At 41.4% G+C, this 118,555-nt stretch overlaps 2 protein-coding genes, 1 long non-coding RNA gene and 1 pseudogene across 7 annotated transcripts; 3 read left to right on the top strand and 1 right to left on the bottom strand.

The window, feature by feature from the left end:
- Positions 1-11,873: 11,873 nt before the first annotated feature.
- On the top strand, positions 11,874-12,317 carry LOC112304596 (large ribosomal subunit protein uL15 pseudogene; annotated as a pseudogene).
- Positions 12,318-26,069: 13,752 nt separating this feature from the next.
- LOC123479722 (uncharacterized) lies at positions 26,070-35,372 on the bottom strand. Its single transcript, XR_006655437.3, has 3 exons — positions 35,105-35,372; positions 31,778-31,974; positions 26,070-29,376 (listed from the first exon to the last, which is right to left on the bottom strand). It is a non-coding gene; the product is annotated as an uncharacterized lncRNA (long non-coding RNA).
- A 96-nt stretch (positions 35,373-35,468) lies between these two features.
- TUT7 (terminal uridylyl transferase 7) lies at positions 35,469-88,162 on the top strand. 5 transcript variants are annotated; one of them, XM_024559934.4, is made up of 29 exons: positions 35,469-35,616; positions 36,759-37,309; positions 42,047-42,228; positions 42,539-42,655; positions 43,152-43,329; positions 44,808-44,896; positions 46,883-46,934; positions 47,837-47,906; positions 48,658-48,784; positions 50,093-50,212; positions 53,366-53,518; positions 56,215-56,395; positions 57,828-58,918; positions 59,316-59,466; positions 60,100-60,186; positions 60,771-60,871; positions 62,409-62,466; positions 65,303-65,406; positions 66,028-66,117; positions 66,538-66,651; positions 66,821-66,898; positions 67,491-67,668; positions 70,537-70,584; positions 70,669-70,760; positions 72,031-72,146; positions 73,587-73,912; positions 75,998-76,074; positions 76,433-76,496; positions 87,141-88,162. In XM_024559934.4, the coding sequence occupies exons 2-29, from the start codon at positions 36,790-36,792 to the stop codon at positions 87,206-87,208; spliced, it is 4,632 nt and encodes a 1,543-aa protein (XP_024415702.2). In that variant the 5' UTR covers positions 35,469-35,616; positions 36,759-36,789; the 3' UTR covers positions 87,209-88,162. The 5 variants fall into 5 exon arrangements, with proteins under 5 accessions (XP_024415702.2, XP_045051229.2, XP_045051228.2 ...); XM_045195291.3 differs by lacking the exon at positions 35,469-35,616 and adding an exon at positions 35,629-35,930; XM_045195290.2 differs by lacking the exon at positions 35,469-35,616 and adding an exon at positions 35,999-36,258.
- A 4,193-nt stretch (positions 88,163-92,355) lies between these two features.
- On the top strand, positions 92,356-104,198 carry ISCA1 (iron-sulfur cluster assembly 1). The gene is made up of 4 exons (XM_024560144.4): positions 92,356-92,540; positions 98,931-98,984; positions 102,290-102,395; positions 103,761-104,198. Exons 1-4 carry the CDS (start codon positions 92,460-92,462, stop codon positions 103,907-103,909), a joined length of 390 nt encoding a protein of 129 aa, XP_024415912.1. The 5' UTR covers positions 92,356-92,459; the 3' UTR covers positions 103,910-104,198.
- The last annotated feature ends 14,357 nt before the right edge of the window (positions 104,199-118,555 follow it).

Below are 118,555 nucleotides of genomic sequence, written 5' to 3' on the forward strand. Positions count from 1 at the left end.
TCAGAATCCATCCAAACTCTAAGCCAGTCTATGTTTGGTTTGACATAACTACCGTGTTTCCTATTCTAAAATAAAGGTTTCATATAAACACACAGTTATCACATCCAAGTGTCAGGGTTCTGACATATATGAAATGCAACTTTGCCTTGGTAGATTAGGCCATGAATCAAACCTATCACTATAGTGATGTGTACAAACACATAATTTTTTACAATGGAAATTTTCGACCACACACAAAAATGGTAGAAGAAATAATATAACAAACTCCCATGTACTAACCACCCAGCTTCAAAATTATTGGAGGTGTCAGAGATTATATTTTCAAGTACAAGGAAAAGATCACATACCACCCTGCCTTGTGCTGCCTATGCCCACAGCAAACAATGACACCACCACCCACACTGAGTGCTTTGCAGAATATGAGCTGTCAGAGCTGCAAACATATTTAATTTCAGCCTGAAATGACCAGGGCTAGTAGCTGCATAGAGCAATTTTCCTAACTCCATTGTATCATGAACTTTATGCTAAAAATTCATGTTAATAATTTAAAATTCTGATTATCAGAAAATAAGTTTTATTTTAATGTTCTAAAGCCATATGTTTTCATTTTGTAACATTAGCAAATACAATCACATGAACTTGAATATGGGTGGGTATTTTATGATATGAAAAATTTTTAATTCTCTTTATTATGATAATGGTGTTTGGTTAAGTAGCATATTACTTTATTTTTAGGAGACACATAACAAAGTATTTGAGGGAGAAATGCTACAATGTCTGCAATTTGCTTACAAACAGTTCAGCAAAATTTTGTGTGTGTATGTGTGTGTGTGTGTGTAGACTTGGGTTGGCAATTTTTTCTGTAAAGGGCCAGATGGTAAACATTTTAGGCTTTGCTGACCAAAAGACAAAAATCAAGAATATTATGTAGACAACTGTACAATCAGTTAAAATGTTGTTGCTTAGAATATTAAAAACCCTTCTTAACTGGGTCTGTACAAAAACAGGTGATGGGCAGATTTGGCCTTGGCTATAGTTAACCAACTCCCAATGTAGACAGATGGGTGGCTAGATGGATTGGTAGGTAGGTAGGTAGGTAGGTAGGTAAGGGGGAGAGAAATATAGACAGACAGATAGAGTGACCAAATACAGGAAAACATTAACAATTGTGGAATCTAAATACAGTACATGGAAGTTCATTGTATTAGTCTATCAAATTCTCTGTATGTTTGAAGATTTTCATGATAAAAAGTTAGGGGAAATGAAAATACATAAAAACACAATGAAAATAAACATCATCCATAATACAAGCACCTAGAGATTAACCCCATTAATATCTTGCTATTTAAGCAAGATGTTACCTAAATAAGTAGCTTTTATTTTTAGTTCCTGGAGTGTGTGGGTTTTTTCCAACTACAGTGAGATCCCACTCCATGTAAAGTTTTATAGCTGCCATTTTCATGTAACATTCATTCAGCAGTCTTTACACATGTCACCAGCATACCAAGGGGCACTTAATGTTCTACTGAACAGTGTTTTAAAATGCGTTAACTGTTTCCCAATTATTAAACATTTAATTTGTTTCCAATCTTACCCCCACATGAATAAGACTGTCTTAATATGACTTTAATCTACTCATGTATTTCCTCCATATGAAAAAACACTTGGTGTCAATAAGGGTAAATAATGCAATTTTGTTTTGAATATGTGTTTCTTTCATGGGAGACAGAGGAGATGGTAAAAGTTGATGGTTAATATTGCTGGAAAATATTTCATATTGTGAAAGTCCTTGCAAATGAGTCATCTTGAGAGAATAAATTGAATAATTTTAATAAGAAATTGAAGACATTTTTTATTTTGGTAAAATATATGCAACATAAAACTTTACCATTTTAACTCTTTTGATTGTATAATTCAATAGCATCAAGTACATTCACAATGTTGTGTATCGTCACTGCCCATTTCCAGAACTTTTTATCATCCAAAACAGAAACTCTGCATCTGTTAAACAATGATTCCCCGTTACCCTCTTCCCCAGCCCCAGCTAACTTCTTTCTGTCCCTGTGGCTTTGCCCATTTTAGGTGCCTCATTGTACGTGGAATCCTATAGGATTTGCCCTTTTGTGTCTGGTTTATTTCACTTAGCATAATGTTTTTGAGGTTCATCCATATATGAGAATTTCATTCCTTTTTAAGCCTCGGTAAATTTCCATTATATACATGTACATACCACATTTTGTTCATCCATTTATCCGTCGATACACATCTGAGTTACTTCCACTCTTTATCGACGGTGAATAGTGCTGCCTTGAACACTGGTGTAACAACATCTGTTTCAGTCCCTACTTTCAGTTCTTGATGGGGTGTATACCTAGAAGTGGAGTTACTGGATCATACAGTGAGTGTATGTTTATTTAGCTTTATGACAAACCACCAAACTGTTTTTTAAACAATGATATTTGATAATAGATATTGGGCATTCATGATTTTTTTCTTCTCTTTTCTTTGTGGACTTGCTGGCCCACAAGGCCAGACCTGATCTGGCTCGGGTACCTGTTGCCCTCATCTTCTACCTGATTCCTATGCCTCACCTGATCCAAGTCACCCTGGCTGCTTGCCAATCTCTGACTCCTCAGGCACACTCCCTCTTCTGGGAACAGCCTTCCCCACGTACACAGGGTCTACACCTTCCCTCCTCAGGTGTCTGCTCCAATGTCACCTCCTTAGAGAGGCCGGTCTACCCTGACCAACCTATTTAAAGTGACTGTACCTGCCACCCTTTATCCTAGCTTCCTACTTTCTCTAACTACTATTCACCACTACTCAACCTAGCATATGTTTATTTGCCTTCCTGTTTGTCTAGTTGGAGGAAAGCTTCAGGAGGGCAGGGACTTTGTCTGCCGTGTTCATTGCTGTAATCCTTGGGTGGTACACGTAGTAGCTGTGCAATAAATAAGTGTGTGCTGAATGACGGAACGAATGAATACCAGGCAGGAGCCCATGAGTGAGTCAGATTCAGCCTTGATTTGCTAGAAAGATACAGATCTCATCCAAGACTTCTTACACCCGTGTATTTGGCACATTTGCTATAGTTTTGATAATGCTGCACAGTAATTCCTCCTACACATCTATAATGTATGTGAGTGAGCCCACAGATTTTGTGATTACTTCTTTCTATTTTTTAACTTTTGTCTTGAAAAAGTTTAAAGCTATGGAAAAGTTACAAAAGTAGAACAATGACCACGATATACCTTCCACCCTGGTTCACCGATTGTTAACGGTGTAACACATTTGCTTTATCTCCCTCCCCATATATTTATAATTTTTATTGTTATTTTAGAATCTTGAAATTACTCTTAAATTTATTACAAAGACATCTGGAAATCATTGAAGAGCTGACTTCCTCGGGGTTTCCAATTTTTATATTAAATATCCTCTGAGACCTACCTGACCTTGAGTGGCAGAAAAAAGACAAAAAAAAAAAAAAAATAGACAGATGGATAGATAAATAGATACAGAGATATAGAGAGATATATAAACACCAGGAGCTGTTTTTAAGGACAGGTTCAAATTCAAAGCTTCGCCTTACCAACTGAAACTTACATTGAGTACTAGGAGTTAACTTGAATAGGTCTCTAATGCTGTACTTGCCCTTCAGTGACACAACATGGAGACACGGAGATTCTACCCCAGACACATCTTGTCTGAATGAGCACATGCCGTGCCAGAGCGTCATATCACACCTGTGTTGGAAGTTCACTTTCTCTTTGTACAGGTTTTGTTCTGACTCCATCTTCATCCCAGCCTTGTGGAAAACTCACCAAAGCTGCTTTAGTTTTGTTTTGTTTTGTTTTTAACTCTACTGCCATCTAGTGGGGAGGAAAAAGAATTCTGGGCTCCGTGAAAAAGAGAAAGTAACTGTGTTCTATTTGCTTGGGTACCTGGATTCAAAGCCTGTTCTGCTGCAGAATAAACTTTTGAAAACTGCACCTACTATGACCTTCTTGCTTAACTTTGATGAAGTAAAATTTCTAAGAAAGAAGACACTTCTAAAGTTAGACTGTATTTCACACCGTCCTGAAAACGAGCTAAGTGATACGGTTTTCCCACAGACCGCCTCACAAAGGATTCCTCCATCTGCCCCTTTCACTCCAATCTCACACTCAGGGCTTCAGCGGGACAGGCTGGAAGGAGGGAAGAGAAACGTGGGGAAGAAAGAGAAAGCCAAAGGATAGAAGATGAGAATGAGACAGGGGTGTAGAAGATAGAAAAAATAATAATAAAAAGACTATAAAAATGGAATATAGATAGAAGAAAGTAAGCGGAGAAGGAAAAACCACTCAATGTTAAGAGACTCGAGAGCCTAGAAGACAAATACAAGGGGAAATATCGAGAATCCAAGATAAAAAGAGAAAAGGAAAGAAATGGAGAAGGCAAAGGGCTGTGCTAGTCAGCTGGCTATTCACTGATTTACCTGAGGAGGAACCACCAAGCCAGGCCCACACACCTTAGGCAGTTTATCCCCACCTTCCCTGTCCCCATGTACCCCCCTCATCCCCACTGCCACACGTTTCCGACCTCTGCCTTGCTGTGTTCTTTCCTGGTGCTCGCTGCCTCCTTTCCCACAGGGTAACTGACTTGTTATGCATGAACGTATGCTAGAAGAGTGCAGAAATTATTGCTTTCCCCTGTATTGTTCACTGGGATACCCCGAGTGTCTAGAGCAGTGCCTTGCACATATATGGCATACATTTAATAAATATTTATTGAATAAATGAAGGAATGATGGGGACCCCTCTAGAAATGGACAAGAAGATATATTTGCAATGCTTGTTTTGCTTTATGACTGTGATACCTTCCTGGGCAAAGAACATTTTCATTTGCAGGCTGCCACCTGGTTTTTAACATATATTTTCTGCTATAGACTGAATGTTGCGTCTCCCCAAAATTCACCCATTGAAAACAAATGCTCAGTGTGCTGGATGGTATTAGGTGGTGGGGCCTTTGGGAGGTGCTTCAGTTATGAGGGTGGAGCCCTGAAAAATGAGATTAGTGCCCTTATAAGAGTCACCTCAGAGATCCCTTGCCTTTTCCACCATGTGAGGACACCATGAGAAGTCTGCAACCTGGCAGAGGGCCCTCACCGGACCATGCTGACACCCTGACAGCTCAGACTTCCAACCTCAAGAAGCGTGAGGAATCAATTTCTGTTCTTCACAAGCCACCCAGTCTATGTTGTTTCATTATAGCAGCCCTAATGGCCTAAGACACTTCCCCTCTGAGGAAACAAGCGCCTCTGAGAAATTACTGGCTGTATTTCCACTCAAGTAAACATTGCTTCTGAAAGCCAAATTCTGACATCAAAAACAAACATATCAATAGGAATCATGTAATGCTAGAATCAAATCACTTTTTAGAAACCATGAAGCAAACCAGAGAATATATAGATCCTCGCTTCAGGCTAAATCTTGCAAAGAAAGTTCTGGAGCAAAAAAAACAAGTTATAAAAGGTTGTTTCCTTTCTTTCTATTTAATATCTCTACTTAACAATCATGCCTGATGTCAGTCAGATGCAGGGCAGCCTATTAAGGAAGTGTCTCATCCACCTAGATGAGGCTGGGCCTCTGTTCCCTACACCTGCCCCTGGTGGCTGCTTCTGAGGCTGTGATGTGGGCAGCTCAGCTAGTGCCCCAGAAGGTCCTGAAAGAGCTCAAAGCAGAATCTTAAGATGACATCAAGGCCATTCACACAGCAAACCAAAATTCACTGCCTTTTCTATTTTCCATCTCAAATGATGGTCCACCCAATCCTCAACATTACTCACCAGAGATCTTACAATGAACACCAATGAAAGTCTAAAATACTTTAAATAATGCAGAGCCAGCAAAACAAAATTGCCCAAATTTTAACATGAACTCAACTCAGTGGTTATATTTCCCAAGGGAGGCAGAATTCCAAAGGTGAAATCCTTTTGACCTAGGTCGATTAATGTCCGAATACATTAAGGTTCGACATTTTCTCCCACTCAGATTTGCTGTGTCATAGGAATCTTCTCAAGTGCACAATCCTGAAAGCAGAAAGCTGGAGGATCATGAACCCAGTGGCACAGAAGTCACTTTTAGGAACAAGCCAGAGGTTAGATGTATCATCGACATGGTAGCTTCCAATGGCAGGGTCCTCAGAGAGGAGCCATTGAAACAGTACCCAGTAACTGGCAGGCATTCCTGTATCTTCTTCTCGATTGCTATAACTCTGCTTCTCATCTGAGGAAAAGAATTGATCCTACATCTTCCGCTCCCCAGCTCTGTGCTCAGGAAAATGCTAGGACTGCCCACGCATTTTTAGGCCATTCCCAGAACTATTGGTGCAACAGGTAGCAGCTGCCACACTGAAGGTCTGGCTCAAGTTCCCATGAAGAACAACCAGTTAAATACATACAATGAAATGTTAGCCAGCCTTTAAAATGAAGGAAGTTCTGAAGGAATTAAGAAAAAACTCCTAGACACAGACAACAGTATGGTGATTACCAGAGAGAGACGGGGGAGAGGGAGAGGTAGAAGAGGGTGAAGGAGGGATAAATGGTGATGGAAGGAGACTTGACTTGGGGTGGTGAACACACCATACAAGATACAGATGATGTGTTATAGAATTTCACACCTGAAACCTATATAATTTAATTAACCAATGTCACCCCACTAAATTCAATTAAAAGAAGAAAATGGAAACTCCAGCACAGGTTTGAACACACATCAGCCTTGAAGACGTTATGATAAGCAGCTAGTCCCAAAAAGGTAAATACTGTCTGGCCCCATGTATGCGGTGCCTCGAATGTGAAATTCATAGAAAGGAGAGGTAGAACGGTGGTGGTCAGGAGCTGGAGGAGGACGAGGGGGAGGTGCTTCTTGGGGACAGATCTTCAGTTTGAGAAAACGAAGACGTTCTAGAGATGGACGGTGGCGATGGTAGCCCAACAGAGTAAATGTCCTTAACGCCACCGAACTGTACACTTAAAAATGGTTAAGATTATAAATTTTGTTATGTGTATTTTACCACAAATTACATTTTTTTAATTTAAAAAATCTTTCTTACTTAGTTGGACTGTGGAACTAAGGATAGCTTTCTCCGATTCTCTTCAGTCCTTAGGTGCCCAGTGACAGCAGATGCAATGAAACTGTCAGGCACTTCAAGGCCTTTTTAACGAATTCCATAACCTGTCCCACCCTCCTGCACACCCAATTTTGTCCATGAAGGAAGGCTCTTTCTTCAACATTTCCACCTCTCAGCCAAGGCTGGAAAGAGAACTTCCACTCCACATTCTTGCCATAAAAAAAAAAAAAAAAAATAGAAGCACTGACCCTGATTGGCGAGAGATAACATTCACAAGTCCTGGCTCACTGGCAGACAAGGTCCTGAGTGAGAGTTCACTGCACCTGTCCTTCTCTTTGTATGGTTAAGCAGAGCAAGCCCGCCCACTCTAGCAATCCATAATTATCTCTCTGCTGCACCTCCTCTGCCAGTGACTGGGTATAAGTCAAATTAGCCTTGTGGAATAGACCTGGCTGGATTTGGGTGTAGGGGAGCAACGGGGAGGCTGCCCTGTGAACTGGACTTAGAGCGTTACTGGGCCCTTGCCCAGCCCAGGACCAAAGTGACACTTTGATCCGCATCTGGGCCTTAATATCTTGGGCCTCTTCTCCTATCTTAGATTTTTCCATTGGGGGTGGGGGAGAGAGAGAAAGGAAGGAAGACAAATAGGAAGGAAGGAAGGAAGGAAGGAAGGAAGGAAGAAAGGGAGGAAGGAAGGAAAGAGAAGGGAAGGGTGGGAAGAGATGGGAAGGGAAGGGGAGGAAGGGCGAGGGAAGGGAAGAAAAGGAAAGGAAAGCAGCACCAGATTAACAAGAGGAAATAAACATGCAGTACCACGTATCAGTGGGAGAAACCTAAATGAAGAGTAACTCAAAGCAGTGGCTTAGAACTTCAGCTTACATAGCACTTTCAACCAAAAACAATGAATTTCTAGAGAAGTGACAGGACAAAGGAAAGTCATTTTAGGCTTTCAAGGACGGAAAACCTTGGGAAGGTAAATATACAGGGGGCAACTAATGAGGTAAGCTGTGTTTACAGATTCCTCTGGTGTCTCTGGGCTAATATGTGCCTATCTCCAGTAAAAGAATTTATACCATGATTTTAGGGGAAAAAAAAAAAAAGGAGTTGGGGGAGTATTTCCTACATTTTCTGCTTCTTAAGTGTTTTCAGCTCAAAATAATTTTTCTATCAAAGAGACATGTTTTGGTTCACAGGCCAGCACTCAACCTCTGAGCCACACCAGCCAGGGCTGAAAGAGGCATACTTAAGAATGATATATTCTCACGTCCTTCACAGAAAAGGGAACAGCAAAGAAAGGGTAGAGGTTAAGGGTTTCATTCCCACCAAATTGAATACATTTTGCTTTATACAAAACTCACTGCCCTGTTTCTTTGTTCTTCATTTTATCTAAACTGATGAAAATTTCCTATCACCAATCCCTGAACTTGCATGTGAGGAACATTCGAGGAGTATTCCTCTGAAGTCCTTTTTCACTCTAAAATTTTGTGCTGCTCATCCTGTTGCTTCTGTTTCCACAACTCCTCCCAGAATCCCAGCAATTGAAAAGGTAATAGAAGACTGGAGTAAAAACCAGGATTCAGCACCACACAGAATGCTTTGTACAGATAAAAACTTGACATACAAAAAAATAAAATAAAATAAGGCCTTATATCCTGTGCCAGGTGATCCAGGAACTCACCTGACCTGAAGTTCCATCTGTTTATCTGTATCCAGGGTCTGCCCGGAAAGGGGCGTTCCTGTGCAGATGGAAACATACCAGAGCGACAGCCTGGGACACGCTGTACGAAAATTGATTTTGCAAGAGCTACCCAGTGTGTTTTTACTTCATGCGGCCGCCTGCAAATTGAGGTTTCTCTTTGCATTAGTATTTATTTATCAAAGTGAAATTATCATATCTTCCTCATTTTTTTCTTGCCAGGACTAGAGCTCAAAGTTACATTAAACTGCCTTCACTTCGTGTTGTTCTCCAGGTATCCGGGCTCATCAGAACTCATATATTTCTCTGAGAATTATTAGTTCATTCTCCCTACCATGTTCCCAAGCAGAGGGAGAGTGAGAATTCTGTGCCCCACCCCCACATAAAAAGCCATTTTCTTGGGCTTCTGGCCAAAATAGAGACATAGCTAGACACGCCTCACCTCATTACACAACCATAAGAAGGAACAGAACCAACTTAAAAATGAAAACACCCAGAACTGCCAAAAAATCACCCAGAAAAGCACCCAGAACTGTAGGGGAGTCCAACAACAAAGGACTTAAAGGAACTATAATCACCCAGATGGGAAGGAGGGTCGGAGAGGACTCGGTGTGGCAGCAGCAAGCTTGGGGCAGAGAGGCAACAGTGCCCTGTGGAGCAGGCAGCCCCACATTCGCATATGGTGGAGAAAAATCAGGGAGACTTCTTGAGAGTGAGTGAACCCAGCGCCAGGCCAGACTGTGCAGCCCAGGGCTCCAATGCAGGGAAAAAGAAGGCCTCATAACTTCTGGCTGTAAACCCAGTGGGGGTTGGGATGGTGGAAGATGCTGCCAGAGAGCCCAGAAGTACACAAACCCACCCCCCCTGAGAACTACAACCAGGACAGTAGCTGAAGGGGTGCCAGTCGCACAGGGGAGGTGGGTGAAGTGACTGGAAATGGGGCAAAGGCCACGCAAGTCCCTAGAAGTCAGCCAGCAGCAGCACTGCCACCTCTTCGACCCCACCCCCACTCACAGAGCCACAGTTCCCCTGCCCTGGTGAATACTCAAGGCTCTGCCCCATATGACTTAACAGGTACACTAAAATAGAATCAAAGAGGCTCTACCTAATACATAGACAGAGAGGCTGCTAAAATCAGAAGACAAAGAAATATGGCCCAAACGAAGGAATAGAACAGATCCCCAGAAAAAGAACTAAGTGATGCAGAGACAGCCAACCTATCAGATGCAGAGTTCAAAACACTGGTGGTCAGCATGCTCAAAGCTCTCACTGAATATGGCAAAAGCATAAGGAAAGAAATGAAAGCTCTACTGAGGGAAATACAGAAATTTCCACAGAAAACCAACAGGAAAGGGAAGGAAGCCAGGATTCAAATCAATGATTTGGAACATAAAGAAGAAATAACTATTCGGCCAAAACAAAATGAAGAAATAAAAATTCAAAAAAATGAGGAGGGTTTAAGAAGACTCTGGGACATCTCCAAAAGGGCCAACATCCAATGCCCGAAGAGGAGGAGCAAGAAACTGAAAACTTATTTAAAGAAATAATGAAAGAAAACTTCTTGAATTTGGCAAAGAAAATAAACATACAAATCCAGGAAGCACAGAGAGACTCAAACAAGTTGGACCCAAAGAGGTCCACATGAAGACACGTCATAATTAAAATGTAAAAGATTAAATATAAAGAAAGAATCTTAAAAGCAGCAAGAGAAAGGCAGAGAGTTACCTACAAAGGAGTTCCCATAAGACTATCAGCTGATTTCTCAGAAAAAACTTTGCAGGCAAGAAGGGATTGGCAGGAATTATTTAAAGTGATGAAAAGCAAGGACCTACAACCAAGATTACTCTATCCAGCAAAGCTGTCATTTAGAATGGAAGGGCAGATAAAGTGTTTCCCAGACAAGGGAAAGCTAAAGGAGTACATCATCACCAAACCCTTATTACATGAAATGTTAAAAAGAAGGAGAAAACTATAGAAAGAGAGAGAAAAGGAAGATCAAAACTATGAACATTAAAATGACAACCAACACAACTATCAACAACTGAATCTAAAAAACAAAGCAAACAACTAGAACAGGAATAGAGAATCATAGATATGGAGATCATTTGAGGGTTATCAGCTGGAAAAGGGAAGGGGGAGAAAGGCAGAAAAGTTATAAGGATTTAGAAGCATAATTGGGTAGGTACAGAATAGACAGGGGGATGTTAAGAACAGTATAGGCCATGGAGAAGCCAAAGAATTTACATGTGTAACCCATGGACATAAGCTAAGGGTGGGAGGGTGGTTGCTGGAGGGAATGGGCATACCTGGAGGAGGGGGATAAAGGGGGAAAAATTGGGACAACTGTAATAGCACAATCAATAAAATATACTTTAAAATAAAAAAGGCCATTCTCTCTTTGCAAGCCAACAGTGACATATCCTAGATTGTTCTAAAAAGAGCAGCTGCACGAGAACATATAAGAACAGATGATTCAAAGACTCCCTGACAACTACACATAATGACAAATGCCGGGGCGGAACATCTGTATTCTGAGTCACTCCATTTTTCTAGAAAGGAGGTCATTAGCTCGCCTGCTGCATAAACCGTTTTGGTCTTTAAGCAGGCTCCAGAACTCGTTCACAGTACGCTACATCTTCAGACTGCAGCTGACCCCTCTCTACTCTCACACAAACTCAACATATTTTGAAGTCATCTTAATTATCAACTGCCTGCAGCCAAGAGTTTTAACGTCCATATTTTGAATAATGACTATGCAAAAGCAATGTGTGTGTGTGTGTTTGGCGGGGAAAAGGAGGTAAATAACCTTAAAAATCCCATTAATGGTTTCTGTTTCTCTCGTGCCCAGAATGATACAAATTTAGAGATACTGCCTTTTGTGGGAAAACATCCTAGGAAAAAATGAAAAGGGAAGCAGATTTTTTTTCTAGAAAACTATAAAAAGTTATTTCAAAAGAGCTGGTTGAGGCTTTTTGATTAATGAGTAACAAAAAGATGCTGACAAAAGAAAAGTAGGGCATTGATGAGTGAAGTCAAAAGTTAAGGCAGCTTGTGCATCTCAGCCACCAACATGCCATCCAGACTGAGGAAGACCCAGAAACTTCGGGGCCACGTGAGCCACGGCCATGGCCACATCGGCAAGTACAGGAAGCACCCGCGAGGCTGAGGCAATGCTGGTGGCTTGCATCATCACAGGATCAACTTTGACAAATATCACCCAGGTTACTTTAGGAAAGTTGGTATGAGGCATTACCACCGAAAGAGGAACCAGAGCTTCTGCCCCACTGTCAACCCGGATAAACCGTGGACCTTGGTCAGTGGGCAGACATGGGTAAACACTGTCAAAAACAAGACCAGAACTGCTCCCATCATTGATGTGGTGCGATCGGGCTACTGCAAAGTTCTGGGGAAGGGATAGCTCCCAAAGCAGCCTGTCATTGTGAAGGCCAAATTCTTCAGCAGAAGAGCTGAGAAGATTAAGAGTATTGGTGGGGCTTGTGTGCTGGTAGCTTGAAGCCACACGGAGGGGAGTTCATTAAATGCTCACAAGTGCTTTTGTCTTCTGTTCTGAGTGTAGGTTCTTCAGCACCTTGACCTGTGTGTCAGAAACCTGCAGGTTCTAGGAGTTAAGGGTATGAGAACCTGGGCTCCTCTGCCAACTCCCCTGAGAAACAAAGTGTGCAGGACTTAGCACCAACACTTAAAAGCCTCGGTCTGCTACCCAACTTGAACTTCTCATTTATACAGTGAAAATGATAGCTGTTGGTGGTATGTGTAGATAAATATAAAATAGTTGAAAGGCCAAAAACATGTTAAGGAAGAGCCAAGTTCACCAACATGTTTTTAGGAGTTACTGTTTCTTCTTGTGTAACTCCTATGGAGAAATGTCATTGTTTATATGGAGACATGTAAATATATCTGCTGACTTAACAAAACACAGGTTTTCATTCCTCACCCTTCCCTCCCCAGCAGCCATGGTAAATAGTCTGACAGTGGGTGGGCTCACAGGCTTTGGTGTTGAGTCAGAGGTTCGAATTCAGCTGTTCATAACTGTGTGTCTTAGGATTCCTATCCTAAGTCCCAGTTTCTGCACCTGTATGATGAGGATAATAGTCTGCCAATCTGTGTCAAAGGGCAGGTGTAAGTAATCGTGAAATAATGCAGGTAACCACCACGGTACAGCTCCTGGCACACAAAACGTGCTCAGTGGTTGTTGTAGAATAGGCTGGCTGTTTATTGTTGTTGATTTATCTAGATAAAAACTCACACTTATGAACACCTGGTACAGGATAAAACTAAAGCTCTCTGGGTAGGGGCACCAAAACCTCAAACTCGAAAGTGATGGCAGCATCACGTGAAATTCTTGTACAAGATAGCTTTGGGTAAAGGAATGCAACAAAACCTGAAAAACTGAAGATGGCAGAAATACCCACTTTGAAAACTTAGACACACTCAAGTGTTTGAGAAAGGAGGATGGCATATTAAGGTCAAGGGTCCTTGAACTGGCTGGAAGTCCTACCTGCTGATTCCAGGAATTCAAATGGTCTGTCCTGAGTCTGATTTTGCCCAAGTGTCCTCAGAAGAACTCTTGAGAATGTAATCATTTACTATTTTGCCTGAGGGTAGGGATGGGAGAGAAGGGAGTGTCTGGAAAGGAATTGTAGAAGGCTCCATGACAGGACTGCAAGAGGAGACATGCCTCCCAGGAAGTATACAGAAGTATTCCTTATTTGCACTTCCTCCCCTCCGCTGATCTCCCCCCAGATGGCGTGGACTAGGGCACTGGACATCCTTCAAACTCGACCAGAAATTATCTCACTCTAACATAACATAATGAAACTGCTTCTTTTTATCATAACTTACTTTTCCTAGCTGGTACTAGAATTCATCTTGCACAAGATCTATCTTTATTGGGAAAACACCTGGGTCAGACCATTTGGGGAAGGGGAATACCTGTGGGGTCATGGATGTTGGCTGGTACTGTGGCTTCTGCAAAATCATCCTGAGTGGGATGAGATGCATATGACACTCCTGAAGTAGAAGAGGAAGAAGAGCCAGAAGGGAGAAAGAGAGAAGAAAGAAGAGTCAGTGGAATGATGGGTGGCTGTGTAGTGACTGAGGAGATAGCTCCTCAAATTCTCACCAAAACCCCTAGACCTATGAAGGCTTAGCAGTGGTTTTGTGTCTGAATTGATAGGTTACAAAACAGAGAATATACATGCAGAAGTAGGAGCCAGAGAGCAATGCAATCAAATGTCTACTAAAGGCTCAAAATGTCATAAGCAGACATGAAAAGGTGACAATAAAACCAAGATAAGATGCAAAGGTAAGGAAGTGGCCTGCCGAGCGCAGGAAAGTGCCTGTGCCCATGCATGCATGCAGCCACGCACACATGCAACCACGCATGCACGCAACCATGCACACGTGCAACCGCGCATGCATGCAATCATGCACGCGCGCAACCATGCACACACACAAAACCACGCACATGCTCAACCATGCACACACACACTCAACCACGCACGCACACAACCACGCACACATGCGACCGTGCATGCACGCAACCATGTAACCATGCATGCACGCAACGATGGACACATGCAACCATGCACGCGCACGCGACCATGCATACACGCGACCATGCACGCACGGAACCATGCATGCACACAACCACGCACACACGCGACCGTGCATACACGCAACCACGCAACCGTGCATGCACGCAACGATGCACATATCCGACCATGCATGCACGCAACCATGCACGCATGCAACCACGCATGCACAAGGCCATGCACACACGCGACCATGCACGCACACAACCATGCAACCATGCACGCACACAACCAAGCACACGCGCAACCATGCACGCACGCGACCACACACACGCGAGAGCATGCATACACACAACCATGTAAGCACGCATGCACGCAACCATGCACGTGCGCGACCATGCACACACGCAACCACGCACACGCACGACCATGCATACACACAACCATGTAACCATGCACACACGCAACCATGCAGGCACAGGACCATGCATACACGCAACCGTGCAGGCACACGACCATGCATACACACAACCATGTAACTATGCATACACGCAACCATGCACACATGCGACCATGCACACACACACGACCATGCACACACACTCAACCATGCACACACACTCAACAACCCACGCACGCAACCATGCACACGCGCGACCATGCACACACACAACCATGCAACCATGCACACGCAACCACGCATGCACGCAACGATGCACGTGCATGACCATGCACACACGCAACCACGCACACGCGCGACCATGCATACACACAACCATGTAACCATGCATACACGCAACCATGCAGGCACGCGACCATGCATGCAACCAACCACGCACACATGCGACCATGCAACCATGCACACAAGCAACCAGGCATGCACGCAACCAGGCACACACGCGACCACGCACGTACGCAACCATGCAGACACGCGACCATGCATACACACAGCCAGGCACACACGCGACCATGCACGCATGCAACCATGCACACACGCGACCATGCATACACGCAACCATGTAACCATGCACACACGCGACTAAGCACACACACAACTATGCACGCGCAACCATGCACACACACAACCACGCACGCACGCAACCATGCAGACACGCGACCATGCATACACACATCCAGGCACACACGCGACCATGCAGGCACGCGACCATGCATACACACAACCATGTAACCATGCATACACGCAACCATGCAGGCACGCGACCATGCACACACGCAACCATGCAGGCACGCGACCATGCACACACGCAACCATGCAGGCACGCGACCATGCATACACACAACCATGTAACCATGCATACACGCGACCATGCACACACGCAACCGTGCACACACACACAACCATGCATGCACGCAACCAGGCACACACGCGACCATGCGTACACACAACCATGTAACCATGCATACACGCAACCATGCAGGCACGCGACCATGCAGGCACGCGACCATGCACACACGCAACCATGCAACCATGCACACACAACCGTGCACACACACGCAACCATGCATGCACGCAACCAGGCACACGCGCGACCACACACGCACGCAACCATGCAGACACGCGACCATGCATACAAACAGCCAGGCACACACGCAACCATGCACACACGCGACCATGCATACACACAACCATGTAACCACGCATGCACGCAACCATGCACGTGCGCGACCATGCACACACGCAACCACGCACACGCACGACCATGCATACACACAACCATGTAACCATGCATACACGCAACCATGCACGCACGCGACCATGCACACACGCAACCATGCATGCGCGCGACCATGCACACACGCAACCATGCAGGCACGGGACCATGCATACAGGCAACCGTGCAGGAACGTGACCATGCATACACACAACCATGTAACTATGCATACATGCAACCATGCATACACGCAACCATGCAGACACGTGACCATGCACACACGCAACCATGCAACCATGCACACACACGCAACCATGCATGCACGCAACCAGGCACACACGCGACCACACACACACGCAACCATGCAGACACGCGACCATGCATACAAACAGCCAGGCACACACGCAACCATGCACACACGCGACCATGCATACACACAACCATGTAACCACGCATGCACGCAACCATGCACGTGCGCGACCATGCACACACGCAACCACAAACACGCACGACCATGCATACACACAACCATGTAACCATGCATACACGCAACCATGCACGCACGCGACCATGCATGCGCGCGACCATGCACACACACAACCATGCAGGCACGGGACCATGCATACACGCAACCGTGCAGGCACGCGACCATGCATACACACAACCATGTAACTATGCATACACGCAACCATGCACACACGCGACCATGCACACACACACGACCATGCACACACACTCAACCATGCACACACACTCAAAAACCCACGCACGCAACCATGCACACGCGCGACCATGCACACACGCAACCATGCAACCATGCACACGCAACCACACACACGCGCGACCATGCATACACACAACCATGTAACCATGCATACACGCAACCATGCAGGCACGCGACCATGCATGCAACCAACCATGCAACCATGCACACACACAACCGTGCGCACACACACGCAACCACGCACGCACGCAACCATGCAGGCACGCGACCATGCATACACACAGCCAGGCACACACGCGACCATGCACGCACGCAACCATGCACACACGCAACCATGCATATACACAACCATGTAACCATGCACACACACAACTATGCACACACGCAACTATGCATGCGCGCAACCACGCACGCACGCAACCAGGCAGACACGCGACAATGCATACACGCAGCCAGGCACACACGCGACCATGCACGCACGCAACCATGCACACACGCGACCATGCATACACACAACCATGTAACCATGCACACACGCGACTATGCACACACACAACTATGCACGCGCAACCATGCACACACGCAACCACGCACGCACGCAACCATGCAGACACGCGACCATGCATACACACAGCCAGGCACACACGCGACCATGCAGGCACGCGACCATGCAGGCACGCGACCATGCATACACACAACCATGTAACCATGCATACACGCAACCATGCAGGCACGCGACCATGCACACACGCAACCATGCAGGCACGCGACCATGCACACACGCAACCACACACACGCGTGACCATGCGTACGCACAACCATGTGACCATGCATACACGCGACCATGCACACACGCAACCGTGCACACACACGCAACCATGCATGCACGCAACCAGGCACACGCGTGACCATGCGTACACACAACCATGTAACCATGTATACACGCAACCATGCAGGCACACGACCATGCACACACGCAACCATGCAACCATGCACACACAACCGTGCACACACACGCAACCATGCATGCACGCAACCAGGCACACGTGCGACCATACATGCACGCAACCATGCAGACACTCGACCATGCATACACACAGCCAGGCACACACGCAACCATGCACGCACGCAACAATGCACACACGCGACCATGTAACCATGCACACACGCGACTACGCACACACGCAACTATGCATGCGCGCAACCATGCACTCACGCAACCACGCACACACGCAACCGTGCAGGCACGCGACCATGCATACACACAACCATGTAACCATGCATACACGCAACCATGCAGGCACGCGACCATGCACACACGCAACCATGCAACCATGCACACACGCAACCACGCATGCACGCGACCACGCACACACGCGACCATGCATACACATAACCATGCGACCATGCACACACTCAACCATGCATGCGCGCGACCATGCACACACGCAACCATGCAGGCACGGGACCATGCATACACACAACCGTGCAACCATGCACACACACGCAACCATGCACGCGCGCGACCATGCACGCACGCAACCATGCACACACGCGACCATGCACGCACACGCAACCATGAACACCATCACCACTATCGATATTGGTTGAATTCCTACTATGTGCCAGGTACTGTGCTATGCTGTGAAACACCGTGGTGAGCAAAGCCAGAGTCCTTGCTCTCCTGGTGCTTGCACACTAGTGGGAGAGACAGACATTGATCAAGTAAGTGCACAAAAATTTGTAAAATTGCAATTGTGAGAAGTGCTGTGAAGAAGGGGTACATGGTATTATAAGAGAATATAACAGAGAGATTGGCCCAGGCGGGGAGATCAGATCTTCCCAAATAAGTGATGCTTGGTGTCAGCCCTGAGAGATGAGAATGCATTAACTGGGTAGAGAAAGGAGAGACAGTCAGCCCAGGAAGAAGAATATGTGTAAAGGACCTTGATGGCAGGTTTGAGGACTGAAAGGAGGGGAGCTGTGGCTACGGTACAGCCAGCCTGGAGAGAATGGGTAGCCTGAAGCTGGGAGGCCGGGAAGGGCCAGGCTCCTCAGGGACTGCAGACCACGTGATGCAGCCAGTCTCTGTCTCAAGAGCAGTGGGAATTCACTGAAGGGAGATTGATTGACAGGAACCCCCCACCTACCTGAAAAAGCCTAAAAATGGTAAATGAGACCCCTGTTTATACTTTATCCCCACTTTTCTCAGCATCTCCATTGACTATCAATTTGGCTTAGCGTCAGTAACTGAGCATGCCCAAAATCAGAAAGAAAAAAAAACATTTAAAGAACAGTGTTAACTTAGTCATTTCATTTAAATAATCAGTATTTTTAAACGAATTTTCCATCACCATACAAGAAAAACCCTAAATCTTGACCCACCATTGAAATAAATTCATAATTCAGTACTTAATCTTTACTTACTTTTAAAAATACTGGATTAGGAGTCAAACAGCCTAAGATCTAATTCTGACTCCATCACTTACTAGTCACATAATCTTGGGTACATCCCCAAACCTTTGTTAGTCTCAGTTTCCTCATATATAAAAAGGGATAATAACTTTTGCCTGATGGACCCTACAGAATTAGAGAGCCTTCTGTAATAGACCAAAATAGCAAATAACAAGATCATTATTAACCTTTCTTTAAATTGCAGAGGCAAACACACAACATATTCCATTCAGATGTTTCTTTTAACTTCACATATCAAACTGCTTTGCAATATTGTTACAAAACAATGCTTTATCTTGAAAGTCACTGCCCTCTAACACATTATAAAACTACTTCTTGTGTACATAAAACCACCCAGAGGGAGAGTCTTTGAGAAGGAGATTTTTGTTTCATTTTATTTTAGCACATTAAAAGATTCAGTTCAAGTATTATCACCAAAGTTTTACATCTACTTTTAAAAGGAAAAGGATATATGAAATATGCCCAACTCATAAAGAGAGAAGTGCATGTTAAAACTACATAAGATGCTATTTCCTACCCATCACATCGGCGAGATGTCAGCTCTTGAAGAAACAGTCTGTGGAACAGAGTTTGAGAAAATGAACACTCTCATTCACTACTGGTGGGCACAAAGTGATACAATTCCTATGGCAGGGAATTGGGCAACGTCTAGAAAAACTACATATGCACTTACCCTTTGGCCTAGAAATCCCACTCCTAGGAATTTACCCTGAAAATACACCTCTAACAACACAAGAAAACACATGCACGAGGTTATTCACTGCAGCATTATTTACAACTGCAAAATATTGGAAACACCCTACAGACCCACATGTAGGAGTTTGGTCGAATAAACTATGGTACATTTATTTAATAGAGTACTAAACAGCTAGAAATCTAAAAAATGAAGAACATTTCTACAAAATGACATAAACTGATTTCCAGAATATATTATTAAGTGAAAAAAACGGAAGCATGCTACATTTTATATATATTTACCTATATTTATTCATTTATTTTTACAAATAAGAAACAGAAAAGATAAACAAAAAACAAATTAATTTGGTTACCTACGGTAGTTGCGGCAATGGAAAAGAAGAGATAGAAAGGGGAACTATGCAACTGCAGTGTTTTATATAGTTTTGGATTTTGAGCCATGTTAGCATTTTACATATTCAAAAAATAAAATTAAGTCAACAAGATAGGGGTGGGGGTAGAAACACCTGAAAGTAAAAGAAATAAAATTGTTTATAAACACAGCTGCAAAGAAAAAAGAATCCAAAAAAAGCATTTGAACATACAGTATTCTGACTATCCACTTTCAGTGAGATACATTCTAAGGACAAAAAAATAACTTGAACTTCGTAGGCTTGGTTTTGGTAGTGATGCGGTGAGGCAATTGCAGGACTGGGCAAATGAGTAAGTATATTACTGGGGTTTTGAGGAAGCAGGGGGTTCATTGTGGAAGAACAAGGACACAAATATGGACAGCAAGAGAGGAAGGACCCTCTACTACTGAACTGGGTATCGATCAGAGTTATCATTATGAACCAATGGTTTTTAAAAGATGCTTCCCAGTTCTGTCCATTGAGAGGACCTAAAAGCAATTTCAGCCGAGATCAGTGAGTATACATGGCACCCAGGTCTTGCTTTCCAAACACCATTTCCCAAGCCCTTTGGGAAAATGCCTAATTCAAGGTGAGCCTGGAACATCTTGTGCCAGAAATTAAGGAAGTACTCAAAACTGAGGTAGATATGTCAAGAAGATAGAACCAGTCTAAGGGGCTGTCACTTGCCAAATTTGGGACAAATTGAGTATCAAAAAAGATAATGATAGGAACAGATTATAACACGCCTAATAAAATAGAATCCATGACCACGCTGATATTTTTTAAAATGTTTTAAATTTGGAGAAAGCCCTCCTTTATAGAAAATGCCAACTAGTAAACATAGAAGGGGTGACAAAAATAGAAGATCACCACTACACAACTAACATAGTAATATTTCATTTCAGGAGTGAATCATTATTGAATACTAAAACCACTGGGAGAAAGATGGGGAATAGAATATTCACACAGCCCAAAGTATCTCATCCCATGTTATTTATTAATTTCAAAGAGGGAAAAGGGAATCTTTATGATGAAGAAATATGGCAGCTAATACCTTAACCAAAAGATCAAACTTACCTTCATTAAAACATTTTTGGCCCTGGCTGGTGTAGTTCAGTGGAGTGAGTGCCAGCCTGAGAACCGAAAGGTTGCTTGTTCAATTCCCAGGCAGGGCACATGCCTGAGTTGTGGGCCAGGTCACCAGTTGGGGGTGTGCAAGAGGCAACCTATCGATGTTTTTCTCCCTCTTTCTCCCTCCCTTCCCCTCTCTCTAAAAATAAATAAGTGAAATTTTTGAAAAAAAAAACCATGGCACATGATGTGTCCTCTGTTGTGATACCTGAGATGTGTGATACAACATCACCCATGTAGTATCCCTATCCAAAAAACACTTTAACCTGAGTCTCCGCATGGGGAAACAATCGGACAACTGCAAAAGAATGGGCCTGGACCCTCTCAAAATGTCAGTATCATGAATGAAAAAAAAATTGGCAACCTTTGTTATATTAAAGAACACTAAAAAAACATGAAAATAAGTGCAATGTATGGATCTTGTTCAAATCTTGAGTAGAAAAAATTGTCTTAAATTAAAAAGTATACCATTATTGGGACAATTGCAGGAATTTAAATATGAACTGCCTATTAGAAAATAGCACTGTGTAATACTAAATGTCCAAATGTCCGGAGTGTGATAATTGCATTTGTGGTTATATGGGAAAATATTCTCATTTTTGAGAGATACACATGAGGGTTTGCAACTACCAAATGGTTCAGCTAAAGAATACACATGTTCACAAAGGGATTTAAGGAAGAAAATGTGAAAAAAATGTGAAAAGTGGTGAGTTATGTAAATAATATATGGATGTTCATTGTATACTTCTTACAGATTTTCTGTAGGTTTTACATCTTTCAAAATACAACATGGTGGAGGGAGGAGGAGGGGGCGCTGTTTGCAGTCACTGCCGGAAGACAGCAGAGTTAGACAATCCGACACGCGGTAAGTGTTCTTCAGCAGGCTGGGTGCTCTGGGAGTTATTGAAGATAGGCAATTTGGGGAACATAATCAATTAATTAATTACAGAACACTTTTTCAGTGTATGTCCCAGATATGGCCTGGGACACACTGTGTTTTACCTGGCAGCCCCACCCTGAGAGGTGCTTTGGCCTGTTCCACACCCAAGGGACAAAGCACACCATTTTAGAAACTGGACAGTTCCAGGTCAGGGCCATTTATATTCTTAATTACTCTATTTATTTAATCAAATTCTGCTCTATTTTCTTTAATGAAGACTATTCTTCAAGCCATACTTTCTCCTTAGAAACCACATTTTCTCCCTAAATTGATATAACCCTAATTTAGGCTGTTTACTCTTACTGAATTTTAAAGCTTTCTCCAGCTCCTACCACCTTTGATTTCTAAGTACAGTGGGACCTTGGTTCTGGAACTTAGTTCCTGAAAACTGGTCCAGTAGCAATCTGTTGTTGCCTGAGACGTGTGACTGGTCATACAAGCATCAGCATGGAAGGGTAGAGAGAATCAAGACCCAAGTTTTGTTAGACGGCCAAGACACGGTCAAGAACCAAACAAAACCAAGACGTTCAGAAGTTGTTCACGGAAAAAAGCCTTGATTGTCTAACAAAATTCCAGGTCTTGATTCTCTCCACCCGACAACCCTTTCATGCTGATACCTGTGTGATCAGTCACATGTCTCTCAGGTGACAAAGGAGACTCAGTTTCCGAACAAATCACTTCTTAGTTTTCCAGAACGAGTTAAGTTCGAGAACCAAGGTTCCACTGTACTTCACTTTTCCCATCCCTTTCACCACCTTTTCCTCTTCTCAACTTCTACCTCTTGGCTCAGGAGAGAACAGTTCCAAAACAACAGATGATAGTTAGAGGGATTGCTTCTGGAAATCTGAGTCACCGTGTTAACCTCACTGAGCGCCATTGCATGCTTCGACCTAGGCTGATCCTCTCCTCCTGCAAGAATCCCTGGATGTCTCGACGTAGCATTTTTGATACAGCCGCATCCATAAGGCCAGAACATCTCAGACAAAGATTAACATATTCCACTTTCTTTAATTCCCTCTTAGCACTAAAGCCCCTCCTTTTCTGGTCTTCTTTATCAGCTTCTCTTATTTTTCTTAATGTTTAAATGTTGGACAGGCTCAGCGTTTAATCCTGGGCATTTTCTCTTCTTGTCTGTAGGGTCTAATGCTTCACAAAGTTCAATCATATATATATCATCTTCATAGTTTATTTCCATCTCTGTACAATTTTAATAATTTTCTTTAAATTGATTTTTAATTCAAATATTTTCAAAGTCAGTTTTATAACTATAAATGGAAATTTAGTATGGTAGATTGAAAATTTAAAAATTTTAAATCAAAAAACATTTGTTAATGTAGATTTAAAATAATCAATAAAAACAAATCATTATAAATATAGAAACTTATAAAAATGCACACCCCAAAATGAGTTACTCAATGAGAAGAAATGAACTGTTCACAATCATTCAAGAATAGTGGAGCCCAGGCCCTGACTTACATGCTCAGTGGGTTGCACATCACCCCATAAAGTGAAAGGTCACTGGTCTGACTCCCAGCTGGGGCACGTGCCTGCATTGCAGGCCAGGTCCCCAGTTGGGGGCATGCAAGAGGCAACCCATCGATGTTTCTATCACTCTCTTTCTCCATCCCTCCTCCCTCTCTCTACAGTAAGTAAAATCTTTTTCAAAAAATTGTGGAGCTCAGGGTGGTAAGGTTCAGTTTGTTGGAGCATCATCCTGCAACCAAAGGCCTTTGGGTTCAATTTCTGGTCAGGGCACTAACTAGGTTGCAGGTTTGGTCCCTGATTTGGGTACATACAATCCCAGATCCTGGCATGTATGGAAGGCAGCCAATCAATGCTTCTCTCTTACATCAATGTTTCTCTCACTTCCTTCCACTCTCTTAAAAAAAAAAATTGAAAAAAGAATTGTGGATGCTTGACTTCACATTCCTTGTCTCTTGCTTACAGTTAGGGAAACTGATACCCAGGAGAAAAGATAACTTGCCCAAGATCAAAGAAAACTAGAAGCAGAGTCCAAGACCACCAAGTCCCAGCTTTAGAGGGTGGTCTCAGAGAGGGAGAATTCAGAAAGGAACAGTGGCTCTTTGGGATATGAGGTGTTAAAGAACAAAATTCAGCAGAGTAAGTCTGAAGATCTAACTGGCTTTATTAAGTGATTAATGAGTCAGGCAGCATCCCACCTAGCAACAAGAAGGACACTGAAAGGAGTTGTACAAAATGGAAGGTTTTTTATAGGCAGAAAGAGGGTGGGGCAAAAAAGGTAAAAGAGTAGACTATTTCAAAAATTTAAAAAATGAGTAGATTACTTCAGGCAAGGTCATCTTCCCTTAGAGAAGGCAGAGGGGTCTCACAAGCAGGTTAGCTCACTGTGGTTGATCAGGAAATTCCAGGCTGATTTAAAATTCCACTCCTGGGAGAGGTTGCAACTGTAATTAGGTTAGGTATTAAGTCTTGGTGGAGCTTACCACAACTGACTCCATTTGAGTATGTTGTTGCTTTGTAACAATCTCCTCCTTTTGGCTGAACTCTTGGCCTGAGATATGATCAAAATTAACACATTAGAGCACTCTCAGCTACCGCTTTGTAGTTCTTGTAGCTTTTTCTGATCTTCTCTGTGTTACTCACAATGTTTATTTAATCCCTGTGATATTCACAGGTCACACATTTTCAGGTTCATGTTCCTTAAATTGGCATTTTCTTCATTCCCTCTTTGACATTCCATTCTTTGGGAGATCATTTGCTTGGCAGTTAGTGACTGCAAACATACGTTTTAAGTTTTTGAGAGGATAAAATGTACTAAGGAGAGTATTGTGATACCTATAAGCGGGTTAACCATTTCCAGTGTTTGGGGTCCACTTCAGCGTCACAGTCCCAAAGACCCAAAGCAATCAAAGAAAGACCTCACTGAAGGATGACACCCTTAAACCAAATGGCTTGCTCAGTGTTCTTATATCACTGAGTTTCAACTTCCCCAGAAGTGTTGATCCAGGTACAGCAGGTGGTTTTGGCCACAGCACAGACATCTCCTCGCCTAGCAAAAAGATAATCACGGACTATCCTATTATGAAGAACAACTTGGGCCAGAGTCTAAGGATCTTTGCTGGACCGCTAATGCCTTCGTAATGAAATCCACAATGTCTCTAAGAGTTAAGGAGAGATTTCTGAGCCTATTTCCATTTGTATCTATTCCTAACCAGGAAAATATGACCCTGCCAAAGGAAGTAATTCCTGAATTACGAATTCTTCCTGGCAGGTCCTTTCTAGAATAGAGAACCGAGCACAGGGAGATAATCTAAGAGGCGCTGCTCAGCTGGGTGCCAGTCATCAAGCATTCAGAGGCCCAAGGAGAACGATAACCACCACAGACGAGGATAAATCCTGTTGGACACAATTGACCATTCAAGCCAGCGGTCAGTTAGGTTTTCTCCTAGCCTGAAATAAAGAGCCGCTTTAAATTCCAGAGGTTACCTCCAGCAACGACTGGGAGATAATGGATGACGGCATATCTTTCCAGACCAATGCTGAAGAAACAAAGAAGAAAGGGGTTCCTGTTTAGCTAACGTAGAAAGCCTTTCTCTGGCATCTTGGGCAGAAGCAGTCTACATGATTGTCAGCCACTTCTCTTCCTCATCAATTTGACTTGAGGGTTTCCAGCATTTGTAGAGGATCACATGACAGGTGGAGCCTTCTTTAGCTGTGAGATGCATACCCAAGGCTCCATGCCGTCTAGTTTGGCAGCAGTGTCAGTGGTCAGGGAGCTTGGCAAGCTCCCTTTCAACGGGGCTCAAGGGCTATCCTATGGTGGTGTTTCCAGAGCACCAGTCACCACGTTCTAGACTGTAACCAACCCACAGGATGCCTTGAACTGGGGTCATGGAAAGCATCTTTAAGCTGTTAATGATAGGCTTGAGCGTAACACATTAAAGACTTACAGAAGTTGCTCATACTAGAATAAGACCAGGGATCAGCAGAAGGTCATACTCCAATAGACACTGTGCACCAGTAACTACCTCGTGTGAGTGAAAACACATTTTCTAACAGTTCCTTTGCTGCTGTGAGGGCGACAGCCTCGTGGCAGGGGAAGGCTTCAGCCCACTCAGAAGACACACGCACAAGAACATACTGCTAACCCACACGAGGTGGCAGCTGAATGAAGTCCAGTTGCAGGTGCCCAAGGGTTCAGAGGGAGCGGGTCTGAGGCCTCTCAGGACAAACAGTCTTCCTTAAATCTGCTGCGGCGGGTAAAGGAATGCAAAAACCTGAAAATGGGTTTTGCCAGGGGGCCAGGTGGAACCAAGCTGACATCTTCCATTTCCCATAGTCCCAACTATTGGTTCAATTTACAGCCATTGTTTACCCATGTTGACTTCCTCTGATTTAGGAGCAGACTGTTGCCATGTTACAAGGACATCAGGATGGCGAACATCTGGCAATAGAGGGTCACTTCTGCAGAAGCAGAATGGACTTCATTCTCGTGCCACAGTCTTTACAGATTTTGTGGTTGCTGCCTTTGCACTGAAGTCAGCTAGGGCATTTCCCGGATACGTTCAGTGCTTTTAGTGAGCCTCAGTTTTTGACAACAGTAATTTCAGAAGATACGCGAATAGTATCCCATTGTCAAAATCTAATTAGAAATCACAAGGAAACTGACAAGGAAATTTGGTTATTTTGTGATGTAATCGTCTAAAATAATAACTACATTTACAAGTGATAATATAATACCAGGGCATACCATATTTTTAGGAATTTTATACAATTTCTTAAACAACTTATATTAGCCCATACAATACAACCTAAGAAGGTTTATCATCTCTTACTTGATAATGCTTCCCATGTAATGTCATATACCAGAGAAGTCTCATTAGTTTAATAAGTCCCTTTCTATGAGGAGAGAAACAAATCCTTTGCGAGTTTCCAGGGGCACTCCAGGAAATTCCAAAGTTGGTGTGTGGTGAAAAAACTTTATTTAGAATTTGATTCTTGGGAATTTTGTCAAAAATATCAAGAGGCTCTAAAACACTTAAATAGGAACCACAGGTAATTATGAAACAATACTGGATTACCTATTTGGCCTAAGTGACATACAAGTTTCAAACACAAACACAGAAAGTTAGTTCTGACTGTTGAAAAGATTCAGTTTTCTTAAGTAATCAAAGACCTGATTAAGACAACACAGAAAATTATTTTGATAAATCACAAACTCTTTGCATTCTCAAAAGATTATATGAAAAGTACAAAACCTTTTACACTCTCTTACCAGGAGCAGGCCAACGGCCCAAGAAAACTTTTTCCTTTTAGCAGATGAATGAAAATGCTTTTAGCACATGCATGAAAAACTTTTTGAGTACACATTTGACATTAAAGCTTAATTTTTAAAACCATTTTAATAACAATTCAATTTTTAACCAGCTTACACAAATTCTCACTTTCTCTCTCTCTTATCAATCTCTTGTGTACATTTAATTGATCCTTAATAACCAGTTCTAGCTTAGACAAAATTAACTCTCATATCCCTTAATAAAAATGCATCTTCATTGTTCATAACTTTCCTGAGCCAAAAACACATCCTACTTTGCTTACATACAGTCGCCCCTTTTATTATTTTGAATAGCTTCAATTACATATATTAGAATTTTTAATCTTTGAAAACATTAATTTCCAGTAAAAACTAAGAAGTAAAATTTATGAACTATCTTGCATATTAGCATTCTTTGGCTTGGCAAATTTATAAATATTTTTATAATTTTTGGAAACATGCTTTCTCAAAGTAAACTTCTCCGTGTGGCACAAACTCTGTTTACTAATAGACCCAAATTTATCGTTACTTTTTCTGCAATCCAAAGCCAAAAGTAGATAAACTTATGTGCAATAGTTAATGTTTCAATATTTCTCTTACTTGGAAATGTTATGATATTTAATAAATTTCCATCATTTAATTTAACTTAGCAAAATTTTAAGGTTTTGAGTTATTAAAAAGATCTAGGAAACTTATTTGAAAATTTCACCTAAAATCTTTTATCCTACTTACATTTATTTAATTTAATTGCTCTTAATAATTGTGTTTTTCATAAGTAATAACTAGATTACTCACGAAAGCTTCATAACGAGTTATTTTTATTACCTATAAATTTTGTAACAGAGACATGAACTTATTTGACTAGTAAATCCAGGTAGAATAAAGTTGTTTATCTGTGTTATATTCAATGTTGATAATCTACAGTGATGTCTATTTTAATTAAACTAACAAACATAAGCTAGTTTTTATTCATTAACGACTTTCTTAGATTATGTAAGTTTAAAAAAAAATGGGTTAATCTTTATTTTTCTGCAAGTTTAGAATGCCCAGTCCTTATAAACACTTAACCAACCCAATTAAGTAGACCTCTTTAAGCAATGTCCTCCAAAGGTAGAAAAATACCAGATATTTACCACACACACGTATATAAATGTGTATATATAAAAATATATATATATACTGAATATTTATGTATATATGTATACACATACACACAGAAAGACACAGAGACCTTTGAGCCATAAAATATGTTCTCTATGCAGTTTGGGGCATACTTGAGATTCTACGTGTCCCTGAAAAGAATCCAGGTGCCAAGGAAAACAGATGGCAAAGTAACCAGGAGATTGCCAGTGGAGGGAAGTAGTGAACCATCCATGATGAAAATAACCTGGGAGTTGCGGCTAGATCTGAAAACGGATGCACAATGACATCAAATGCAGGGTGGGTCCAAGTCGGCAACAGCGAAGCTCTGGAGACGGACTAGGCTGAGAGCACTAACCATGAGTTCATGCACCTCAGACCTTAGCACCAGATTGCGAGCAACCAGGCAAAGAGGGACTGGGAAGACAAGAGAAGCGAGAGGACCACCAAAGAGCCTGTGGGTGTGCGTCCAGGGACACTTCTTTCCAGGTCCTCACATCTCCAGGTGGTGCTCGAGGGAAGCGGGGAAGGAAATCTGAACACCGGGGCACCTATCCAAAAGAGACCAAAGAGAGATCATCAAAGGTACAATTTAAAGTAGAAAAGACTGAAATAAGTTAACCAGCAAGTTAAACTTTTTTCCCTTATAGTTCACAGAGGGGAGTAGGACCCCAGAGTAAAATTAGACCACTTTTTTTTTTTGGGGGGGGGGGAGGAGTACATTCTCCTAAGCTGAGCTTTAAATTTTTAATTTTAGGACATTTGTTCCCTTTGCCATATTTTTCAGCACTTCAAGAACTGGGACTATGTCTACTTTTCTTATATATCAGGCACTCAACATTTGTTGAAAAAAATGAAACGGATAATTATAAATAAATGACTAATTCTAGAACAGCAAAGTCTAGGTTTTAATTATTAGAATACGCTAGCTCACAAATTTTCCTAAGATTTTCCTTGAAACCATGTACTGGAAATAAAATTCTTTTACTTCACAAAACCTATCTTAGGTTTTATAAGGTCCTTTGGTAAAACAAAGAGACTATTTGGCAGGCAGAAGCAGGAGATTCCATTAGTCCTTTGCAATTCCTCAAGCCACGGAAGTCAGAAAAGTCCAGTCCGAGCCTGACTTGGTAGAAGGCCTTTGAAAATCTGCATATGCGGAGCTCCTCAATGGTCCCTGGAACACTGTGTCCCTCCCAATAGAACTCTGTTTTTCTTCTCTGTCCTCTGCCATCCATGGGGCAGATGAAGGAGCACCTTTGTCCTCTGATATTCTGAATAGGTTGGTATCTGACTGAAAATTCTTCTCTGATCAAATATCAAAATTTGAAATACATATTTTTCAATTTTCCACTCATATCCTAATTTACAGGAAAGCCTAAATGTGTTCCAAAGTCTACAAATTTACTACATGTGGAATGAACATTGTTGGCTGTTATCCATTCTCACCTTTGTCCTTCCTAAAGGGACCCAGATTTTATTCTGTATCCCATCTTCCCTCATGCAATTCAAGTGCCCCAAAGCAACACAACCCCAACCCCTGGCTCCAAAACCCAAGGCATGGTTCTCAACTGGTAGTGATATTGTCCTCCCAGGGACATTTGGCAATACCTGGGGATATTTTTTATTGTAAAAACTAGTGGGGAGAGTTCTACTGGGTAGCAGCTAGGAACACTGCTAAACATCCTGCCATGCAGAGGACAGCCCCCCAAAAAAGACTTACCCAACACCAAATGCCAACAGTTCTGAGGTAGAGAAACCCCAGTCTGAGATTAATGGCGTCCACCTTACCAGGGACTGATTTAAGAAGTCTTTGACCCAATTAAGGATACTAAGATGTAAAGTAAAGTTGGGCTGGGGGTCTCATTGGGATTCTCTTGGTGGAGGTGTTGTGCCTCTTTATTAGCCTTATTTATAACCAGCCACATTTCGTCTGCTATCAGCATGATGTTAAGGAGAGCCTGTACATCTATCTGCTCGGTTTAGATGATGAGTGGCAAAAATGGATTATGATAAAATCTGCCAATTTCTGAGGCTCCTCTCTGTATGAGGAGTTGGAATTTTTCTAATTCAGTAAGTCTGAAGTGGAAAACAGAGTATGGGCCCAATAGTGGCCAGTGGGCTGGCCTACCTGATTTACTCCGCTTATAGGATATTGCCTGAAAGGGAAGTGTCTTGCTCTGAATAGGGATGTTCACTTGCCAAATTGGGTGCCCTGATGGGTCTTTGAGGGAGAGACCCTTCCCTCATCATACAGGGGTGGGGCCGTTGGCTCTCTGGACCCTATTTCAGGAGTATCTAGCAGTGGGTTTGGTGACTGGGGAGGTCATCCTGCTACTAACCCTGTGTCCCTTGGGTTCAGGGCATTAATGAGATTTATTTCCTCATTTGCCTTTTCTTCCTGTGTCTTATTATCAGGGAGGGGTTTTGAGGCCACTTTGCTTCTCTGCACCATCAAGGTTTTCTGTCCCTGGTAAAATCCTGTTAAGTAATGATATATATGCCTTGACATAGCAGATTTCGTTCCATTGTCTCACTGTTGGCAATATAGATCCAATTGCATGATGGTACAGTAATTTAGGAAACAATTTAGTGGCCATTCCCTCCCCCCACCAAGTCTAAAGTATATGTAGGCTACACAGTATTACAATAAAGAACCAATTCCTCCTTAGACATTGGATCATGGCTGTACACAACCCAGTCCACTAAAACTCTACCTGGCAGGCTCCCTCCAGGAGCCAATATAAAACAGCCCTACTGGCTCAGACACAGAGGCCTAAAGCTATGACCAGAAAGATGCAGGCAAACTGGGAACATAGAAGGAAAACTCATTATTCCAAACAAGTGCTCACAAGCAGGCCTTCTACCACCTGATCTTGCAACGGCCCCCAAAATTCAGCCAGTCCTCACCCAGACCCCAGTTCGTGGCCCCCAAAATTGGGTGATCCTCACCCCTTCTTAGAGTCTGTCTCCTTCCCAGGCTTGTTTTCTTCCACCTGCCAAGCATTTTTAGGCAGCCGGTGCCTCAAGCAGACGTAGAGAGAAACTCCCAGACACTGGGAAACCCCGAAGTCCTATCTGGGTTGCCATTGCTGTTACCAAACAGCAAGTAGGGTCCTGGTGTCTGCTTCCACCCTCTAGGCAAAATCCTGGAGGAAGAGGTTTGGTGAAAAAGAAAAGGAGCCTTTATTCAAAAGCTACGTAATTTTGGAATAACAGGTTTCCACATGTACTAATACTTAAGCCTATTGACTAAGGCTAAAGTCTTTTTAAAAAACATTTTATTTATTTATTTTCAGAGAGAAGGGAAGGGAGGAAGAAAGAGAGGGAGAGAAACATCAATGTGTCATACATTGATTGGTTGCCTCTCACAAACTCCCAACTGGGGACCTGGCCTGCAACCCAGGTATGTGCCCTGACCTTTCAGTTTGCAGGATGGCACTCAATCCACTGAGCCACACCAGCCAAGGCCAGGCTAAAATCTTTAACTCTTGAGTTCGCCTATCATTCCCCCAATTTTTAAACTCCCTACTCAGGGAGATAAAGCACAGAAACCCAATTACTGCCATTTGCCAACCACACCCAAGGACAGATGAAGTTAAGGGAATAAATCTCATTTTAGCACAAAAGCATAAAACTAATGTTCTGTTGAGATCCCTACCCCCCACAAAGATGTCCCCTAAACTCCAGCCTTTAAAAATCCTCACACTGAAAGCCCCAACCTGTGCTCTCCCCACAGTACAACTTTGCCTTTCCCTTCCCCCTTCCCCTCTTCTTCCCCCATAGGCATGCATCTCCTAAATTCTAAGGTACTCCACAAGGCTTACAACCAGGGAGGAATAGGTGGCAGCAGCTCATCCCAGGCTAACCCCTTGACCCTGTTCCCAAGGCCCCGTTTTCTCTGACTTCTTAGTGAGCCAAGGCAGCTCTGTTCAGGCTCTCCTGTTGCTTCCAATACCATAAGCCATTCCTTGTTTCACTGCCCCCAGTTTTAATAAACTTCCTCTAAAAATCACGTGGACTCCTGTTGTGACATCTTTCCTACACAAAGAGAAACCACAAACTACTGGCTTGCTGAGGGCCAGGTCCCTTTCCGGTAACAATAACCTGGCTCAGATTTTAACACAAGTTTTTTGGCTATAGTGTTGAGAATAGATGAGGAGAACAAAGATGAAAGCTGATGATTGCAACAGTGCAGTGAGGCCATGGTGGCGACTAACATCAGGTTGGGAGCAGTGGAAGTAGTGAGGAGTCATTGGACTCTGGACATAATTGAAGAGGGAGTCAATATAATTAGCTAATAAGGTAGGTAAATATCACTAAGGGAAAAAATTGTCTGACAAAAATATGAACACAACCTCTCGTGCTTCTGATCTCATGGCCCCACAAGAAAAATAGCACTGGCACAGGGTTTGTTAATGTTAGCTTTTCAACAGTTATCGCAATGTTAAGATTCTGGTTCAAGCGGGAAAGACTCATTGTAATGTATGCAGCAGTGTTAATGTCCTTTGAACCAAAAAGCCCCAAGTTTTTGCTTCAGGTTGTTGGAAATATGTGTAGATGGAGAAACAATCACCACAAAGATTCTGAAAAACTCCATAGTCCCTCCAGTAATGACAACAACAAAAAATCAAACCAAACTTTCCAACTGGACTTTAAGGGTTCCATGACCAATTTAAATTGCCACTGCAGTATATAATATGGAAAGAGGTATATTAACTATCAATATTCTTTGATTAATAATGTTTTAGATAGCCTCATTTATCCTCAAGATGAATCTTGTTAAAGAACAAAATTCAGCTGAGTAAATCTGAATATCTAATTGGTTTTATTAATTGATTCATTCATCAGGCAGCATCCCATCTAGCAACTGGAAGGATATTGCAAGGAGTTGTAGAAAATGGGAGTTTTAGGCAAAAAGAGGGTGGGGTAATAAAGGTAAAAGAGTGGATTATTTCAGGCAAGGTCTCCTTCCCTTAGGAAAAGGCAGGGGGGGGGTTACTAGGCAGATTACCTCATAGGGTTGATCAGGAAATCCCAAATTGATTAGATTAAAATTCCCCTCCTGGGAGAGGCTGAAACTGTAATTAGGTTAGGTTTTATCTCACTAATCGATTAAGCATATAAAGTATTAAGTCTTGGTGGGGACTCCATTTTAGGTCTGTATTTCTTTTTAGCAATCATAAAAACAAGTTTGGAATAAAAGTTAGGTTCAGAGAAACACATTAAAGAAAATGCAAGTAAAAAATATTTTAAATCCTTAAAGAGATGTATCTTCTTCTGCTCCTCTAGAACTTTTCCTAAACCAGTTTTTGTGCACAAGAACTACTCCACTGGCTCTGGCTGGTGTGGCTTAGTGGGTTGGACATCAGTCTGCAAACAGATTCCATAGCCCTAGATAGCCTGTTGGATTTCCAGTCATGGCAGATGCCTGGGTTGTGGGCCAGGTCACAGGTGCAAGAAGCGATCACTGTTCTTTCCCTCTCTTTTTCCCTCCCTTCCCCTCTCTGTAAAAAAATTAAATCTTTAAAAAAAATTACTCCATTGGGTGTGGGAAGGCTATTTGTTCCACTATGCAGTCATGTTCACCACACTCTGGACTCTTCAAGACCATTGTCTGCCTGTCAAACAGATTATTGGCCTGATTCCCACGTATTTTCAGAACCAGAGCATCTAGATATGGCATTATACAAAAGCCGTACCAACAGGTCTTTAAAACACCTTCAGCACAAACATTGTTATTGTAGAACAGACTTTGCCTCGTTAGGGTTTTAATCCAACGTTGCCATTTACTTCACCACAAATGCTATTTCCCCACTTTAAATGTGATAATATTTTCCTAGTAGAGCTGTTTTGAGGAAAATGGTTTAATATTTATAAAGCCCCCAGACCAGTGCCGGGCAACGGCCAGTACATGTGTTCATAATTATTCTAAGATCAAGGCCTCACAGAATCTCATGAATTTAAATATTTAAAGTAGAGAAATAAAAACTCATTTTCTCAACGCTCCAGGGTGTTTGCCGGTTCCAGGTGTGCAATCTTCGTTCAAAAATTCGAGTACGAAATCTCCCGATCATCCTCTTAGAGGTCACATATTCTTCAAAACACCCTTTTGTTTTGTTTTTTAAGTAAAACTAATACGTACACAAGCGAAGAAAAAAGCAAAGCATTTCCCTCGACCATACTGAAATTTGGGTGAATAGCGGAAGTTTAAACGCTGGCATTTCTACAGGACAGGTAACTAAGACCTCCCTGAGACGTTAAATCACTCGGAATTACCAAAGAAATTGCAAGAGCGCCACGAGGCCTCAGAACCAGGCTGCAATTGCCCTGGAAGCAACCTGGGGCATCCAGGAGCAAGCCGAGCTTCCGAGCCTACCCCGGGCAGGCGGCTGCGCCCCTTTCGGAAAACCGGACGTTTACTCCCAACGACTCCCCGCCGCTTTCACAGCCCAGGAAAGAGAGGAGACCTACGTGAGGTCAGCTCGGAGTGAGAAAGAACAGGGAACGGATTAACCTAGCCAGACTGGAGGCTCGACCTCTGGAGCGTTAGCTCACAGCCCCTGCGGCGGAAGTGGGCGGGGCTGTGTGGAGGAGGGGCGGGGCAGCGGGCGGCCCTTCGGGAGGGGCGCGCGTTTCCGGCGTAAGCGGCGGAGTTCTCCAGCGGGGGCACCGGCGGCTCCCAATCGCGCACAATGAGACAGCGCTGAGCGCCGGAAGTAGGGCCGAAGGAAAACAGAGAGTGGGAGCCCAGCCGGGACAGAAAGAGGCGGAGGACCGCTGCGGAGGCGGTGAGTGTTTCAAGCGTCTTCTCCCCGCGTCCCTCCCAGACTCGCCTCTGAGGCTGGTCTCCGGTAGGTTCCCTGGTCTCCAGACCAGAGGGCGGGCCCCGCCCTGGAGTTACGTTGGCTCCATCCACTGCCGGTCTCCTTGCCCCAGTTGCGAAGACCCTGAAGCGCCCAGGCCAGTGGGGACTGACCTCTCGGGTTCGAGTCCACATCTTCAACTTGTCAGACCCTGCAGAGGCAGAAGAAGGGATTTGGGTGAAGGCACTCGGCCACGGGCCCCCTATCTAGCTGGGGGGACCTCGGAACCCATCTAGGAGGTAGGTCACTTCCTGCTTCCTGGTACCAGCGGTGGCTTCGTGGCCAGGAATACAGAGATGCTTCCTCTTTCTCCGCCTCCTGTCCCAAAGGGTGGAAACTGAAGCTGATCGGCGGTGGGGCATCAGATGGGTATCGAGGAGGGAAAATTGCAGTTCGTGACAAAGCCAAACTTGTTTGGGGTTGAAAAATGAGGACTTGGGCAGGATAGTTGGAGTTGTTGCTTGGTCGGAAATCAGCCCCTTTGACTAAAGCGGAGTCTTGTTTGGCAGCCTAGACCCTCCGTAGCCCTAGCGATCGAAGCTTGTCGTTCTGAATAGTGGTGGTGAGGTAAGCCGAGTCCCCTGGATGCGGAGAAATGGAGTTCTGAGATGTACTACGTTCAGAGAAAGATTCGGTTGCTTTGTACAACACTTAAAAGTAATTGCCAACTTTTTTAAAAAGACTGTTTCGAGAGTTTTCTAACAGTATAGGTTTGGGATGAAGATTTTTTTTTTTACGAGACGCGCTTTTGTCAATATAGGTAAAAGCCTACTAACTTGGTATAAGTAACATTTTTTTATACTACAGTTCTCAAGACTATAGGGAACTTTTATTCACAAATTTAATCTTCATGTTAAATAATAAGTACTAATTTTCATGAAGAATGTCATAGGACTAAGCCTTCTAACTTGTAGTATAATGCACTGATTATTGGAATGGGATAGAAATTGGGGGAAAAGGAGTTTCTTAGAGGCTTTTGAGCATCTGTACAATACATGTGTGATATTTTGTACAGTTAATATGATACCTTGTTATAGTTTGATTGTTTTTCCCCAAAATGCTTTCAGGTGCAGAGTAAGAAGACGGAAGTCAAAGACCATGGGAGATGCAGCAAAACCTTATTTTGTGAAGCGTGCTAAAGACCGAGGGATTATAGACGATGAGGATTTCAGAAGGAGTCACCCTCAACAAGATTATTTAATAATGGATGATTATGCTAAAGGCCATAGCAGTAAAATGGAAAAAGGCCTTCCCAAGAAAAAAATAACACCAGGGAACTATGGGAATACCCCTAGAAAAGGACCTTATGCTGTTTCCAGCAATCCATATGCATTTAAAAATCCAATTTACAGTCAACCCGCTTGGATAAATGACAACCACAAAGATCAGAGTAAAAGGTGGCTACCTGATGAACTTGCTGGTAATTCAGAGAGCTGGAGAGAATTCAAATCAGGACCTAGAATTCCTGTTATAAACCGACCAAGAAAAGACTCCTTTCAAGAAAGTGAAGATGGCTATAGGTGGCAAGATGGAAGAGGCTATAGGACTGTAAGACGACTATTTCATAAAGACCTGACAAGCCTAGAAACGACGTCAGAAGTGGAAGCCGGAAGCCACGGTAATGTGTTACAGCTTGTCAAGTTACAACCCAAAGTTAGCAATGTGTTTTCATCCAAATGAGCTATTATTTTCAGCAATGCCATTTATTATATTTTTCATAGTTTTTGCTTATTTAATGTGATTATTTTAAGGATTACAGTTGTGATATTTGGGCAATTTCAACACTTGTGTATATTGGTTCCTTTAAGAGTTTTCTTTGCCACAAGGCTCATTTTACTATAGTAAAATGCACCATGTTTCCTATTGGTGGTTTTTATATAAGAGGGTGATCATATTCTCTTGAAACTATATTATAATGTCTGAGTAGTGTGTATATAATTTCTAAATTATGTATCATAGTTCTGTATTTGTAAAATGAATGGGACCATAATATAAAGGACGGAATATGAAGCTTAAAATAATCTTAATGTAAAAGCACAATATAGGCTGCATATATCTCCTGCCACAGAGGGATAGGAGGGTAGTCCAAGGTTTTTTTTTCTTTTTCTGCAGAGTGAACATGACAGACAGGTTGAGAGATACTAAGTTTAGAAAGTCAAAAATACAGATTAAAGCTCTGCCTTTCAGTTTCAGTAAAACAAAAACCCTTTTCTGAGTGCCCTACATTCTTGATAATAATTGCTTCCAAGTGATCATACGTTTTTCTAAAAGGTGAATAGATTTTTGTCTATGTGGCAGTGATATCTAATGAACAATAACTACTGAAATGAAGTAAAGTCATAAATTTGAAGGAAAAATAAACCAATAGTATTTAGTCTGAAAATGCAAAGTATGCTTAGAAAATTATACTTGGAAAACTGGGCTATTACATTTGTTGGCTTGTGGGCCTGTTTTTTAATGGTCATATAGAATGGGTTGCAAACTGACTAGCATATTTAAAGTTTTTTTTTTTTAATTCAAATGCATTTAGGCAATGTTGGTGCTTTTTAGGTCTCCAGAGGTCCCTTTCCTTCATGTTATCTCTCAGTGGTCTGTGTGTACGTGTGTGTGTGTGTGTGTGTGTGTAGATATATATTCTGTAGGACATTTGTGACCTGGACCTTTAGAAGACATAGTAATAAAAGTCATGTTCTATCTTTAGAGGGACTTATGACACTATCAAATGAGAGAAAAGGTGTTATTTTATGTTTTTAAAATAGGAAAAGCAAAAGAAAATGCCTTGACTCAAATAGTCAAAACGGAATGAGGTATTAGAAAGGAATCAAAGAGTAGGAAGAGATAAAACCTCAGCTTCATAAATCTTGAAGCTACAAAGAGCTTGAAGGAATTGTCTGGTGCAGTTCTCTGTTGTGATATATCAAAGGTAGAGTCACAATATTACAAAGCAGGCAGGTGTGGCTTGGAGAGGTCACGTTTATCCAGACTTGTTAATATGGAGTGGAGATGAGGAAGTGGAACTGAAGTCCCGTACTCTGCTGTTCTGGCTCTTAACTCAGAGTCATTAGACCTGGAAATCTGACAGAGGGAACCTGAACGAACGTGCATTGATAATTTCTGGGCTTTTCATTTGTGTGTTTCTTTTCAAAAGTTTGTGTGTTTTCTTGGACGTTTTAATTTAGTTGCCAGTAGTTGGTCTTTTAGAAAAGAAAATTTGATCTTGAGCAGCATTACATAAAGAAAGATTTATAGATCAAGAGTTTGCAACCAGAAAGATACTAGAGAACTGTTTACATACCAAAAACTTCTTATATGTATTTTTGTTTACTCTTAAAAGTAGTAGATTTTAAGTGGTTTTGAATGGTAAATACATCTTTACTAGAAGGACTTTTCAATCTCTTTCCCTTGAAAATCTTCATACAGAAAACATTAACCTTTGGTATAACATTGCTTACTGTAGAGAGAAATTTAAAGTATAAACTTTGTACTGTGCTTAGAGATTCCTAAAAAGGATCTCATTAAAGGAACTGAAAATTTCCTTGAAAATGTCTTAATAAAAGAGGATCTTATTAAATGATGTGAGTTGCTTTATTTTTAATACTGTTTTTCAGTTCTCCATTACCATTTGTGTTTATCCCTCAAATATCCTAGATTGCCAGTGTAGTGTATTTGGGACAATGCCATTAATGATATTAGCTGGAAAACAACCACTCAAATACACATCCTTTGTGAACAGAACAGTGGTCCATATGCAAATAAAATACTTAGAACACTGTATATAGAAAATTTGTATTACAAAAAACCTGGGATAAGCCAGGTAGTCTCCTTCCAAGTAATTATGGGAATTCTGTAATGACACCCAGCTTTGCCTTCCAAGATCCCCGGCTGCAAGACTTTATTTGATCGTTTTTACTCTGCAGGCCTGTGAGACTCTGTTCAGAAGGTTTTATTGCCTTACCAGTTCTAATCTGTTCTCTGTTCAGAAGGTTTTATTGCCTTACCAGTTCTAATCTGTTCTAGATGTTAGTAGGTATGCTACAAGAAGGGATTTTAATTAATTCTCTTTAGTTCTTGCATTGTCAGAAGGCTGAATTTAAGAATTCCATCTATGCTTTAATCTCTATTTCAAGTCCTCTTACTTTGGTTCAGTCATGTGTCCCTAGACAAGTTACTTATTTTCTCGGACCAGCGTTTTTCCCTTCTGTATAACGGGGATAATTTTAGCATCCGTGACAGGATCACTGTGGAGATGAAATGAGGCAGTGCACATAAACCACTTGCATTGCGTCCATCGCATGACAAAATACTCTGCTAGCTGCTGTTATTGTCATCATCAGACAAAATTTCTGCAGCCGTCTACTTCTCTGTATAAAAACAATGAGGACTTAATTGTATTCTTTGTAGGGAAATTGAAGTCATTCTTTCCAGAAAGTGATTGCAAATATAGTTATACCTAGTAGCCTTTGTGATCAGGAGAGAGGAGGGGTTAAAAAGGAAGTTAGATTCTGTGTCCGTTAGTGTTTCGTGACCTAACATGGACTTTCCTGATGGGTATTGCACGTACTGGTGTGAATCTCTGAGTGCTGGCCTAAGTAAAAAACTTCCGTCCTGAATACTCAAGTCAGATGCAATTATTTAAGAGTAGAGTTTGTAGTGATAAGCAAATTAAATGAAAATAGACACATCTCTTAAAGTAAAAGAAATGCTTATCTCAAAAGTTTAGGCAGACCAAAGATACTGCCCTTAAAAGACTGACAGTTTAATTGGGAGTAGGGGGAGTGTTTTAAAAGCCAGTACTAAGGTAGACTGACATTTTTTGTTCCGATGACTAGTTACCTTTTTACTATTTTTTTGGTCCATTTTGATTGCTTTAAAAAAACCTGTTTGTCCTAATAGTATAATTTTGTTTAATTGCTACTTAATGTAGTACAGAAGCTGTTTGCAGAATTTCATTACATTCATCTTACAGTAGTTCACGCACAATGCTTGCTGATTTTCCTTTAAAACTGTTGACAATAGCTTTTTAAAAATAAAGGTCCTATGCCTCCCCTCTCTGACAGAATTTTTTTCAATCAACTGATCCATTGTAGCTGCTGTGCAGGTAACAGCGCCACTGGAAACCTGACAGGGATTGCCGCGTGCAGGGCATTGCAGTAGGTTTCTGTTTTCACACCAGTTATTGGTAAACCATTTAGAAACTGTTCAATCTATTTATCACAATTTTAATTGGGGAAATTAATTTTAATCACGTGTTAGTAATAGCTTCATTTTCAGAGTGTGATAGAAGTTTATCAGTTATTTAAGACAATTTTTTATAAAGCCATCCTGCAGTCATCTTCAGTTTTACAGGTTGAAAAGTTACACATTTTTTTTTAAAAGAACAGATTCATTTATTATAACAGCACAGTCTGTAAACGAATGATTAGTCTATATGTGTAGAAAGCTTTTAGTTCAATTGCTAATTTTTTCTTTCCTTTGCAGTGTGCCCAGTGTGCATGCTATCAAAGAAGCTAAAATGAGAGAAAAGATAAAATGGGAAATAGTTGTCCTCAGTAAATAAAATTTTGGTTTAAACTTCATATATATAAATGTGGCGGGGGGGCAATTATATGAAGACTAAATGTACATTAAATGATGAATTTTCATTCTAGATAAGAATGTAGTTGTTTTCTGAGTTCTTTGGAGATGTTTTTATTGTCCATCTTTGCTCTGTTGACATTATTCACTTATAAAAATGAAAACAAATGTTGATAGTTTTTATTAGAATATAGTTTTTTATTATCTATTATGATATATTAGGTATATTAGAATTGGAGGTATACTTGCCTTCCTAGGATAATTTTTTTTTCAAATTATAACAAAGTTTATTTAGAAAGTTACATAGTAGAAGCGAGCCAGCTGGGCTGAGTAGACTCTGGAAACAAGTTACAGAAGCCAAAGAAGAGTCTTGGGAGCCTAGAGAGGGGAAGGCAAAGGTCAAGCCCTGAGGGGGAAGAAGAGAGGGAGGGATGGTGGGAAAGGCTCCCGCCCTCTCAGAGACTGAGAGCTCACCCGCAGGATAATTGCTCGAGTATGCTTATTAGCTGTATACCAACAAAAGATAAAATTAAATTGTATGGATAAAGTAGAATTCCTTTTGAGTTTTCCATACAGGTGATTTCTGTGGATTAATGTATCTAGATGAGGTGCTTAATGAATATTTAGGCATTCTATGCATGGGAGAGCCATCTCTTTTCTTTTGCTCTGTGTTCAGATGTCATTCAGATACTACATGATTTCATTAATAAATATAAAAAATCTGCTTTTCACTCAGTGCTGTCATTCAATATCACCAATAATATTTGTCCTCTAACTTAAGAAAACAAGAAGCAGAAGCCCAGGCCTAGGAAGCCACGGAGGATGAGAAATGGAGAGAGTGAGCTGGATGGAGACTTGGAGGGCCCGGTGATTGACGAGTCTGTGCTTTCAACGAAAGAACTCCTGGGCTTACAGCAGGCTGAGGAGCGATTAAAAAGAGACTGCATTGACAGGCTGAAAAGGGTAACATCTTTTATTTGTTAGTTAAAATCCTTGTTTTGTTTCAACTACGTTGGTAATTGGGAATATATACTTTGATGAATTAGGTTTCCTACTTGGTTACTAGTATCGAAGCACTACAAGCTACAAGTGATAGTTTGATTTAATGAATTACTTAAATAAATGACTATTAGGATACTGATAAAGTGACAGTAACATATTAACAACTTTAAAAGTGAAGGGGAAACCCTCTTCTGGCTAATTTTTGTTGACCTGTAAATTTGAGGGTACATACATATATATATATGTCTCTGTAAATCTCTTCAAATTATAGCGACCAAGAAACTACCCTACAGCAAAGTACACCTGCAAACTTTGTGATGTTTTAATTGAATCCATTGCATTTGCCCATAAGCATATCAAAGAGAAGAGGCACAAGAAAAACATTAAGGTACGTTTAATGTCACCACAACAATTGTTTACTTGTCAGTTGCTATTACTTTGTCTTCTTTGTGACTTTCCTCCCCTTAATGATTTACTGCTTACATTATTGAATTGAATTTGTTTTACCCTGTACACTTTATGTTGGTCAGATATGTTTTGCTGGGTAGTCTTGTGAATTTCCTTAAGGATAGTATCAGGATGAATGAACTCATTGATAGGACCTAGGTGTATATCCTTATGCCAGTAATTATAAAGGAAATAATTTGTCATTGCTGTTTTTAATGTTCTTTTTGGCACATTTTTCTTACTCTTGCCTTCCCTCTATTATCACTTTATGTGCATGAAGAAATGTGTTTAACTTTGATAACATGAAGACTAACACAGCTAAAGTGAAAGGGAGGGCTAAGAAAAATACTCCAGAACATTACACAGGGTGTTGCCTTGGTAAATGGTAGAAGGTCAAAAACCTGAGTCGTTTTTAATCTCAACATTGATCTTAAAAGGAAAAGCAGGAGGAAGAGTTGCTTACTACGTTACCCCCGCCTGCGCCCTCCCAGATAAATGCAATTGGCATTGCCATTGACAGAGTGGTACAGGAGTTTGGCTTACACAAAGAGAACTTGGAACAGAGACTAGAAATTAAACGTATCATGGAAAATGTGTTCCAACACAAGTTACCAGGTATTTTCTAGATTTGTTTTTCTATGTAGCTACCTAAAAGTACCTCATTCATTTTTTCTAACAGTAATAATTTTCACCTAATAGAAATTGACTAGCCATATCTTGAAGCTCTTAATTTTTTGCATGTTTTTGTTTTTCCTGGCTTCCCCCAAGTTAGCAAAGACTTTTACATGCATTGTCATTAAACCTGTCTTCATTACGAATTTCATTATGTGCACGTACTTGAAATTAAATGCCCCATATTATTGGGGCCTTGTGGAACTCTTATGTATGTGTTTGCTTACCTTTCTACCGATTTAAATTGACACAATATTGTGCGTTAAAATAGAGAGAAGTATCCTGGAGTCATTTTCAGGTATCTGTGTCCAAAAAGGTTCTATTTAACTACAGTAAAAGAAGTACAACATCTAAAATGAGCTTTGCAAACTGATTTTTAATTGATTTTGTATACTGTTGAATTCATTTTCCATGTTATGTTTGTGGAGCCATGGAAAACCGTTTGTTAGAAAGAGCCACAAGTGATTCTGATTCACAGCTGGGGTTGAAATCACTGTTTAAATTACCACATTACCCATAGAACCATTGTTCTACCGAAAGATAATTATATATAGTATATCATTCATATTCATTTACGCTTTCGTAAAAGTAAAGGGCGAGGATTTGCTCATTTCATTATGTAGTTACCTCATCCTTTATGTTGTAGACAGTTCCTGAAAAGTCTAATTTTGATAATTTTTGCCATTGTAAAATTGAATGTATTTTTCCATGAGAAACTTTTAAAGCCCAAAGAAGTCACTTGACTTAACCTGAAAAAAGAAAAACCCACAAAGTTCCCTGATAAGAAGGGATCAGTTTTTAGCACAATAGTAATAAAACATTCAGGAAAAAAATGTCACTCATAAATATAGGCAGTACACAAACACACACATTTTTCTCTGAAAAGTGAATCACATGTTGCCTAGCATTTTAAATTATATCAGTCATAGAATTATTTTTCAAAAGGTTTCCTAAAGGAATTACATTATGTTAAATGCTTTTTGTTTATAATGTAGTTAAGTATTCATACTTAAAAGTAACTTTATGCTGAAGGTCCTATTTATGATTATTGGTTTAGTATACTATCAGGTTTATAAATATAAAACGAAGATAGGCATTTCTTGTTATCTTTCACATATCAGCATTTTTAAAAAGTATTTTCTGCACAAAGTGTGAAATGATAATTTAGGAATTTTTCAAACATGTTTTACAACCTAAAAGGGTAGCCCTTAAGTTAAACCACAGTCAATGAAGCCTTCCCTGTTAAATAAAATAAAATGAGGAGTCACCCTTGCTACCCTTTGTTTATGCCAGACTTTGAATACTGTTTTGCTTTCGTATATAGTTTTAATTGATGATTCCATTTCTGAAATAGTGTTTTGTTATAACTTTTGAGAAATTTTACTTTATTTACAACTTTCATTTATTTAAATTTTTTTTAGATTGTTCTCTGAGATTATATGGGTCATCCTGTAGCAGATTGGGTTTCAAAAATTCGGATGTAAACATTGACATTCAATTTCCAGCCATTGTAAGTACAAAAGGAAATGCTGGAATTTTCATAGAGTGGTTTAGAAATTCTTACTTTCAAATGTGAGCTGTATTTCAGGTATGAATATGTTTTAGAGATTTGAAGATATTTTAAGTATAACGGTGGCAGGTCTTTTTCCTAAAATTTCCATTCTTCTACCTGTCTTCAATTTTAGGGCGTTTCTTTTAATACTCTACAGCTTTTCATACTTTACTCTTTAGATCTTTCATACTTCACACACTGGTATACTTACCACGTGAATCTAATGGGGCTATTTTAGGTTCTGGTAACTTGAAAAGATTAATTTACCTTGGTAAAGTCAACTTTCCAATGGCGGGAAAGAAGTTTAGATTTTAAGCAGTGTAGCTATATAAACTTTCATGACCTGAAAGCTTAATTTGCTCCTGGGTTTCCTCTTTTTTTTTCTTTTTAAATCTTCACCCAAATACATATTTACTGATTTTAAAGAGAAAGGAGGGGTGGGGAGGGGGGCAGGGAGAAAAACATTGATGCTCACATCAGTTGGTTGCCTGCTGTATATGACCCTTCTGAGGATCAAACCTGACTGGGAATTGAACTCACAACCTTTTGGTGTACAGGACGATGCTCCAACCTACTTAGCCACCCCACCAGACAGGGCAGGGTTTCCTCTTTTATATACCTACTTTGTAAATATAATTATGCTTTTGAAGAACCACACCTGACCTAGTTTTCTTGTTTAAACATGATTCAAAAAGCTTTTGATGAGTCAGAATTTTAAAACTGGAAGGCACTTCAGTAGATTATCCATTTATTCACTGGTGGTTCCCATAGCCCAGTTTGCAAATGGTTCATGCCCATTTACCTGGATTGCTGGTTAAAATACAGCTTCCTGGGCTCCACCCCCAGTTCTGTTTCATAGCCTCATTCTTCGCCATCCCTGGCTTCAACTGACCGATAGATTTTTCTATTCTTTTAACCTTAAATTCTGATTAGTAATTTTATTAGCATAGCAGTTATTTTGATCTCATATTATTCATTCATTTAGCAATATTCACTGAGTCTTATGTTGTATACTAGATTCTAGAGGACAGAACAGTTATGATTCCTCCCTTAGAGAACACATACCTAGTGAAGGAGATAGGTAATTACATATTCATAGCTCTCATAATTAATTATGAGAGCTATGCAGGGAAACAAGGTTCTGTGCCAGAAAACAAGGGGCGTGCAGATACAGTAGCCATGAAGGCCCCTTTAAAGAGATAACATTTAGGCAGAGCCCTAAAAAATAAAAAGGGGTGAGGAGAATGAGAGGGGTAGAAGTGTTTCAGGCAGAGGCAACGCATTCAGAAACACCCTGAATCAATAAAGAGCTTGGCCTATTCAAGGAGCTGAAGGGAAGATTGTATAGCTGAGGTGAAGGGAAAAGAAGAAGCTTAAGATTAGAAAGAAAAAGAAGAGATTAAGATTAGGATAGAGGGGTAGGCTGGGCCCAACAGGCATGATCTGTAGAACATGGTAAAGAATTTCACTTGACTTAAGGGCAGTAAGAAGCCATTGGCAGTTTTAAGGAGGGGCATGACATGGCTAGATCGAATTCATGCTTTTAAATGGTTTGGGTTCCTCTGTGAGCAAGGAGTGGAGAAAGGCAAGACTGAACTGGAGACTGAGTTAGTGATCTGTTGAAGGAGTCTTATAGAGAGAGAGATAATATTGTTCAGTTTGACGACTTCTAGCCACAATTTTTGAGATAGTATACTGAGAGGCTGAGTAACTCAGGAATTAGTTAATCAGGAGTTACCTGTGTAGTAGGTCTCCTTTGCCCATACTCATCCTCATTTGATGCTCATCTCTCTGTCCCTGACCAACATGTACACACAACATGATTAATTTCTTTACTCTGGGAGTAATGAGCTTTCTAATTGGATAACTTCAGATGACTGTATTATCTCAGTGAAGCAGAAGTATTTATGGATTATTTGACGTATTCATTGATTTATTTTCTAGATGTCTCAGCCAGATGTTCTCCTACTTGTTCAGGAATGTTTAAAGAACAGTGGTAAGGCCAAATTCTTCCACATTTTGCTCTTAAATGTTTATTTTGTCTATAACTTGAATATATTGTTTTTGAAACTTTGAAAATAGGAAGTCATGGTTTTAAAATTATATGGGTAATATGCAAACAAAACCCACAGCAAATGCCTACTAACAAGTTAAGGGTCCTGTTAGTTGGTCTGCTACACAGAATAACCATTTTGTAAGTAAAGCTTTTTGCTTGATGATAATGTCACAATTTATAAAGATAAAATGAGTCCTAGATTAAGACTAAAGAGACACAAAACATGTAAAATTTCCTCTTGAGGATAAAACTAAAGATAATCTGTTAAATTCAGTGGTTTAATTCAATACTTTATAATGGCAAATAGGTGTGACCCATCCCTGATTAATAAATCAAAAAGTGGTTGTTTCCAAGTAGATTTTCAGTTGTTCAGGTGATGTCCAGCTTGGGGCTTTATGTCCATAGGTCTTACCCAACTGTCTTATTTCTTGAATTAGTTTTTCCCATGCTGCTTGTTGAATTAAATGTAAACTCATTTCTTACTTTAGTCAGTATGTTTTTTTAACCCCAAATACTTTAGTAGCTTTTGCAGCAGTTTTTTTTTTAATATCCTATCCATATTTCTAATTATGTTAGTCATATAACATTTGAACATTCTAATTTAATAATATAGTCATTTCCAGTCAAACATTAGTTTTACAAAATAAGGGTTTTAAATTAATGTGATTACTTGATTCTCAACTACACTCTTTGCCTTTTCAAGTCATCTCAGAGCTTTATTTAGTAATTGTCTTTTAAAAGGCTGAGCAGATAAGTCAAAACTGGAACTTGGTGCCCTATTAGATTTCTTTTTTTTTAAAGGTATAATTCACCTACTTAAAATTTTTTTCTTTTTTCCTCAGATTCTTTTATTGATGTTGATGCAGATTTCCATGCTAGGGTGCCAGTGGTAATGTGCAGAGAGAAGCAAAGGTTTGTTTCTATAAGCTGTTTATATAGTAAATATCAGTTTGCCAAAAGCACACGTACTTCACTAAATCTTAGTGTCCAATTTCTAGAATGATAGACTCCTTATGTAGTTGATTTCATAGGCTTACTACCAGCATTCTCCCTATACTTTTGGCAATTGATACAAAAGGAAACAGTGTTTTAAAAAGAAGAGAATTATTTAAGATGCAAAGAGGAAGGAAACATTTTAACCCATTTCAACATGGTAAAAAAAAAAAACAGCTTTATGAAATACTTACTTGCTCTGATCACCTTTGTTGGCCATCTTTTTTAGCAGAATTTTTAGCAGTGCTAAATAGCCATTGGTGTGACTTCACCCATGTATGTGTCCCTCCGTCTGGAAGAATTACTGTTAGTACTCCTAAATGGGGGGTTCATAGGCCATAATGGTTGTTCACTAGGCAGAGTCCTCCAACTCTTGGGAGAACTCTTACAAATACGAATTCATGCTCCTAAATGAAACATTTTATAGTATTTTCCTTAGTTTTAGTTCTGAAAAGTAAAATTGACTCAGAAAATAACTGACCTATCTTTTTTAAAATAAAAAAAAAAAATCAGTTTCTTAAATGACCCAGAAAGATTTAGTGAGTTTTTTACTTTAAGTACTTATCAATATAAATTAGTTGTTGTTGGCATAAAAGATACTTGATAAACGATATAACACGTTTTTTTCTTTCTCTTTTTCCTTCCCATCCTCATTCTCAACCCCCACCAGTGGTCTCTTTTGTAAAGTGAGTGCAGGAAATGAAAATGCTTGTCTGACAACAAATCATTTAACTGCCCTTGGAAAACTGGAATCGAAGCTGGTTCCTTTGGTGATTGCATTTAGGTACTGGGCAAAGGTAGGGTTAGTGTTCAAATGCATGAATACATTCAATTTATGCGTAAGCAGTATGCCTTGATTTTCGCGTGGTTTATTTAATCTCAAATGTTTAGATGCATATTTATAGATATCAAGAGAGTAGACATCTGAATATTGGAACCGAAACTTACCATGTGCACAGAAAAGGAAATTTGCTGTTTCTCTTTCACTCTAACTGTATTGCTCAAAAGATAGAAATGATTTACAGGTCTTATTAAAAATCAGATTTGTGGGGCAAACCCCAGAGGATGTGGCCCAAGAATTTTACATTTTAACTAGTTTTATGAGGTGGTTCTTAGGGACAGGAAAGTTTGAGATAAAGCTTTATTTCCAATAATATACCCAGAAACTCCCAAAATTGAAAACCGGTATCTATCTGGTCTTGCTTACATTTTCATAGTATCCCAATTGAAATACCAGTAGAGCATTTAACATTTCCCCAAAATGTAAGGTCCCATCATGATTATAAAATTGAGTTGCTGTACAGGTGCTTTATGGAGAAAATCCAAAGCTTTACTGATTAACACGTGGCAGTAAGTATGCATACAGTATTTCGCCACGTGTAATGCGCACCCCCATTTTGTGCGCATTATACGTGGGGGCATGAAATACATTCATTATACCCATGCATAATGTGCATCCTTATTTTTCCCTCAAAAATTTGGGCAAAAGTGCACATTATACGTAGCAAAATACAGTAGTTCCTATGGCTTGGATCCAGAAAGAACAGAGAATACCCTGCTCTTAATGAGGTGAATTGATAATGACAGTATGCCATAGTTTGAAAGCTGTCTCCTGCTTTATCACTAAGTAGGCTATGCTTTTTAAGTTGTTTCTGTTCGTGTTAATGAATCTGCCCACATTCTCTCCCTGATCACCTCTGTGGTCAAAGCGTGCGTTTTTCAAGGCAGTAGGTTAGGATGAGGGGGCCGTTAAACTGAGTGAAGCTAGTTGGCTTGCACTTGGAATCAAACCATCATTTTTATTTCATTAACAAGTGAATGGATGATTGTGGATGTCAAAAAATGAAACAAAATATTATTTTAGGGTCCTTCACGAGAAAGGGTAGTTACCAAGATTAAAAATTTGAGATTGAAGCTATTACTCAAAACCACAATATGTGGTTGCTCCAAAAGTATTAGAAGGTTTTACATTGTGTCACTGTGGTGTTTTATTCTGAAGAGTAAATCATATAATACAAGGAAAAGAAGTTACAGGTTTTAGACTACGTTGTGTAAGTGACAAATGCGTACAAAAGAATGCTTACCCTCTTTTCTCTCTTTTGCAGCTTTGCAGTATAGATCGCCCCGAAGAAGGAGGTTTGCCACCCTACGTGTTTGCCCTGATGACCGTTTTCTTTCTTCAACAGAGGAAAGAGCCCCTTCTTCCTGTTTATCTAGGATCATGGGTATAAAACTTTTTTTTGGATATATATTCAATATTGATTTTTATTACCGGACCACACAATACCTCTGCCTAATTTCAGAATTTAAAAACCTACTCAGAATTGACATGAATGTACTTATCCTACAAGTGTGAACAGTCATACCTTTCACTGCTGAAATATTAATGTATTGGTTTCCAAGATGCTGCCTATGCTCTGCTGGGAAAACTTGTCTAAACTGAAGGAAACACTTAACATGGGAAACACGTGTGATCCTGAGGATTTTGAACAAAGAGGAGGTGAACCCGTATTGAATCCATCATTTGGTACATGCTTGCTTTGGGCACCGTTTCATAATTTGATATTTGAATGTACGTCTGTCCTCCAGACAGACTGCAGGAAGCATTTGGTTCACTGTAACTTAATTTCTATTTCTAGTCTTCAGTTTTCTTTTTTCCCCAATCCCTGTGAAACAGAGAAAATGTAAGTATTGCTATTGATGCAGAACTTAGTAGTCACCTCTTGAATAATACTTTGGTTATTATCTTTAAGAAAAAGTAAACTTCAGTTATGTGACCATTCTTTCTTTCTGGATAAAGTTTAGTTGATTTATTCATAAAATAAGATTGAAGAATAAGCCATCTCAACATCCAGATGTTATTATTCTCATCCTCTTAGAAACCTCACTTTTATTCCTGAGGTATTTATCTTGATAAAGTCTTTATAGCAAGTCTCACTTGGTAAAAAGCTAACTTTGACACATTGGGTATTTTAACTTCCTTTCTTCACACTCTGTGTAGAATTCTCATTATTTAAGGAGCTTATACCAGAGCAGTAGTTCTTTACTATGAATACATAGAAAAAAATATGATTATAGGGAATTTTTTCTTTTTACTTAATAGACTGGGAATTAAGCAGTGCCCTTTGTCTGCAAGGACCTAGGAATAAAGACTAAAGCAGAGTAAGCCCCTTACAAACCCTGTCCTGTCCTGGCATAAGGGATTGCCGTTCGCGGTGCCCCGGTTGTCTAAAGGGAGCTCTCTTTGTGTTTGTAGTCCTGCAGTGAAAGAATCCAGGGCCCTGGGAAGGTATCTGCTAGGCTCCTGTCCTGGTGGAAAGGAGTGAGAGAACAAAGCCAACCCTTAGTTGCTAAATAACCCTTCCTGTCAGATACAAGTAGGAGTCTGGAAGTCTGAATGACTTCCCCCTAATGAAAGCAATGAATAAAGCAGTTTATTGGGGGAACGGGAAGTCTTTTCAGCAATTGATGCTGGAAAAACTAGATATACATAAAAGGAAAAAAATGAACATTAAACCTTTGCCTCATACCATACTCTGAAATTAGCCCAAAATGAATGAAAGACATAAATGTCATAGTTAAAACCATAAAATGCCCAGAAGAAAGCCTAGGAGAGAAATCTTTGCAGCCTGGGAATAAGCAAGGGTTTTTTAAGGCGAACACTAAAATTGCAAACCATATAGATAGAGAAAAATATTGATAAGCTTTTAACTCTTCAAAACCCATCAAGAAAACAAAAACATAAGCCACAGAATTGAAGAAAAATAATTGAATACATATATCTAACAAACAGTACCCTTTGTGTGCTCTGGAGTATTTTCTGTAAGAGAGTGGTTTGCTCTTTCGGTCAGTCATCAAGTCCTCCCTGAGCTTTTACTGGTGACAGGCACCGTTCCGGATGCTCACGTTAGACTAGTGAACGAAATGGCATCCTTTTCCTCAGATCTACATACCCAGTGGCTGTAATTTCTCTGAGGAAAACTAAACCAGGGAAGAAGGACAGAAGGTGAACGGGGAGGATCTATTTAGAAGAAAAGGTATCTAAGCAGAGCTTGAATGCAGTAAGGGGGAACGGGGGGGGGGGGGGGGGGGGGGTGTGACTGTTGAGGGAAAGAATTTTCCGAGCAAAAGGAGTAGCACACGTCAGCTGTGAGCCGCGAAGACAGGTCAGAGAAGTAGCAAAGGGCCCGATTACACGATTACACGGGCCTTCTCTAGGCCCTGGAAAGGACTGAATTTCATCCTGAGTTTGAGGAAACCATTATAACTGGTAGCAACATGGTTTGGTTTGGTTTGTTGAAGGATTGCTCTGCTAAACCGAAGAAGTAGTCCGTCCGATGTAGAGATGCATTTGCAAGGTGGCGTGCCACATCCCCACCCCACCCCACAGTTCACTGTGTTGCACACTAGCCTGTTTGAAGGCTGTGGTAAATCCCACTGTGCACTAAAGAAACCTGCTCATCTTGGGTCCATGTTTCTTAGACCTTTTGAGCCCAGACAGTTCTTCAGCACTTTGCGTCTCAACAATATCAATAGAAGCAATTTTTTCCATTTATTGAGCATTTACTATGTGCCACACCCTGTTTCTGAATCCTTTCATTATTTCATGTCATAATTATCCCATGAAGGAGGTTCGAGTGTTACCCTTTTAATAAAAGCCTAAGACCTAAAGTAAGTGCATGATGAGGGAACTGAGATATTTTTCCCTTTTGTATATTTTTAAGTTTATTGGTGTGACATTGTTTAATACAATTATGTAGGTTTCAGGTATATAGTTCTGTAATACACCATCTGCTTACTATACTGTGTGTTCACCACCCCAAGTCAAGTCTCCTTCCATCACCATTTATTTCCACGATATATACCCTCTTCTACCTCCCCCCACTCTCGGGGCTGGGATTGGATCCCAGACAGTTTTACTAGAGAACTCATGGCCTTAGGCTTGGGCCATGTTGCCTTCTCTTACACTATTTACTAAAGAATTATTTCACAAGCCCTGGCTGGTGTGGCTCAGTGGAATGAGTGCTGGCCTTTGAACCAAAGGGTCTCCAGTTGGTTTCCCAGTCAGGGCACATGCCTGGGTTGCTGGCCAGGTCCCCAGTGGGGGGAATGTAAGAGGCAACCACACATTGATGTTTCTCTCTCTCTCTATCTCCTTCCCTTCCCCTCTGTCTAAAAGTAAAAATAAAATTAAAAACTTTGGTTTTTACTTCAACAAATATTTTGAAGTTTACAGATATCTCAGATATTTCATAACTGATACCTTGTATATTTTCAATGAACCGTAGGTGTCCTTTTCAGTCCTTCCAGGATTAATAAGCTCTGATTGATAAAATATTGTTTCTGCCTTATAATAATGTGTGTCTAATTTTTCCTAGATTGAAGGATTCTCACTAAATAAATTAGGCAACTTCAGCCTAAAAGATATTCAGAAAGACGTTGTGGTCTGGGAATACACTGATAATGCCACAGGGGATGCAGACACAGCAAAAGAAGAGGCATCAAAAAAAGTACCTGTTAAAAGGGGACAGGTCTGTTCTGTCTCACTTCTAGTTCTACCATCTATTTTTAATTCAGTCATTAAGTGTGGAGCTTATGAGTTAATCAGTCCTCTCTTCTTTCCTCAACCACCTTAACAGTTTCATAGATGTTTCATTGCTTAATCTATGCAGTCCTTTCAGTAGATAATGAGAAAAGGTAAAAATTTAGATCGTTGCATTCACAGTTGTTGGTGTAGTTCTGTGTGCAGGGCCCTGTGAAAGATACTGAGATTTCAAAGCTAAATCCATTATCTATCCTCAAAGTAGTTATGTCTTAGATGGTGTTATGAGGTTTAAATATATGAAAAGTTAACCTCAGATTAGTAAAGTAACAATGAATAAGTATATGAACTTGTTTCCATTCATACCATTAGAGGTGGGCAAGGGAATTTACATGTAAGGAAAGAAATGCCACTTGAATTTTAAAGAAAAATCCAAGCAGTGTAATTATACTAGTAATAAAACCCCACAACCTTCCTTATAACCCTTTGGGGTGAAATGACAGTAATACCCACAAAACATTTCTGAGACCAGGGTTTAACCCCAGCTTTACAGCAGTAAGTCGTGTCACTCTTCCAGTCCAGGCCTAAAATGAGGAGACAGTGGTGAATCCTAGATGCTTCAGTTGTGTTTTCTGGACTCTTTGAGACAGGAAGGGGGAATTGGTGCCTCTCTTTCTCAGCTGCCACCAGCACAGCAACACTCCTGACGTGTCCCCTTTGGGGATCCAGTAGTAGACAACAGCACAGGCTGTGGAGCCAGAGGATGCGAATTTGTGTCCCAGCTCCCCCGCTTCCGAGCTTGTGTGTCCTGGAGCAAGTGCTTTAATCTTTCTGTGCCCCAGTTTCCTCACCTGTAAATGGGGATGACTTTGGTATCCTCTCGTAGGTCTTGATTTATAGGATGCTTAACGCAGTGCCAAAAAAGAAAGTGTTCTCTACTTTAAAAAATAATAATAACAAAAAAAACAGCTTAAGTACCACTAGTCTAGACAGGTCAAAGGTCTCTTAAGTTTCATATTACGGTTATTATCAAGTCACTTCAGTGAGATGCTTAAAAATTCTTAGTAATGCTGAATAAGGCTTATGGATAAAGAGCTGAAATTTAATGAGGCTTCCAGTTTCTAGGGGTTTTCTTTGTGTCCTCAACTATAGTGTTTGGGACTTAGCTTCCATTTTCAACCAGTTCTTTGTAAATCCACCTGATGACTGTCTTATTAGACAGAACCTTCATGGTTGAGATTTACTGGTTAACAAAATACTATACTACTTGTTTTGAAGCTTGATATAATAAAGTACAATTGGGAACAAATTTGTATACCTTAGAAGGAAAAGCTATCACTGTAAGTCCAACTAAATATCTGTACATTTTTATGCGGAGAGAATAATCATGCCACCGCTTCCGAAAGCGAGGTCTAGACTCCATCGAAATTGCATGGTGTGCTGCCAGAGCGCTGTCCTGGGATGGGAGACGTAGCTCTCCTCTGCCACTCACCAGCAGTAGGGCCTTTGGCAAGTCATGTAAAACTCTTTGGCTTCAGCTTCTTGTAACAGATGGGAATTGAACTAGGTTGCCTCTTAAGAGCATATTACACTTGTGACTTTATGTTTCAGTGATAAATGGATTTCTTGTACTTAAAAGATTATATCTAAGTGTCAAAATACAGAGAGCAAACACATCTGCTTTCCCTTGTTTCTGATTTAATCCTCATAACTATCCTGTGTTATAGGTGGTATCATCCCTACTCTGCAGATAATGGTAGCGACCATTTTTTGAACATGTGTGCCAGGCACTGTGCTAAGCTCTTTTCAGACACTCTCTCACTCAGTCCTCCCAACAACCCTGTGAGGTGGGTACTGTGATCCCCATTGTTCACATGAGGAAACTGAGGCTTAGACAGCTTATATACCTTAACGAGGATCTTACACAGCTAGTACGGGGCAGAATTGGATTTCATACCTAAGCACGTCTGGTTCCAAAGCCAGTTCTCTCAGCCACTGAACTGTACTGCCCACTGAGAATAAAGAAGCGAAGTCCAGAGCAGTTAAGAAGTATGAAGTGGCAGAATTAGTATCAGACACATTTTTTTCTAAGTCCTGTGTGCTTTCTAGTATATTACATCACAGTGTGTTCTAACTTGTCAGGAGTCTGTGAATGTAAAACTAGCATGAATTCCTGGTACCAATAGTTACTTTAAAATCAATTTAAAATCACTGACAGATTCAATGAGCTTATGTAGCTTCTCAGAGCAACTGAAAGGAGCATTTTTCCTTCTGTTCTGTGCCTTCAGCTGCCCCCCATTTCTATGTGTTACATTGTGAAGGCTCCCCCCAGCGGCAGAAACAGGGAGAGCTCAGTGCCGAGAGTAGAAAGAGATGCACAGTTCTCCACTGTCAGTAAAACTTTGACATTAGGAGTGCTGCCTGATTACATACAACTGCCTGTCTGTTCCTGTGATAGTGACAAGACTTTAAAACACTCCAATACCAGCAGTGTAGTGAAGGAGAGCTATTTTTCCACAAGCAAAATTGACACTGGAATATGATTTATCTAAACGGTTTGTCAAATTCATGTCTTTGCTAAGGTTTTTCATATCATTGTAAATATGATGCTATTGAATGTTCTCTTAATTTTTTAGATTGTGCCGACATCTGAAATAACCTGTGTTTTCTCTTTGCTATTAATAGGTATCATTAATATTTGATTTAAAACACCAACCTTCAGTACCAGTTGGGCAGCTCTGGGTGGAATTGCTTCGATTCTATGCTTTAGAATTTAATTTGGCTGATTTAGTCATAAGTATCCGAGTCAAAGAAATGATATCTCGTGAATCAAAAGATTGGCCCAAAAAGCGCATTGCCATTGAAGGTATCTCAAAATGCTTATCTTTAATTCTTTTTTGTTTTGTTTTGTTTTGTTTTAAGGCACCAGTCTAACAGCATGCTTTTTATTTCAGTCTGTTTTCAGCTCCTACATGTAAGTAGGCCTAACCCCAAAAGTGAAATAAATCACTAGAATCTTGCATGTGTTATGGTTGGTCATTTCAAAGGACCAAACTGTCCATTTTAAGTTGTTTAAGTGCAGCAGTAAGATATTTTTACTACTTGAGCTACTAAAATAATGGCTGGCTGAGTCCTTGCTTTCTTTGTAAATTGCTTAACAACTTGAACCCTTGGAAAAGTTTTCTCCCAGTGATGTATGAATCCTTTTCTCTTTTAATTTTCTCATTTCTGTATTTTTAGATTCAGTCCTTTCATAAATTGTTGTTGATGTTGTTTAGTTTTACAAATGTTGAGGAAGATGCCTTTTCTCAAGAAAAATAACATTCTTTGTTAGATTCCTCACCATAGAAAGAATAGTTAGTTTTGGAACATCTGCAGTAACATTTAGAACTTATTCATAAAAACATTTTTTCTAGTGAAGGCTCATTAATTGAAAACATTGTATAACAGACACACTGATGTGCCCTATAGACTTCATTAAGTGGACCAGCACTTCTCAGTTTTCAAAGTCAGAAAGTTGAAACCTCTCTAGAAATCTCAGTTCTCCTCCTTGAAATAATTTAAAGAATCTCCTTAAATGGAATTCTCTTATTCTCTTATTTTTGCTTGATTTTTTTTTTCAAGCTTTATATTGCGTAAGAGGGTTTTTTGGGTGTTTTTTTTTTTTTTTTGGTTTTTTTTTTTTGCATTTTGCATTTTGCATAAATTCTGTGTGCAGTCATAGGGATCTCACATTTTTAAACCCTCCCCTGCAGTTTCTCTGGCTCAGCTCTTCTGGCCAATTGCCTAACCTGCTGGAGTCTAGGGGAGGAGAAAAGATTGAGAGAAGTGGTGTCTCCTCCTGGTGCCTCCCTCTCACCCCTGAATTCAGCCCAGCCAGTTCAGTGATGGGGCTTCCCAGGGCAGAAGAGTGGAGGTAAGCTCTACAAACCACAGGGCCTGGCTGAGTGGGGAGGCAGAGCACTCAGCGGAGCCTGGCGGGAAGTCCTCACTTCCCCAGGGCGCAAGAGCCACACTTACGACATCTTTTTTACCTCCACAGTCACAGAACAAAATAGGGAAGGGGTACTGGTTCAGAACAGAATGGGTTCTCTTATAAAGCTGAAAAAAACATTTCTTTTTGTTCTTAAACTGTATCTTCTTACTCCTTACCCCCAAGTTTTTGAAAGCATATTTAAGATAACATGCTAAATTTTACACTGGTTTATTTGTTGTCTGTTTTTATCTAGAGCAGGCTAATTTTTCAGACGTGTGATACAGGTGTGTGCATTGGTGGATTTTTTTTGTTGTTGTTACAGATCCCTACTCTGTTAAAAGAAATGTGGCAAGGACCCTAAATAATCAACCTGTTTTTGAATATATACTTCATTGTTTAAGGACAACGTATAAATATTTTGCTCTTCCACATAAAATTACAAAATCTAGCCTTCCAAAGCCTCTGAGTACTGTTACATTTACTTCAGAACATTCTAAAGAAGTAGCAAAGCATGATCCAGATTTACAAGCAAAAAATTATAAACTCAAAACCTCAGCTGTGGCTCAAGGTGCCAGTGCTCCCAGTTCAGCTGCAAACACCTGCAAGGTACAGCCACTTACTCTTAAAGAGACTGCTGAAAGCGTTGGAAGCCCACCAGCGGAGGAAACAGGAAACAGACACGGCAGTGTACACCTGGAAAACTCAAGCTGCAGCAAGGCAGAAGTCAGTTGTGATGATCGTGAGGATGTTAATGTACACCATCAAGAAACAAGAAGTAAAACTGAGAAAGAACAAATTGGAAGGGAGGGCAAGCATCCTTTGACTGCTGATGCTCAAGATTTCAGCAGTAGCAAACATGGAGAGCCTCTTGTCTCTGATAGCACGCAGAATACTGAGACAGGTAGCAGTCTGGATTTAGAAGGCTTCCAAAATCCTACAGCTAAAGAGTGTGATGGATTTGCTTCTTTAGATAACAACGTTGATATTAGTGAAGAAAGCTTAGAAGGTACTGATGAACTAGAAGACACTTTAAACCACTTTGCCCCTTCCAGACAGGACCAGACATCAGGAATCATTCACTCTGATGAAGAGGAGGATGAGGAGGAAGAGGATGAAGAACCCAGGCTGTCCATTACCCGAAAAGAAGACAAGGATGATGGTGCTAAAGAAGATGAGTTAGACAATGCCTACACTGGGTCAGGGGATGAGGGTGCCCTGTCTGAAGAGGATGAGGAGGTGGGCGAGTCTAAGTGTGAAGACTTGAAAGAATGTGGAAAAGATGTGGATGGAGCTCTACTAATGGAACTTAATAAAATCAATCTTAAGGAGGAAAATGTATGTGAAAAAAATTCAACTGTGGGTCCATCTGATTTCTTCTATGAATTTAGTAAACTCACCTTCACCAAAGGCAAGGTAGGTAATCAGTGCCAGTCCTAGAACTGGGAGACTTAAAACAGTTGTAATGCACGTGCTTTCAACTTTATTTACTAGGACAGGGCTCTCCCCCATTTTGATGGTGGTTAATGAGTTGGTCTTTCACTCCGGTCCCTGGTCCACTTCCCTCCTTAGACTCGCGGGAATTTGCACGAGAGGAAGGGAATGGTGTTGATAGTGAAAATCCCTGCCTTTTCCTCTGGAGTATGCCATCAAGGGAACCCTCATCTCCGATAGTTTGGAATGGCTGCACGTTATAGTTCTAGTGCTTTGGAATGTGGAGAGTAGACCATGTACTTTTAAAAGAAGATTCGGGACTTCTTTAATGGGCAAATAAAGTCTTATCTTAAGTCCTGTCTTGGCCGCCTTCCTGCAGTCTCCCATGGTAGTGTGCAGTTTGTGCAAACGAGAGGGTCATCTGAAGAAGGACTGCCCTGAGGACTTCAAAAGAATCCAGCTGGAACCTTTGCCACCATTAACACCCAAATTTTTAAATATCCTGGATCAAGTTTGCTTCCAGTGTTACAGTAAGTTACTAACATTTGTTTTGATTTGTTAAAATGTTACATTGAAGTTTCTCTAGAGTCACCTGAATCACTAACCTTAGTCCTATTATAAGGACTAAGTCTTCCATTCTCCATTGTATCTACAGTATTCTGTGTATCCTGTAACAGTATTCTGTATTCTGCATCCTGTTTGGGATGCATAACAAAACGTTGTTAAAGACAGGGAAGGAGGATCTTTAAAGTCTTGAGATTAGAGTACTGTCGTTTCCCAGCTGGTGTTTTAAACCTTTTTGGAGGTTATAAACTATGAAAGGGAACTGTAGGTCCCACATAAATATATGCATACACGCATACTCACAAACTTTTATTCAAACTCTGGGAGAGTTTCCTGAATGAAAGCTGCCCTTTTCAAGCCCTGGAGTCTCTGAAACCCAGTACTGGAACCCTTGTTCAGATTAGTTTCCATTTCTTGGTGATAGAATCTTTCTTTTTTTTAAAGGCATCTTTTTTACTTTATATTACCTATGCTGTCTACCAAGAAGACACAAAATTTAGGGCTTTTATTTTTAAACCTTTTAAGTTTTATTTTATTAAAAACATAGTTTTCAGAGAATGTGAACAATCTTTGTTTCTGAATGTTTTTGTTTTAAACAGAGGATTTTTCTCCAACTATTTTAGAAGATCAGGCTCGCGAACATATTCGGCAAAACCTAGAAAGTTTCATAAGACAGGAGTTTCCAGGTAAATAATTCTTTGTGTTTAAGAAAAGAAGGGCGCGCCACCTTCCTTCAGAAAGTGTCCGTGTGTTGCAGTCACCTTTATTAGGAGAATGAGAATGTAATCTTGCAGTGACTGGGACAGGGCTGCAGTTGTGTGATGCACCTAGGGTGGCCACTGGTCGGCCAGTCCTAGTTTTCCAACAGGGAAGACGGCTGCAGTGTAGGATTTCTCTTAGCAGGTGCCAGCAAGTGAATTTCATTGAGTATTATGTTTAGAGTCAGTTCGCATCTCTAAAAAGTGAATTTATTTAGAAAGTAGTAAGCTTACAGTATTAAATATGTTTAGGTGATCCACAGTTTCCTCAAAATTCCTTATATTCAGGAATCAAGTGGCACCTGGTAATCTTTCATGCCATATAGAGCTTGAATTTATTTAAAGTAAAATTTGAAATAAAATATAATAAATGACTAATTAATAAGAGAACATAATTATGAGATTAATACAGGATAGTTAACTGGGTATTTTGATTCATGAGAGGGCCCTTTTGATCCGAAAATTAAATGTACTCAGGTAATTAGTTATTACTTTTCATATATCCCTAACAGGAACTAAATTGAGCTTGTTTGGCTCCTCCAAAAATGGATTTGGGTTCAAACAGAGTGACCTTGACATCTGTATGACAATTAATGGACTTGAAACTGCTGAGGTACAGTGACACATAAAATTCATTTGCTGTGGCAGCGTGATTTGACAGCCTTGACTGACAGCACGGCTTTGTGTTTCCCAAATTCAGCAGGGCACGGTCTGTCTGGCAAACTGCAGGAAGAAGTTTAGAGGTGGATGTGAGGAGTTGAAGGGCTTGTACTGTGAACTGGGAGTACAAAGTGGATTTGAAAGCGACATCTGGGAGTTCTAGAAAAACAAAGCAAGCTCTCCAGAGTCCCATTGCCATGGCCACTAGGCTGATGTAGATGCAAAGACCCACATAACGTTTTCTGAGAAGTTCGTTAGCAGGCAGGCAATGTGGTTTAATGTGATGAGTGCTAAATTTACAGTCCAGAGACCTGGATTCAAGAGAGACTTGGTTTCATCAGTCCCTGCACATGTGGTCTTTGGTTAATAATCTGTGAAATGGAAATGGTCCTTCTGGTCCTCTTGCCTCAGGAGAGTGTTACATATCAGCTTGGATCATGTGTGTCAGGAGTCAGCAGGCACTGTGGTCCACAAGCTAAATTCTGCCCACTGCCTGTCCTATAAATACAGTTTCATTAGAACGTAGCCACGCCCCTTCATTTATGTATCATCTACAGCCGCTTTGACTCTGTAACTGCAGAATTGCATAAATGCAACGGGCCACGTGGTCTACAAAACAAAAGATTTGCCAGCTGTGCTGCATATGAAGGCATTTATGAAATATAAAATACTGTCAAAAGGTATAAAGTCTGAGAAGTACTGAATCTCTACTCTTAAAATTTTTAACAACCCAAATGCTGTATAGCCACATGAGTGGTGCTGCTGTTGCCCAAGATCTTTTTATGCCTTTTCCTAGTTTCAAGTCTTTGTCTTTTGAGGATGTATCTGATTTGGGAAAATAGCCAAGTTATCTAGCCCGACTTCAGTGAATAAGGGAGATAAGCAATATTGGGATCGATATATAGAAAAACCTTAATGTGCGTCATCAAGATTGAATTTTTACATGATTTGTAAACTAGTTTTGAAGGTATTTCTAAAACAAAATTTCAGATACATTAAGTATGATCTATTTGGAATACTTGTATGTACTGTATGACTTTCATGTCGTATGGTGTATTTTTGGCTAGTCCTATGGAGAAATAATCTGAGCTTAATCACTCTCCACAGCAGTTCATCGGCTCTTAATGAAACCATGAGTGTCTACCCAGAATGAATTAGCTAGGGCACAGAAACTCCTCTTGTTCATGCGGGCACATAGCTTACTCCTTAGTTACATAATTACCTAGAAATGGAAGTCCTCACTGGTTCAGAGATCTTTCTGGGGGCTCTGATTTCAGCCTTTGTTGAGCCTCCAAAAGCAATTAGTAAGTAGGGTGTTTGGATTTTTTTTTATCCTTAGGACATTTCCTATGAATACTGATTAATAAAATATGTATAGAATGAGTTGAAATTAATTTCATTATTTCTGAAGGTAATGGGAACTATGTATAACCAGGTTAGAAATTTGTCTTCCATTTTTGGTTCAGTACATTATGTCATTTTTGTTGCAGGGGTTGGACTGTGTAAGAACTATTGAAGAATTGGCAAGAGTCCTCAAAAAACATTCAGGTATCTCTATAATCTTTTGCTAAAATATATATACTTTTTATTTATATATATATATTTCTAAAATATACATATATATATGTATTTATAAGCAAAAGTCTATTTAGAAAGTCACAGAGGTAGAAAAAGTGAGCCGTGGAGGAAGCGAGCCAGCGGGGCTGCGTGGGCTCAGGAAACAAGTTGCTGAGGGAAAAGACGAGCCCTTGGAGCTCAGGGGAGGGGGCAGCACAGAGACATGCCTAAAGGCAGAAGGCACAGGCGGCTCCAGAGAGAGAGCACACGCCCTAAAATACTTTTGTTTTTTATTAGCGTTTTGCATTTTTAGAATTTAATAATGACAAAAAAAAAAACAGTATAGTAGCTTATTTATAGCATATTTGTGGTAATAGTATTGGTGTTTTTTTTTAATAGTAGTAAGTATTAAATAACTTCTGAGGAGTGAGTATGAAATTATTGCATGGGGAGGTTCATGGGAAAGATCGGCTGGTTCTGATCCCACTTGTTCTGATCTCAGATGATGGTAAGTGTGATTTGAAAAGAATAGGAAGAGAAGTCACTCCTCAGAGTGCATGGATGTGAACATGAGAATTACTGTAGTATATTTTGGAGAACAGTGAGAAGATTGACACATTTATAGAGGAGTTTCAAGTGGGAACTATTAGAAGACAGGGTAACATCTGTAGATATTAAGAAACCCCATAATAAAAGCATAACCTAAACTTTTTAGGCAGCTAGCATAGTCTCTTATGGAGGGTATAATCTAAGTAACAGGGCAGGCAGACCTTTTCCAGGTCCCAGGGTCCAAAAAGGAAAAGAATATGAGGGTTCTGGCTGATGTCTGGGAACTTGAGAAATAGAAGTATTTGCAGAGAACACCATGTGGAGGTATTTAGTTTGCCTTGAAGATATAATCTCCAAGATTATAATTTCTCCAGTCTAGTGAGAAATTAAAAAGATGGAGTTGTCAACCAGATTTGAAGAACAAAGGAGAAGTTCTGCATTGAAGACCTTAAAGGGAAAGAAATAGGCCAAGAATAAAAGAATTCCAAGGGATTGTTTAAGAGAAGTTGAGAACTGCTTTAATTTCTGTGTGTAGAAATTAAGGAAGGACACTGAAAAAGGAACCATTGGAATGGTAAAATAAGAACCGGGATGATGTGCTGTGAATAAATCTTAGAGGATGGGCTTATATTAAGTGTCATAATGGAAAACAGTGTCAAGTTCTAAATGGGAAGTAGATGGAGAAAAAGGCTAAGTTAGAGGCAGTATAGCAAAGAAGTTGGGGGATGTCTGGAATCAAACTTCCTGGTTTCACATCTTGGCTTCCCCACTTGCGGACTTTGTGATCCCAGAAAGTCACTCAATCTCATTGTAAGCACTCCGTTACTTATCTACAAAGTTGAGATAACAATAATAGCACTTAAGATTAAGAAAGGCAATACATTAAATTACAGTGCCTAGCACATGCTAAGTACTCAGTAAACATGAACTTCCTTGCCCTTCCGCTCCATCAATATGTTAGACTTCCTGTCTCCCATACGGACCTGTTTTGCTGAAATTTCTTTTATCTAATACATCCCGCCAAGTTCCAGATCAGAACTATCTGCCCTCTAGATACATCGGCGGCATCACTGGAGTCATCCAATGGGATGAAGTAATAATTAGCCTGTCCTGGACTAGATTCAATGGAAGCTTAGTGTCAGTCATACCTAGATTTCAGTTCTAGCTCCGCAATTTACCAGCTGCACATTCCTAAGCCAGTTCATTTCTCTGGGTCTGTTTCCTCGTCTATAAGGTGCAGGTGAATAGTCATAGGAGGTTATGTTTATAAAGGATTCTAGGTACTCAGGAAATGGTAACTCTTACTCTTAACAGCCTTCCTGCCTTAGCACCCTACCTCCACTTCCTCAACCCATCTAGTTATAGATGCTCCCACACAGGCCTTTCTCCTTCTCCACATTCCCCTGCCACCGTGATAGGTCAGGCCCGGATCATTTTTCTCAATGGTCACCCTTCCTCAGTCCAGGTGTTTCCAATCCATTCATTGCCAGGGCCATTGTCTAAATAGATGTGGTCAGTGATTCTCTCCAAATTATACCAGTTCATTGGCTTCTCTTTGCCTCCAAGGATAATTAGTAGGATATATATGTTCACCCTTTGTCCTCTCCCAGTTTCTACCCCTTCTTCTGTTACTCACTATTTTTCCCTCAAGTCCACTCTGTAGTTGACAATTCCAGCGAAGTTCCCTGAACATGCCATTTGGTTTCGGACATCTACCTTTCAAGTGGGCAGTTTTCCTTGTCTGGTAAATCCCCTAACCTCCTGCTTTTGCCTATTCTCCTTTTTAAAAACCTAGCTCAGACAATTTCTTCCTCTCCTGTTGAAGTCGATTCCTTCCATTTACGATCATAATTTCTAGCTCTGTGACAAGTAACTTCTGCTTTAAGGGATCAGGTGATTGCCCCATAGACTTTTCTTCACGTTAGATGCAGCCCCATGGAGAAAATAGAGGGGGGCCTCGTAGTCCAGACTCTAACAGAGTCCTCCGTTTTGGAGTTTATCAAACTGGCAGCCTAGCAGTTTGGCAGACTCATATGGTCCCGTGAGCTCCTGGAGGGCAGTGGCCGCCGCCTTGTTCACATGTAGATGTTCAACAAATGTCAGCTTTGCCAAAAGAGTCTTCCACCTGTTTGTTAGCAGCAGAGAATTCTTTGACGAGTCCTGGTGACTACGGTGAAACAAGGCAGAGTTAGGTTTACGTCCACTTTATATTGAAATGTTCACAGGAGAGCCTCTGCACCCAACTGTGTTTTAATGATACTCTCCTTTTTCAACCGAGGTCTGAGAAACATCTTGCCTATTACAACAGCAAAAGTGCCAATCGTGAAGTTCTTTCACTTGAGAAGTGGTCTGGAAGTGGACATAAGTTTGTATAACACGTTGGTAAGATTTCTTCTTGGCTTTTTCTCTAGGGAGATTAAGGGAAACAAGTGTCTCTTAAGCCATTCATTTTATGTTATTTATTCTTTCATAAACAGTTATTTATGAGCGCTTACTGTGTGCCCGGCAGTGATCTGAGGCTGGGGATATAACAGAATTAAGTTAATACTAGGATTCATTTAAAATGAGGTCAGAGTGGCAGGTGCTTTTGTTTGACTTGAACTTTGTTTTAATTTGGGAGTTTGTGTGAGTGTATCTGGTCTCACACCTGGTTTGCTTCAGGGCTTTATGGGACCTCTCTGGCCCCTCAGGGCATTTGATTTAAATAACGCCAGGACAGGCTGGGGAATGGTCCATCTATTTGCAGGAAACTGATTCTTTTAATATCCCTTCTTTTTTAGTGATGTTTAGGGTAAGGACATACTAACATAATGGAGATTATGAAATCAAACATCACTTACAATTCTTAAGTATTATCTAGAAAGTTAAGCTTATCTTTGGGGAAGAAATATTAATTTTAGTTTAAATGTGTTTATTCTAAAATGAATTACCGTTTCAGAATATTCTAGCTTAAAACATTTTCTTCTAAGCGATAGCCTTATTGTGTAATTTCCTTCTTAACAGGCTCTTCATAACACAAGGCTCTTAGCTGCTTATTCAGCCATTGATCCCAGAGTGAAATATTTGTGCTATACCATGAAAGTATTTACAAAGGTGAGTATGCTTTCTGTTGTGACTTACCAGGAAGCTATTACATCTTCAGACCTTATTGAAAACATTAAGTGTATATTTTTTTTAAAGAACCGTAGCCATGTCAAAAGCTTCTTTTAACTATTTAGGAAGCACTACCCAGCAAGCTAAAATTTTGTCTTAAATTCTACAGGATTATCTGATCTTCCTTGTGACTGTTCCACTGTTTTGTTGGGTTGTTTTGTTTTGGTTTTTCTTTTTGTTTTATTTGTCTTTTTTTGAATTGGTCTTACTTGGCTTTGTTGGCATATTTTAGCATTTGAAAATGTAATTATATAAATTAGCTCCTTGTAGAAGCACCTTCCTCGTGTGGGTAATAGAATAGCTGCGGTCAGAAAACATGGGTGATCTTTCCTTGGCATGGCTCATTGTCCTTTCCTCTAGATGTGCGACATTGGCGATGCCTCCAGAGGCAGCTTGTCGTCATACGCGTACACACTTATGGTGCTATACTTCCTCCAGCAGAGGAGCCCTCCAGTCATCCCTGTCCTGCAGGAGGTACGAGTAAAAGAAATTACGTTCCTTATCTGTAAGGCTGGGTGGTCTCTGAGCCCTCTTCTCGAGAATTCTGTGGCTCTGTAGTTACATTTTTAACAATTTTTCTACAAGTTTGTGTATCAGTGCATAAGTTTGCAATCCATACTAATAGTTTAAAAATTAATTGCAGATATACAAAGGTGAAAAGAAACCTGAAATATTTGTTGATGGCTGGAATATTTACTTTTTTGATCAAATAGATGAACTGGTACGTGTTTTAATAATAATGGTTTTTTTTTTTACATTCTTTACTAAAAGTCTTACTATGCTATAGTGTAGATGGTCAACAACTACCTCTTGTTATATTTGTTTATATTATGATAGTTTTAAAAAACTAGCATATACAGATGTTTAGATTGAAGTTGAAACATATTTGTTAAGCCTGGTGAGTTTTTAGGAACTATTTTCAGGATTTCTTTAATGCCTAATAATTCCAAATGGTTTAGTAACTTTTTCCAAATGAACAATTACTTGCTCTGTGCTTTTGTGCAGAGAGTTTGGGAAGACTTTGATTATCACCAAGGCTCTTAAAGTTTGTTTCAAGAGTCTTCTACTGAATACATCCTGAGGTTGACATGTAAAACCCTGAGCTCTCCCTATCTCCAAGTCATAGGGTAGAGATTAATTCATGTAAATGGTATCTTAAAATGTGAAGGAAAAGTTATATAATTATATATTTTGTATATTTAAACTCTAGTTAATTAGAAACAAGTCCAAATTTACTTAATAGATTATAAGTGAATATTAATATTAACACTTTACTTTAGAGCCTGATATCCCTTGTTTTCTTCTATTTCTAGCCCACCCGTTGGCCAGAATATGGAAAAAACACAGAATCTGTTGGGCAGCTCTGGTTGGGACTTCTTCGTTTCTACACAGAGGAATTTGATTTTAAAGAACATGTTATTAGCATCAGAAGAAAAAATCTGCTTACAACTTTTAAGAAGCAATGGACCTCAAAATACATTGTTATTGAAGGTAAAATCAAAACGTAGAACTATAGAATTTGAATTAGATGGGCATAGTTCTTCTTCCTTCCAGAGCTCTTCCAGGGCAGCCCTGAGCCACGGGGACGGGCAGCGCGGCCTTCCCGTTACTGCCCGGGTCAGGGGAGATGTCTGTTTCCCTCATGAGGACTGATTTTAAGTACTGATGCCCTCATGTGGCTCCTCTCACAAACCCCAGTCTTTGGTCACCGTGGCAGATCCTTCAGTTATTGAACACTTACTGGAGGGTAAGGAAGGGCACAGTAATAAGCCAGCTTCCAGATAGGTGGGGCTTTAGAAACCGTCCTAATAAGAGTGAATTTTCAAGGTCATTATTGGCTCTGGATGGATGGTTTTGACCTGTTAGTAATTATATATAAATGTTGACATTTAGTTTGACCATGGTGATCCCTTCTCTTGCCATTGAATGCAGGGGTTCACGGACCACTGATGTTTGTAATTTATTATTTTTAATTTGTGGGATTTTAATTGTAAAAAGGTCACATTGAGTTTAAATGCTTGGAATGAACTGAGAAATGACTTAAGAAATATTTTGGATTTAGTCATACTTTTTTATTCTTTTATTTTTTAATGTAGTCATACCACCTAAATAATGTGTTACGCTAGGTCAACATTTTCAGCCTTTTTTCATCTTGTGGCACACACAAATTAATTACTAAAATTCTGTGGCACACCAAAAATATTTTTTGCCAATCCGACAAAAAAAAAAATAGGTACAGTTTTTATGCATTCACACTGGATGGCTATTGTTGTGTTAGCTGTTGTCATTTTTTTTTTTGACACTCTAAGAGAAGAGTGGTCAGTGCCCCTGACTGCATAGTCAGGTAGTGCATGCTTTAGAAACTCCGGCAGCACGCCAGGGTGCTTCCTGCGGCACACTGGTGAAAGTCGCTGCTCTGGGTTATACTTTCAGCATTGCTGCTGCCCGTTGATAGTATTATGGTATCGTGAACATACGTAAAATGAAACTCAAATCACAGTGGGTTGTAGATGCGGCTTTTGGGATCTCATATGTTCAAAACACAGAGCTTTGTTTATCCCTTTCCATTATCACAGTGAGTGTCCATGGTCTGTCAATTGTTCATGTTTCGTTTTTAATTTTGGAAGCCTGGTTATCTTTAGTCATGAGTAATAGGGTAAACTAGAAAGAAGACTTGACTAGTTATTCTAGAGTAGAGAAATTTTAGTGGTGGTAGAACTGTTTGTAACTCTATAGGAGTTAAGGTTATAATATGTCTACCATCTCAAGCAAACAACCAGAATTAACACAAAAACTACCAGAAGAAAGCATGACCGAATCTGCTAGGGAGGAACCTTCCCATAGCAGTTACTAGTGTAGGGTTAAGCTGAGAGAAGGGTCTCATAAGGCTTAGGTACTGTCAGTGAGTATAAGTCTCTACGAGAGTGAGATAGTCCACGATTATTGTACATTGGAAGCATAACAGACATCTGGAAGGGCGCCTGTTTGTGCTTCTTCACTCTTTTTGTGTATACTAATATGTGAAATTTTCCCTTCTTGTAAATGAGATGATCCCCAAACAAGATGTGAGGTTTTGGGGGGGAGGTTTGTTTGTTTTTTGCTTTCTTGACTATGTTTTTAAGGATTTATAGGAAGTAAATATCTACAGGTAACATTTCAATTATGAATTATCATGAGTGTAAATTTATTTTAAATCATTTATAAAATAGTGTTTTGATTTAGAGTGCTTTTACATCCATTTATTTATATTATGAACCAGTTTATTCAGATCTCACATACATCTTTGACATCAGCATCTTTTTCACCATTCCTACCACTTTCGGGCTCATCTAACAAATAATGTTCCCATACACAACATATATCCACTCATCTAAGATGTTTGAGTGCAAATGTTTAAGATCCCATGGGAATTCTTATATTAAGCCTTTACTGGAAGTTGATATTCAAGTAGCCATTGCCTGTGTGTGTTTTAATTTATCTTTTTTTTTTTTTTTTTTAATTTATTTTTAGAGAGAGGGGAAGGGAGGGAGAAAGAGAGGGAGAGAAACATCAGTGTGCGGTTGCCTCTCAGGTGCCCCCCCACTGGGGAACTGGCCAACAACCCAGGCATGTGCCCTGACTGGGAACTGAACCAGCGACCCTTTGGTTCGCAGGCCGGCACTCAATCCACTGAGCCATACCAGCCAGGGCTGTTTTAATTTATCTTATGAGTGCATCCTGTGATGTCCATGGTGAATTATTTTCTAAAGTGATCTTTAAAAAGCTTGGTAAGCCCTGACCAGTGTGGCTCTGTTGGTCGGGAGCTGTTCCGCAAAGCGAAAGGCCACCCAGCACAGGCCTGGGTTGCCAGTTCAGTCCCAGTCAGATACATGTGGGAGGCAACTGATTGAGGTTCCTCTCCCTCTTCCTCCCTCCCTTCTCAATAAATAAATAAATAAACTTTTTAGAGTCTTGTTAATTAGCAGGAACATTTAGTGCTAAAACATTTTAAATATATTTGTGACCTCTGCGTGTATCCAAAACTAGCATCCAGTGATGTCAGGCTAATGTTAGTCTTCCCCTAACAGTATTTTATTGTTCAAAATACAGCATCTCCTCCTAATACGAAGGATTTTATAAGGATTCAAATATAAAGCAACACCCTTTTTTTGGTGGATACTTTTGAAAAAAAAGTGGGCTTATCTTTGCGAATATACATTACTTAGCTTTATAACAAGTTTGAAACTCATTAAAAAGACAGGCATTTAATACTTTTGTTAATGGTAAATTATGTAACACTTTCTTGTTATGTAGACCACTTACTGTATGAATAGTGGCATTTTCTATTTGATTATCTTATTCTTATTTTTTTTAACTTAGATCCCTTTGATTTGAATCATAATCTTGGAGCTGGATTGTCAAGGAAAAGTGAGTTAACTTTGTTTGTAAAGAGTAATTTGATTTGATCTCCTTTTAATTCATCTAATTGAGCCCTTATTCTTTTTTTCTTAGTGACAAATTTTATAATGAAAGCATTTATTAATGGTAGAAGAGTATTCGGTATTCCAGTCAAAGGATTTCCAAAGGACTGCCCCTCAAAAATGGTAAGTGTCTGTTGGAAATACCAAATAAAAGTTCTAAAAGCCCTAATTTGTACCATTACTTGAGTTATAACTTAAACACTCTGGAAATCTGGTGAGTCTAGCCAAGCTAACCAACTACAACCCAAATTTCTAAAATCCTTTTTTAAAACGTCCCTGTTTTAAGGCAATTCATCAGGACAGGCCTCTGCCAAGCCCAGCTTCCACATTTCTTAGGACATCGTCCACTCTCATACGAGGTCTAGATTTTGCTTTTGTTTATTTATTACTCTCCTTGCAAAGAGTAATAAATAAATCCCTTAATGGGACAGTGCTGACCGTGCTAGAGAACAGTCTGTGCTCTTGTAACCTAATACTCAGATTTCTAACAAACTGCACTCGTTAAAAACAAAATTGCATTATAAACATGGATTTCAGTGAGGGAAAAGGGTTAGGAGCGAGAGGGTTTTGTGTTTAGAATAAAGTTATTTTTTTTCTGCCTTAATTTTCTGAATAATGACACTTTTAATGAACTCTTTGGTGTATAACCATATTCAGCATTTGATCACATCTGTACATCTGGTTTTTGCTAGATGTTGCTATGTAAGTCTTTCAGTGCCCCTGAAGCTTGTTCAAACACATTACCTGGGGGGGTTGTTAAATGCAGGTTCTGACTGAGGACGTGTGGGGTGGGGCCCAGGACTTTGCATTTCTCACAGGCTCCCAGGTGATTCTGATGCTGCTGGTCCCCACCTGAATCTTAGTGGCAAAGAGCCTGGAGTCCAGACCATTGTCTTTGCTTTCTTCTGCTATTTTCTTCCTGAAGCCCCAATACAACAAAGCAGTAGCACATACCTTCTTTCGTTTTCTCTGTAATCTGTATAATGCAAATCACGTTCCTCAGGTCATTAGGTTTTAGCCTTTTCGTTCTTTGAGAAAAACGAAGCCTTTGTATTTGCCTCAGCTCCCCCAACTCCAGGGACGGCTGACTCCTGGGGATGCATAATGCTCTTATTAAAAGTGTGCTGGGCGAAAAAGCTACCTTTATGGTTTCGGATACAAAGTTCTGCAGGACGAAAAGGAATAAACAAAACGGAGTTTAGGTGAAGCCATCCTGAATTAGACATCATTTTAGATTTTGAAATTAAACAGTATAAATAATAGTTATGAAAATAATGACAGTGTCGATGCTGAGATACAAGATCCCTGGTGGCTGTTATAAATCTGATGGTTTGTTTTTGTGTTTTGGTCTCATATTAATAATTCATATTTGTACATACTTATGTTTTGCCAGGAGTACTTTTTTGATCCAGATGTGCTAACTGAAGGAGAGCTGGCCCCAAATGATAGATGTTGCCGAATCTGTGGGAAAATTGGACACTTCATGAAAGACTGTCCTATGAGGAGAAGGTGCGTAAATGTTCGTAAGCAGTGGTTTAGTTTCTGTGTTCTAAATGTACCAGTTTTAAGCGAGGTTCTATTGTAACAGAAAACAAACTCGTAGGAAATTTGGCAATTCTCAGATGAAATTAATATTTTTTACAATGAAAATAAAATGGTGTAGAATATGGTCTTAAGCGCAGATTAACTCAGGTGTACAGGCGACAATCTCCCAAGCGTGGTCCCTTTTCCTAATTGTGGTCGTGGCCCTAATCATTATTCAGTCATTTGGTCATCAACCTCTCCTGCCAGGATAGAAGAGAAAAAACTAAAATTCATCCCTTTTACAGCAGTGAGAAGTTCAGAATTATTTCAGTCAATGAAAAGTAAAATGGGTTCCTTCAGGATGTCAACTGCACTTCTAAAGTACAATTACCAAGCAGTACCATGTTGGGATTGGGGCTCACTGACAGCTCACAAGACTGTGGGACCCTTCCCTTGTAGCGACCTACTCAGTTTGGTGGCCATGCTTTCTTCCGTGTGGTGTTTGCAGGGGGGCAGGGAGACATGGTTTGGGTGGCTTGCTTGGAACATACTACTGTTCGGGATGGAGATGGTGTTTTTAATCGGACAGTAATGCGGTCATTTAAAAACAGGTTGTCATCTGGCCCTGGCCAGGTGGCTCAGTTGTTTGGAGCATCATCTTGTACAACAAAAGGGTTGTGGGTCTGATTCCTGGTCTGGGCACATACCTAGGTTGCAGGCTCGGTCCCCAGTTAGGGTGCATGTGGGGAGGCAGCTGATCAATGTTTCTCTTTCAAATCAATGTTTCTCTCTCTCTCCCTCTTCCTCTGTCTCTAAAATCAATAAAAACATGTCCCCAGGTAAGGAATAAAAATAATTATAATAAACGAATAAGTAAATTATTCCTCATTTTTTAAAAATAAGGATCTTATTTAGTACATTTTTTTTTTGTTTTTTACTCAAATAAGATTCACTGATCATAGTGGGCAAGGTAGAAATGATTTTAATATTTTAAGAACCTCAGTCTCCTTATGACCATCACTTCCTTGTGAACCTGTTTCCTTCTAGTTCCTTTCTAAGTACGTACGTGAATGTATTTAAAGATTCACATGTCAGGTTTCCAGTGCCTCGTAAAGAGTGCTAAGTGGGCTAGAAAGGATAAGGTAGGTTTCATTGTATCAACATCACAGTAGGTATTAAACCAAAGAGTTCCACTAATTGTAAAAACTGGTTTTACAGCACTGGAATAATTGTGAAAATAAAAAGGAAAAACACCCCTTAAGCCCTGTGGTTGCTTCCTAATAGAGAAGAGAGATTAAGTTTCTTAACTACTCGTTTTGCCCTCTGATACCTTCTGTTTCTGGTTATTTCCTAAACCTGGAGTTGTCTTATTTTGTTAAGTTTCTGTTGACATTTCTCCTACCAGTGTTATGTCTTCTTCTACAGAGTGAGGCGACGGCGAGATCCGGAAGATACCCCGAACCAAAGACACCCTGAGAACAAAGAGAAAAGAAGCAAAGAGGACAGAGAAATTCAGAACAAGCCCCCAGAGAGGGAGGTGTCAGCAAAAGAGGACAAGCCTGTGCAGTGCACCCCTCAGAAGGCCAAGCCGGGCAAGGCCTCCATTGATCTGGGGAGAGAGAGGACGCTCAGGCCACCCGTGGAAAAGTGGAAGAGACAGGATGACAGAGACTCAAGAGAAAAACGTTGTTTTATTTGTGGACGAGAGGGGCATCTTAAAAAAGAGTGCCCACAGTTCAAAGGCTCTCCAGGTATGACACTGGTCACGCTTTGATGTTTACAGTCCCAGCGCAAGGGAAACCTCTTTCTTAGAGCTCTTTGCTATTTCAGTTATATTTATTTCTTTAACAAATCCAATGGCTCAAAAAGATTTTGTTTTTAAGAAACTGAAGTCCTCCCCACCCCAAATTCTGATATTTTATAAATCTTAAACACTTTTCCTTAGTGTTATTTAGAGGCTTATGAAAGTCATTTGATTGACTTTTTAAATAAGATTATCAGTGAAATGAAAACCTTGTCATCCCTAATACCCAAAGTAGTTAACAGTGGTTCTAATTGCAGAGGAGAATGATGGAGGATTTTATCATTTAAACGTTTTTCTGCAGTGAGCATGATTATTCTTATGATGAGGAACAGTGTGTTATCAGTCAGTAGTTCAAAATCATAATCATGCCCCTTTAAGACATCGGATCTGAAGTAACCCATTGTATTAAATGGGTCAAATGCCGACTGAGGGTACCTTTTTAACAGACTGTTAAGAGTGTGGGTACCTTGTATAAGAAGTTATGATTTACAAGCAATTTATACATTCTCACTTTTTCAGAACAAACCTGTGAACGTGGATGAGATATGATTAGTTTAGAAAAGAAACTCTTTGAGACATAATTTTTTGATTAAATAGTAACTGTTTCTGTCCTTGATTGTATGTGTCTGTGGACAGCATACAGAAAGTTACCCTGCTGACAGTTTCCTTGAAATGTTCACTCTAGTGTTTATTGTTCCTGGAACATGAACACCTCTGCCTCCATGTTATTACATCAGCAGTGTGGTATCTCTTTCTTTACATTTAAGACAGGAAATTTTAGACCTGTGCTTTTCTTTCCCAAAAGAAGTTTTATATGAAAAGAACTATGATTTTAAATTAATAATTTGCTTTATTTTTTTTATTGTTCAATTACAGTTGTCTGCATTTTGTCCCCACCCCTCCATAATAATTTCTTTTAAAATGGAATTTAAAGAACTCAGACAAAATTCAAATTCAAGTTTTTGTCCTGATGTGGGACATATGCTAGAATAAAATTCTTTTTTATGATTGTAAGAGGACATTATTTAAATAATTAAAATAATAGCAATAGGTAACATTCATTGAGTGTTTAATATATAGGTTGGGCACTATTTTAACTACTTTACATGAGTAATTTCATCTAATTTTGACCATCAAATTGGTGTTACTGATATCCCGAGTTTACAGATGAGGAAACTAAGCAGTATTGATAAGAGGTAATGGAGTTTTACCAAAATTATTTTTGTAGGCTGCCCTTCTGGGGATCCCAAGGTCTGTGCTACTGAGAGCTTGAAGCACGGTGCCGTCGGGCTCCTTTCGGGCACAGTAGAGTGGTGAAGGGTGCCCCCGCAGTCCCCAGTGTCGCGGGCTTTCCTCCTCCTAGCTGGAGCAAGTTTTTGGTCGTCTCCTAGTGAAGCTCTCAAAATAGCAGACGAGTGCGGGTTGGAGCAGCAGCAAATTAAAGGGAGAGGGATTATCCTGGGGCAGTAGTGGGTGTTATCCAACCAAAGGAAAAGCACTAGAGTCTTGGTTACTTCCAAATGCAGTATTTACACATTAAATCAAGTCGTCGTCATACTGTAAAAATAAAATAAGGGAGGAGCAGGGCTGGGGTTTGGTGAATTTCCTCTAGTAGCAAAAATAATTAGCTGCTTCTTCGTATCTAAAAATTATGCTGTTCCCTCTCATTTCTTCAAATACATTATTATTTTGTCCACACAACATACTGAGTAGAGCTTCTGTCATATCAACAGAAAATCTTTCTGTTTACCGTGGACCAGGAGGTCACCGGTTCAATTCCCAGTCAGGGCACATGCCTGTGTTGTGGGTTCAGTCCTGGTAAGGGTGTGTGCAGAAGGCAAAGCAATTAATAGTCCTCTCCCTCTCTTTCTTCCTCCCTTCCCCTGTCTCTAAAAATCAAAATTAAATAAAAAATTTTTTTAAGAGGTCAAACTTAAAAAAAGAAAAGAAAAAATCTTTCTATAAGAGTTTGAAAACAGGGTTACTGCTTTTGATTCAAAGTAGGAACAAAAAGTGCTGATTTCTTTCTTAGGTATGTTTAAATCAGATTGTGTATGTGGATCCCCTTCTTCACCTAGTCCTTTGAGACCAACTGACACATTTGTTCAGGTAAACCTAGCTCAAACCCGAGCAAGAAGGCCTTCCGTCCTCTGTCTGTTCAGCAAACACGTGCTGGGTGCCAGGTCCGTGAGGTGCTGGGCAGGCTCACGCCCTGACTCCTTCCTTCTGGCTGGCCCCCGCTTCCTCACTCTGCCCTCAGCACAGCGTGGTGAGCGGGCTTGCTGTGCCCAGGATGGCAGGGCGTGCTTTACGGAACCCCGCATATGTGTCTTGCTTTCCAATCAGCTTGCAAAGTTCTGCCACCTACATGCCTAATTTCAGCTCTCCTTGGATGTGGTTACGGTTTTAAAGCTGTTTCGGGTGCTATTCCTTTCGATTTTGTAAACCAGTGTATTTCATTTTTTAGGCAGTGCTTTTACATGAAGACAAAAAGCAACAAAAAGCAACTATATTTTTGAGTCCCCAGTCAGGTATGTGGTTTAAAAAAAACAACAAATGTGTGTTATTTTATTTACTGCATAGTTTACCACATGCCTTTTGAGACGCTTCTTTTGAATAGGTGGTTTTCGCAGGGACTGGACGTCAGAATCACTCGGGGAGCTTTTAGCAATACTGTCGCCCTGCCCCCGCCTTCATTTCCTGATTCAGCTTCTTCAGGGGCTAGGCTTGGGCCTGTGTGTTTTTTAAATGCTAGAGGTGATTCTCATACCATCCCTGAGTGGGAACCGTAGTCCTCACTTGTTGCTCCTCTATGCTTTTTGTTTCTGCTTTGAAATTGCCACTAAGTTCTCAGCAGTGTAATCTCTTCATGGAGGTTGTTCACTGCACCAAAGTAAGGAAAGAAAGTGATTGCTGATCTGAACTCCACTCTGTCTCTTCACAAATATCTACGCCCTCCCACCCATCCTCTCAGTGCGGCGCGTGGGCCTAAACACGGCGGACGCAGCACGGAACCAGCACAGCCCGGCTCTCATTTACTTCACATTCTCATCAGAAGAGAGACGTAAATATTTCATGTGGTGACAGGTGCTTAGAAATATAACACAGGAAAAAGGACAGAGAAAATGTTAGAGAGGGAGGCAGCCTCTCTGATGAAGTGACATTTAAATTTAAGCAAAGACTCAAATAAAGGAAGGGGCAGGTCAAGGGGAAATCAGAGTTACACTGTTAGAGCAGAACGAAGGAGAGTTGCTGTCTCCCCACGTCACCCAGCGGAATGAGTACGCAAGGATGATGGCAGGTGGGGTCAGCGTCGGTGGGTCTGGATCGCGTAGCACCTATTGACAAGAAGTGAGGGCTTCTGCTGTCTTTCGAAGGTAGCACCAATATGATTTTTGATGGGTTGGGTGACAAAATATAACAGAAGATGAATCAGAGATGACACTGATATTTGGCCAGAGCAACTAGAAGAATAGAGGTTGGATTTTCTACGCTGGGGAACACTCAGGAAGAGCAGGTTGGGGGGAGAAAGAGCATTTAGTTCTAGACATTGAAGTTTGAGAAATCTGCTGGATATGTGGGTAGAGATGCCAAGCAGCCAGTTGGGTATACCAGCCTGGTCTTGAGAGCGAGGTCCAGGCCGCAGATGAAGTCTGAGTAGTACCAGTGTGTAAAGTGCCTAAAGGCCTGGGTCTGAGTGAGATCACCTAGAAAGTAAATGCAGATGGGAAAGAGGAAAGCAGTTAGAGACCCGAGTGGCGAATGAAGGAGACAGAAAAGAACTGGTCAGTGAGGGAGCAGAAGCAGCAACAGAGCTCTGTCCTGGAGTCCAAATGGAGAAGGTGCCTCAAAGAGAGGGGATAGACAGTTTGTTTGAATTGCTGCTCATAGACCTGCTGCAGACGTAGAGAGAGTTAAGTGTGGGCTTTGGCAATGCAGAGTCACTGGTGACTTTGGAAGGAGCCCTTTCTTTGGTGTGGATGGGAGAAAAACCTGGTGAGAGGGAGTTCTGGTGAGGAACGCTGGCAGAGGAATATAGGCAGTGTACCGTAACTTCAGCTATGGGTGCAAAGGGCCAGATCCCTGGGTCTATGGGCAGATGTTAAAGGGAGGGAAAGCTGGGAAGCTCTGCAGGCTTTTTTCTGGTGGCTCAAAAGTGCTTTTGAGTACTGCAACTGAAGGGAGGAAATTGGGGCTGAAAAGAAAAATTAAGTAAATTTGCTAACTTTTTTCAGCTTTTTTGGTAAGAAGGGAGGAGACTATAAACGATGCAAACATTCTGAGTCTGACCTGCAGACATCCTTAGTAACTTTGCTTAGAGGTGTCCGTCCGTCTGTCCCTCTCACCACCCCCCTTTCCTTTCTCCTCTCTCCCTCATCTTGTTCAAAAGTGTATGGTTAAAGGAGGGAAGTTATATCAGCCCGTGTAGTCTTTTGAACTTGATTGTATAATTTATGAGAAAAGTTAAGTTTTTGACATTTTAAAACTTCATTGATATAACCTGACATTTTTTTGTGCAATGTCAAACCCACATCTTTTATGCTCAGCTTTTACATATCATATTATTGCTAATGATGTGCAAACGACTGTTTGCCTTTAGATTGGAGAGATGCCTGTGTTAGTTACATGCAGACTGTGAGGAGTCTCAACAGTCTCTACCAGCATGTGTCAGAAATAGTACTCTCAGATCCTCCGCAGCCTCCTCTGCCCTGCAGGGAAGAGAGCTCCTCCCTACCTCCCCCAGCCCAGTGCCCTGCACAGCGGCTGCCCCTGGGAGAGCTGAGAAGGCTAAGGAATGTTTGCGTGTCTCTACTTGGGCTGATGTTAACAAGAGAAAAATAAATGGAATTATTAAGTGATTTAACTATTTCTACTTCTGTAATTGCCAGGGTCAATGATCTCAAATAGATAAAATCATCTAAAAAGAAATAGGCATTTATTTTTATGATCTGTGAACTTTACAATTGGTGGTTTTTTTAATCATTGGAGAAAACATTTGAAATGGCATCAAATCTTTTTACAATTTAAATTTCAGAGGCATGGGAATTGAGATTTGTACACAGAGTGAGGCCAGATAATTCAAAGAGAAACAGGAATCTTGAAAGAATTGTCACCCTTACCCAAAAGGGGAACAGTGTGCATGAAAGGTAAAGACGCAGGAGGCTCAGTGAGAAACTTCCAGGGCAGCCGTTTCCGGGGAAGGCTTTATTAGTGTTCTCAGTAGAATGCACGGACTTAAAAACAAGCGCAGTGCTACTGGGGAAACCCCCCAAATCAGACAGAAGTGAAACGAGAATGGGGCCTGTAGTGAGACGATTTGACTGACAATGAGAGCAGCGGGGAAAGTTGGATAAGGAGGTTGACAGGCTGCCCCTGGAAGCAACTTTCCACAGATGAAAACCTATGGGAAACAGACTCCAACACAGCTTACGGGATTGTTTCCCAGAGGTCCTCTGAGAGTTGGAGGCCCACAAGGTTAGCATATGTAAACAAGCCAAAAGAGTTGTTATTACAAGGTTCACCCTTGACAGACATTTCCAGAACATATTATGCAGAAAAAAAATACGGATTCTTGCCTAATTTAGATGCTGTTTTGCAAAGAATAAAATGTTTAAGAATATCAGTTCTGTAGTCAAATTGCATGATATAATTTCTAACTTCATAATCTTGAAACATCGACTTATCCTCCGCTTGCCTCAGTTTCCTCATCTGTTCTAAGGGGATAATAATGATAATAGTAATACCTGGCTTGTAGGAATGTTGAGAAATCCATGTAAAAGCACTTACCTGCATATAGCAAGAACAGAGCAGAGGTTTGGCGGGGAGGGCGCATTGATCTTTCTGCAGGGATGTGTCGTCGTTGCTCCTGCTAAAGGTTTTGCACATCTCGAAAGTGGAATTTTATTATAATTTTTTAAGTGCTGGAGGAATACAGATGTTAGACCTAGAAATGGCACTGGCAGTAAGTTAGAATTTCTCTAATTATCTTTTAAGTAAACAGCTGACATTTGTACATCTTTTGAGCAACTGTAAAACTTAAATTTACTGCAGAAAAAAAATTACAATACCAGAAAAAAAAAGTTATTATGTGGTTAAAATCTATTGTTTCCAGTAAATTAAAAATTTTCAAGTAAGTATATGACAGCTGTTAAGACTGTCATTTATCCACGATAAAGTTACCCAAATTATCTATGTTATATGTGTGAAATATCCCCACTCTAAGTAATACTCAGTTTCCCCACAACTCTTCCTTCCAACCAGAGCCTGCTGGTACGGACAGCCCCTCTCTTCTGCATTAGCTGTGTTGACCTTAGGCAAGAGCTCAGCATCTCTGAGCTCCAGGTGTCTCCTCCATAAAATTGCAGTAGCGTCATCTATCTCGCTGGGTGCTGAGAAGATGCATCCAGTTGGTAGTAAGCACTCAGCCAAGTCTCCTTTCCTCTCCTAATACCTGCCTCCATTCCTTTCCACTCAGCGGGAAGTACGTGTAGTTCTTACCTCCTAAACAAATTAGTAGTTAATAGAAAATTTCATGAATTTGTTTGCTCTGCACTGTTACCTCTCCCCCTCATATACACATGGTTAACACAATGCGTTAGATGTTCAGTAAATTGTCTTGATTAGTGGTATACTCATTTTGAAGGAACAAAAAAGGCTAAATGTGGAATGGGTAAGAACATGAGCTTTTAAAGTCAGACATACTCGGCCTTGGCTGATGTAGCTCAGTGGATTGAGCACAGGCCTGCGAACCAAAGCATCTCTGGTTTGATTCCCAGTCAGGACACATGCCGGGGTTGTAGGCTATATCCCCAGTAGGGGGTGTGCTAGAGGCAACCATACATTGATGTTTCACTCCCTCTCTTTCTCCCTCCCTTCTCCATCTCTCTAAAAATAAATAAAATCTTTAAAGTCAGACTTGAGTTGAAATCCAGCCCAAACATTTACTGGCTGTGTCACCTCAGCAAGTTTCTCTGTGCCTCATTTCCTTATCAAATTAATTGGGGCTAACACCTCACAGGGCACTAAGGATAATTTCATATATGTAAAGCCCATAGCACAGCATCTGGCACATACCACTCAATAAATCCCCACTACACTTGCTACTGGAGCTAACAGGAAGTCTCCGACTTTGCTGTGTCTTATCTTACAGGGACTATATAGAGGAATTTCTTAATAAATTGAGAATGTGGAGATTAAACAGTCTTGGTTATAAACTGATTTAATGCATAAGTTAATTACACTGGTTTAAATATAACAATTTATTCAGTATGAGAATCTCAAACATTTTTTATCCTTAATCCTCCCCCATTTTTGTAAAGAAAATTATGTTTCTGAAGAAACTACATGTCTCTTCACTCATTCCATTTTAATCCCATGGTTTGAAACCTTAAAAATTAAAGATGCTATAAAGAGATGACTGGATATCTTTTCTCCCTCATGACAATGTATACTTACACGTTTTTTCTTGACCAGAATGTTAAAACCTATTTTAAAAAAAGAAGCTGTTTATGATAGTAAACTTAAAATAATAGTGGTATAAATAAAATAATTTTTTAAATAAATAAATAAATAAAAATAGTATGGGGAATCTTACTATCTATGAATATAGAGCATCCTTTTTTGTACCAGGTATTCTTGATACTTCAACATATGACTATATTATTATTTTATTTTGTCATTCCTGAGTAAGGGACTATTTTCAAATACATAATAGATCAGTGTCTTCAAAACTTTTTTGCTTATATACTCTTACACAAAATATTGGAAGTGTGTATTTCTTTGTATATTTTTAAGTTGACATCTAGACTTTTCATCATAGTTGCAAAGCTTGTAATTTCTGGAGGGAGGAATATAAATATTAGCATTATAAAGTACAATTCTAAATCAGCCTTAAATGTATCAAATGAAGTATAAATATTATTGCAGAAATGTTATATCGTTTTTTTCTCCTTGAATACCGTTGTTTTACTTCCACAGAATTTCATCTTAAGATGATATGTTTTATCACGTTTCAAACATGTTATTGATCAACATATCGTTCTTGTCTGCAACAAAAATATTTAGGTAAATTGGAATTTTAAGCTTTTATTAAGTTTCAAAGTGTAAAAGTATAAGTTGTTTTTACAATTACTAGAACAATATAATTGATCAAAGCAAATGTTACCCATTTTTATTTAAAATTACTTTTTAGGTTTCCATACTAAAAATGACTGTCATTTAATGAAATAGCTGGGATTTTCCCCGATACATCTGTGTATCTTTAAACCAGTACTACTTAGTGCAGGGATGAGAACAGCGTTCCTTGTCATTCCTATTTCTAACTTTTTTTGTTTTTATGGTAGGTAGGTATGTAGAAACCTCAGTAGTCTTACGACAGCAAATTAAAAATAGTAGAAATTCTTTAACAGTTTGGGAATAGAAGATTTATTACAATGGTGACTCTTAATTATTTTTCATTCATTAAATGACCAAAAGTCACATAGGATTGTATTATCAGAAATTATTTGTGATTGTTTCTAGCTGTCAGTGTAATTTTACAAAAGCTAAAAATCAGGGTTTTTATTAGAGGCATTTATGTTTATCACAGACCATTTTGTTTGCCGCCTTACCTCTCCAGGTGTTCTCACTCCAGGGCAGCGTACCACATTAAGATTTGGATGGTTAGGAGATGCACCTGTCTCTTATATCCCAGTGATCTCACCCTGGGAAATGGGCCAATGCAGTAGAATTATGAAAGGAGAGTTGGAAAGGAAAATTGGTGTGATTCCTAGAAATCAGCCCAAAGCCTTGGCCTTGAAGGCATTCTCAGAAAAAATTCAGATAGAAATTGAGGGGCTGCAATCAACTCTCTTAAAACCCCTTTCCCACTTTTCTTGTTAAGTCAGCTCAGGAATACATGTACCCAAATTTGAAGATCACTCTGTATATAAAACATGATGAAGAATATTTGCATATTTCCCTAGGTATGTATCCTCAGGATAAATTCCTGGTTAGAAAGTATGCACATTTCAGCAGTGGTACCAATAGTGCCAGCTTGTCACTGTTGACAATGCCAGAGAGTCATTCACAACCTGTTTCCCATACCCTCACTTCACTGGGATAGTCTCTTTTTGTCAGTCGGCTGGAATTTCTGTTGTTACCATTGAACTCGTAACTTTTTTTTATAGGTTTTCATTTGTGTTTCTTCATGTTACATCTTTTCATTAGAGCAGCCATGTTCGTTTTAGTTCTTTCTACATAGGATTTCGTTCATGCTTTGTCAAATGTGCTACAGCATCCTTCACCACCTCCACCCCAGTTTATTTTTTCAACCTCATTTATAATTTGTTTTGCCATACAGACATGTGTTTGCTTGTTTGTTTCTTTTAGTAGTTTGATCTCAAACTTTTGGGTAGTCAAGGTATGCTTACACAATTTCACGAATTTCACGTTCTTTCCCCAGATTACATAAAAGTTCATTCATGCTTTATTTCTGTTAGTTTCGACATTTCTTCAAGTATGCTGAGATTTATTTTTATATATAAGGGGTTGCATGATTAGGTAATACAGTAAATAAGATTATTAGAAAAGAATGGCTTCTTAACATTTTGGAGAACATAAAAAGATACAACAACTACCCATCTACTAGAGAATTGGCATTTTTTTCATATTCTCTTTTCAGGTTTTTTTTTTTCAAAGCTTTTATTTATTTTTAGACAGGCAAAGGGAGGGAGAAAGAGAGGGAGAGAAACATCAATGTGTGGTTGCCTCTCACAGGCCCCCTCCTGGGGACCTGGCTCACAACCCACGCATGTGCCCTGACTGGGAATTGAACCAGCAACCCTTTGCTTTGCAGGCCCACACTCAGTCCACTGAGCCACACCAGCCAGGGCTTCTCTTCAGTCTTTTTTTAATAAAAGATTAAAGTAGTGAAAGTGCCCTTTCACTGCCACCCTAGGCCCAGTCTGTTCACGTGTTCCCCCGCATCCCAGAGGCATGCACCCTTAGGAGCTCAGGTGCCCTTCAGTTCTTCACTAAATGACAGCATTCTGTATAAAATTAGCTGTAATCAGCTTTTTCATATCTATTTTTAACAATGATTTTAAACTATACTTGTTCTTGTGTAGAGATTTCGGATATTTTTTTATAGTATTCCATCATATGAATGCAGACTATTGTATGTGTCCATTACCCAGTACAGGAACATTTCGATTGCATCTGATTTTTTGCTGTTACAAAGTGTTCTGGTGAACATTCTGGTATGAATGCCCTTGAGCATAGGTGAGAGATTCTATAGGGTTTGTGTACCCAGAAGTCAAGTTGTTAGGTCATAGCATAGTGGCATTTTCAGTTTAGTTGGATGCTGGCAAACGACCCTGTAATTGGTTGAAACAGTTGCCACTCCCACCAGCAATGTTGATTTTTGCACATCCGATGAGTGAAAAAAATACTTCAGGTTGTTCTAATGTATATTTTCTTGACTCTGGGAAAGCTAAGCTCGTCTTTATGTGTTTACTGGCAGGTTAGAGTTCCTCTTCTGTGAATTTCATGTTCAAATCATTTGCTCATTTTCCTGTTTCATCATGGTTCCCTTACTAATTTGTAAGGGGTCGTAATTTCTTCCAAATCCTGCTCCATTATTATATACGTTCCAGGTGTCTCCCTCCACTGTATTTTCTCTTCCAGCTTGTGTCTGTTGCCACTCCAAAATTTTTAATTTTGAGATAATCAAATGTTTGGTTTTCTACAAGTAGTTTTTGTGTGTGGTCATGTGGTTCATGATTTTAAAGTCACTTTGAGAAATTCTTCCCTAACTTGTGGTCATAACGATATCCATCTATATATATATTTTTTTTAAGTTTTTATCCATTCATTTTTAGAGAGGAAAAGGGAGACACAAAGAGAGGGAGAGAAACATCAATGTGTGGTTGCCTCTCAGGCTCCCCCTACTGGGGACCTGACCTGCAACCCAGGTATGTGCCCTGACTGGGAATTGAACTGGCGACCCTTTGGCACTCCATCCACTGAGCCACATCAGCCAGGGTTGTATTTTCCTTAATACCTTTGAAACTTTGCTTTTCCTATTTAGGTACTTAATACATCTGGATTGTGTATGAAGTATGAGGTAGTTAGTGATCGAATTTTTCCCCTCATGTGAAAAGCCTGTCCTCAGTACTTTGCGTAGTTTCAGAATATCGAACACATGTGCCTGTAGACTGGCAGACACTCTGATACAACTGTCACAGTAGAGTGCTTTGTTTCTTCCTGACCGGTGACACTCACGTTGCACTGTGAGGTGACTGTCCATCAGGGGTGTCCAACCTTGTGGCAACTCTGGGCCACACATTAAATACATTGCAACATGTAATCACAAAAAATCTCAATGTTTTAAGTAAACGTATAATTTTGTGTTGGGCCACATTCACAGCCATCCTGGGCCTGTGGGTTGGACACCTCTGGTAGATGATGCCCTGCTTTGAAAAGTTTGCTTTTGAGAGCGTAAGTTTTTATTTGCATACTTAATATGCTTGCTTTAGAAAATTTAGAAAGTACAGTTAAGTGAAGTGAAATAAAGACCATTTACATTTACTCCATTCTAAAGCATTAACTACTATTTACATTTTGGAGGTAAGGTCTTTCCATCTTTTTACCTCAATATAATAATAACAATGTTCATTGAGTACTTTCTGTGTGCCAGGTACTATTTTATTTGCTTTATATGTATTTTTGTAATCTTCACTAATTCCAAGGGCATAGGTATTAGCGCCCTGATTTTACAGATAAGGAAAATAAGGCAGCAAATACAGGGGTGGTCAAAAGTAGGTTTAGAGTTGTAATACAAGTAAATAATACAATAAATAATAATACAAGAATAAACTGTTTTTGCATACTCACAACTGTAAATGTACTTTTGCCCACCCCTGTATATATAATTGGTGGATTTTTTTCCATGAGAATGTTTGTTTTTAATTTTAATTTTATTTTTTTAAGATATTATTTATTTACTTTTAGAGAGAGGGAGAGGGAGAGAAACATCAATGTGTGGTTGCCTCTCACGTGGCCCTTACTGGGGACCTGGCCTGCAACCCAGGCATGCACCCTGACTGGGAATCGAACTGGCAACCCTTTGGTTCATAGCCCACGCTCAATCCACTGAGCTATACCAGCCAGGGCTAATTTTTATTTTTTTATGAAAATACTATTCATATGGGTTTATAACCTGCCTTTTTTCATGTTATTAATTATTCTGTGCATAACTAGTATTGTGTTCATAATATACTTAATCAAATCACAAGTTTTGGACATATTTAAATTGTCATAAGGTATATGTAATTATTCATTTAGCAAAATTTCTACCCACCTCTTTGTTCTTCTGATCTTCCTTTAAACAATTTGTTGATCAGAAATTGGTGTCCTGTTTTAATTTCTATTTTTTGATGACCTATTGATATTGAAGATTTTCATCCACTCATGCTATTTTTTCTCTCCCATACAGTGCTTGTATCTCTTGTTCGCCTTTATTGATTTGTAAGCGCTTTCCTTGCTAAGCATAGCAAACCTTTTTCATAAGTGAACCATGTAGTGATGTGCTTAGAAAACTCTTCCCCACTCCGATATTACATAAATATTCGCCACTTTTTATACTTTGACTCCCTAATATTTAATTCTATAGTTCATTCAGATTTGAGTGGGGAGCAAGGGTATGATGTGAGGAAAGAAACTAACTTCTCCCTAACCCCCCAAATTACTTACTTGACACAATACCAGTTATTTAAAAAAAATCCTTACTTTCTACTATTGATTTGAAATGCAGCCTCTTTATACATAATCACTTAAACGTTTCTCAGTTTTCTTGTTTCATCAATCTGTTTCGACTCCAAAACAAAAAGTATTAACTGATCTGTGTGTGGTTTTAATTAGTAATCCTTATTTCTAAAACCATATTAAAATGATGTCTCTCTAGCATCTTGTCTACATTTAAAAAGACTTTTGACTAGGCTTATGTTTAATAGATCATGTTGCATATACTGTATACTTTTTTATATCTAGCCTAATTACTTAATTCAAAACAAAGTGACCAATTCCAGTGGGAAAAGATTCTGTGAGTAATTAACAATAAGAAGTGATGTTACAGATTTTGCGGTGAAGCGAGGCTTTTTTACTTATGTTGGGTTTTGTTTCTTCCCCTCCTCTAGGTAGCCTTTCCAGCAAATACATGACTCAGGGAAAAGCCTTGGCGAAGAGGACCCAGCAGGAATCATGAGGGAAGGAAAATGCGGCGTTCTGAAAGGCCACTCAGGCGTTCCTAATCACTTGGAAAATTAGGTTCATTTCACAGGACACAGCGGCATAGATCAGGCTTCAACTTAACATTGAAGGGAAATGACAGATTTGTTTTTTAATGAATGAAATTCTTAATAAGGAAAAAAATTTTAATGTAGTCTTACCTACCACAAATCCTCATAGACTTAATGATTTTAATAGAAAGCCAGGATGTTATGTATTTGAGCCAGGTTTAAAAAAAAACAGTGTAACTATGGGCCAGTATTCAGTGAATACAATTTCATGGTTTTTAATTCTTTTCAATTCACACTAAAATGGTGTGTTGATAAACTCCAAGTAAATGAATCCTTTCTTTCCTATACATGTCCCCCCTTTTTTTTTTGTTTTGAAGAGGGGAAGTTATATTTATTGTTTACTGAATCCTCATGGGAAAGTGTGTCAAATGTGTGTGAACTGCTACTACTGTATTTACGATTTACAAACCTTATTTTATTGGTATTTGTAGAAGTGGTAACATGAACATGATCACCTGTTTATGTGAGTCTTCCATGGATGAGCAATGTCAGTGAGGGGATTTGGGCTTTTCCCTCTCTAATTTTAATGAAGTTGACATACCGCTATTATGCTCATAAAAATGAAGTGAGGAAAACAAGTAGTCCTGTTTGCTGCTAAAAATCCTTTTCAAAGGAAAAACGGTCAATAAAAGTGCTTTTTACTTTTTATGATATTCAGAAAATAGGGTGGAGAACTTCAAAAAATCCCTGGAGATTAAAGAGGCTGTCTCTGCCAATCACAAGTTCAGTTGGTGTCATTTCGGGTCTGACTGGAACCTCTGCGGAACTGTTGTGCAACTTCACAAGCCCTGCAGAAGCAGTACATGGTCGGAACTATGCTTCAGTTTGATTCTGAAATAAAAGCCAAAATTTCGACCTGTCATTTTATCCACATCCCTTTCTAGCGAGAGTCCTGAATTTGACGAGGAAACCAGAACAAGGAGTGAGGGCAGTCCAGATCCACTCCTCTTTACCTCGCGCTCCCTTGCTTGTGCTCGTGGGACCTGGTGTTCATTGGCACCCGCTGGGCGGCCAACACTGGGAAGGCACAAATAGGCACCGACTTGGGGGGGACAAATACGTTAGAGAGGCAGGGGGTGCTGGCTTGCTGGGCAAGCATGTCCAGATGGAAGAGAACTCCAAAAGTGCACACCCATGGCCCTGCTTTTAAACACACTACTGAAAGGATGCTCCCGCTAAAGAAGAGTCATGTGAAAATTAACTTTAGAATTGGAAGCTGTGGTAGAAAGAATCGGGGGTCCCTCCTTACTCAGTTTGAATGAACACAAACTCGTGAAGTAAGAGAATTGTGCAACCTGGGCTGAAACTCTGCTTTACACGACTTCCCTCAGCTGCTGCTCTTGCCTTCACGCGTGAAAGTGAACTTGCCTGGGCGTACAGTTCTTGTCACACTTCCTGGGGGAAGCTATGGGTGCTGGTGTCTTCTGGCATTAGAGCAGAAGTCTGAGGCCAGCCTCACTTTTGTTCCTCTGTAGATTTTATTTTTCTGCGTGGATGGTTCTGTGCGTATTTATCGCTAACTTTTGTGTCAGTGACTTTTGTCTGAAGCAAAATCGAATCCAATGTGCCTCCCTCTTAATTTTTTTTTCAAAAATAATTTTGTCTTAATATTCCTCTCTTATCTTCTTCCTTCATGCTAGGAATACTTCTCAAGCTTAATCTCCATGTGACTGGCTTCATTTTTAGTGTCATTCTGCTATTTGCTGTTTCAGACATAAATTATGTCATTTGACATCTAATTTTCTTGACCTTTACCCACTTTCCTTTTCCTCTCATTTTAGTTTATTTTTTATTGTCTTTTCATAGAAACCATGTTTTCTTACATCCTTTTGAGGATGTTAAAACTTTCCTCCATTCTATTCTGATTTCCAAAGTAGATTCTACCCAGTGATTATGCCTTTTGGTTTTGGTCCCTCACACTGGGTCAGTGGGACAGTGACCAGTATTTGCCAGCAGACCCAGAGAATGGATTACCCTTGGTTCTGTGCTCCCTTTATCTGGAAGCTGGTCACAGCCTCTTCTCAGTGCCCCCTGGGGACAGACACATCTACTCCGTGCATGTCCAGCTCCCTGGGCGTGGCTATCTTTTAAATGCAGCTGGCCATCTCTCTTCACATGCTCTACAGACGCCCCACTGCTGGGGTTCTCCTTTTCTCTTCCTCTCAGGAACAAATATATGAAACCCAGTTTTATAGCCCCAGTCAATATTATGAATCTCTTACTCAGTGTATACAGTATCAACAATGTACACACCTGATTTGTTATTTAAATGTTCTGAGATATCTTCAGTTTATTTTTTCATCTTAAAATGTTCTTCACAAATGGTGCTATTTTTAAATTGTTTTTTCTCAAGTAGAAAAATTTGTGGGTAGATAGGTCAAAAGGGTTCTTAGGGTTACAGGCAAAAAAAAAAAAGTTGAAAAGCAAAAATAGAATTTAATGACTCCCCTCCCCCCCCGTAAAAATGTGAAGGTGTCCTCCATGCGTTTTTCCTTGAAAGCAGGTGTGTGTGGACAGCAGTCGAGACTAGCGGACTTCACCGTGTGCAATCCTGGACTAAATGGGGGTCTGGCTCTGCCAGTTTTCCAGCTGGAAGTGTGGCTCTCCCCCCAACCTGTCTGCCGTCCCGTTTCCTTACACAGTGAAAACATACATGCCCTTCCCCAGCGTAGTGAGGATCAAGTGAGGTCTTATTAGGAAAAGATGTTTTGAAATGTCTAGAACCCTGAAACAAAATCCTGAGGTGCAGTATTGATCATTTCCCTATAGGAAGTTTTACCTATTAGTGAAAAATCTAAAAATGGTTACAGCTTGCAATCTTCTTCAACGGTTCCCACCCCCACCTCATTTCAACACCACATAACAGCTGCTGCTCTGAGATAAAGGAGCCCACTTTTTTTTTTTTTAAGATTTTATTTATTTGTTTTTAGAGAGGGAGGAAGGGCAGGAGTAAGGGAGAGAAGCAGCGATAGGTTGGTTCTTGCACACCCCCAAATGGGGGCCTGGCTGGCAACCCAGGCATGTGCCCTGACCAGGAATGGAACCGGTGACTTTTCAGTTCTCGGGCTGGTGCTCAATCCACTGAGCCACAGCAGCCAGGGCTGCGCGTATTTCTTAAAGTCATGAAAACTCTTCTGATACTGGTTTAAGGGAACTGCCAGAATAACATCAGGTATTACTGAACCACTGACAAGTAGGTTTTGTGACTTAGCACTTAATAGGGAAAACACCTAGCCAAGTTAAAAAACTGAGTAGTGTTGGAATTAAAGAAAGAAGGCTGTTAAATACACACCGGATACACTGAATCAGACAACTTAGAACTACATTCTTCAAGTAGTGTCCGATGCTTTATATTAAAAGGCTTGTGTTTGAAGCATCCGTTAAAACAGACGCACCAACATTCCTGTCCTGTACAGCTCAAGAGTCAGGCTGCTGCAACACGGTGTGCTCAACAGTTCTTTCGAAAGCTGTAAAGTGATACATGACCTTGTGATATTTCAACAACTGATAAAAAATGGTATCAGTTTTTTTTACATTTTTATTAACTATTATTTAGAGCAGTTTGGGTTCACAGCAAAATTGAGCAGAAAATACAGGATTTCATTTTGCCCCCACAAGCCAACTTCCCCCACTATCCACATCCTGCGCCAGCGTGGGACATCTGCTACAACCCATGAACCCACGGGGACACGCCATTATCACCCAGAGTCCATACAAACGTTACACTAGAATTCATTTTTGGTGTGGTGCATTCCATGGGTCTGGACAAAGACATACTGGCATGTATGCACCACTGTGTTATACAGAGCAGTTTGAAGATGTGTGGCATCTTTACCCGTTAATAATCAGCAACGTTTATTGAGCACTGCCACGTGCCATGTACTCTTCTAAGGGCCTTTCATTTAATCTTCACAATATCTGTAGGAGAAAGGACAGGGGAAGTAAAATGCTTTGTCCCTAAATCACCCAACTACTGTCTCCCACCACACTGCTGTCTCCTGATCCCAGTTCCTTCTGTGTGGTTTGGAGTTGAGGGGGAAAAAAAAACAACTTACATCCTCTTATTGCCAATGCAATTGCATTTCAGTAGCAGGGAGAAGAAACTACTTAATGGAATGCTGAACTACACAATCCTGTAGGCTCTGGGGCATTAAAGATAAACTAGGCTCCAAAACACCGCACCCATTAGTTCTTTACACATCAAGACACAGCAAGAATCTATCCTCCCAGCACCACGCCACAGAACCTTTTTCCCTTTACCTCTAGCACTTCCTCGAGCAATGCCCATCTATCCTGATTATCTCCCATCTGCTAACCTGCTGGGGCACATCCGTCCAACCAGGATTTCTCATTCCTCAGTATTTACCAGGCTTCCTGTGTGTGTGCAGGTACAGAGCCTGGTGCTCAGGAACATTTGCTGAATTAACAGAATTAAAAGGCAAGGCCCCTGAGGAGCCACGACAAGGTCTGACAATAGGTGTTAAATCAAGCTTATTGCTTGGGTCTCGCTATAAATTTAAGTATCCACAGAGCTGCCCAGGCACATCTTAGTGTAGTGTAGGGTTCTGATTCAACGCCTAAAGTGAAAAATTGCCTTAGTACCATCCTTCAGCATCCCAAACAGTCCAGCACGCTGGTTATGGGAGCTCTTTATTTATTATATGACTCAGTGGTAATTCTATGCTCTTAAGAACTGCCCAGCTGGACCAAAAAAGAAGACTCAACTATCTGTAGCTGCCCGGGACTTTCTGCCTTCCAGAGCACCAGTTCCCGCGCTGGGTTGACTACTCGGCATTAAGTAGTGGCGGTGCACCTTGCCCGGGGGCAGAGCCTGGAGCGACGCCCCTCGGAGCCCACAAGTCCGAAGGCATTTCGCGTGCCTCATCCCGCTCCCGACCTCGCGCTGAGCGTGCCCTCGCCTCGACGACCTTCGTCCCAAGCCCCTGAGCCGCGCACACTGGCCCTGGGCCGGCGCCCCGCCCCCCGCCCGTCACTCACACGGCCCGCCCAATGGCGGCGGCGGGGGTGGGCCCGTGCGGGGCGGGGCCCGAGGTTCCCTGCGCCGGAGCTTGTGGCGTCAGTACGCCGCTGTGTCCATGGAGAGAGGCTGAGGCTTCTGAGCTGCGGCCCCAGGCACCAGGGCGCCAGAGGGCGAGGATGTCGGCTTCGTTAGTCCGGGCCACTGTCCGGGCTGTGAGCAAGAGGAAGCTGCAGGCCACTCGGGCCGCCCTCACCCTGGTGAGTGGACGCTGCGCGCGGCCTGGCCCTTGACATTGGTTCACCTCCGTTCCGCGAAGGGAGGTCACGGCGTTAGGAAACGCCGGGCCCAGTCCGCAGCTTCACGCCCCTACAACGCCCCAACCCCGGTCCCTGCTAGGAAAATAAATCCGAGAAGGGCTTCACCGCGCGATCGAGCGCCGCGGGGACTACGTTTCCCATCAGGCCGCGCCTGCCGTGTGCGGGGGAGGGGTTCGTGTGCGTGTGCTCCGCACCAGCCTTCCTGGAGCCCAGGACCTACCTGGGGAGGCTTCGGGCGGCCGTACTTGAGGTCGCAGGTTTAGAGGTCGTTCGACCCAAGCGCGGGGCTGAGCTGGGTGAACAAACCAGATTTACCCTTGAGGTGCTTGGGAAGGACTGGAAGCTTGTGGTACGACCACAGTGTAAGTGCGGTGATTGGCAGTGAGAGCGCGTCCCCAGCAAAGCCCACCCCCTTGCTGGGGTGAAGGCTGCTGGGCTTTAAGGGTTACTTCCTGGTGTTGGGGTTAGCGGAGACTTTTTGAAACACCCTCTGTGGCTGCGTTTTCCTAGGCCTCGGTCAGCTCTTTAAAGAACAAAGGATAAGGTTCTCTACCCCGAGTTTGTTTTTACACCGTTTTCTGGGTGAGAGGTCTAACACTCAGAGGACACCAGAGTACAAACGCAGATACTTAAAGAATTTAGCGGTACTAGACCCCCAACGCACTATGCAGTGTGTTTTTTATATTTAACCGAGGGAAAGTTCATGTAACTTTAATCAGTTTAAAGTGTTCAATTAAGTGGCATTTAGTACATTCACAATATTGTGCAACCATCACTTCTATTTAGTTCCAAAACATGTCATCCCAAAAGAAAACCATGTATTTATTAAGCAGTCACTTGTTTTTGCAGTTTGTAAAGATTAATTTCATTGGGAAGCTTATTTATGATCCGGTCAACATTCTTCACTCACACACACACACACACACACACACCTTGATAAAGAAGACTTTATGCAAGTATTTATCTGCTAGAGACTAGGAAAATAGACTACTGTATTTAAATGAAATCATTGATTTCAGTCAATGTAGTGCCATAAGCTGGAAAATTACTTGTAGCAAAACAGAAGAAAGTCATGATCAGGTGGGAGAATTCTTTTTTACAACGAATTGATGTTTTAGGCCCATAAGAAGGTTATGCTGATTGTATAGGATGCTGTATTTTATATTTTTTATGTGCCACCAAGCATGTTTTCATGTTTGAAAGATAACTCTATCGATTATTCAGATTTTCTAAGGTCTTAATATCACAAGAACTAGAGGGCATGATTCACACTTTGTGTATTCTTTTAATTTCAGTAAAAATTATTCAGGATTGAAAACAGTTCTACCACTAGTAATGGTAGAGCCAAGAAGTACAGACACATTTTTGCTTTTTTTTTTTCCTCCACCATTTGACATGTTACCAGTTTGTTTATAATTTCTGAGTCATCCCCTTCCTCTCCGATCCACAGACTAAAAAATAAATGTTACATAGTTCCCACTCCCCAGGTCTCTGTCACCTCTAGGAATTAGCAGGAATAATAACACCATCCACCTTCTAAAACCTGGGCTCTCTCTCTTTACCGAACTCCTTGTGTTACCCCTTACCAGGCCAGTTCCGCCACCAGCACTGCTTTATTGTCGGTCCTCAGTTGCTAAGGGCTCCACGTTGCCTCTGATGAACTGTTCTGGTTAACTTGCAGGAGTCCAGTACCTGAATTCATCCTACTTAGCTGTCTGGCTAACTTTACTTTTTTTCTGTGATCTGCGTAGAAGCTGGTGCCAGAGAAAAAGCATGTCAGTGCTGCTTTCTGCCAACAGTGAAGAGTAACAGGCTTGCAGTTATTTTAATCCTAGCATGTTTCCTGCTCTTAAGCTGCTGTGGCATGCACGTATTGCCCTTGGTGCTTAGTTTCCAAGTGTTCATGCAAACATTTTTAATGCCCAACATGTTCTCTGAAGTGTAAAAGGAGTGAAGTTTTCAAAGGGTAAAGAGGGGAAACAGATGAGAGCAAATGAAACTAGAGGTAATTCAGTGAAATGGGTAAGAAGAGCTCAATGTTGCCTAGATGCACAAGTTTTGACATCACGAATTTGACCTGTTTGCAGCCTTTGAGAAGCACTGGACCTGTGCCGTCTACCAGAGCTCAGTGAGAGGCTAGGAACAGGAGCTGGTGAAATGAAAACATGGTTCCATGTTGTCATCACCAAATCATCTGCATTAAGTGATGGTAATCAAGGAGAGAATTGGTAGTTTGCTAGAGAGAAAGACCGAAAAGACTGGTGACAGGCTGCCGTGACATTTTTGTGCAGATCAGAGATGATTCCTTGATTGAATGCTTTAAGACTTTAACCCACCAAACAGATGAGTACCCTTGACCACCCGCAGAGAACAATCCCCATCTCCTTACTTTCCTGCACACCCAGAAAATGACAAGTGGTATTGTAGCAGCCAGGTAGAATATGATTAAAGAACCTGAAGAGTAAACGCTACCCTGCTGGCAGAGGCCTTTATTTCCAAGTTTGTATAAATCAGAATTAGTGCAACCCTAATTAAGGATTAGGGACACGCACAGCTGTGCATAAAGTTCAAGTGAGAGAATGACAGTACATGGCCAGCATTGTTCTTGATGCCCAGGAGAGAAGTTCATTCGTTATGTGCTTTGGGCGCCTTAGGGCTTAACTTGCTGGTGGCACCTGGTTAAAAAGGGCTGGGAAGCAGTAGATGTTAAATACGTTGGTACGAGCTGTTAGTTCATTGAAGGACCAGCCATTGGAAAAGTGTCTGAGCAGTGAGATTGGTCTGTGCAGGGAATTTAAGGGGTACTGCACAGGAAACAAATAGAAGTAACCTGAATGTCTAACAGTGAGAGCTTGGTTAAGTAAATTAGAGCAGATCATGGTGAAATGTTATGTAGTCTTTGTAAATAATGATTAAAAAAAAATTGGGAGTGTCTCCTGTTCTTTGACTTCCTAGCCCTGTACAAATTACACAATCTTTAGTACTGAAATCACAGAATTACGAGAACAAAAAGGTGATGCATATAAACCATTAAGCACTGAGAAGATACTCAGTAAATGGTGACTATGTGCTTATGACTATGTTATCAAATGAGAAATATGTTTTGTTTTATTTTTATTTTGGGGGGGGGAGAGGAAGAGAGAGAGAGAAACATCGATTTGTTGTTCCACTGACTTATGCATTCAGTGGTTGAGTCTTTATATATAAATGTGCCCTGACCCGGGATCAGACCCTTGGTTGGTTAGATCATGCTCTGACCAACTAAGCTACGCAGACGGGGCCCAGATAAGAAACACCTTAACCTTTTGCTGTGTAGGCTACAAAGTCACGTACATATACTCTGATTACACACACACAGGAATAGGAAAAGACAAAAGGAAAACAGCACCGTAATGCCAGCCATAGCTGTTAAAGAATTAGTTAAACAAAGTACACTGTCATTTGTTCATTGGTCGCTATTTATCTACCATCTTTTAAATCTTAATATGCTAGGTTTATGATGAAATTAAAATAGGTTGTAGTTTTTGGTACATGTTTAGTATGTATAATCAATGGAGTTAACTTTGGGTTTTAATTTTACTTTCTTCAGCAGCAAGCAGTGAAAATTGCCTGAGTGATTACTTAAGGAAACAGCGTTGGGGATGAAAAGTTTTCTGCTACAAGGAGTAGAATCCCTATGGCATTGAATAAAAGTATGTTGCCATCTAGGTGAAAAATGCATCATCTACAGTACCTTTCCCAATAATCTTAATACCAAAAACAGACTGGAAATCTTTTTTTAAATTATTTTTATTAATTGATTTTAGAGAAAGAGGAAGGAAGAAAGAGAAACATCGATTTGCTCCTCCACCCATTCATGCATTTTCTGGTTGACTGCTGCATGTCCCTCGGTGGGGGGTCAAACCCACAACCCCCAGGACATGGGGACAACTGTCCAGCCATCTGAGCAGGGCTGGCAATCCTTTTTTCAAAGACTGAACTATCTCACTCAAAGGTTTTTCTTTCATTTGAAAGAATATCTTATTCTGCGAAACACGTATTAGTAGATTACAAATTATCATATACCATTGAGTTTCAAGAATCTCTTCAAGTCTTAAGTCACTGGCCAAATCTCAGGTGACTTAGAGTCACTAATTGTACATGAATTTCTTGGACGAGTGTGGGTTTCTTAGCTGTTTGGCGAAATGCAGGGAAATGGAAAGGCTGGTAGGTGCAGCATATCGTTTGGTAGAAGTTGTCATACTGATTCCCAGGTTGATGGTGAGTGCAGAGTTGCTGAAGTATTCGAATAGATGGAGAGCAAGTAAGCATCTTGGCCTCTGCCTGGTCCTGAGATACAAAAAGTACCTTTTTTAGCCAGAAGTTTTCTTTAAGTCTTAAATGTTCCCTGTTCAGTCATTCTGACTTGTTCTGAAAATCAGATCCATCACTTGGGAAGCTATAATAATCCTATCTTTCCCCTTAAAGGAGTACTTAACTGGGTTATCCATCGTTAGCAACACTCCTCCCAGTGGAGTGTATCTGGTATTTGCCTGACACAGGAAAATTAAGACATGCCTGAGTTCCTATGTTTTCTACTAAGAGTTAAGAAAAGAAGAAAATATGTTATTTTGTAAAACTAAATTAGATCACTCAGATAAAAACCCTCGGGGCTTGTGGCAGCTTAGTGAGCAGGCCCCTTGTGTTCTGTGTACATCAGGCAGTGGTGCGCCCTCCACACCTTTGACCCCCAGCTTTAAGCCAAGGCCCTGCCTTGGGTTGTACTTCCAAGGAATATTTTCCCATGGCTGGGCCTTTTTTATGTAACATCAGATATTTTTTTGCTTTTTGATAATTAGATTAATTTCTTCAGGACTTATGTGGAAACTATGACGATGAAAATTGTGGAAGCTAGTTTTTACTGGCAGTCATTTAGAAGGATAAATGAGCACTTAAAAATTGTATTCATATTTCTGTAGCTATTTGAGGTTGGTGTGTTGTGGTTTCCAAAAGTATAAGTCATATTTGTTCTCTTCAGCATTTCCTTCTTTCTCCCCGTGCATACTATTTCTTGTCTTGTTGGGCTGCTTGCCTCCTGCTCTGACAAAATCACAAGAAAAGGCCTTATGAACACCTACTGGTAGTGATTTATTTAACTTTTTTACAGTGACGCACAATAAGACATATATATACATACCATATATTAGTAACTGAAATCAAAGTTTCACATTCATCTTTATCAAGTGCGATGTATTGTTTTCTATTTTGTGTTTATTTTCTGTTTTAAAAATGCTAGTCTCGACTTTCTAGTTTGGGTCCAGACTTTGCTTCAGCATCCTCATCTGGCTGAGCCCCACCAGACAGAGCAGAAGAGCACGCTCGGGGCCATCCGTTGGCTCTGCTCCCTTGGCACAGGCTTGCGTTCTGGCTACAGTTACCACCCAGTCACAGGTCGTGATGTCCACTCTTTTGGGGTATCACAAACCAGGAAAATGCCAGTACAAAAAACTGGAGGACCAGCCCAGCATTGCCAGCTAGAGGAACTAATAAAGTAGGAAGGGCATGCTTTCTTCAGTGTAACAACGGCTAGCTTGTATTTGGAATCCTGAGGAAGAGGGACTGTTATACCCGTTTAAGCCAAGTGATGGGCTAGGACACAGCTCGGAGGTGGACCCGGCATGCCCTGGAACAGCCTCTGTCTGCAACAGCCTCCGTCTCAAGAAAGGCGTGGATGGAGCTCACCAAGACTCTTCCCTGTTCTTTCTGCCATTGACTAGCTCAAATACCCTGAAATACTGATTGAAACCAACTCTAGAGTGTGAACATTGGGTGGGTTATTTGTTGCGGGTAGCATTTCATCTAAGAATGCAGTCCGATGAACTTGACATGGACTTGGGTAAGCAGAAGAGCAGCAGGGTTAATAATCACCAGGAAAAGGGCCTGAAGGTGGGCTTTTTCAGTGAGGGACTTGATTCATTCCTTGGCTTACTGAGCACCTTCTGTGTGTCTGACAGTTGTTTATTGCTGGACATACAGTAGGAGCACAAAACAGATGCTGCGCAGAGAGATGACATATGTGATGGAAGGAGATAGTGCCGTGGAGATTATGACAGAGGGTGGATGTTCACTGGGGGGAGCAAGATGAAAAAGCTGTTGCTGGAAGATATTTTTAAAGTAAAGAGAATGATTTAAGTACAGTTCATATATTTGTGTATAAAATACACCAGGTACACAGGTGAGAATGAAACATAAATTCATCACATGCATTTGCTCAAGGTAGATTTGAGTAGCCTCATAAGGCTTTGAAGAATGCAAATTTTGTAGCTAAAAACTCAACATTTTCTTTTTCAGACACCTTCAGCAGTAAACAAGATAAAACAACTTCTTAAAGATAAGCCTGAACACGTAAGTAAAACCAATCAAACAGATTTTGTACTTGGCAAAAAAAAAGTTGCATTTTCACAATGAATTTAGCCGGTGATAAACAGTATGCTTTCATTATTTAGGGGGTTTTATTTTAAAAGTAAAATATGCTCATGATTTTTTTTGAATTTTTATAAAAGTTTATTTGAGCCAAACAGATGACATGTGCCCGGGGGCAAGATCTCAGATGCGCCCTGAGTTCAAATACTACAGTAGGGTGCTCACTGAAGAGGAAGCCACGCTCTTACCCCCGCCATTTCGTCGTCATTCTCCCTTTCAAGAGACAACTTTCTAGTACATTTTATAGACCAGGATTTCTCGGCCTCGGCACCATTGATGTTTGGGGCTGCGTGACTCTTCGTTGGGGGTGAATCACAGGACGTTTAGCGTCATCTCTGGCCTCTGCCAGTGACTCCACTCCACCCCTCGGTTGTGACAACCAAAAATATTTCCCTGAGGGGAACCACTGGTCTCAACTCTGCGCGCGTGTGTGTGTATGTGTGTGTGTGTGTGTGTGTCTCTTTGCCTGCTTGGTTGAGAGCAGTGCTGTGGTTACACTTGGCCTTTTGCCCCTAATAAAATAGCTTGAAGACCTTTTCATATCATCACATAAAGGTCCACTCATTGTTTTTCGTGGCTGGATATAATAGTATACTCCATTGAACAAGTTGATTTATTTAACCAGTCCCCCACACTATAGGTCTTCTGTGTAGTTTTCATTCAGTGCCACCAAAAACGTCCTTCACCAGACACTCGGTGTCTGTCGTTGCCAGGCCCGTTGCGCTAGGCCTGTCAGCGTGGTGAAGTGCATCTCCAGGGCCACGTTCCTAGATGTTCCTGGGGATTGCTAAGTAGGGGGTGCGCGCATCTTGTCAGTCTTTGTGTGTTGCTGATTGCCTGAGGAAAACTGTAAATTACTTCCAAGACTATTAGCATTCAGTGACTAGACGGCAGAGTGGCTTCTAGGTTCCATGTACAGTCTCCCATTACAGTGGGAGTTCTGGCACCTTCCTCCTAAGAATTATTAAATGATGAAGTATGTCAGCGTTCCAGCTCCATTTGGGTAGACTAATTGGCCAAATAAAGCAAAAATGTAGCTTTGTAGCTTTGAGGGATGTCTGTGTTGACAGGACCAGGATTGTGCGAACACTGGATCAGGTGTCACTGTGACACCAGCAGTCCCTTCCCCACGTTCCAGCTGCTGAAGCTGCGCGCTCTCACTCTCAGTGCCTGGGTCCATCCTCAGAGTCGGGCTCCTGCTCGCTTGGTCTTCCTGCTGACAAGGATAAAAACTGCATTCAATACTTAAGACCTGCACTCCAGAGTTTGAGCAAGGCAACTTACTGTGTATTTATCATGCTGAATGTGTCAAACTCCCTCCTCGACTCTCTGAGCTGTCACTTTAAAGGTGAATAGAACTGTAGTTCTGTCTCCCTGCAGTTGTTTCAGGACAGAAGAGACGACTCTGTGAATACTCCAGCTCTCAAAACCCCCAGGCAGCTTCACATTTTAACTCACTCTCTTCACCAGTAGCTTCCCACTCCATGGTCGCTTTGCTAAAGGAAGTGCACGTGGCTGCTTTTCAGAGAATCAGGATCTGCTTGGTGAAATAAAAATGTTTTCATGGTGATATTTTTGCTGCATACTTAAAAAAGCATGTAGGATCCAAAAACAAATTCAGTAGACATTGTTAGAAAATTACATTAAGGTAGACCATTAGTATTTTAAAAGTGCTTTTTGGTTGCCTTTTTAAAAAAATTCTCATTGGAGGATATGGTCACTGATTTTTAAGGAGAGAGGAAACGGAAGAGAGAGAAACATCGACCGGGTGGGTACCCTCCTCCTGCTCCTTAACTGGGGGTCGAACCCGCCACTTTTTGGTGCATGGGATGATGCTCCAACCCACTGAGCACTCGGCCAGGGCTGTTTGGTCACTTGTTAAATTTCTCACATCTGTGCTGGCATCAGTCTGCGCTTTCTGGTGTTTGAGGGTGTTTACTCAGGTCTGCCCTAGCGTTCAGGCCCAGTGGAGAGGCAGCATGATTGCCAGGCCCGTGAACCTAACCTAGGGAAGCTTCCCGAGAACCCCTCACGTGAACAGGTGGAGCAAAAATGCTTTTGAGCAAGTTCATTTTATTAGGTTATCATCTCTGCCATCAGATACTTTTCTTTTTTCTTTTAAAGAAAGTGATCATCTAGCCCTGGCTAGATGTGGCTCAGTGGATTGAGCACCAGCCTGCAAACCTAAAGGTCGCCGGTTCAATTCCCAGTCAGGACACATGGTCCCTGGTTGGGGGTGTGTGGGAGGCAACTGATCGATGTGTTTCTTGCACTTTGATGTTTCTTTCCCCCCCCGCCCCCCCCCCCCCCCGTTTCTCCATTCTCCTCTCTCAAAAAGTAAGTAAATAAAACCTTTTTAAAAAGCGATCATTTATTTTTTGGATTAAAACTCTTTCCATAAAAGTGTTATTCCCAACCTAAACTAGGACTGGCTACTACTACTAGTTGGTTAAGTAATAACCGTGCATTGGTGTAGTGGAATATTATATAGGCATTACTTGCAATTACATGGAAAGATGATGTCTTAAGTGGAAAAAACAAAGAGGAGAAGCTTTCTGCTATAATAAAAACTATGTTGAGATGATATATATGACAAAGCCAGAAAGAAAATAGGAAAAAACACATAACCTGTGTTTTTAGGGTAGTAGTGACTGTAGTTTGGTTTTTTCCCTTTGTATTGTTTTCTTTTTACATAATTGGTTTTTATTCTTTTTGGGTTGCCACTAGAGTCATAATGCTGTTTGCACAACAGGGAAAATTTTAAAATGCTTGTTTCCCGCCCTGGCCCGTGTGACTCAGGAGGTGGGAGCATCCTTCCATGCAGCAAAAGGTTGCAGATTCAGTCCCGATCAGGGCACATTCCTAGGTTGGGGGGCTGATCCCCGGTCCAGGCGTGGGCACCTGCGACCCCAGTCCAGGCACATACGGGAGGCAGCCCGTCCATTCTTCTCTCTTGCATCGATGTTTCTCTTCCTTCCTCTCTCCCTTCCTCTCCCTAAAAGAAATAACAGAAAATGTCCTCAGGTGAGAATACAAAAATAAAAATAAAATGCCTGTTTCCCATTCTACTTCTACTTCCCAAAGGGCCATTTTGTAGCTGGGAATCTAATATGTGTCTTTGAACTTCTGAATAAATGAATAATATCATATAGTCAGGACTTTGATTAATATGATTATTTAACCTGTGCTATTTTAAAACTCAGTTTATATTTACAATTATTTTTCAGGTAGGTGTGAAAGTTGGTGTCCGGACCAGGGGTTGTAATGGCCTGTCTTACACTCTAGAATATACAAAGACCAAAGGAGATTCTGATGAAGAAGTTGTTCAAGATGGTATGTTTTCTGGGCACTTAGTTCTGCCTAAAAGGTTCAAAGTGCTGATGACAGCGGGCGTGGCACGGGCGGTGCCCACTGGGAGGCGGGTCGGCTTGACAGGCCTTCCTGTAGTGACTGGTCTATAACAGCAACCTAATGAGAGCGGCACCGTGTTGTCCCCGTTGTGCAGATCAGGGAAACTGAGGCAGGGAGAGATTGAATAATTTGCATAAGGTCACAGAGCTAGTTAGCCCTTGTGAACATTTGAACCCAACCAGATTTACCCCAGAGGCTGGGGTCTGGTAGAATACTGGGTAAACTTGTTTGTTTCAGTTACAAAAGATTATCGCTGTGTGGCGAAAGAGTTTGAGATGATAAAACTTCAGAACGAACCAGCTACCTTTGTGTGAAGTAGCAGTTTTACATATGTGTCAAGTAACATCATCTCGTGCTCTTGAGGACTCTGTATTTCCAATTTTAATTTCTAAATTAAAATTTCCAGTTCTTTATATTTGGCCCCCCCACTTCCTGCCCCTAGGCAGTAATCTGATTAAACCTGTTTAAAACATAATAAATTAATGCTACAACACTGTGGGAACACCGTTGGACAGGGATTTTGCGATGGTGGCCTTGTGCATCCACAGTGTGCTATTGGCTGGCTCTCCTGGGTTCCTAGTGTGAGTTCATTTTACTGCATTGAAGTTAGTAACCAAGAAAGATTTTTGTTAATATTTTAGTTTTTAAATCAATACATAAATCTTAAATTTTTCATCTTAAAGAAGAGATCCGATAAATACATCTAGTTTATATTTAAGCAATGACTCAATTTCTTGAGGAAGAAAACTTCCTTAGACTGATTGTATTTATAAAGATGCCAACCTCTGCCCGTGTAACTACCTCGAGATTACGCTGTCACCAGTCCCCAGCCCACACACAGAGGGGCAGAGCTGCGGTGCCGTCGTAGAGCAGCCCACTGTCCCACTGTCCCTTGTGTGTCTCCGGGCGAGGCAGTGTGCCACGTCGTCGCTGGGTTTTCATACACGTTACCGACTCCATCTTTACAGAACTCTCCCTGTTTCCTTTATGTTGCAAATTGGGGAAATGGGTGAAATATAGTGAAAAGCCAGTTGTAGTTTTACATAGTATTGTCATGGAATCTGCTTGTGTACAGCTTTCTAACCTAGTGTTAATTGTTCTTTGACATAGATTATTGTGTAGAACGGGGGGCAGGACCCTGAGCACTGAATCCCCTAAAGGACATGATGAGACAAAGGCTCCCTGCGTGGGTTTTGTTAGTGGTTACCGTTTAAAGTTTCCTCGCGCTCTGAACCAGCAGATCCTGTTGGCATGCGGGCTTCACGTGTGTGTTTTCTTCTCCCCAAGGAGTCAGAGTGTTCATCGAAAAGAAGGCTCAGCTGACACTCTTAGGAACAGAAATGGACTATGTCGAGGACAAATTATCCAGTGAGTTTGTGTTCAATAACCCGAACATCAAAGGAACGTGTGGCTGTGGAGAAAGCTTTAACCTTTGACTCCTCGGGACGACTCCGGCCGTGAGCTCCAGGAAAGCCTGCAGAAGCCCCGGGCTTGCCGAAAACATCATGTGACTGTCACGTGCTTGAGGTTCATAATGCATGGCTGCCTCACTAGGAAAATAAAGTGACGCATTTTGAAAATGAAGCCAGTGTGTTAGGTTTCAGAAGTGATATTTGTATTCTTTTAGGGGACAGAATGTAAGAAGCCATCATTCTCCTCGGGTCATTTTTCTGATCTGTACAGAAAAAAATCCTACCCTGTGCTTACTTTTCATGCATCCTTTCTGTTAGACCCCATTTTACAGAAGGTGCCTGCCTGGGAGGATTCTGGTAGACACATTCTTAACAAGTGTGCACTCTGCAGGTCTCTACTGAACAGCTGGAATGCGCGTCTCCAGGCCAGATTGATGGCTGTCAAATTCAGAGGCAGAAAGTCCTGGCTGCTGGGTTGACATGGTGCTGCATGGTTTTTCTACACGAGCTTGGCACAGCCTTTACCCAAACCTTCAATGTGAAATGCCTCGTTCGCTCACCCTGCACCAGCATCAGCCATTAATGGGCGTGTCAAAGATTTCCTTGAATGGTTTTGAGTGATGGCGTAAGAAATGCTCCGCCCACCACTTTTCAGCCATTTCCTTTGCTACCCTAGATGTCTGCTCAAGGTGGGATCTCAAGCTTAGATCCTTTTATTTGAAAGGTCTCTTATAAGCCGTGTAGCCCAACCCCCTCAATCCTACACCTAAGGAAGCAAAGCCCCAGGGCTGATGCACAGCCTGGGCTCTGAGGCGGCAGCGAAGGTAGATGACCCGGGCTATCTGGCTTCTCTGACTGACATTTTCATGAGATTTCTGTGTAATTTGATGGAGATCAAAGTATTTTGAGTGAGTATTTTATTTTGAGTGAGAAAAATCTTAGTTTAAAGCCCCTTTATGTGAATTGCCATGTTGTTTCTTTTGAAGAATGACACAGTGGTTTAGGTTTATTCGAGCAGGCGAGATACTGTAGCAACCCAGGAATTCCCTTTCGGAAGGTGGTAGCAATTGCGAAGCAGAACACAGAGGTCTTTTCCCAAAATTCCCAATAAGCATACACTTTCTGAATCCTAAGTCCAGTTGCTAAAATTCTTAAATCTATTTAACCTAACATTTTTAGCATCAATTTTTCTTTTTAACAGTGTTCCTTTTGTAATGTAATTACTGAGTTTCCTGGCTTTGACATATTAAGTGTTTGATGAGACGCCCTGGGCTTTTCTGAAAGCGAGTCTTATTAATCGAAGTGGCCGAGTTCCTTGATGTGTGTCTGATTTGCTGAGTACCTGTCACCAAACACACCAAACCCCAGAGCAGTAGCTTTATGCTTACGAGTTTGTATCACTGAGATTTGTGCAATACTGAATGTATGTAGTGATCAAGTTGTCAATAAAAAAAAAACGTGGCCTCTTTGTGATCATAAAATTGCCTTTTCTTTTTAAGGAAGAAGGGTTTGGGAACAGTAGCTATTATAGCTGCTCAGAAATACTCGCCACACTTCTCTGACCACTCCCCCTGCTGCCAGAATTCTCTCCACCCGACTCTGTTGTGCTCAGTGTTCTCATCGCTCCCTTTCTTCAGCCCGTCTTTCTCCCCATCTGCCTGTTAGGATCATCCATTTCCTCTAAGCTGCTTCTCTAGCCTCCCACACGGATTTCTTCCTTACACTCTCATGTGTCATCGCCCCTACCTGGAACGCTTTTTCGGATCTGTCATCTGAGTTTTGTGTTCACCTCCAAAAAGGTTCCTAACAGTTTGCTTAAAACATATTCATGCAAGCGCCTGCTCTCCCCTCGCCCTGAGGTTTCACGGATGACCAGAGACAGTTCCTCACCTCGAAGATCTTGTTGACAAAGGAGACAGACACCAATAAAGAAAGAATATATGGTAAGTGTTGCTAAAAGCTAACATGGATTGCCAACTGCTACATGCCCAGAATTGTTCTGATCAACATAATCTTCACAACAACCCAGTGAAGCTGGTCTGACTCCTGTCTCTCATAGATGAGAGACTGAAGCTCAGCACAGAAAAAATAGTGACTAAGGTAACACGCGGAGAGGCCAACCCCCCACCCCCTCTGGCTCCAGCCCTGTGCCCCTGGCAGTTAGGCCACATGGCATGGCCGGTGAGAACCAAGATGGGGGTGCACTTCTGGAGAGGCTTCTTAGAGGATGTGACATCTGAGCCAAGTCTTAAAAGACATTAGAGACTTAGGAAACAATGAGCAAAACTAAAGAAGATAGAAAACATACTCAGGAAGCTGAGCGTTCAGAAGAACGTGAGGCACAGAAGGCAGCAGACAGGAAGGACAAGGCAGGCCTGGGGCATTGGGCTTTCTCCAGGTAACGCAGGTGTTGGCAGCCGCTGACGATTTTTACAAGGGACTCAGCAAACAAGTGCATTCAGAAGTGTCATCCCAGCCGCTCTGTGGAGCGTGGAGAAAGCTGTGCGAGGAGGTGATGAGGCAGCCTGGAGGAAACCGCTGCAAACCCCCAAGTAGGACCTGAGGCAGGGACCAGTGTGAGGAAGGCTTATGTGAACTCAGCAGGACCCCATTAACGGACAAACCCGGAAGGGCTGTGATTTTGTGGCTTTTGGCTAATCACATTAGCAATACTTGCACTGGGGTTTTGGTTTTGGTTTGTCTTAGCACGATATTGAAAGATTCTTAACATGAGCCCTATCATTTTCTTCACTATTCATTTAACACCAGGCCCGTCATGTTTTGACAAAATGATTCCTCCAGCCGTTAATCAGCCGTATCATGTTCCGTTTGTGTTCTATGCATCCACCTCTACCCCAGACAGGCCCTGGGCGTCCTGTGAGAGGCCACTTCGTGGTGCCCCTGCGTGGCACATAGACCGCGAGCTTTATGGAGGGAGCTTCACGCAGAGGCAGAGCCAGAGCCCAGGGATCCTCACGCTTAGAGGCCCGCTCTTCCTGTCAAGATGCTCATTGGATGGCTCCGGCCAGTGTGGCTAAAGGACACTGCGAAGAGTTTCGGGAGGGGGTGTGCCCTGCTGCACAGCCACAGAGCATGCGCCTGCCGCAGTCTCGGGACCACAGAAGACTTTTTTCTCAACAAGGAAAGGGCGGGGTGGGGCTGGAAAAATCCCTGCAAGATCAGATGTTCCTAAGAATTCTAGTACTTCCTAGGTTTACTCAGCAGGAAATACCTTTAAAACACAGCCTTTTTTGTCTTGTTTTGGTGCCTCAGAGATCAGAAAATGCCTGTGACGTTAAGCCGCCTGGCCCTTCCCACGCCATCTAGCAGCTGTAAGCACCACGCAGCCTGCAAAGCTCTTTTACGGTCACGTGTCCATTCGTGCCTCAGAGCAGACCGGACTTGGGCCTGAGACATGGCACCAACCTGGGGTAATACAAGTGCAGCTGGCCTGGCACAGGGCATGGGTGCTGCATGCAAAGGGGTAGCTCTGGGAGCGAGACAGCCTGGATATGAACCGTGGGTTCTGTCATTTCGTAGCCTGATGACCTGGCACAGGTTGGGTGACTTCTCCCAGCCTATTCCCCTTCTCTAGAACAGTGTCAGAACTGGGGGAAACTGGATGAGTGACGGGCCCACAAACGGCATCCAGCTTAGATACACTGAAGTTTACCCACGGATTATCCAACAAAGCAAGAGTTTACGGAGATGAGAGTTTCCACACAATTCGGGAATTATTGTCCTATATTGAAATCTGGGGAAATGTGCTGTATTTCTTTCAAATGACCACAGTCACTCGTTTGGAAAAAAATACTACAAATATAATCATACAGAGAAATTGTATTCTCTTCGTAGCTGATTAGAGAATTCCTGTGGAGAGAGAAACCTGCCCTATTTGAGGAGTAATAGCCAAACCCCTTGGGCCCTGGTGGGCTGCACCAGACCTCAGAGGGGAAGCGAGTCTGGAGGCCCACCCAGCCCTCAACTTCCTTTGAGATGTGAGGCCCGTGGGGGAGGGGGAGGGAGTTGAGCCACTGTGGCCTGGATGAGGTCAACTTCCCCCCGCCCCAACTCTCCTGCAAAAGCTCTGTTGAATGCTACAATCTCAGGATTCTCACTAATGGTGACTTGGAATTCAACCTCCCCCAAGGCAAGGGCTCTCTGAACCCGAAAAAGTTCCCAGCTTAAAACTCCTATTTCTTTAATAGCCTTAGGGGAGTAACTACACCGTTTCCCTTTCGTAAAGGGGTAATTCCCAAAGTGTTCACTATAAAGTACCCACTTTAAGGTGTGAATAAGTCACACCTTAGGGGATCCTGTTACAGCAGACCTGATTCCTGAGGTCTGGGGTGGGCCCGTGCTGTGGCCCGCAGACCACCTCTGAGTACCGAGCTCGTAAAATACTCATCTATGGGGGAACCTGACGGGCTTGTGCCCGCATCTGCTTTGACGGCACATCCCGCATGGTGTCCAGGGTTTCCGATCAGCATGAGACACCCCTGTTGCCACCCTGAGGTGACAGAGCTCGAAGGCCAGGACAGTTCACCAGGCAGCTGTAACACTATGTGCTGAGTTCCTTCAGGCATTCTGAAAGGCTAAACATATCTCGGGATCCCGAGCCCCATTTCCACGCAATAGCGTCCTTGGTAGCTGGGGGCCCTCTCAGCCACTACAGCCAGCAGAACCAGGTGACTTAGAGGGTGGGTCCCCCAGCCATTTTTATCCCGATGCTCCCGAACCAGAGGCTTCTCAAATGGAAAGACTAAGTTTGACTTCTCAGGGAGACAAAAGGCTGGGAAAAGTCTTGTGTGGATCTTCCTTTGAACAGCCACCTAAGGTGGCACAGGGCCCTGCCTTTGTCGGGAGATATATTTTGTGATAAAATACACGTAGCATAAAATTCACCGTTTGAACCATTTTTCACTGTGCAGTTCAGTGGCATTAAGCACATTCACATTGTTGCGCGGCCCTGGCCACGTCCCTCTCCAGAACGTCATCACCCCAGACTGAAACTCGGTGCCCGATGAGCAGCAGTTCTTCCATCCTCCCAGCCCCTGGCAGACGCCGCCCTCTGTCCTGTCTGTGAATTTGTCTGCCCCAGGCACCTCACATACCTGAAATCATTCGATTGTCCTTTTGTGTCTACGGAGGAGACGTATTTTTAGTCGTCTTTATCAGCATGAGATGTGGCCGAAATACTGACCAGGTATAGCTGTTGTTCTTTAAGCCCTGCTGACGGGGCCCTCACTTCCTCAGCTCTGAAACTGCCTTTCATCATGGGCCTGCTGATGGGCTTTTATGAACAACTGGGGGGCACTTTAAGAAAAGCACCCAAAGAGTGTAGACTCCACTGACCTAGATGAAACTCTTCTTGAGGAATCAAGGGCAGAAATGTCACTAAGGATAACAAAGTAAGTTAAATACGCAGGACGTCTGCCACCCTTGTCAGAAAATTAAGTCAAGCAGACTAATTTTGTGCTGCAACAGACCTTGTCTTATCCCTTGTTTTCCAATATTCCGTCCACTCGTTCACTCCATCAATCCACAAAAATGCATTCCATGCCTACACTGTGCTAGGGCGTTTTGAGGACTCCAGATTTCACGAAAACCTGTCAGGTCCCTGGGTCTTACACACACAGTTGACTGAAAATGAGTGCCACGTGTGGGGGCAGGTTGGTGTCTGCCCTCTAGAGAGCCAAGGTGGGCTGCAGCCGCTGCCCCCAGGGCACACAGTGGAGAAGGATGGCTCTTGGACAGTCCAGAAGCGGTTTATGCATGATAAAAGGGGGGATGAGACTTCTGCATGCTTACCAACTTGAGAAACTGTAGTTCTTTGAAACTTCATTTTAGCAGGTAAACTTTTCAGGATAGAGAAAGAGAACATTTATCAAACACAAGCAACTTAGCCTTAAGTCAATTTCCAGAGGAGAAAACCCAGATTGTTTTAGGAAATTACGCCTCTTTACCCTCAATATAACAAATTTCTTTACATCTTAAACTCAAAAATACTACAAAAGTTTAGATATTTTTCCTCTTCTTACAGGAAAACAACAAACATAATATCAAGTTTGTATTACAAAAAATAAGTGAGCTGAGGCAGAGAAGGGATCCACCTGGGCCACTCGAATACTACACCTGTCTCACCTCACGCCTGTCTCACCAACATGCCAGTCTCACGGCATACAAGTCCGCAGTCATTCAACACCAAAACACTGCCTCCATGTGAAGTAACAGAAAATGTATATACTGGTCTCTGCCCCTGGTTCCTGGCACAGGGCTCCTGAATCCCCTGTAAACTCCTAAGTGACAAGAACACGAGGAGCATCTCTAGTTCTGCTGAGGAGACTCTGGGTGACTCCTGGACGGCTCCTGGGTAAGAGCTGGTCTCAAGAAAGAACGAGCCATGAGTAGAAGCTTGGACTTTCAGCCCCACCCCTCATTTCTCCAGGGAGGGGAGAGGGGCTGGAAATACAGTTATGAAGGTCATGCCCACAGGAAGGGGCCTCCACAAAATCCCAAAGGTCCGGGGTTCGGAGAGCTTCCACCTTGGTGAACTCGTACCCGTACCAGGAGGCCCCCCAGGGGCAGAGCAGCTGCTGCACTTGGGACCCTCCCAGACCTCCCCCTGTGCCTCCCTTCATCTGCGTGTTCATCTGCACCTTTGAGCAGACTCTTACACACACGTGTTCCCCTGAGTTCTGTGAGCCAACCCAGCAATTAGTCAAATCCAAGTAGGAGGAGGACACGGGAACCTCCAGCCCCGGTCGTACGTAACACTGCTCCCCTGGGTCTCCAGCCTGCGACCGAGGGACTTCCTGGCCTCAGAATTTCATGAGCCAATTCCGCATAATAAAATTTCATATATTATAGATGTAATGTGTAATTAGTGTAATATATAATTACATAAGGTCCTTTCAGAAAATATCCAGCCATGTAGTATGAAAAATGAAGACGTTTATTGAAGAAGATACAAGACACAAAAAACTGTGAGGACTTCGGCCAAGGTGGAGGCTTTGCCTCCTCGCACAACCACAGAAAAATTACAACTATACTACAAAACAAGTATCACCGAGAGCGGTGAGAAGATGGAAGTCCAACAACCAAGGATTAAAAGAAGGCACGCTCACCCAGAGCGGAAATGTGGGGAGAAGTGGAGGGGCGCAGGGCCACCTGGAGGGGCAGCAGGAAAGGTGCCCCACAGTCGTGTGTGGTGGATAAAAACCCCAGGACGGATGCCTTGGGAGCGAGGGATCCCAGCCCCCAGCCAGACCACCCAGCAGCCCAGGGTTTCAACTCCAGGAAGATAAATCCCCATGACTTCTGGCTGTAAAATCCAGTGGGGGTTGGGGCAGCAGAAGAAACTGCTGGATTCTCAGGGGATTCCTCTTAGCAGGGAGGGGAAGGGGGAGAATGGGGGAAAAGGTACAGGGAATAAGAAGCATAATTGGTAGGTGCAAAATAGACGGGGGGATGTTAAGAATAGTATGGGAAATGGAGAAGCCAATGAATTTATATATATGAGCCATGGACATGAACTAAGGGGGGAATCCCTTCCCTTTCAAAAGTGATTTTAGCTTAGGGAAAAGCTGAAGTCACAAGGCACCAAATCTGGCCTGTAGAAGGCCTGAGTCACCTGGGTGATATGATGTTTTGCCAAAAAACTCTGTAGGAGACATGAGGTATGAGCAGGTGCACTGTTGTGGTGAAGCTGCCAATCACCAGTTGCCCATAGCTGCAGCCTTCTGAATCATCCGAATAGTTTCCACAGAGGAATGTTCTAGCTTAATGCAAAATTTGATGCAGATTTGTTGCTCTACTTTCTCAGTAATTTTGAATGTGACAGCCACACAGTACACACGCTCACTCAATGGTGTCTACTGCCCACACTGACTAATACAGTAAAGTCATCGTTGTTCATACATGTGCATTCCAGTCCACTCTCCTTGGCCACCAGGTTACATCAATGTCGTGCAAACTGTTCTCATTATATTAACAATGGCTAGACCTTTTCTGGACAGACCTCATATCTATATATATATATATATATGTATATATATATATATATATCTCCATATATATATATATAGATACACATGTGTATCCATACACTCACACACACACACACACATATCCTACTGTTTCTGTTTCACTGGAGAACCTTGCCTAGTACACCAATAGATTATATCTGGGGAAACTGTTGTTTTGGCAATGTTTTTAATGATTGCCTCAAAAACCTCCCAACAGGGGAGCCATTTAAGAGTGGGACACAGCCCAGAGCCCGGCTCCTTGCCTCATGCGGAGTGGGCCCAGCCATGCAGCCCAGTCCCCTTCCACCTGGACCACCGGGGCAGAAGTAGGAAGAAGCACAGGTCAGTCTCCTGTTTAAAACCTCAACTCCTCCTTTGCACCTTGCCCCTATCTGTGGATGGAAAACGCTACCTAATTATACATTATATTTACAAGTCAGCTATTTAATGTTCACTTTTTAAAAAATGTCTTTCCATCCTCCACCTTCTCCCCATCACCCTCACACAGGAAGGCAATCCTCTGACCCTCAGTGTCACACAGCTGTTTATGTGACTTTGAGGGTGTCCATATGTCACAAAGGACAGGCACTCACTCACTCAACACTTACTAAGCATCAGCACATGTCAGGTACCAGCCTAGGTCATAACACCATGGATGAAGGGGACCTAGGCTCTGCCCCAAGGCACACAGGTCCATGAAAGAGACGGCCACAGAAACAGATCATCGTGAAGCAAGGGGTAAGTGCTATGATGGCTAATGGGCACAGTGAGAACGCAAAAGAGCGAAAAGGAAGCTAGTGTGGGCTTGGCAACGACAGCAGGGTGACGCAGGTAGTGGAGAGAGAGACAGCAAAGGCCAGAGCCGAGGGACGAGATGGTGGCCGAAAGCAGGTCGCAGGAAGCTGGGCCCAGCTGGCCATGACCGAGCCCGTACAACCTCCCTCTTCCTTTGGGTACTTCTCCACTCCATCCCTGCCTTCTTCCTTCCCCACCATGTGCCCACCACCGCAGGGCCCTGACCTGGCTCTGCTTTCACCACGCCTGCCTGGCCTGGCGTCCTTTCTACTCCCTCTCCCTACATCCAGCCTTGAGAGTGTGTGCGCAGCCTTGGTAGGGAGGAGAGCCCGAAGGAGATCAGAGAAGGGCAGAGAGCCTCCTCTCCCCTTTCCCAGAACCAGCACACGGGGTCCAGCAGGATAGCATGAGATTTCTTCCTCCTACCCAGAATGGCACACAACTTAAAACAGAAATTGTTTATTTCTGCAATTTTCCATTTAATATTTTCGGACCATGATGGAGCACAGGCAGCTGAAACTGCAGAGAGAAGCCGCGGACAGAGGGCAGTAGCAGCAGTGGGCAACAGTAACAGTAAGCGTGGATGCTCACGAGAGCGCTCCCCTGGGGCCAGGTGCCTGGTGAACGCTGGGCAGGAGCTGGGTCGCTTACCCCTCACACCGCCCCAGCTATTCAGTGCCCTACTCACCACCCTCCGGGACACACGTGTCCACCAAACACTGAGGTCAAAGATGAGAGAGAAAGACTTCGATTGTAGAGCATGCATGTTTGTCAACTATGGTCGCCTGGGAGGATAACCAACCAGTAAACAAGATGGGAAATGACACATGCGGTTGGAGAGAACCAGGGTCACTGTGCGGGAGGCTCAGGGAAGCCGGAGATGACTGACTACTGCGAGGGAACGGAGAACGGAGGTCATGGGAACAGCTCCTGGGTGGGCTGGGACCGTTCAGGGTGACAGAATGGCACAAACAGGCAGGGAAGCAGGAAGGTGAGTGGCAGTTGTGGGGACTGCCTCATACTTTGGCAGGAGTGAGCTACTGCCAGGGAAGTCCGGGAGACACAGGTGACACTAAAGCATGTGGCTGGATGGTGAAAAGCCCTGAGCGCCAGGCCAGTGAGCTTGTATTTTGTGAGGAAACCACTGAAGGTTTTCATCAAGAGCAAATCTTGATCAGAATTCTCTTTCAGGAAGGATAACCCACTGTGGCTTATAGAAAATAAGTAGTTTGGAGCCCAGGGGACTTTTGGTCATTGTAACTATTCTGTATGATATGCAATGGTAGATTCATGTCATTTTACATCCTCCAACATACACAGAATATACAACCCAAAGACTGAACCCTAATGGAAACTATGGACTTTAGGTAGTAATAATGTATCAATAACGGCTCATCAATTATAACAAAGGTAATACCTTATAATAAAGGTATTACACTAAAGCAAGATGTTAATATTAGGGGAAACTGTGTATAATGAGTGAACACTACTTTCCAACCAATTTTTTTCTGTAAAGCTAAAATTATTCTTAAAAAAATAAGCCTATTAATTATATAAAAAAGAAAATCTTGTATTAAATTAGCAATATAATAGAATAGTTGCATTCCTAAGAAAACTCAGGTTTTTAAACATTGCATTGTAAAAGCAATTATTTCAAAGAGGGAATTCAGAGTTACATACGCTCAACTATGATGTTCACTCCTCCTGCAAAAAATTCAATGACAAAGGTCATTTATAATAGCTGGGTGTGTGCAGGCGTGACATCCACATATCAGAAAGCAATCTGGCCTGGACATCTAAAATCTACTCAAGACGATGAGCTCTCTTGCCACCTCAGCACCCGCAGGAAGGGGGGCTGCCGTCCACCACCCACTCCCTGAGGTGCTGTTGTCACCACTAAGCTACCCTCCTCTTAGTCAGTAGGGTGACGACCAAGCTCTGGTGAAGTGCTAGTGAAGTCCAGACAAAGCCTCAGGTCCCTGTGGGCTCTCGCCTGCTGCCCGAGGTGCCCTCTTCTAGCTAACAATGGGGCTCCCAAAGCGTGGGACCAAACAATCTCTCCAGGGGATCACAGGTGCTTTGGGGTTTTCAGAGAAAAAAAAGCAATGAAACAATTGCAGTCACACCTCATGAATTAGAAATGGAGGGTTGTAATGTTTTCACAGAAATCTCATTTTGTTCTCAGTAATAGTTGCCTTCTTAAATGTTGAATATTTTCCACACAGGTTCCATTAATTAGATTGTCTTAAATAACATTCAGTTAACAGGGTTCATCGTGGTATTTTTCACACCATTTGCTTTTTTATGTTTACCAAATTTGCAATCTTTATTATTGCTAATGGGTTATATTTAGTTCACTTTCGATTTTAAAAGGGGGATGAGTGCTCACAAGTGCTCCATGAAGCATAAAATATTGATGGAAACAGTCATTCATGTACACGTATTTTCTGCATATCAGGGTAAGTTTATGAACACACTATGACTCTGAACAGTGTAATATGTCAGTCAGGACTTACTCGGTCCAGCAAATCTGCAGGTGTGATGATTTTACACGAAGCCATTGAAAACTGAAATTGAAAAAGAGGTGCCACCATGAATATCTGAAAACTGAGTTTTGATGAGATCAAAGCTCCCCTTGCCTCCCCCCCCCCCAGCAAAGACATCTACCCAGTCCAAGGATGTCACTGATGCTTTTGAGTCATTCACCAAGCAAAGGCAGTGACATACTCATAAACCAATGGGCTTTTTTCAGAACAAGTATGAAAAATTTCTTTCTGGGACAAAATTAATTAATTTCACTGGTAAACACAGTGAAGACAAAAATGTCCAACCCATTACGCAAAAGTTTTACTTATTGAAGCAAAAATAGGTACATGTAACATTATTCTTAAGAAATCTTGTAAACCAGGGGTGTCAAACTCATTTTCACCGGGAGCCACATCAGCCTCGACTTGCCTTCGAAGGGCCAAATGTAATTTCAAATGTTAACTCCTTAACAGTTAAGGAGTAGTTACATTTATACAGTCCTAAAATTATTTCGGCCCTTTGAAGGCAACCACGAGGCTGATGTGGCTCCCGGTGAAAATGAGTTTGACACTCCTGTTGTAAACCTAGCTCTTACTGGTGTGGCTCAGTGGGTTGGGTGTTGTCCTGCAAACCAAAAGGTCACCAGTTCAAATCCCGGTCACAGCACATGCCTGGGTTGTAGACCAAGCCCCTGATTGCAGACCTGAGAGGCAACCGATCGATGTTTCTCTCCCTGTCTTTCTCCCTCTCTTCTTCTGTCTCTAAAAATAAATAAATAAAAATTTAAAAAATATGTTGTAAACCTGGCTACAGGGTTAACCATATGTTGTACTCGGAAAGAAACAAAATAAGCTATTGGCAAATAATTTTATCGGAGCTCTCATTGTCTAAATACTAACAACCATGATGTGACAAAGCATGTCCAGTTGCAAACGCGTGCTAGTTTACAGCTGTTGATAGATATGTTGTATACACGCAGTTGTGAGTATGTGAAACAGAGTTTATTCTTGTATTGTCATTTATTATTGTGCTATTTGTATTATAACTGTAAACACTTTCCCTCACCCCTGCATGTGCATGAAGAAGGAAGCCACAGCGATACTTTGTTCCTTTTGTCACTGAAAGCCCAGTGAAAAGCTATTGTAGGCTGGCAGGCCGTAAAGGGAAATAGATGCCTAGGTCTCCATACTGAAGGAACACCTGGAGAAGAACAACAAAAGAGCATATTGCTCTATAAGTAAAGAAATGGTCTCTAAATGAATGTCTACACATGATCTCACCCTCAGGGAGGGAGAGGAGCAGGTGAGGGAGCTGTTGGGAGAGAAAGAAAAAGTTGTAGGCATCTTCAGACAAACTTCCAGTGAGCGCCACCTGGTGGCACAAGAATACCATCATGAGGCGTGGGCTGCGGCAGGCACCTGTGGGATTACAGAGTTGCTCCTTTCTGTCGTGGTGATAATCACACATTACTGACAGTACCCAGGCTCCCTGGTTGCCCCAAAACAGTGTGAATGGATTTTTCTTGACTTCTTCTTTTTTTCCTTCTGTTTTTCTCCCCCTTGGGTAAAGTTTGAGTTGATGTCTAATATACACACAAAAATGTGCACACGTTATCAAGGCACAGCCCTATGAATTTCCATAAATTACACACAGCTGGCATTCAGGTCAAGGACGCGGAACGTTACTAGAACAGAACAGTGGGCTTCTCAGGCTCCAAGTGAGCACTAGACCCTCCCAAGGAAAAAACTAGCCTGACTCAAACTTAGAGATAAGGTTTGCTCGTATTTGAATGTTATATACATCGAAACATGAAGTGCAGAATCTTGCTGAGCATCATTTTATTGCACCAATAAATCACAACTTATTCTTTATGCCGTTGATGGGCATTGTGGCTGTTTGTGACCCCCATGCTGGTAGGATCCTCAAGTTGTTTTCGGTTTGTTGCTGTTAAAAAACAATGCTGCAATGAAGAACTTCATTTATATTCCACTTTCACATATGCACATGTATTTTTAAATGTAAAAATACCTAATATTCCGAGCTGGAGATTCTAGATTCAGAGGGTATGTACGTTTGTAATTTTTCCCTGAAAAGTGACTTCATCCTTCAGCCCTACTGTCAAAGGATTCTTTCTTTACCTCTGAAGCCCATCAATCTCATGGTTGCCTGAGGTTCATGTACGGAGAGTTTTCCCTAGAAGGACTCATGGGAACTCTATTCCCCAGGTTCTTGCAAGATCAAATTTTTTTTCTTTAGCTTTTATTCTTTTGTGAATAGCTTAAATAAATAGAAAATCATTGGCTCACACTTTTTCTCTTTGTCTGTTACTATAAATAAAACGTTATTTTTTTTCCCCCTGAAACCCAATTACTTTACTAGAATATGTTTGGTGCTAACCATTCTCGGTCAATTTTCCCTTGGCACATAGTGTGCTCTTTCAATATACATATTAAAATCTTTAATTGTAGGATAATTTTCTCAAATTTTAATTTTAAATCTTTTTCTTTTCCATAACTTTGGGTTTTTTTTCCCCTTTGGGATATCCAACTAAATATGTTCTATCTCCTTAGCCCATCTTCTGTATCTATCATTTTCTTTCTAAATCATTTTAAATATTTTTATTGAGAAATAATTTACATACCATAAAATGCGCCCATTTAAAGTATAGAGTTAAATAGTTTTAGGCATATTCACGGTCACCACAGTCAGCTTTAGAACATTTGTGTCTCTCCCCTAAACCCCCTCCGATTAGCAGTCATTCCCCTTTCTCGTGTCCACGCCCCCAGACGCAGGCAAACGCTGATCTACTTTCTGTCTCTGTAGACTTGCCAGGCTTACACATTTCATGTAAATGGAATCATACAATATGTGACCCTTGGGGGATGGCTTCTTTTACTTAGCATAAATTTTCAAGACTTAGCACGTTGCAGCATCCTTCAGTTCTTCTGATCACAGAATGTATTCTATCACATGGATGGGCCACATTTCCTTCATCCATTCATCGGGTTGTGGGCATTAGGGTTGTTTCCACTTCTTGACTATTACAAACAGTGCTGGTATGAACATGCGAGTTCTTGAATTGACATACGATTTGTCTCAGCTGTCTACCTGGGAGTGAATCTTCCGGGTTATCAGTAGCTCTGGGTTTAACATTCTGAGGAACTGCCAAACTGTTTTTCAAAGTGGCCGCACCATATTTTATTCCCGCCAGCAATTTACGACACTCACAAAACATCACTTCCATCTCGCGCTGTCGGTCAGAGTCAAGCGTAATGCCAGCCCAGAGTCGAATGTGGGAGTGGATCCAGCTGCCACTTACTGA

The sequence above is a fragment of the Desmodus rotundus genome, chromosome 1 (assembly GCF_022682495.2).
Source record: "Desmodus rotundus isolate HL8 chromosome 1, HLdesRot8A.1, whole genome shotgun sequence".
In the NCBI taxonomy this organism is placed as follows: domain Eukaryota; kingdom Metazoa; phylum Chordata; class Mammalia; order Chiroptera; family Phyllostomidae; genus Desmodus; species Desmodus rotundus.

Coding starts and splice junctions, on each gene's coding strand:
- TUT7 (XM_024559934.4), top strand. CDS start 36,790: ATGGGAGATGCAGCAAAACCTTATTTTGTGAAGCGTGCTAAAGACCGA. Junction 44,897..46,882: donor ACATTCAATTTCCAGCCATT/GTAAGTACAAAA, acceptor TTTATTTTCTAG/ATGTCTCAGCCAGATGTTCT. Junction 66,652..66,820: donor TCATCCCTGTCCTGCAGGAG/GTACGAGTAAAA, acceptor AATTAATTGCAG/ATATACAAAGGTGAAAAGAA.
- ISCA1 (XM_024560144.4), top strand. CDS start 92,460: ATGTCGGCTTCGTTAGTCCGGGCCACTGTCCGGGCTGTGAGCAAGAGG. Junction 92,541..98,930: donor CTCGGGCCGCCCTCACCCTG/GTGAGTGGACGC, acceptor TTTCTTTTTCAG/ACACCTTCAGCAGTAAACAA. Junction 98,985..102,289: donor TTAAAGATAAGCCTGAACAC/GTAAGTAAAACC, acceptor ATTATTTTTCAG/GTAGGTGTGAAAGTTGGTGT.